General features: G+C 43.6%; 3 protein-coding genes, 1 long non-coding RNA gene and 4 other non-coding genes across 9 annotated transcripts; 4 read left to right on the top strand and 4 right to left on the bottom strand.

Annotated features, from left to right (window-relative positions):
- The first annotated feature begins 1,905 nt into the window (after positions 1 to 1,905).
- Positions 1,906 to 8,318, top strand: LOC112222326 (kelch repeat and BTB domain-containing protein 12). The gene is made up of 10 exons (XM_042304088.1): positions 1,906 to 2,072; positions 2,367 to 2,573; positions 2,654 to 2,835; positions 2,906 to 3,038; positions 3,290 to 3,523; positions 3,611 to 3,960; positions 4,086 to 4,359; positions 4,532 to 4,682; positions 7,430 to 7,627; positions 7,699 to 8,318. Exons 2-10 carry the CDS (start codon positions 2,403 to 2,405, stop codon positions 7,857 to 7,859), a joined length of 1,854 nt encoding a protein of 617 aa, XP_042160022.1. The 5' UTR covers positions 1,906 to 2,072; positions 2,367 to 2,402; the 3' UTR covers positions 7,860 to 8,318.
- A 212-nt stretch (positions 8,319 to 8,530) lies between these two features.
- LOC112222325 (NUAK family SNF1-like kinase 1) lies at positions 8,531 to 65,742 on the top strand. Its single transcript, XM_024385108.2, has 7 exons — positions 8,531 to 9,348; positions 32,254 to 32,374; positions 32,477 to 32,628; positions 36,768 to 36,833; positions 61,531 to 61,650; positions 61,751 to 61,883; positions 62,000 to 65,742. The coding sequence occupies exons 1-7, from the start codon at positions 9,025 to 9,027 to the stop codon at positions 63,238 to 63,240; spliced, it is 2,157 nt and encodes a 718-aa protein (XP_024240876.1). The 5' UTR covers positions 8,531 to 9,024; the 3' UTR covers positions 63,241 to 65,742.
- trnag-gcc lies at positions 37,004 to 37,074 on the bottom strand. The gene has a single exon. It is a non-coding gene; the product is annotated as a tRNA-Gly (tRNA).
- Positions 41,155 to 41,225, bottom strand: trnag-gcc. The gene has a single exon. It is a non-coding gene; the product is annotated as a tRNA-Gly (tRNA).
- On the bottom strand, positions 41,599 to 41,669 carry trnag-gcc. The gene has a single exon. It is a non-coding gene; the product is annotated as a tRNA-Gly (tRNA).
- trnag-gcc lies at positions 42,060 to 42,130 on the bottom strand. Its single transcript has one exon. It is a non-coding gene; the product is annotated as a tRNA-Gly (tRNA).
- Positions 47,254 to 49,903, top strand: LOC121840458. Its single transcript, XR_006079651.1, has 2 exons — positions 47,254 to 47,488; positions 47,602 to 49,903. It is a non-coding gene; the product is annotated as an uncharacterized LOC121840458 (long non-coding RNA).
- Positions 65,743 to 71,409: 5,667 nt separating the features above from the next.
- On the top strand, positions 71,410 to 111,060 carry LOC112222324 (deoxynucleoside triphosphate triphosphohydrolase SAMHD1). Of its 2 annotated transcripts, none has more exons than XM_024385107.2 (16): positions 71,410 to 71,907; positions 72,234 to 72,300; positions 72,503 to 72,575; positions 75,704 to 75,864; positions 85,707 to 85,822; positions 85,899 to 85,969; positions 86,095 to 86,250; positions 87,579 to 87,679; positions 99,738 to 99,846; positions 100,121 to 100,212; positions 100,392 to 100,507; positions 104,500 to 104,639; positions 104,761 to 104,856; positions 105,504 to 105,608; positions 105,704 to 105,870; positions 109,199 to 109,369. In XM_024385107.2, exons 1-16 carry the CDS (start codon positions 71,469 to 71,471, stop codon positions 109,233 to 109,235), a joined length of 2,046 nt encoding a protein of 681 aa, XP_024240875.1. In that variant the 5' UTR covers positions 71,410 to 71,468; the 3' UTR covers positions 109,236 to 109,369. The 2 variants fall into 2 exon arrangements, with proteins under 2 accessions (XP_024240875.1, XP_024240874.1); XM_024385106.2 differs by having other exon boundaries at positions 71,417 to 71,907; positions 105,704 to 105,841; positions 109,199 to 111,060.
- Positions 111,061 to 118,038: the final 6,978 nt, after the last annotated feature.

Genomic DNA, 118,038 nt, shown 5'->3' with positions numbered 1-118,038 from the left:
TGATGATAGATTGACAGTCCGGCTGAGGCAGAGCCCACTGTGGATCAGTATTGAGCCCACTGTGGATCAGTATTGGTGATAGATTGACAGTTCGGCTGAGGCAGAGCCCACTGTGGATCAGTATTGATGATAGATTGACAGTACGGCTGAGGAGGCAGAGCCCACAGTAGATCAGTATTGATGATAGATTGACAGTACGGCTGAGGAGGCAGAGCCCACAGTAGATCAGTATTGATGATAGATTGACAGTATGGTTGAGGAGGCAGAGCCCACAGTGGATCAGTATTGGTGATAGATTGACAGTCTGGCTGAGGAGGCAGAGCCCACTGTGGATCAGTATTGGTGATAGATTGACAGTCCAGCTGAGGAGGCAGAGCCCACTGTGGATCAGCACATCCACTTTTATTTTGGTAAGGGATTAACCCAGGCAGAAATTGCATTATGTCTGTCAGTTATAAATGGCTTCCAGTTTTGGCTCCAATACAATCACATTTTAAAGACATGTAAACGTACGGTTGCACTACTATTTTGAATGGATTGGATGTGAAATGTTCAGTGCAAGAAAAGGTCTGTGGTCACAGACTACCTATGAAAGTTTACCAAAGATTACCAGACTACCAATAAATGTTTATTTTAATCTCTTTAATAATTTTAACAGGGAGGTTGGCCTGTCAATGACAGCAAAAACAGTCACAAACAACAATTAACAAGTAGTACAGAAAAACTAAACTGGTAAAACAGCTAAAGTGAATCACATGTTGAGGTTTCTAAATACTACAACATTTCATGAAGGCTGCAGTCTATTTGTCATTATAGTCACAAATGGTGGGCTAAATGGTGGGCTAAATGGTGGGCTAAATGCTGTTGTGCTGAAGGACAGCTCTGCCATTCATCCAGTTAGAAAAATGATCTCAGATCAGCGTTTCCCAAACTCGGTCCTGGGGACCCCAAGGTGTGCACGTTTTGGTTTTTGCCCTAACACTACACAGCTGATTCAAATAATCAAAGCTTGAATATGAGTTCATCATTTGAATAAGCTGTGTGATACTATGGCAAAAACCAAAAGGTGCACCCCTTGGAGTCCCCAGGACCGAGTTTGGGAAACGCTGGACTAGACACATACAGTTTGTTTGGAATTTGTAATTCCTCAGTTTGCCATTGTTTGCCTTTTATTGTTGGAGCTTTGATAAGAAGGCCCCTGTACACTAGCACATGGTTACTTAACAGATCTGCCTCTGGTGCACTGTGACACCGCTGCGAATCTATTGTCAATACGTCCACTCCTATGGGTGGCAGGTTCGGATCCCAGAGCTGACTAGGTGAAAATAAAATCTGCCAATGTGCCCTTGAGCAAGGTACTCAACCTTAATTGCTCCTGTAAGTCGCTCTGTATATTAGCATCTGCTAAATGACTTAAATGTATAGAGTTTATGTCGTGGGCTCGACAAAACAACTTTTCTTATGTCGTGATCATGGGAATCCTTTTTTTATTCATGTCCTCTCTGGACTTTCATACAGTAGTAGCCAATCTCCTCCAACTGTACACTAATTTCATTCTGACCTATTTGCCAACAACAATTCTTGTTTGTAGGTCAAATAATACATCAAATTGGACAAATGTTTCAAATGACATTTTAACAGTACCACTAAGCACTGTGAATACCAACTATTATCAAAACGTTTAGTATATTTTGATACTGGGTGGAGCCATAGCCATAGATAGTTTGATCGTTGCGGTTTCTGTAGATGCATCATGCATCAGAGTCAATGGGAGAAGTGCACAGATTTTCAGTAAGCATTTAGCCCTGACTGAACTACAGCAGAGACACATGGCTCCCTTGCACTGATCTATTTAAAACCTGTTAACACACACACACACACACACACACACACAAAAAACACACACTCACACAGAGAGACAAACAGCAACCAAACAGTATTAGGGACAGACACAGCAACGGCCATTGACAGAGACACAACTCCATTCTCCATTATGATACAATGCAACTGACATGACTCCAGTCCTGAAAGAGAAGCACCAAGCCCTGGAGAGGTTGTCCTGCAGACTGCTGGTACAGTAGCTCTGATCAGAGTAAACTAATGTGATGGTATTGCTTCTTAATCTAACTCTACCGCTACAGCTCAATGTCTGCCGTGTGGGCTGTACAAGGAGCATGTCTGCCCTGGTGTAGTGTTACACACACCGTTGTGTCTATTTCTGATGTCCCCACTCTCTCTCTCTCTCTCTCTCTCTCTCTCTCTCTCTCTCTCTCTCTCTCTCTCTCTCTCTCCCTCTCTCTCTCTCTCTCTCCCTCGCTCCCTCTCCCTCCCTCGCTCCCTCTCTCTCCCTCTCTCTCTCTCTCTAGGTTTAGCAGAGCCATCTTCACCCTCCAAGGTGAGAGATGGACCCCCAGGTGATGGTGCCTGGTCAGGCTGAACATGGACTTCTTCTGCTGGGGCAGCTGGAGAGGATGTGGGGGGCCAGGGAACTGACTGACGTGGTTCTCCTGGCCGAGGGCATTCCATTCCCCTGTCACCGGGTGGTGCTATCCGCCTTCAGCCCTTACTTCCAGGTAAGATAATTGTGCTTGTTTCAATGAACACCAAAATTAATTTTACCATGGTGTTTACCATACTTCTTTTATCCCTCCAGGCCATGTTTACCTGTGGTCTGAGGGAGACCCGTGGAGGTGAGGTGCCTCTCAGGGACACTCCTGCCCAGAGCTTGGAGCTGCTCCTGGGGTACATGTACCGCGCCCAGCTGCCTCTCTCCCACGACAACACTCAGGGAGTGGCCGCTGCTGCCTTCCTGCTGCACATAGACGGGGCATTCAGGTGGGTTCAGGTGGCTACTGTTAGCCATGACACGACTAATACAATCACTACATTATGGTCACTATTACAGGTTGTGTCAGAGGTACATGTTGGACAGCATGGATACTTCCAACTGTGTAGGACTGTACCACTGGGCCAGAGACCTGGGGGCCGCTGACCTGGCAGACCTCGCCCTGAGATACTTGTGTCGTCACTTTGCCCAGGTAGGACCATATCATTCAGTATAATCTGAGTATAATTCTTCCCAACTGCCACAGTCATGTCAATTTCCTCTTCTCACCACAAGAGAGCAGTAGTTCCCTGCATCTGTCTACAGGCAGAATTAAACAGAGCGGTCTGACATATAAACATTTATTAAATGTATTACCTACTCTCGCTCACAACGTCATCTCTTTGTATCACCTCTCTTCTCTTTCTCTCTCTCTCTCTCGCCCCTCCTCCCCTCTCCTTTCAGGTGTGTCAGGAAGAGGAGGTGTTGGAGTTGGACGCCCAGAGTCTGGGGGGTCTGCTGGGTTCAGACGACCTGAATGTGACCCAGGAGGAGAGCGTTCTGGAACTGGTGCTGCGCTGGGTGGAGAAGCGCAGGGGAGATGAGCAGAGTGAGGCCCAGGCCGTGGAGCTCCTCAGGCGGGTACGACTTGAGCTGATAGATCCCAACTTCCTCAGGAGAGCCAGGAGGAGAAACCCGGTGAGGATGGAAAGAGAAAGAGGAGGATGGAGAGAAGGAGATTTTAAAGCTATGTCCACCCTACTAATTGTAAGTGTATGGTTGCAGGTATTGCTCCGGGATGCGGAATGCTTCGGGATGATCGACGCGGCTCTTCAGACTTCTTATCTCTCTGTGGCGGCTGCCCCTCCTCGCCCCACCCTGCGTTACGGGATGGAGACCACAGACCTTCTCCTCTGCCTGGGGGGGACTGATGAAGGGGGCGTCCCAGCCCGCCGGGGGGGTCACGCTGACCTCAGCTTATGCTTCGCCCCCCAGGCCAGAAGGACGTACTACATCCCCTCTCCAGTGAAGGGGACAGGGACGATCACGGCAGGGGCGGTGACAAGGGACAACAGCATAGTGGTGGCTGTAGAAGAGGAGGACGAACACAGGACCAAGAGGCTGGGGATGTACAGGTGTGTGTGTGTGTGTGTGTGTGTGTGTGTGTGTGTGTGTGTGTGTGTGTGTGTGTGTGTGTGTGTGTGTGTGTGTGTGTGTGTGTATGTATAAAATACATACCTGTCCTCTGTTGTCTGCCCAGGTATGATCGGTCTTGTGAGGGCAGCTGGGAGGAGCTATGCTGGGTGGGGTACAGGGACATGTATGCCCTGGCGGCACTAGGTGATGCCCTCTACCTGCTGGGGGGACAGATGAAGGTCAGGAACCATTACATCATCACCAACAGTGTTGAGAGGTGGTCGCTGAGAAGGGGCGGGTCCTGGCTGAGCTTCGCTCCTCTGCCTCTCCCATTGGCCTGTCACTGTGTGGTCAGCCTCAAGGACCACCTTTACGTGCTGGGGGGCTGGACGCCACAGGTGAGCAGGGATGTCAGTCAAAAAACCACTCAATCAATCACATATAGGTTATGTGATGCTTTTTACAAATGCATTTGTTACAAAGTGCAACTTGGGAAAACTCTGATCCTCCTCCCTTCTCCCTTCCTCACCCCCATCCTCTCTCTCCACCCCTCCTTCATCCCCATTCCAGTCGGACCGTCCAGACGATGAGCCAGACAGGCTGAGTAGCCGTGTGTTCCAGTTTGACCCAGGCAAGGACCGGTGGATCGAGTGTGAGAACATGAGGTACTCACGCTACCGCTGTGGAGTCGCTACACTCAATGGAGAGATCTACATGCTAGGTTAGAGCACGTCTTTCAATGGAGAGATCTACATGCTAGGTTAGAGTACGTCTTTCAATGGAGAGATCTACATGCCAGGTTAGAGCACGTCTTTCAATGGAGAGATCTACATGCTAGGTTAGAGTACGTCTTTCAATGGAGAGATCTACATGCTAGGTTAGAGTACGTCTTTCAATGGAGAGATCTACATGCCAGGTTAGAGCACGTCTTTCAATGGAGAGATCTACATTCCAGGTTAGACCACGTCTTTCAATGGACAGATCTACATGCCAGGTTAGAGTACGTCTTTCAATGGAGAGATCTACATGCTAGGTTAGAGCACGTCTCTCAATGGAGAGATCTACATGCCAGGTTAGAGCACGTCTCTCAATGGAGAGATCTACATGCCAGGTTAGAGCACGTCCTTCAATGGAGAGATCTACATGCCAGGTTGGTTAGACCACGTCTTTCAATGGAGAGATCTACATGCCAGGTTGGTTAGAGCACGTCTTTCAATGGAGAGATCTACATGCTAGGTTAGAGTACGTCTTTCAATGGAGAGATCTACATGCTAGGTTAGAGCACGTCTCTCAATGGAGAGATCTACATGCCAGGTTAGAGCACGTCCTTCAATGGAGAGATCTACATGCCAGGTTGGTTAGACCACGTCTTTCAATGGAGAGATCTACATGCCAGGTTGGTTAGAGCACGTCTTTCAATGGAGAGATCTACATGCTAGGTTAGAGTAAGTCTTTCAATGGAGAGATCTACATGCTAGGCTAGAGCACGTCTTTCAATGGAGAGATCTACATGCTAGGTTAGAGTACGTCTTTCAATGGAGAGATCTACATGCTAGGTTAGAGCACGTCTTTCAATGGAGAGATCTACATGCCAGGTTAGAGTACCTCTTTCAATGGAGAGATCTACATGCTAGATTAGAGTAATTCTTTCAATGGAGAGATCTACATGCTAGGTTAGAGCACATCTTTCAATGGAGAGATCTACATGCTCTGATGTTTTCTGTCTTTATTTTTCTCACTTCATTCAGATGGAAGCATGAGGGTCAAAACAGTTGGAACATAATAGTGAACGGAACATTTTTTATTTAACTAGGCAAGTCAGTTAAGAACAAATTCTTATTTTACAGCATTGAAGGTCCCCAAGAACACAGTGGCCTCCATCATTCTTAAATGGAAGATGTTTGGAACCACCAAGACTCTTCCTATAGCTGGCCTCCCAGCCAAACTGAGCAATCAGGGGAGAAGGTCCTTGGTCAGGAAGGTGACCAAGAACCCGATGGTCACTCTGACAGAGCTCCAGAGTTCCTCTGTGGAGATGGGAGGACCTTCAAGAAGGACAACCATCTCTGCAGCACTCCACCAATCAGGCCTTTATGATAGAGTGGCCAGACGGAAGCCACTCCAAAGTAAAAGGCACATGACAGCCTGCTTGGAGTTTGCCAAAAGGCACCTAAAGACGATCAGACCATGAGAAACAAGATTCTCTGGTCTGATAAAAACCAATATTGAACTCTTTGTCCTGAATGCCAAGCGTCATGTCTGGAGTAAACCTGGCACCATCCCTACCGTGAAGCATGGTAGTGGCAGCATCATGCTGTGGGGATGTTTTTCAGCGTCAGGAACTGGGAGACTAGTCAGGATCGAGGCAAAGGTGAACGGAGCAAAGTACAGAGAGATCCTTGATGAAAACCTGCTCCAGAGCGCTCAGGACCTCAGACTGTGGAGAAAGGGGTTTACCTTCCAACTGGACAACAACCCTAAGCACACAGCCAAGACAACGCAGGAGTGGCTTTGGGACAAGTGTCTGAATGTCCTTGAGTGGCCCAGCCAGAGACCAGACTTGAACCCAATCAAACATCTCTGGAGACATGAAAATAGCTATACAGCAATGCTCCCTATCCAACCTGATAGAGCTTGAGAGGATCTGCAAAGAAGAATGGGAGAAACTCCCCAAATACAGGTGTGCCAAGCTTGCAGCTTCTTACCCAAGAAGAATCGATGCTGCAATCACTGCCAAAGGAGCTTCAACAAAGTACTGAGTAAAGGGTCAGAATACTTATGAAAATGTGATATTTCATATTTTTTATTTTTTTAAATAAATTAGCAAAAATGTCTAAAAACCTGTTTTTGCTTTGTCATTATCGGATATTGTGTATAGATTGTTGAGGGGGAAAAAACTATTTAATCCATTTTAGAATAAGGCTTTAACATTACAAAATGTGGAAAAAGTCAAGGGGTCACAGAATTTAGCAGTACGTTCAACCGGCCTCACAACCGCACACCACATGTACAGTGCCTTTGGAAAGTATTCAAAAACGACATTGAAGGCGGCTTACAGTAGAGAAATTAACATGAAATTATCTGGAAACAGCTCTGGTGGACATTCCTGCAGTCAGCATGCCAATTGCAAGATCCCTCAAAACTTGAGACATCTGTGGCATAATGTTGTGTGACAAAACTGCACATTTTTAGATTGGCCCTTTATTGTCCCCAGCACAACGTGCACCTGTGTAATGATCATGCTGTTTAATCAACTTCTTGATATGCCACACCTGTCAGGTGGATGTATTATCTCGGCAAAGGAGAAATGCTCACTAACTGGGATGTAAACAAATTTGTGGACAAAATTAGAGCGAATAAAGCTTTTTGTGCATATGGAAAATGTCTGGGACCTTGTCTCATGAAACATGGGACCAACACTTTACATGTTACGTTTATATTTATTCAGTGCATATGTATGTTCTCCAGGGGGTATAGGGTGTGAGGGGGAGGACCGTGGCCAATCTCGTCGCTGCCTGAGCTCAGTGGAGATCTACAACCCAGAAGAAGATACCTGGAGGTCAGGACCAACCCTCCCCACAGCTCTCCTCTCTTTACGAACCAATGCCTCCAACATTGGGGAGGTGGACGGCAAGCTGTACCTCTGTGGCTACTACAAGGGGGCAGGTGAGAACCAAACACATTTACACTGATCAATCAATAAATGAATCAATCAATTATCAATCCTATTTTGACAGGTCGCCATGAGATCATCACCAAGGAGATCTTAGAGCTGGATCCCAAGGACAACGTGTGGACGGTGGTGGAGCGTCGAGCAGCCATGCATGACAGCTACAGCGTCTGTCTGGTGGCCAACCTCAACCCCCGTGATCTCTCAACCCCGAGCTCTGACCATTGATGGACACAGGACAAAAATGGCCTACTCAGAGGAAGAGAAAACACAGAGACCATATTGCATAAAGAGGGACTCATGTTGCTCTAGGCCTACCCTATAACTTTGTTTCATCGTCAAGACATGATAGCCTAAAAGCTTATAAGTACTGTATGTGGTATCCCTCCGATGAAAGGATAAGGTATGGAAATCAATTGCTTTGTAAACTTACTCTGTAAGGACAGCCTGAGCTTTAGACCAGAGGTATTCAACTCTTACCCTATGAGGTCCGGAGCCTGCTGGTTTTCTGTTCTACCTGATAATTAGTTGGTGTCCCAGGTCTAAATCAGTCCATGAAATAATGCAGTAGAACTGGCAGTTGAGCTTGAGGGCTATAGACTACTAGCCTATCACACAGACACTGCATGATGTGATGCCTGTACTAACATCTGAACTCTGTGTTTCAATAAAATACAAATTAAGACATTCAGGCTTTCCAAATATTAAATGTTTGGTCTGTAGGCCTATTTATCTCCTTCCACAATACATATTCACAGTTTAACAATGTAATGGATCTTTAACTGATGTCCATCTCAAGCGTTTATTTTTCCGGGGAACGGAAAACAAACAAGTCTGATTGAACGGGTCATTCCTCGAGGACGTTGCTTACGTGCCAAGCATTCCTTCTCCTTCTCCTACTGTTCGGCATGGTCAGAAATAGGTCGGCGGAAAGCCCAAACGAGCCTAAATTAGTGTGACGCTGCATGTTGCTATGACAGCTGGCATCGGTATGGACTGGGGCGGATCCACCAACCCAATGGGACCATGTGGTTCTCACTGCTGATTTGTTGTGATTTGTTTTCAGATAGAGGAAAGAGAGAGAGCGAGTATGAACAGCAGCATAAGAACGGGAGGCGAGACAAATGGAACAGGGGTTTCCCTAATGAGCTGATGTCTGGGATTATTAACCGAATACCCCTTTGACATTTAATTTCCTCAAGCAGAGTGAATCATTGATAGTAGCCTGGTGTTTTGTTGCTTCATCTATCTGCTATGAAACTGGGCAATTTGAGGCTTCCTTTAGTTGTTTGTAGGGATAAAGAAATATAACAAATCCTGTGTCAGTTTATGAAATATTTCCGCTGCCAAGTAGGCAACTAGTTGCGACAGGTGCGCACTGAGCGAGACCAGGATGGGCAGGCGGGAAATTCGCAGAGACCACCGCAGCAGCGTGATGAGCACTGAAGACCGGTCAGAACGGAGGGAGAACATGCAGGACACGGCAGATACCGAAACCGGCGATGATGGCTCCGAGACCTCAAGTCTGGACAGCCGTCGTCTCCTCAGCGGGGACAAGCGCCGCAGCCACACCGGGGAAACTGGCTCTATGCCGGTGGAAGTGAAGAAGCACCAACATAAACACAATTTGAAACACCGCTACGAGGTAATGGAGACGCTGGGAAAAGGCACCTACGGGAAAGTGAAGAGGGCGATGGAGAGAACGACCAGGAAGACAGTAGGTGTTTTTGTTTGTTTTTCAATTAAATATGTCTCTGTCTATCTCGATCCTATACTGTCCTTCCTTTCCATGTGTTAGCCTTTTATGTCATATTATTACCTAAATGTTCACTTTACAGATATTAGACCAACTCATCATTGCAACCAAATGTTTCTGAATGTGTGCTGCCTTCTATGTTAGGGGTACCAAGGCAAAATATGCATCTGTTATTGACATTTTGTTTGTTACCTGTATCGTGCGTTTGCTATATCACAAAGGGACCCCAGATGATGTGTGTGTGTGCTCTTGCCCTTGGCTGTGCCTGGAAGTCTCAGGCAGCTGTCCTTCAGTTATGTTTTGGTTCTTATCAGAATGATGTATTGTGTGTGTTATTAATTATTCATGTGTGATAGAGGACAGGTGTTGTCATTGGTCTAATGAATAGATGCATACTTTGTGTGCCTGCGTGCCATCTGTAGTGGATTAGCTCATACCCGCTGCTATGCCAGGGATCAGGGGCCTTCTGAGGGCCTAGGCCACCTTCTCCTTATCTGACTCATTACCCTTGACCCCTCACACACTCTCACTGGCATGCACCCAGGCCCACACACAGACACGGTGGGCAGGCAGCCCAGCGGTTAAAAATCTGCAGTAACTGCCCTTCAGCGAGGTAGTTAACCCCACAACAACTACTCCCCAGACTTCGATGAAGACAGACATGTTGTTAAATGTGGAAGACACATTTTGGTTGAATGTATTCAGTTGTGCAACTGACTGGGTTTTCCCTTCCAAACACAGACCAAATGTAACAGACATAGTACCATTCTAGGTGTAATAATGAAGGATTGGTTATTCTAAAGGGGAAAAGAACCATATGACATGTGCATTATATGATTTGCAATATGGCTATTGGCTATCTATTAATGTATCTGAGAAAAATAATACATTATAAGAGAGAGAATTGTTTTGTTTTTTAATGGTTTTGTTGCTCGTAGTTCAGGGTTTAATCCTTCAGTCTACTGTGAGCTGAAGACAAAGAGATAGATACCCCTTTCTGATTTTTAGTAAACAAACATGTTATTATAGGGATAATCTGATGGGATATCAGATTAGGAGACTAGCCCAATCCTGTCACTGTCTGCTACTGTACTGTACACCCAGTCCCTCTTTCCTACATTTACTGGAGAGCGGGGGATAAAGAATAGAAGAGAGGGAGAGCGAGATGGTGGTAGAATTCCTTGAGCCAGTGGCCAGTGCATACTGAGAATTCCTTGAGACAAATTGACCATATTTTTAGAAACAGGATCGGGAGCTGTTGTCTGAGTGAAGAAGGACAGATGAAGAAGAGATGTGGTGGGGAGGGGGAAGATGTGGAGGGGGTCTATGGAAAAGGAGAGAAGGAAGGAATATAGAGGGCCGGGGCATTGACTCCAGATTAGGGTCAGAACATTTTGGCATCCTTACAGACGGCCTGCTAATGGAGACGAGTCTGGGAGAGGGAGAGAGTCTGAGAGGGAGAGTCTGGGAGGGGGAGAGGGGCTGGGGGGGGAGGGGGCTGGGAGGGGGAGGGGGCTGGGAGGGGGAGAGGCTGGGAGAGGGAGAGGGAGAGGGATGGAGGGAGAGAGGCTGGGAGAGGGAGAGGGATGGAGGGAGAGAGGCTGGGAGAGGGAGAGGGATGGAGGGAGAGAGGCTGGGAGGGATGGAGGGAGAGGCTGGGAGGGAGAGAGGCTGGGAGGGGAGAGTCTGAGAGGGAGAGAGGCTGGGAGGGGGAGGGAGAGAGGCTGGGAGGGGGAGGGGATGGAGGGAGAGAGAGAGGCTGGGAGGGGGATGGAGAGAGAGAGGCTGGGAGGGGGAGGGGGGATGGAGGGAGAGAGAGCTGGGAGGGGGATGGAGAGAGAGAGGCTGGGAGGGGGATGGAGGGAGAGAGGCTGGGAGGGAGAGACTCTGAGAGGGAGAGAGGCTGGGAGGGTGAGAGGGAGAGAGGCTGGGAGGGGGAGAGGGAGAGAGGCTGGGAGGGAGAGAGGGAGAGAGTCTGGAAGGGGATAGAGGGAGAGAGTCTGGGAGGGAGAGAGTCTGGGAGGGAGAGAGTCTGGGAGGGAGAGAGGCTGGGAGGGGGAGAGGGATGGATGGAGAGAGGCTGGGATGGGGAGAGGGATGGAGGGAGAGAGTCTGGGGTATGTCAGTACAGTAAGCTTTGTTGTAGGTCACTTTCACTGACTGAATGTGGGACTGAATGTGTGCAAACTGCATTATTGGACATATTATAGGAGGGCAGTTGAACTCCCTCTTATGTTAGATAAGGCTCTGCCACCCAGCAAGTACACTAATTCTATATTTGTACTACATATGTTTAGACTCATGACTCCATCTCTTTCTCTCTCTGTGTCCCACTGTCTCTCTAGCTCTCTCTCTCATACTCTTTCTATCTCTCATACTCTTTCTCTCGTTTCAGCACACACCCTAGTCATTGTCCTTTCAGGAATGCTGTGTGTTCCCGTAGGTGTCTAGAAGAGAGCAAAACCCAAAGTGTCCTTCCCTCCTTCTCTGTGCTCTGCTGGTCAGGTCTTAATGCCCCAGATGAAGGCAGGAGGGGGCAGTGGAATGCCAGGCTTTTCCCCAGGCAGGCCTGAAGTGACCCCCTGCTCTCAGTTCTCCTTCTGTTAACCCTGTGCCTCCCTCTTCCCCACTCCCTCCTGCTCTCAGTTCTCCTTCTGTTAACCCTGTGCCTCCCTCTTCCCCACTCCCTCCTGCTCTCAGTTCTCCTTCTGTTAACCCTGTGCCTCCCTCTTCCCCACTCCCTCCTGCTCTCAGTTCTCCTTCTGTTAACCCTGTGCCTCCCTCTTCCCCACTCCCTCCTGCTCTCAGTTCTCCTTCTGTTAACCCTGTGCCTCCCTCTTCCCCACTCCCTCCTGCTCTCAGTTCTCCTTCTGTTAACCCTGTGCCTCGCTCTCCCCCTCCCCCTCCCTCATGCTCTCCACTGCCCCCTCTCACACACCTTTTACCCCCTCAACCTCTAAGCCCTTTCACCAAATGCTAGCCCTCCCTCCTTTCCTCACATAGTCTCCACTACCCCCTTCTCCCCCACCATTTCAATTCAAGGGCTTTATTGTCATGGGAAACACATATTGACATTGCCAAAGCAAATGAAGTAGATAATAAACAAAAGTGAAATAAACAGTAAACGTTACACTCACAGAAGTTCCAAAATAATAAATTACTTTTGAAATGTCTTTACGTATATACTGTTGAAGTCGGAAGTTTACATACACCTTAGCCAAATACATTTAAACTCAGTTTTTCACAATTTCTGACATTTAATCCTAGTAAAAATTCCCTGTCTTAGGTCAGTTAGGATCACCACTTTATTTTAAGAATGTGAAATGGCAGAATAATAGTAGAGTTATTTATTTAAGCTTTTATTTCTTTCATCACATTCCCAGTGGGTCAGAAGTTTACATACACACAATTAGTGTTTGATAGCATTGCCTTTAAATTGTTTAAAGCCTTCCACAAGCTTCCCACAATAAGTTGGGTGAATTTTAGTCCATTCCTCCTGACAGAGCTGGTGTAACTGAGTCAGGTTTGTAGGCCTCCTTGCTTGCACACATACTTTTTCAGTTCTGCCCACAAAGTTTTTATAGGATTGAGGTCAGGGCTTTGTGATAGCCACTCCAATACCTTGACTTTGTTGTCCTTAAGTCATTTTGCCACAACTTTGGAAGTATGCTTGGGGTCATTGTCCATTTGGAAGACCCATTTGCGACCAAGCTTTAACTTCCTGACTGATGTCTTGAGATGTTGCTTCAATATATCCACATAATTTCCCCGCCTCATGATGCCATCCATTTTGTGAAGTGCACCAGTCCCTCCTGCAGCAAAGCACTTCTACAACATGATGCTGCCACCCCCGTGCTTCACGGTTGGGATGGTGTTCTATGGCTTGCAAGCCTCCCCCTTTTCCTCCAAATATAGCGATGGTCATTATGGCCAAACAGTTCTATTTTTGTTTCATCAGACCAGAGGACATTTCTCCAAAAAGTATGATCTTTGTCCCCATGTGCAGTTGCAAACCGTAGTCTGGCTTTTTTATGGCGGTTTTGGAGCAGTGGTTTCTTCCTTGCTGAGCGGTCTTTCAGGTTATGTCGATATAGGACTTGTTTTACTCTGGATATAGATACTTTTGTACCTGTTTCCTCCAGCATCTTCACATGGTCCTTTGCTGTTCTGGGATTGATTTGCACTTTACACACCACAGTACTTTGATCTCTAGGAGACAGAACGCGTCTCCTTCCTGAGCGGTATGATGGCTGCGTGGTCCCATGGTATTTATACTTTGATTTTCCCATGATGTCAAGCAAAGAGGCACTTAGTTTGAAAATAGGCCTTGAAATACATCCACAGGTACACCTCCAATTGACTCAAATGATGTCAATTAGCCTATCAGAAGCTTCTAAAGCCATAACATCATTTTCTGGAATTTTCCAACCTGTTTAAATGCACAGTCAACTTACTGTATGCAAACTTCTGACCCACTGGAATTGTGATTAAGTGAAATAATCTGTCTGTAAACAATTGTTGGAAACATTAGTTGTGTCATGCACAAAGTAGATGTCCTAACCAACTTGCCAAAACTATAGTTAGTTAACAAGACATTTGTGGAGTGATTGAAAAACGAGTTTTAATGACTCCAACCGAAGTGTATTTAAACTTCCGATTTCAACTGTATACAGTGTTGTAACGATGCGCAAATAGTTAAAGTTGTAAATAAATAAACATAAATATGGGTTGTATTTACAATGATGTTTGTTCTTCACTGCTTGCCCTTTTCTTGTGGCAACAGGTCACAAATCTTGCTGCCGTGATGGCACACTGGCATTTCACCCAGTAGATATGGGAGTTTATCAAAATTGGGTTAGTTTTTGAATTCTCTGTGTAATCTGAGGGAAATATGTCTCTCTAATATTGTCATACATTTCGCAGGAGGTTAGGAAGTGCAGCTCAGTTTCCACCTAATTTTGTGTGTAGTGTGCACAGCCTGTCTTCTCTTGAGTGCCAGGTCTGCCTACGGCGACCTTTCTCAATAGCAAGGCTATGCTCACTGAGTCTGTACATAGTCAAAGCTTTCCTTAAGTTTGGGTCAGTCACACTGGTCAGGTATTCTGCCATTGTACTCTCTGTTTAGGGCCAAGTAGCATTCTAGTTTACTCCATTTTTTTGTTAATTCTTTCCAATGTGTCAAGTCATTATCTTTTTGTTTTCTCCTGATTTGCTTGGGTCTAATTGTGTTGCTGTCCTGGGACTCTGTGGGGTCTGTTTGTGTTTGTGAACAGAGCCCCAGGAACAGCTTGCTTAGGGGACTCTTCTCCAGGTTCATCTCTCTGTAGGTGATGGCTTTGTTATGGAAGGTTTGGGAATCGCTTCCTTTTGATAATGAGCGGGTATTGGCCTAATTCTGCTCTTCATGCATTATTTGGTGTTTTACATTGTACATGGAGGATATTTTTGCAGAATTCTGCATGCAGTCTCAATTTGGTGTTTGTCCCATTTAGTGGATTCTTGGTTGGTGAGCGGACCCCAGACCTCACAAATTGTATAAGTCACATGTGCCGAATACAACCAGTGTAGACCTTACAGTGAAATGCTGAATACAACCAGTGTAGACCTTACAGTGAAATGCTGAATACAACCAGTGTAGACCTTACAGTGAAATGCTGAATACAACCAGTGTAGACCTTACAGTGAAATGCTGAATACAACCAGTGTAGACCTTACAGTGAAATGCTGAATACAACCAGTGTAGACCTTACAGTGAAATGCTTACTTACGAGCCCCTAACCAACAATGCAGTTTTTTTTAAATACGGAAAGAATAAGAAATAAAAGTAACAAGTAATTAAAGAGCAGCAGTAAAATAACCATAGCGAGACTATATACAGGGGGGTACCGCTACAGAGTCAAAGTGCAGGGGCACTGGTTAGTTGAGGTAATATGTACATATAAGTAGAGTTATTAAAGTGACTATGCATAGAGGATAACAACAGAGTAGCAGTGGTGTGGAGAGGGGGCAATGCAAATAGTCTGGGTAGCCATTTGATTAGATGATCAGGAGTCTTTTGGCTTGGGGGTAGAAGCTGTTTAGAAGCCTCTTGTACCTAGACTTGGCGCTCCGGTACCGTTTGTCATGCGATAGCAGAGAGAACAGTCCATGACTAGGGTGGCTGGAGTCTTTGGCAATATTTATGGTGTTCCTCTGACACCGCCTAGTATATAGATCCTGGATGTAAGGAAGCTTGGCCCCAGTGATGTACTGGGCTGTTCGCACTACCCTCTGTAGTGCCATGTGGTCGGAGGCCGAGCAGTTGCCATACCAGGCAGGGATGTAACCAGTCAGGATGTTCTTGATGGTGCAGCTGTAGAACCTTTTGAGGATCTGAAGACTCATGCCAAATCTTTTCAGTCTCCTGAGGGGGAATAGGTTTTGTCGTGCCCTCTTCACGACTGTCTTGATGTGCTTGGGTGTTGGTGATGTGGACACCAAGGAACTTGAAGCTCTCAACCTGCTCCACTACAGTGCCGTCGATGAGAATGGGGTGTGCTTGGTCCTCCTTTTCCTGTAGTCCACAATCATCTCCTTTTCCTGTAGTCCACAATCATCTCCTTTGATGAAGGGCAATGGATTCTATAACTGATTCAAGTATTTTTAGCCAGATCCTAATTGGTATGTCGAATTTGATGTTCCTTTTGATGGCATAGAAGGCCCTTCTTGCCTTGTCTCTGAGCTCTTTCACTTCTTTGTGGAAGTTACCTGTGACCTTAGGCCGAGGTATGTATAGTTTTTTGTTTGCTCTAGTACAGTGGTTCCCAAACTTTTTATAGTTCTGTACCCCTTCATACATTCAACCTTCAGCTGCGTATCAAATGTTGTTTTTTGCCATCATCGTACGCCTGCCACACATACATTACACGATACATTTATTAAACATAAGAATGAGTGTGAGTTTTTGTCACAACCTGGCTCATGGGAAGTGTCAAAGAGCTCTTATAGGACCAGGGCAATAATATTAACAATCATTTTGCTCTTTATTTAACCATCTTACATATAAAACCTTAGTTGTCCATCAAAAATTGTGAATAACTTACCACAGGTTAATGAGAAGGGTGTGCTTGAAAGGACGCACATAACTCTGCAATGTTGGGTTGTATTGGAGAGAGTCTCGGTCTTAAATCATTTTCCACACATAGTCTGTGCCTTTATTTAATTTTCATGCTAGTAAAGGCCGAGAATCCACTCTCACATAGGTACATGGTTGCAAAGGGCATCTGTGTCTTAACAGTGCGATTTGCCAAGGTAGGATACTCTGAGCACAGCCCAATCCAGAAATCTGGCAGTGGCTTCTGATTAAATTGGTAAATCCACGGTAAGTGGACTGAAGGCAGGGCATGAAAGGGATAACGAATCCAGTTACAGTGCCTTGCGAAAGTATTCGGCCCCCTTGAACTTTGCGAACTTTTGCCACATTTCAGGCTTCAAACATAAAGATATAAAACTGTATTTTTTTGTGAAGAATCAACAACAAGTGGGACACAATCATGAAGTGGAACGACATTTATTGGATATTTCAAACTTTTTTAACAAATCAAAAACTGAAAAATTGGGCGTGCAAAATTATTCAGCCCCTTTACTTTCAGTGCAGCAAACTCTCTCCAGAAGTTCAGTGAGGATCTCTGAATGATCCAATGTTGACCTAAATGACTAATGATGATAAATACAATCCACCTGTGTGTAATCAAGTCTCCGTATAAATGCACCTGCACTGTGATAGTCTCAGAGGTCCGTTAAAAGCGCAGAGAGCATCATGAAGAACAAGGAACACACCAGGCAGGTCCGAGATACTGTTGTGAAGAAGTTTAAAGCCGGATTTGAATACAAAAAGATTTCCCAAGCTTTAAACATCCCAAGGAGCACTGTGCAAGCGATAATATTGAAATGGAAGGAGTATCAGACCACTGCAAATCTACCAAGACCTGGCCGTCCCTCTAAACTTTCAGCTCATACAAGGAGAAGACTGATCAGAGATGCAGCCAAGAGGCCCATGATCACTCTGGATGAACTGCAGAGATCTACAGCTGAGGTGGGAGACTCTGTCCATAGGACAACAATCAGTCGTATATTGCACAAATCTGGCCTTTATGGAAGAGTGGCAAGAAGAAAGCCATTTCTTAAAGATATCCATAAAAAGTGTTGTTTAAAGTTTGCCACAAGCCACCTGGGAGACACACCAAACATGTGGAAGAAGGTGCTCTGGTCAGATGAAACCAAAATTGAACTTTTTGGCAACAATGCAAAACGTTATGTTTGGCGTAAAAGCAACACAGCTCATCACCCTGAACACACCATCCCCACTGTCAAACATGGTGGTGGCAGCATCATGGTTTGGGCCTGCTTTTCTTCAGCAGGGACAGGGAAGATGGTTAAAATTGATGGGAAGATAGATGGAGCCAAATACAGGACTATTCTGGAAGAAAACCTGATGGAGTCTGCAAAAGACCTGAGACTGGGACGGAGATTTGTCTTCCAACAAGACAATGATCCAAAACATAAAGCAAAATCTACAATGGAATGGTTCAAAAATAAACATATCCAGGTGTTAGAATGGCCAAGTCAAAGTCCAGACCTGAATCCAATCGAGAATCTGGAAAGAACTGAAAACTGCTATTCACAAATGCTCTCCATCCAACCTCACTGAGCTTGAGCTGTTTTGCAAGGAGGAATGGGAAAAGATTTCAGTCTCTCGATGTGCAAAACTGATAGAGACATACATAGATTTGTTAAAAAAGTTTGAAATATCCAATAAATGTCGTTCCACTTCATGATTGTGTCCTACTTGTTGTTGATTCTTCACAAAAAAATACAGTTTTATATCTCTGTTTGAAGCCTGAAAAGTGGCAAAAGGTTGCAAAGTTCAAGGGGGCCGAATACTTTCGCAAGGCACTGTATTTGTGTCATCTGTTTAGGGAAAGTACCTGCGTAATTGTGCACACAACTCACTCAGGTGCTTCGCTATATCACATTTGACATTGTCCGTAAGCTTGAGTTCATTTGCACACAAAAAATCATACTGATGGAAAGACCTCTGTGTTGTTATTGTTAATGCAGACAGAGAAGAGCTCCAACTTCTTAATCATAGCCTCAATTTTGTCCCACACATTGAATATAGTTGCAGAGAGTCCATGTATTCCTAGATTCAGATCATTCTGGTGATTTAAAAACATCACCCAGATAGGCCAGTCGTGTGAGAAACTCGTCATCTTGCAAGCAGTCAGACAAGTGAAAATGATGGTCAGTAAAGAACTTTAAGCTCGTCTCTCAATTCAAAAAAACGTGTCAATACTTTTCTCCTTGATAACCAGCGCACTTCTGTATGTTGTAAAAGCGTTACATGGTTGCTGCCCATATCATTGCATAGTGCTGAAAATACATGAGAGTTCAGGGGCCTTGCTTTAACAAAGTTAACCATTTTCACTGTAGTGTCCAAAATGTCTTTGAAGCTGTCAGGCTTTCCTTTGGCAGCAAGAGCCTCTCAGTGGATGCTGCAGTGTACCCAAGTGGCGTCGGGTGCAACTGCTGGCACACGCGTTACCGCTCCACTATGTCTCCCTGTCATGGCTTTTGCGCCATCAGTACAGATACCAACATGAGCAGCAGCTCCGTTTGGCTTCATACGGACCGTTAATGGAATTGGGGGATTGTCAGGAGGGATTTTGGGGAGATGACAGGGGGGGGTGGGGTCTGTTGGTTTGGTGGGTCCTGAGTTGTCTGTCCTGTTGAGGTTGTGGTTCACCACCCTCCTCTGCCCACTGCCCCCTTCCCCACCATCCTTCACCCCCCTCCTCTGCCCCTTCTCCCCCACTAGGTATGTATGGATGGAAAGGATGATTTACAAGTAAAAACAGAGTCATAATGCGTTCTTATAGCATGTTTTCCACACGCGAGCTGTCCAGAGCAAAAGAAGGGCCCATCAATCTACTCGCTGAGCTTATTTATTTTAGGAAAAGTGATTTACAAAAGTAAACGTTCAATAGTGAACACTAGCAATATCTGGACCCCTACAAATCAGCCGGGCTAGACAATCTGGACCCCTACAAATCAGCAGGGCTAGACAATCTGGACCCCTACAAATCAGCCGGGCTAGACAATCTGGACCCCTACAAATCAGCAGGGCTAGACAATCTGGACCCCTACAAATCAGCAGGGCTAGACAATCTGGACCCCTACAAATCAGCAGGGCTAGACAATCTGGACCCCTACAAATCAGCAGGGCTAGACAATCTGGACCCCTACAAATCAGCAGGGCTAGACAATCTGGACCCCTAAAATCAGCAGGGCTAGACAATCTGGACCCCTACAAATCAGCAGGGCTAGACAATCTGGACCCCTACAAATCAGCAGGGCTAGACAATCTGGACCCTCTCTTTCTAAAATTATCATCCAAAATTGTTGCAACCCCTATTACTAGCTTGTTCAACCTCTCTTTCGTATCGTCTGAGATCCTCAAAGATTGGAAAGCTGCCGCAGTCATCTCCCTCCTCAAAGGGGGAGACACTCTAGACCCAAACTGCTACAGACCTATATCTATCCTACCCTGCCTTTCTAAGGTCTTCGAAAGCCAAGTTAACAAACAGATCACCGACCATTTCAAATCCCACCGTACCTTCTCTGCTATGCAATCTGGTTTCCGAGCTGGTCATGGGTGCACCTCAGCCACGCTCAAGGTCCTAAACGATATAATAACCACCATCGATAAGAGACATTACTGTGCAGCTGTATTCATCGACCTGGCCAAGGCTTTCGACTCTGTCAATCACCACATTCTTATCGGCAGACTCAACAGCCTTGGTTTCTCAAATGATGGCCTCGCCTGGTTCACCAACTACTTTTCAGACAGAGTTCAGTGTGTCAAATCGGAGGGCCTGTTTTCCGGATCTCTGGCAGTCTCTATGGGGTTACCACAGGGTTCAATTCTCGGGCCGACTGTCTTCTCTGTATACATTCTCTCTACTATCGCATGGTAAGTGGTACCGGAGTGCCAAGTTTAGGACAAAAAGGCTTCTCAACAGTTTTTACTCCCAAGCCATAAGACTCCTGAACAGGTAATCAAATGGCTACCTGGACTATTTGCATTGTGTGCCCCCCCCACCCCAACCCCTCTTTTATGCTGCTGCTACTCTCTGTTTATCATATATGCATAGTCACTTTAACTATACATTCATGTACATACTACCTCAATTGGGCCGACCAACCAGTGCTCCCGCACATTGGCTTGGGTTATCTGCATTGTGTCCCGCCACCCGCCAAACCCTCTTTTTACCCTACTGCTACTCGCTGTTCATCATATATGCATAGTCACTTTAACCATATCTACATGTACATACTACCTCAATCAGCCTGACTAACCGGTGTCTGTATGTAGCCTCACTACTGTTATAGCCTCACTACTGTATATAGCCTGTCATTTTACTGTTTTATTTTTTTACCTACCTATTGTTCACCTAATACCTTTTTTGCACTATTGGTTGGAGGCTGTAAGTAAGCATTTCACTATAAGGTTGCATTCAGCGCACATGAAAAATAAACTTTGATTTGATCATTGATGTCGCTCTTGCTGCTTGTGATTCCCTGATCCACCTCCAAGCAGACGACACCATTCTGTATACTTCTGGCCCTTCTTTGGACACTGTGTTAACTAACCTCCAGACGAGCTTCAATGCCATATACAACTCTCCTTCCATGGCCTCCAACTGCTCTTACATGCAAGTAAAACTAAATGCATGCTCTTCAACCGATCACTGCCCGCCCATCCAGCATCACTCCTCTAGGCAGGGAGCCTAGTAGTTAGAGTGTTGGGCCAGTAACCGAAAGGTTGCTAGATCGAATCCCCAAGCTGACAACGTAAAAATCTGTTGTCCTACCAGTGGCAGTTAACCCACTGTTCCTAGGCTGTCATTGTAAATAAGAATTTGTTCTTAACTGACTTGCCTAGTTAAAACAAAGGTTACATTTAAAAAAAATACAACTTAGAATATGTGGACAACTACAAATACCTAGGTGTCTGGTTAGACTGTAAACCCTCCTTCCAGACTCACATCAAGCATCTCCAATCCAAAGTTAAATCTAGAATTGGCTTCCTATTTCGCAACGCTGCCAAACACACCCTCGTAAAACTGACTCCTACCGATCCTTGACTTCGGCGATGTAATTTACAAAATAGCCTCCAGCACTCTACTCAACAAATTGGATGCAGTCTATCACAGTGCCATCTGTTTTGTCACCAATGCCCCATATACTACCCACCACTGCGACCTGTATGCTCTCGTTGGCTGCCCTCGCTTCATATTCGTCGCCAAACCCACTGGCTCCAGGTCATCTATATGTCTTTGCTAGGTAAAGCCCCGCCTTATCTCAGCTCACTGGTCACCAAAGGAGCACCCACCCATAGCACGCACTCCAGCAGGTATATTTCTATTTCACTGGTCACCCCCAAACCCAATTCCAGCTTTGGCCACCTTTACTTCCAGTTCTCTGCTGCCAATGACTGGAACAAACTGCAAAAATCACTGAAGCTGGATACCCATATCTCCCAGCACCAGCTGTCAGAGCAGCTCACAGATCACTGCACCTGTACATAGCCCATCTGTAAATAGCCCATCGAACTACCTCATCCCCATACTGTTATTTATTTATTTTTGCTCCTTTGCAACCCAGTATCTCTAGTTGCACATTCATCTTCTGCACATCTATGTTTAATTGCTATATTGTAATTGTTTCGCCACTATGGCCTATTTATTGCCTTACCTCATTTTCACACACTGTATATAGACTTTTTCTATTGTATTATTGACTGTATGTTTGTTTATTCCATGTGTAACTCAGTGTTGTTGTTTTGTGATGCACTGCTTTATCTTGGCCAGGTCTCAGTTGTAAATGAGAACTTGTTCTCAACTAGCCTACGTGGTTAAATAAAGGGGAAATTTAAAAAATGATAGTCAGTACTGTCATGGACACTATGCATGAATATTCAGTAAATGTTTCTGTCATTTGAAAGTATCTAGTAGAACATCCATTTATTTTTTAAAGAATATTATCATTTTATTCTGTTTAAATTTCAACATACATTCAGACACAGCTGGACGTGTTGCGGTAATGAGAATTTCAGCAGAAAATGCAATACAATACTAAAATAATTAATTCCTTTTTTAAATAAAAAAATAAATAATTCTACCCCCTTTTTCTCCCCAATTTCGTGGTATCCAATTGTAAGTAATTACTATCTTGTCTCATCGCTACAACTCCCGTACAGGCTCGGGAGAGACGAAGGTTGAAAGCCATGCGTCCGAAACACAACCCAACCAAACCGCATTGCTTCTTAACACAGCGCGCCTCCAACCCGGAAGCCAGCCACACCAATGTGTTGGAGGAAACACCGTGTACCTGGTGACCTTGGTTAGCGTGCACTGCACCCGGCCCGCCACAGGAGTTGCTGGTGCGCGATGAGACAAGGATATCCCTACCAACCAAACCCTCCCTAACCCGGACGACACTAGGCCAATTGTGCGTCGCCCCACGGACCTCCTGGTCGCGGCCAGCTGTGACAGAGCCTGGGCGCAAACCCAGAGTCTCTGGTGGCACAGCTAGCGCTGCGATGCAGTGCCCTAGACCACTGCGCCACCCGGGAGGCCCAATAATTAATTCCTATGTTGAAATGACTCTTTGTGCAAGGTAGAGAACACTATCTTTATTATGATATTTTGTTATATTACTAAATGATGTTTTCTATTTAAAATCATTACTGCCATGGTATTTTAATGGTTTCATGAGAATGACCCACGCCGAGGAACTTAACTTTCCACCTTCTCCTCTACTGTCCCGTCGATGTGGATAGGGGGGGTACTCTCTCTGCTGTTTCCTGAAGTCCACGATCATCTCCTTTTGTTTTGTTGACGTTGAGTGAGAGGTTGTTTTCCTGACACCACACTCAGAGTGCCCTCTCGTCGTTGTTGGTAATCAAGCTCACTATTGTTGTGTTGTCTGTAAACTTGATAATTGAGTTGGCGGCGTGCATGGCCACGCAGTCATTGGTGAACAGGGAGTACAGGAGGGGGCTGAGCACGCACCCTTGTGGGGCCCCAGTGTTGAGGATCAGCGAAGTGGAGATATTGTTTCCTACCTTCACCACCTGGGGGTGGCCAGTCAGGAAGTCAAGGACCCAGTTGCGCAGAGCGGGGTTGAGACCCAGGGCCTCAAGCTTAATGATGAGCTTGGAGGGTACTATGGTGTTGATTGCTGAGCTGTAATCAATGAGCAGCATTCTTACGTAGGTATTCCTCTTGTCCAGATGGGATAGGGCATTGTGATGGTGATTGCATCGTCTGTGGACTTGTTGGGGCGGTATGCAAACTGAAGTAGGTCTAGGGTGGCAGGTAAGGTGGAGGTGACATGATCCTAGGGGGGCAACAGTGAGCGCTGTTACCTTCAAGTAGGTTTCGGTTTTGCTAAGGCATTGTGGATGGGGATGGCGGATGGGCATAAGCATATGCCTCTGATTTCAAAGGCTGATATTTTTGTTTTAATCCTATCCCAAACCGTAACCCTTACCTTAACCATTCGGATTTAATGTCTAACCTTAAGAATTTGGAGTTAATGCCTTATAGACTTTGAAATTTTAAATTTTAAATAACTTTGAAATTTGACGTTTGAGAAACATGGATGAACATCTAATGCTGATGTGAGACTGAGAGAGCTTGTAGAGTGGAGAGCCTCATTCGGGTCCAAATATGATAATTAGGGCCCTCACAGATTCCAGGCATTAAAATGGAATTCAACAACATTAAAAATGTATTGATCTTTGTAGGGAATCTACTAAAAGTACTGTGTGGCTAAGTTGGTGCTGCTTTAAAGCAGTATCCAAATTTATATTGGCAGCAACCATGTAATGCTTTTACAACATACAGAAGTGTGCTAGTTATCAAGGAGCAAAATAATTTAAACATGGTTTAGAATCGAGAGATGAGCTTAAAGTTTTCTTTACTGACCATAGTTTTCACTTGTCTGACTGCTTGCATGATGATGACTTTCTCACACGACTGGCCTATCTGGGGGATGTTTGTTCTCGCCTGAATGACCTGAATCTAGGATTACAGGGACTCTCCACAACTATATTAAATGTGCAGGACAAAATTGAGGCTATGATTTAAGAATTTGAAGCTCTTCTCTGTCTGCATTAACAAGGACAACACACAGGTCTTTCCATCATTGTATGATTTTTTTTGTGTGTAAATAAACTCAAGCTTACGGACAATGTCAAATGCGATATAGCGAAGCACCTGAGTGAGTTGGGTGTGCAATTATGCAGGTACTTTCCCGAAACGGATGACACAAACAACTGGATTCATTATCCCTAGAACGCCATCATCCCAGAGTCGCCTCTTCACTGAGGGTACTATTTAATGAAGCTGCCAGTTGAGGACTTGTAAGGCGTCTGTTTCTCAAACTAGACACTAATGTACTTGTCCTCTTGCTCAGTTATGCACCAGGGCTGCCCACTCCTCTTTCTATTCTGGTTAGAGCCAGTTTGCGCTGTTCTGTGAAGGGAGTAGTACACAGCGTTGTATGAGATCTTCATGTTTCTTGGCAATTTCTCACATGGAATAGCTTTAATTTCTCAGAACAAGAATAGACTGACGAATTTCGGAAGAAAGGTCTTTGTTTCTGGCCATTTTGGCCTGTAATCGAACCCACAAATGCTGATGCTCCAGATACTCAACCAGTCTAAAGAAGGCCAGTTTTATTGCTTCTTTAATTAGCACAACAGTTTTCAGCTGTGCTAACATAATTGCAAAAGGGTTTTCTAATGATCAATTAGTCTTTTAAAATGATAAACTTGGATTAGCTAACACAACGTGCCATTGGAACACAGGAGTGATGGTTGCTGATAATGGGCCTCTGAACGCCTATGTAGATATTCCATTAAAAATCTACCGTTTCCAGCTACAATAGTCATTTACAACATTAACAATGTCTACACTGCATTTCTGATCAATTTGATGTTATTTTCATGGACAAAAAAGGTGCTAAGTATTTCTAAGTGACCCCAAACTTTTGAACGGTAGTGTATGTGAGAGTGGATTCTCGGCCCTCACTAGCATGAAAACTAAATACAGGCACAGACTGTGTGGAAAATGATTTAAGACTGAGACTCTCTCCAATACAACCCAACATTGCAGAGTTATGTGCATCCTTTCAAGCACATCCTTCTCATTAACCTGTGGTAAGTTATCCACAATTTTCAATGAACAAATAAGGTTTTATATGTAAGATGGTAAAATAAAGAGCAAAATGGATTATTATTTGTGCCCAGGTCCTATAAGAGCTCTTTTTCACTTCCCACGAGCCGGGTCGTGACAAACTCGCTCTCATTCTTATGTTTAATAAATGTATCATATTGTGTGCGTGTGTGTGTGTGTGTGGCAGGCTTACAATGATGGTAAAAAACAACATTTGACCCTGGTGCAAAAGATGGGGACTATGAAAAGTGTGGGAACCACTGGAGTAACATAAACTAATGAACATGCTTTCAATGGTCTTTGAAATAATAGTTTTTTAGTTTTCTAATGTTACTTACGACTTTTATAAACACAACCAAACTATTGTTCTTCACATAGGAAATATGAAATGGATTTATTACACTGTTAGAATGTTGATGTCTCATTTGACTGGAAGTGTTGGAAATTGGCTTTTGGCCTACTTTGTAGACTTTGTAGAATTATACAAAACATGTCCTTTACTCTATCTAAACAAATATTTTTTGTTATATTTTTACATGGGTATATTTCCACTAATATTTCTTCATGCAATTCATGCTTTACAATTGTTTATGCAATATTTGTCAAGGCTTGGTGTTTGTTTGTGCACCTTGCAGGTTGATATGCATCTGAAGCGTATGCTAAATGTGACACCCGGCAACATTCTCAACATTCTCTAGCGGGTATTTATAGGCTGAAAGGTCAGGTGGTTCTAGTGTTGATTTGATTTTCAAGATCATGTGGGCTACGGCTGAGGACAGGAACAAGTACAAGAAGTCCCGCTATGACCTCCGCAGATTCATCAAACGAGCAAAAGGACAATCTAGGAGTAAGGTGGAATCATATTACAAAGGCTTTGACGCCCACCGTATGTGGCAGGGGCTACAGTCCATTACGGAATGCAAAGGATGCCGTGATCTTCCAAACGATGCCTCCCTACCGGACGAGCTCAATGCATTTTATGCACGCCTGAACAATAACAACATCGTGCTGGGTTTGAGGGCTGCCACCGACCCAGAGGACTGGGTGATCTCGCTCTCCGAGGCCGACATGAGTAAGGTCTTTAATAAGCTCAACACCTGGCAGGCCGCTGGGCCTGACGGTATTCCAGGGCTCGTTCTCAGAGTATGCGCAGAACAGCTGGCAGGCATATTCATGGTAATTTTCAACCTCTCCTTGTCCCAGTCTGTAATGACCACCATCATTCCTGTCCCCAATAACTCTAAGGCTTCATGCCACAATAACTACCCGCCTGTAGCACTCACATCTATAATCATGAAGTGCTTTGAGAAGCTGTTTATGGCACACATCAACTTCATCATCCCAGACCTCCTAGACCCACTCAAATTTGCATACCGCCCCAACAGATCCATAGACGACTCAATCTCAATTGCACTCCACACTGCCCTCACCCACCCAGATAAGAGGAATACCAATGTGAGAATGCTGTTCATTCACTACAGCTCAGCATTGAACACCATTGTCTCCTCCAAGCTCGTCACCAAGTTTAGAACCCTGGGACTGAACACCTCTCTTTGCAACTGGATCCTGGACTTCCTGACGGGCTGTCCGCCATGCTGACCCTCAACACGGGGGCCCCACAGGGATGTGTGCTTAGTCCCCTTCTGTACTCCTTGTTCACCCACGACTGCGTGGTGATGCACAATACCAACAACATTGTCAAGTGTGCTGACGACACGACAGTGGTAGGTCTGATCACCGGCGACGATGAGAGGTCAGTGACCTGGCAGTGTGGTGCCGGAAAGGGGGGTGGGGGCACGAACCCCTTCCACATCAACAGGGTTGTAGTACAAAGGGTCGAGGACACTCACAGGGCCCTACACACTCATGCACACTGACACTCCAACACACACACATAATATGCACATACATTCATATTGACTCGAAACGCACGCACAGCCACTCACTTACAATCATCATATAGCCTATGCTGCTGCTACTCTGTTTATCCTATATCCTGATCACCTCACTCCTATACATATTTACCTTTTACAGTGCATTTGGAAAGTATTCAGACCCATGGACTTTTTCCACATTTTGTTACGTTACAGTCTTATTCTAAAATGGATTAAATAAAATAAAAATCCTCGTCAATCTACACACAATACCCCATAATGACAAAGCGAAAACAGTTTTTCAGAATTGTTGCTAATTTATAAAATGTCTTAACCTGTTTTTGCTTTGTCATTATGGGATATTGTGTGTAGATTCAGGAGGGGAAAAAACAATGTAATCCATTTTAGAATAAGTCTGTAACGTAACAAAATGTGGAAAAAGTCTGAATATTTTCTGAATGTACTGTACTTTCTTGTGTTTTTATTTATTGTGTGTTTTTGTTCTACCTTATGTTATTTTTAGTATTACATTGTTATTGATTACTACATTGTTGGGTTTAGAGCCTACAAGAAAGGCATTTCACCTGCTTGTGCGTTAACTTGAAACTTGATGTGTGTAATTCCAGTCCATATAATATACAGTACAGTAATACAGTCCACACTCAGACTAGCCTATCAGAGCTTGTTTCATGTATTTAAACAAGAGAGCATAGCTACATCTATGGGCTTTTATGTTTTTCTGTCGTGCGTAATGTGCCTATATATCATAGGCTATGTATTGGATAACGGTACAATCATTTGGGCTTTGGCTCTGAAATGTCTTCAATGTCATGCTCATCGGGCTAAGGTAGACTTTTCATGCTGATCAAAGCTAGACATATTTTCATGCTTTAGAATGACACTTCCGGTTTTGGCAGGAAATTTCGGGTCACCCGGGAGAAAAGGGATTTATTCTCGGGATGGAACATTTGTAAAATACTACGAAAATATTTAACCCTACCACTTACGTTATATCATGGCAGAGATTGGGTATACCAAGTCATTTGGTCTCTTCTAAATAGCAGCATGTATACATCCACAGTCTATTCTATGGGCCTGTATAATTGTATGTAAGCCTATACTCATGGTAATTATTTCTGTTCTCTCCATAGAAACACGTTAACACTCGCACGTTCACTGTGAGCAGTCAATACGTAGGAATGTGGTGTGTTGAAACCAGTAACTGAATAAACCTGTTCTTAAGATATCTTGGAATACACGTCAAATAACACTATTTGATGCGCCAAATAAGCTTTTAATTTAAAACGTCAAATAACACAATTCTATTATAGAATGATGTGTGTGCAAGCCAAGCTCAACCATTACGATCACTGTCTAAGCTGTACAATACCGCGTTCTTAATAAGGCACTATTTGTTCGACCGAATGTGAAAACATCTGAGTGAGCATTTGAAATTAGATCAGGATCAAACGAGCAGGATCAAAAATGTTTGCAAATATCTTCGATACAGATGTTATCAGCAACTTCTGCGGTACCTAGCTTGCACCAATGCAAACAGCCTGAAAACAATGAAGAGTAGAAACTAGTCGTTTTCAATATTCTTAGCAATGATTTAGGAATCCATGTGAATAAGTATTAGCTAGGTAGCCACTTGTTGTACTTCTATTGAAATAACTAGCTAGCCTGCTACTTGACCATGTTGCCCAAAACCAACATTATAAGCAGCCAGCTAGCTTCATCTGATTTAACCTGGTCCAGTCAAGCCATAGCATATGTGTAGTGAAGTTAGCCACAATAAGGATTAGCCACAATAGTGGATTTTGCGGTTTGCCTTTTAAAATAAAAGTCCCTCTTTGAAAGTGATGCAGAAGGTTACTGTTGAAATCGTGCCATATTTTGACTTGATAATGTTAAACATGGTTGGAGTGTTGGAATGTGGACCAATGAAATGGGGTATCAGTCTACTCAGTGACACCCAGAGAACACAACTGTGAAGAGTTTACGGAAATATTAGCGTCGTAGCTCTTATTGCGGGACTTTGACTGTGGGGAAATCACCTCCCCAGTCACCCTGTTGTGCATATTGACATTCATATTGCACTGTACAGCCTTACCTAAAGATTGGGGATCAATGAAATGGGATATCAGCCTACTCAGTACCCAAGTGCTTTTTTTCCCCAAAGTCCTCCTCAAGAGTTATCAGGTTCCAAAACATCCACTTTGTACAGTTTTTCCTCTGGAATAGTGTTCAATTCACATAGTAGGTTGACTGGTACAATAAATGTGGCTCAATTCACAGTTGTTTCAGAGTCTAAAGTCTAATACATCCAATGTGATTTCAACAGATCTTTGTCAAATTAACAAAGTATTGTCTTTTGTTGAATTTATATAAGAACATTCCAACCTCGTTTCGCATGATCTGTTGTTCCATTATGGCATAATTTCACTATATGTATTATTTGCATGACTTTCATTTTGAAGGCAAACCTCAAATTCCACTATTGTGGCTAATCCTTATTGTGGCTAGCTATGGTCGGACCCACATCGACCATCATTAATCAAATAAAAACTGTCTTATAAATGTATGGGCATTTTAGATGACGACACTTAGCTCGGTAGTTAGCTAGCTAGGTCATGTCGTTTTGCTATGTTTTGGGGGAAGAACATTGTGTGCATCCATCAGCTAGTTAGCTTTTTTACGACCAGCACTGTCCAGAGTTTGGGGAGGTGTGTCTGCGCTCATCCGGCAGCGGCACGGGCGCCAGACAAAAACCTTTACCAGCATCATAGCATACGTATGGGTGAATCGTTGTGACATGGAATACGAGTTATAGTGTAATAACTATGTAAAAATGTATGAGCGTGTTAAATTATTATGTGACGTGCAGTCATATTCGGGTCAAGCTTATTTTACATGTCAGATAGTGTTAATTGACGTGTATATTTCTTGACACGCAAAGACCCAAATGGCGTTCCATACCCGACAGAGCTGTGGTGGCTGAACCGTATACTCTGGCACATGTATCTATCTAGTAATACCTGTTATTCATGGTCCTCCCGGATCAGCCTTTAGTATTTTACACAAACAAATGATTGAAATGAGCCACATATTTTTAGAGGTCATTCAGATACTTTGACTAATAGTTCAATGAACACAGGCATGCATACTCTCTCGCTCTCTCTCTCTCACTCACACACATACACACATACAATCAATCCCCTACATGATCAGATGAGACGTGGAGTCTGTAGGGAAACTCCGAGGTGTGGTTACATCACTGTTCTCTCTAGTGGGACATTACCCTGCTAGCACGTCCACACAGTTTACAAGACATGGATCTCTGGTGGCTGATCAAGCAAGCATGAGTATCTAAGTCAGAGAGTCCCTGGAGTGTGTGTGTGTGTTTTGTAACTGTGTTGGCCCAGAGAGCGTGTGAATACCATCTTCTGATGTCCCAGAGTTCTTTCCGGCAGCTGAGAATTCTAGAACTGTGACCCAACTGGAAGAACAGTGGTCCTCAGAGAGCGAGAGAGTGCTAGCTTTGAGAACCCTAGTGGTTGATATAATGCCACAGGGTTGAATAAATCTTACGTATCAGGTTGAAGCTTCACACAAAACATTTTCAGGGGTGTGTGTGTGCCAGGGGTTTTGGGGGTTGAATGTGTGTGAGATTAAGTGAACAGTGTGTGAACACTGCAGCCTCTGCCTGCAGTGACCCTTCATCCCTAAACCCCAAGTATCACCTCTACCCAGGGACTTTACTTCTGTGTTTGCAAACTCGTGAATTGTGTGTTTGTCAGTGTTTGCCTGTCTTCCTTAACGAGGCAAATTAAGTTTGAGCGAGATAAGGAAGAGTGAATGAATTAAGTGTTGGCCGGGGATTTAACTAGTGAGGAATCTCTTGTTGCTGGGACCAAACCCTGGACAGACGAACAACAGGGACAAATAAAGTATCACCATGGTTACGCCTGGATCATGGTAAAGGCTGGGAATTTCCAGGGAGCTCAAGATACGATATTATCACGATACTTAGGTGCCGATACAATATGTATTGCGATTCTCACGATGCTATATGTATTGCGATTCGATACTGTGATTTTATTGCAATTCGCTGTTTCAAACAAATTGCTCACTCACCATGTCTGTTGCAGAGGGAAAAGAGAGCCATGAGAAAACAAGTTTTGATTAGTCATTGAAATAAGTGCTGAAAACAAATTGGCTCCCTGTTTAAAAAGAAGATGAAGAACAAGCTATGAAGGAAACATACTGGAGTTTTGGTGCATGTATAGCCAACTAGCGCAAAAATAATATTGCAATATTGTCAAAACTATACAATATATTGTCAAAAATAATATCCCGATATGTAACTATCGATTTTTTTCACCCATCACTAGCTCACAGTATGTGATTTTTAGCCTACGCTATAAACCAGATAGAAGAAAGACTACTCTATAGACCAGAAGAAAAGAGGTTGCCAACGTTACCCAGTGACACTGTGTTCATTGATTTATGAGCATCATCATATTGACTATGAATGAACTTTGTTTGTGCAGATGTGCGTCACCTAGCAATGTCTAGCATTGTATCGTTTGTGTGTGTGCCTGTGCCATTAACATTCTTAAGTGTGTCTGTCTGTGTGGTGTGTTTGTAGCTCGGAGGTGTGTGTAACCGTAATGAAGTCTAACGCTGTGTGTGTCTGGTGTTCTCAGGTGGCCATCAAGTCGATTCGTAAGGAGAGCATCACTGATGATCTGGACAGAGTTCATATCAAGAGAGAGATAGAAATCACCTCCGCCCTCAAACACCCCTACATCATACGCTTCCACGAGGGTGAGAATACACACACACACACACACACACACACTGAAAGGAAAACACGCATACGTACACACACAATGTAACCTTTCTCTGTGCTCTCCCTGTCCTGTGTAGTGTTTGAGAGTCGTGATAAGATAGTGATAGTGATGGAGTACGCCAGCAGAGGGGAGTTGTATGACTACGTCAATGAGAGGAGGAGACTGGTGGAGACAGAGGCCAGAGACATCTTCAGACAAATCACCTCCGCCGTCCACTACTGCCACACGGTAAACACACACATGCATGCTGCATAGGCTCACACAGAAATGCATGAGCGTTCGCACGCACACGCAATCATTGTATTTCAATTAGAATAATTATTTGCTAAATAATGTGATGAATCCTATATCCGCGTGTGCTGCAGTTTCTCTTTTCGGTAGTGACGGGGGGAATACTTTATACAGTTACAGTGCCTTAGTTAAGAAAGTATTCAGGCCCCATTACTTTTTCCACATTTTGTTACAAAGTATGATTCAAATTAAAATGTCTTTTTTTTCAACGATCTACACAAAATACTCTGTCAAGGTCGAAGATTATAATATTTTATTTATTTATAATGTAAAATAAAACGCTAATATATCTTGATTAGCTATTGGCTTAAGTATTCAACCCAGAGTCAATACATGTTAGAATCACCTTTAGCAGCAATTACAGCTGTCTTTCTGGGTAAGTCTCTTAGAGCTCTGCACACCTGGACTGCACAATATTTACCCATTTATTATTTTTAAAACTCTTCAAGCTCTGTCAAGCTGGTTGTTAATCATTGCTAGACAGTAGTGGTGCAACAGATCACAAAACTCACGGTTCCAAAAATACCGATTTCCGATTGTTATGAAAACTTGAAATCGGCCATTCCGATTAATCGGTCGACCTCTACAGGGTTGTTACTGGTTGATGACATACGCCGCACGTTATATTGGCATACAAGACAAGTGGACTGGCACATTAAGAGACAAGCTGCTGTTGCCCAGCGGGTTCTTTTGATTGGTTGGAGGAACAAATTCAGTGTACTATATAAAACGGTACTACGTACTACATATTCTAAAATGTTGGTATCATAACATTTTGGTACCGATATATATCTAATTAAATGTCTGATTGTTCAAATTTGTACCCATCTACCAATAGGTGCCCCTCTTTTCAAGGTATTGGAAAACTTCCCACACTGAGATCAGCTTTAGGGAGCAGTAGTATGGTGGCCAGTAGTGGTTGCAATTGAGATCAGGTGTGCGGGCGGGTGATTTTAGCACATATTTATGGTTTAACGAGAGTTCACCTCATGTTGAGGCAGTGCTCAATGTTGGTTGCAATTAACCCACTTAGTGTAAAACGGAGCAACAGGCAAACATGGTACTGCTAAGCCACAGGAGGCTGGTGAGGGGAGGACGGCTCATAATAATGGCTGAAATAGAGTGAATGGAGTGATATTAAAACATTTGTAAACCATGTGTTTGATACCATTAATTCCGTTCCAGCCAATACAATGAGGTTGTCCTCCCCAGTTAAGGTGACACCAGCCACCTGTGAGCTAATCCCAAAAAATCCTGATCACTGCAGTTTCTCTTCTCAGGGTGTGAAATGAAGCAACAGGCAAACATTGCACAGCTAAACCCACAAAATTCTACTCCTAATACCAGAGGAAATCTTTGTGGGTCAAAGGAGAATTACAGTTGAAGTCAGACGTTTACATACACTTAGGTTGGAGTCATTAAAGCTTGTTTTTCAACCACTCCACAAATTTCTTGTTAACAAACTATAGTTTTGGCAAGTCGGTTAGGACATCTACTTTGTGCATGACACAAATAATTTTTACAACAATTGTTTACAAACAGATTATTTCACTTAAAACTCACTGTATCACAATTCCAGAGGGTCAGAAGTTTACATACACTAAGTTGACTCTGCATTTAAACAGCTTGGAAAATTCCAGAAAATGATGTCATGGCTTTAGAAGCGTCTGATAGGCTAATTGACATGATTTGAGTCAATTGGAGGTGTACTGTGGATGTATTTCAAGGCCTACCTTCAAACTCCGTGCCTCTTTGCTTGACATCATGGGAAAATCAAAAGAAATCAGCCAAGACCTCCACAAGTCTGGTTCATCCTTGGGAGCAATTCCCAAACGCCTGAAGTTACCACGTTCATCTGTACAAACAATAGTACGCAAGTATAAACATCATGGGACCACACCGACATACCGCTCAGGAAGGAGACACCTTCTGTCTCCTAGAGATGAACGTACTTTGATGCGAAAAGTGCAAATCAATCCCAGAACAACAGCAAAGGACCTTGTGAAGATGCTGGAGGAAACCGGTACAAAAGTATCTATATCCACATTAAAATGAGTCCTATATCAACATAACCTGAAAGGCCGCTCAGCATGGAAGAAGCCACTGCTCCAAAACCGCCATAAAAAAAAGCCAGACTACGGTTTGCAACTGCACATGGGGACAAAGATCGTACTTTTTGGAGAAATGTCCTCTGGTCTGATGAAAGAAAAATAGAACTGTTTGGCCAGAATGACCATTGAATGTGTTTGGAGGAAAAGGGGGAGGCTTGCAAGCCGAAGAACACCATCCCAAACGCGAAGCATGGGGGTGGCAGCATCATGTTGTGGGGGTGCTTTGCCACAGGAGGAACTGGTGCACTTCACAAAAGAGGTTGCATCATGAGGCAGGAAAATGATGTGGATATATTGAAGCAACATCTCAAGACCACAGTCAGGAAGTTAAAGCTTGGTCGCAAATGGGTCTTCCAAATGAACAATGACCCCAAGCATACTTCCAAAGTTGTGGCAAAATGGCTAAAGGACAACAAAGTCAAGGTATTTGAGTGGCCATCACAAAGCCCTGACCTCAATCCTATAGAACATTTGTGGGCAGAACTGAAAAAGCGTGTGCGAGCAAGGAGGCCTACAAACCTGACTCAGTTACACCAGCTCTGTCAGGAGGAATGGGCCAAAATTCAAAATTATTGTGGGAAGCTTGTGGAAGGCTACCTGAAACGTTTGACCCAAGTTTAACAATTTAAAGGCAATGCTACCAAATACTAATTGAGTGTATGTAAACTTCTGTCCCACTGGGAATGTGATGAAAGAAATAAAATCTGAATTAAATCCTTCTTTACTATTATTTGGACATTTCACTTTCTTAGTTTATAGAATTGTGTCGTGGTAAAAGTTAAAAAGCTAAATTTCCTAGTTGGTGCAGAAATTGAGGAAATAGGAGACTTAGGAAATAGTGAACACCTATTGGCAGAGTTTTGGGATAAAACTCTTCAGTGGAATAAACCACATGCATGTGTGCACACCAGAGCTAGCTCATAGCTGATACTGCTTAACACCAGATGGCTAAATTATCCCCCAATCTCAAACCACTACATTTGAATGAAGAACAAAAAAGACCCCTCACTATTTTAGCTTTGGAGCTCGATGTTGCATCCTCTAGTTGTCTGACCTCAAATAGTGTTCTAAAATAGACATGAGTGTTCCGGAACGCATGAATTATTTAGAATGCTTCTGAGGTATGCAGCTTTAGCAGGAAGTATTTAGGCTTCAGGGGAAAATGTTTTTAAAAGACACGCCACATAAACCTCTCTCTTTCCCTATTCATGTCTCAGTCTCTCTCTTCCCCCCTCTTTATCTTATTCGCTCTCTCACATTCACTCTTCACCTGAATTGACCTCTGCTGTGCTATTCATATTTTCCTGTAGCAAACTCTTATACCCCCTCTTTCTCTCTTCAATATCGTTATACTACATTAGCGAATTCATCTGTACATGTTGGGTTTGTTATAGAGCTGGACTGTTAATTGTGATCATACAATGAAAGACAGAAGGAGGGATAACTGAACAATCCAAAATAATTAAGGAAAGCTAATTGAAAGACAAACAGAAACAATAACTAAACAAAGCCCAGGCTAGGAATCGACTAACAAACACAGACGAGGTTTACACACACTGACTGTATACTGTTGACCATTCACCAGTACTGTATGCTCGTGGATTAATCATTGAATCAAACACTCATATCATGAGAATGACCTTTCAATGTCAATTAGACAATTACATTTTCATCTCTCCTCTTTTAAGCTGTTCTTTTGTTCTCTTCATCTGTTCCCTATTTCTCTTGAATCTCTATACAGCGACTGTGTTACAAAATGATTGATATCACACATAAAACACACACTGGACCTCCACTTATGTATTCAGGCCATGTTTGTGTAAATGTCATCTGCTCTCTAGTTCCTAAATCAACACAGCAGTGTCTTCCTAGAAAAACATCAAGGGGGTGAAGAATCTGTGCGTGTGTAAAGATCTGTGTGTAATAGTGGTACTTTACTTGATTGTCTCTTTCCCTCTCCTTCAGAATGGCGTGGTCCATCGAGATCTGAAGCTGGAGAACATTCTACTAGACCAGGACCTGAACGTCAAGGTGAGAACACGCAAAGAATTTTAAAAATGAATTGGTTAAAATCAAACCCTCCTATTGGTATATTGAAAATGTGATTCTACAGATTTTCCCGCTTATGGTGCAGACCTTATGCCTGTCCAAGACCTGTCATCCAGTGAGTGTTAAAGGTAGTTATTTTAAAAGGATATGCCTGCATTGGCCGGGAATCGAACCCGGGCCTCCCGCGTGGCAGGCGAGAATTCTACCACTGAACCACCAATGCTGAGCTGCTATGATAGTTTATTCCAGGGCTCACAACACAGTGGGGGTGGCGTGAAGCAGAAAGGAGTTGAAAATAGGAGAGAAAGACTGGAAGGGGTTTAAAGAAACTTATAGGACACAAATGTAGAGAAGTAGTTTGAAAATAGGTTGATATAGCTCATGCACTTAGATTTGTGTTTCTGGGTATTTTCAGGAGTTTAAATTCAAGTGTTTAGTGAGATCCTGCTTATACCCCAAAAGAGTCCACACATTGGCCGGGAATCAACCCGGGGCATTGGGTGGCAGACGAGAAGTTTACTACTGAACCACCAATGCTTTGATACATCATTGTATGGGACAGAGTATTTTTCTAACAGTCAGGGTGAAGTGAAACAAAATGTTGAATTAGTATTTAACTATTCGGCTCGAAGGACCATTAAAAACAGATGTCGTCTTTAATAAGCTTTTTGTTGTTGTTGCATGATAGACCAGTTATAGGTAGTACAATGTATTTAGAGTGCCCGTCTCTTAATCACTTGTATTTTTTGCATGGTAGACTAGTTTTAGGTAGGTACAATGTGTAGTGTTTTTACATTGCCTAGTACCTAGAGCCTGTTTATGACAAGGATTTGAAAATAAACTTGAGCGATACCCGAGTGATCTAAAATAATTTTTCTAGAGGTTTATCCATAATTAATGAGTTTACAAATTTGTAAAACTGACCATCCTACCAGTCCTCGACTTTGGCGATGTCATTTACAAAATAGCCTCCAATACCCTACTCAACAAATTGGATGCAGTCTATCACAGTGCAATCCGTTTTATCACCAAAGCCCCATATACTACCCACCATTGCGACCTGTACGCTCTCGTTGGCTGGCCCTCGCTTCATACTCGTCGCCAAACCCACTGGCTCCATGTCATCTACAAGACCCTGCTAGGTAAAGTCCCCCTTATCTCAGCTCGCTGGTCACCATAGCATCTCCCACCTGTAGCACACGCTCCAGCAGGTATATCTCTCTAGTCACCCCCAAAACCAATTCTTTCTTTGGCCGCCTCTCCTTCCAGTTCTCTGCTGCCAATGACTGGAACGAACTACACAAAATCTCTGAAACTGGAAACACTTATCTCCCTCACTAGCTTTAAGCACCAACTGTCAGAGCAGCTCACAGATTACTGCACCTGTACATAGCCCACCTATAATTTAGCCCAAACAACTACCTCTTTCCCAACTGTATTTAATTTTTATTTATTTATTTATTTTGCTCCTTTGCACCCCATTATTTTTATTTCTACTTTGCACATTCTTCCATTGCAAAACTACCATTCCAGTGTTTTACTTGCTATATTGTATTTACTTTGCCACCATGGCCTTTTTTGCCTTTACCTCCCTTCTCACCTCATTTGCTCACATTGTATATAGACTTGTTTATACTGTATTATTGACTGTATGTTTGTTTTACTCCATGTGTAACTCTGTGTCGTTGTATCTGTCGAACTGCTTTGCTTTATCTTGGCCAGGTCGCAATTGTAAATGAGAACTTGTTCTCAACTTGCCTACCTGGTTAAATAAAGGTAAAATAAAAAATAAATAAATAAATAAAATGTAATCCATATGAAAGCTTATCAGAAATTATGTAACATGTAGACTACCATGTAAAAATACACTACATGGCCACCATGCGCAATGCCAAGCATCAGCGTAAAGCTTGCCACCATTGGACTCTGACTCTGGCAGTCTGACGGACCAACTGTGTTTGCACTTTTTCATGGTTCGGGCTGGGCCCCTTAGTTCCATTGAAGGAAAACTTCTTCCTTTCTTTTTTTTAACCCCTTTTTCTCCCCAATTGGTAGTTTGTCTTGTCCCATCGCTGCAACTCCCGTATGTGCTTCGCCTCATGGGTCTCCAGGTAGCGGCCGGCTGCGACACAGCCCGGTATCGAACCCGGATCTGTAGTGATGCCTCTAGCACTGCGATGCAGTGCCTTAGCCGGCCCTTTCCTGTTTCAGCATGACAATGCCCCCATGCACAAAGCGAGGTCCATACAGAAATGTTTTGTCAAGATGGGAGTGGAAGAACTTGACTGGTCTGCACAGAGCCTTGACCTCAACTCCATCGAATACCTTTGTGTAGCAACCTTCAGATCAGTGTAGTTCAAACTTCAGATCATCAGGCTGCTGAATAGCCAACACTATTCAGCTACCTACCCCACCTCCCCTCTGCTACTCCCCCATGGACATTCCACCCCCTAACAGTTTTTACTCTGCCCCCACCCCAACGACATTCCTCCCTGTTGCAGTTATTAATATGTATATTATAACTTTTTTGTTTTTATTTCACTCAATGGTCATTCTGCTGCTCCCCCTGTGGTCATTCCCCCACCCCCTCAATGGTAATTTTTCTGCTCCCTCTGGTCATCCCCCCACCCCCTCAACAGTTTTTACTAGAGGTCGACCGATTAATCGGAATGGCTGATTAATTCAGGCCGATTTCAAGTTTTCATAACAATTGGTAATCAGCATTTTTGGACACCGAATATATTGCAATCCATGAGGGGACTGCGTGGCAGGCTGGCCACCTGTTACGCGAGTCCAGGCAGCGAGGAGCCATGGTAAGTTGCTAGCTAGCAGTAAACTTATCTTATAAAAAACAAATCAATCTTAACATAATCACTAGTAAACTACACATGGTTGATGATATTACTAGTTTAACTAGCTAGTCCTGTGTTGCATATAATCAATGCGGTGCCTGAAATTGTGTCACTTCTCTTGCATTCATGTCTAAGCAGAGTCAGAGTATATGCAGCAGTTTGGTTCGCCTGGCTCGTTGCGAACTGTGTGAAGACCATTTCTTTCTTCCAAACAAACACTGTAATTAATTTGCCAGAATTTTACATAATTATAGCATAACATTGAAGGTTGTGCAATGAACAGCAATATTTAGACTTAGGGTTGCCACCCGTTTGATAAAATACGGAACGGTTCCGTATTTCACTGAAAGAATAAACGTTTTGTTTTCCAAATGATAGTTTCTGGATTTGATCATATTAATAACCTGAGGCTCGTATTTCTGTGTGTTATTATGTTATAATTAAGTCTATGATTTGATATTTGATAGAGCAGTCTGACTGAGCGGTGGTAGGCAGCAGCAGGCTCGTAAGCATTCATTCAAACCGTACATTCCTCCGTTTGCCAGCAGCTTTTCGCAATGCTTGAAGCACAGCGCTGTTTATGACTTACCAACTCCTGAGATTAGGCTGGCACTAGTCAAAGGTCTATGAAATACAAATGGTATAGAGAGAAATAGTCCTATAATAACTACAACCTAAAACTTCTTACCTGGGAATATTAAAGACTCATGTTAATAAAAGGAACCACCAGCTTTCATATGTTCTCATGATCTGAGCAAGGAACTTAAACGTTAGCTTTTTTACATGGCACATATTGCACTTTTACTTTCTTCTCCAACACTGTGTTTTTTGCATTATTTAAACCAAATTGAACATGTTTTATTATTTATTTGAGACTAAATTGATTTTATTGATGTATTAATATTAAGTTCAAATAAAAATGTTAATTATTCATTCAGTATTGTTGCAATTGTGATTATTACAAATATATATATATATATATATCTCGGCCGATTAATCGGTTTCGGCTTTTTTTTTTGGTCCTCCAATAATCGGTCGACTTCTAGTCTTTGCTCTGCCTCCACCCCAAGGGACATTTATTAATTCATCACTGTATATAGTGCAACTTCTATATTGTATTTATTACAATTTTCATTATTTTATTTCACTGGCACTGCATGTTGAAGCTCGAAGCCTAAGATTTTCACTGTACCCTTCAATTACACCTGCAACCCTGATAATGGAATTAGATTTTCAAGGAGTAGGTGTCCACATACTTTTGAACATGTAGTGTATGTAAAGAAATACATGGTACTTATTTATATATTGGGACAAAATTTATTTATGTGGGTAGAAAAACTGAACCACCAATGACCAATGTGAATCCAAAGTGGGAGCAACTCCAAAAAATTATGAGATGTTCATTCAACCATGCATTGGCCGGGAATCGAACCTTTTGAAAAAGACATACATGCATTGGCCGGGAATCGAACCCGGGCCTCCCGCGTGGCAGGCGAGAATTCTACCACTGAACCACCAATGCTTTGATAGAGCAATATTTCGGTCCCAATACTCATATAATAGGAAAGAAACAGATGGGAATGAAGGCATGTGAAAAATGTAAAGTAGTTGTTTTGAAAGGTGGTATGATTTATGGTATGATTTATGCCTGATTGTGGACGTCAGCCTGTTTACGACATGGGTTTGAAAATAAACTTATTTGAGATATACCGGAGGGAATTTTAAAAAATGATTCCAGAGCTATAGCCATAATTAACTTGAGTTTCAAATATAATCCATATGATAATTTATAAGGAAGTATGTAACATGTAGCTGCTATTTAAAAATGTGTAAATAAATGCATGTACTTTTTACTTCTATGAGATCATAACCAACAACACTTCAAAAAATATCCCTGCATTGGCCGGGAATCGAACCCGGGCCTCCCGCGTGGCAGGCGAGAATTCTACCACTGAACCACCAATGCTTTGATGGAGAAAAATGTCGTTCCCAATAGTCATATAATAGGAAAACACAAAGGGGATGACGGGTCAAGTTGGGGGTAGACGGATGGGAATGAAGGCGTTTGTGAAAACTGTAAAGGAGTTGTTTTGAAAGGTAGTATGACTTATGTCTGATTGTGGACATCAGCCTGTTTACGACATGGATTTGAAAATAAACTTATTTGAGATACCGGAGGGATGTTAAAAGAAGGATTCCAGAGCTATAGCCATAATTAACTTGAGTTTCAAATGTAATCCATATGATCATTTATAAGGAAGTATGTAACATGTAGCTGCTATTTAAAAATGTGTAAAGAAATACATGTAGTTATTACTTCTATGAGAATATTCAACAACACTTCAAAATAAATCCCTGCATTGGCCGGGAATCGAACCCGGGCCTCCCGCGTGGCAGGCGAGAATTCTACCACTGAACCACCAATGCCTTGGTGATGTGATATTCTAGATTTCTGAATTTGAATGGAGCATGCATTTTGCTCTGTCAGCGTGATTTGTGTTTGTTTATTTCACTTTTGTTTATTATCTATTTCACTTGCTATGGCAATGTAACCACATGTTTCTCATGTCAATAAAGCTATGAATTGAAGTGAAAGAGAGGGAGGGGGAGAAGGGAGATGTAGACTGGGTGATCGGAACCAAATTAGTCAGACACTCAATTCCACTTCCCTAGACCTCTTTCTGAACCATTGAGGATGAGTGAGAAAATGCAGTTGCAAGGCATATAGTAATAATGGTTCATCCTTCCTGTTAATATATATTAATTACGTAAACAAGCATACATGACTGTTCCATGCGCAAAACCCTCTCATTGTCATCTGCTCTTATCATAGCATAGTTAATTGCCTGCTGATTGGATATAAACAGCAGATGGGCTTCCCATTGTATTCAAACTGTTTGGGTAAGTTTTAGAGTCCAATAACATTAACACCTGGCCTAATGGGTAACCATTATCAGAGATATGAAAGTTGACAAAAAACTGAACTGAACACAGTTGCCATGTTTTTCTATTTTTATTGCAACTGGGATAAACAATATGTAGCCTACAGTAAAGTGTTTCATATATTCATATATTATATCGATATAAAATGAAAAAATGCAACTGATATGGACATTCCATATCGGTTGCCATCACTACAGATTAATGTTTGAGACAAATACTTATTGATCATTGATTTGACAAGGACCGTGTTCTTTGTATGCTGCACCAGAGTTTTCATTGTTAGTTTTAGCTGTCAAGCTGGAAAACACAATAAAATAACTCCGTGTTGACTGAAAGCCAAAGCTGTGAAATGTGCTGCATTGTGAAGGCATGCGCTAAGAACCAGCCTAAAGACATGGTGTCAGTTCCTATAACCCAGCCCTGAAGTCATTCCATTCCTTTTATGGCCGGTACTCCCCTTATATGGTTGCACGGCGCGAGGGAATACACGGAATCTGCAAATCTGGGAAAGCAGAGGGTTTTAATAAAAGTCACACACACTGGCTAAGAGTTAAAGAAAACAGACTACGTACTCTTCTCTCAGCAGCTTCCATACTTCCTCACCACAGTGGGTATTATTCAGACCAATGCGGAAAATGCCATTCTGTATGGTATGCATGAGATAGACAAGGGAGGAAGTTTCCCTTAGACACTGATTCAAGGCCAGTTTTGCATATTCTCCTCTAATGGTTGAAGCTGGAATCATTAATAGGTGAAATTGCCACTTCCGTTTTGGATATTGCAACAAAGACGTCACTGGAAACAGTTGCATGCGCAATAGGAGAGCAGAATATGCACTGCACATTTCGTTCCTACGCTGTAGAATGCTCCTTTCCTCATGTTTTTATTTTACCTTTATTTAAATAGGCAAGACAGTTAAGAACAAATTCTTATTTACAATGACGGCCTACTAATAGCAATTACTGCTACAGTGGCAGGATAATAGCTAAGTGTAAAAACATAGGCTACAAATTGGGCTGTAAGATTAGATGTACTTTATTGTCCCTTACCTTACAGATATCACTCCAGTGTTAATTTGCTAAATTGTAATTACTTTCTACTATGGCCTATTTATTGCCTTACCTCCCCACGCCATTTGCACACACTGTATATAGACTTTCTTTTTTCTATTGTGTTATTGACTGTACTCTTGTTAATTCCATGTGTAACTCTGTGTTGTTGTTTGTGTCGCACTGCTTTGCTTTATCTTGGCCAGGTCGCAGTTGTAAATGAGAACTTGTTCTCAACTAGCCTACCTGGTTAAATAAAGGCTGAATTAATTTTTTTAAATACAACACACTGACGTCACGCACATATGCACTTGACACTTGGCGGCAGTAAGAAAGTTATCACCATGTACGCCCTTTCAACATAAATCTAGGTTAAGTTTTTATTACTTCTAAACAAAATAACTTTTTTCTCATACGCTTACAATGATGTTTTGATTCTTGCTTGAACAGTCATTAAGATTATAGTTGGTTATGATCTTTGCAAAATAACTATTTTTGATACAGCATATGAAAGTACTATATAATGTACATGATCTAGTTGATTTGCGATGATGATAGAAACATATTAAGCAGGACACTCATACGAGCCTTAAAATACAATTATAATCCAAAAGTAGTGTGAAATGCACTCAGAAGCAACATGTAAATAGAGGCTTTTTTAAATTATCTTTTTCCACCCTCGTGCGGCTATTTTGCAAACACAGAAAGGTGTCTATCAAATGACATAGTAGTAGACTGACAAGCAACTGAAAGAGACTGCAACGTAACTACGGTCTGCGCATGTGCAACTGCATGTGACCAACGCCATCGTGGAATAGTAACTGCACCACGAGGAAAGGCACAGGCTAAATTAGCTACATGCTAACAGTTCAGGGGGCTACCTAAAATTACTTTAAATGTCCATAAACACAGCTATTAACTTACCAGACAATATAATAAAATATGACAACCTAACCATATGAACAGAATAATATGAATTTACTATCTTAAACAAGGCATGTGGTACACAGCATTATGAGCTAACATAACTTGCTAGCACCTAGGCTAGCTGGCTAGAAATAGCATGATGCACATGGAAAAGGAATGACTCTATAAACGTAACAAACATGGTAAATATCTTGACTGTCGAAGCAACACCCAACTAAATACGCAAAGACATGTCGGACAGTATTTACACTTACTTAAACTTCTTAGGGATGGGGACAGTATTTTCACGTCCGGATGAAAAGCGTTCCCAAAGTAAACTACCTGTTACTCAGGCCCAGAAGCTAGGATATGCATATAATTGGTAGATTTGGATAGGAAACACTCTAAAGTTTCTAAAACGGTTAAAATAATGTCTGTGCGTATAACCAAACTGATTTGGCAGGCGAAACCCAGAGGACAAACTATCCAGGGGAAAGAAATATTGAGGTCATAGTATTTCCCAATGGCTTTCTATGGGAAGCCCTATTTAATAGGAACCTGGTTGCAGTTCCTATGGCTTCCACTAGATGTCAACAGTCTTTAGAAATTGGTTGATGTTTTTCTTTTGAGAAATGAAGAAGTATGGCCGTTCTTTGTAAGTGTCACTCCATGTGGACTCTACTGTTTGGTGAGCGTGAACTGGAACACGCTTCACTGTGTTTTTTTCCGGTATTGGAAAACAGTTTATCCCGTCTTAAATTGTATCGATTATTTACATTTTAGGATACCTGAGGTTGGATTAGGAACATTGTTTGAAATGTTTGGACCAAGTTTACAGGTAACTTATTAGATACTTTGTAGTCATGTTGGGTGAATTGGAACCGGTGTATTTCTGAATCAAACGCGCCAAATAAATGGACATTTTGGGGATATAAAGAAGGATATTGTCGAACAAAAGGACCACTTGTGATGTTTCTGGGACATTTTGGAGTGCCAACAGAAGAAGATCTTCAAAGGTAAGGCATGAATTATATCGTTATTTCTGACTTTTGTGTCGCCACCTGCCTGAGTGAAAATGATTGTTATGCATTTGTATGGTGGGATGCTGTCCTCAGATAATCGCATGGTTTGCTTTCGCCGTAAAGCCTTTTTGAAATCTGACACTGCGGCTGAATTAACAAGAAATTAAGCTTTATTTTGATGTATTACACTTATATTTTTGTGAATCTTGAATATTGATATTTCTGTAGTTTGAATTTGGCGCTCCGCAATTTCACTGGATGTTGTCAAATCGATCTCGCTAAAAGGATTGTCGCGCGAAGGGATCACTAACAGGTTTTAAGCACAGGTCACAAACAGATTGATTAGAAAGAGTCCAACAAGCCCATTCTCTTCTGACCACGATCTCACTCTGAAGACAGGTGCGGGATTCAGTGAGTTGCACAGGGATTGGCGAACTGTGATTGGTTGATACAAGTGGGGTGACTTGTAGGTTCCACTAATGAGAAAGTAAGGGGTGTTGGGCAAGTACCTTAAACGTATAGTTCAGGGGTGCCGAAAGTGCATAATAAGGGCTGGCCTTTTTATCACTGCATCAGAATCGAAATCACACACTCCCTGAGGAAATCAGATGCATGTTTAAATACCAAGGAGACTGCAGGGGTCATGGTGTTTATACATTAGGCTGTTTCTGAATTGAGAATCAGTCTGTTTATGCTAGCTGTAACCTGGGAATCAGCGATTCACCTATACATATGCAATGAGTAATATATTTAGTCACTAATGATCTTAATTTGCATAAAGGTCATTAGGACTCCGTCTAATTCTCCAACGGCACATTCTCTCATGTATGTCTTCACGTTCGCTCAACTTTCTGTTCTTTTGAGGTAAAATTAGCTAGCTAGTTAACACTTAGTCAAAAATTTCAAATCTACCATCTGTGATTGCACCAGACTGCTGGTCACGGACAGAAGAGATGGACTTCAGCCATTAATAGCCAGGTAACCTTAAATTAATATTAGCTAGCTACAGTAGCTAGATAATATAAAACGTTAGCTAGCTAGATCTGCCTGCTAGGCATTGACATTAAATGGAAATCAAGATAGCTAGCTAACGTTAATTGTCCATTATATAGCTAGTTATAGAATCTATAAAAACGTTAACCAGCTAGCTACAGTAGCTATATTGATGTCTGTAAGAAGAAGAACCCTTTTTTTAGTTAGTTTGTAGTTAAAACTGCATCGCCTGTCAATGATCGATTGTCATCATAGGTCAGAGGCGCTGAGCGTTGGCACATATTAGACAAGTAAACACTTAAAGGGTTTTTATCTACACAAAAAGAAAATGCACTGGACCAATCGGGTCTGCTGTCTATTTTTTAGGCTAGAGACCATGTTGCTGAGCCTTCGGTGGGCAAGCGGTCATTTGATTGATGAAGAGATGGCCAGCTGTTGCAGAGTTCCAGCAAGACATAAAGGACATCCAACAACGGGAACCTTAACAAGATGGCAAGTTGTTACATTGAATACTTTTTTGAATGGCATGCGTGGCAAAGACTAAGATTGTTTCATTTTACTTGTCCTGTGTCAAGTCTGCGCCTTTATCTAGCGAAGTCAATCAATGAAAAACATTTTGGTTGGCCTATCTCTGATGCTGTTCTTAAATTCTGTATGTTGCTAAGTCTTAACCTAAAAAAGGTTTTAGGAGTGTATGTTAATAATATCATAATTAATGATTTATTTTATTTTTATTTTAGTCGTCTATGGTGGGAAGGCGGTATCAGATCAACAATGAGCAGCTTGAGTTCCTCATAGATTGTCATATGGGCTATCAGACAAATGGCAGCTGTTCTTAATGTGTCACACTCTGTGGTCAAGTGGCACATGAGGTAAGTTATCGTAATTGAATAAAGCAATTGTAACACTAGTGGGAGATCTCTACATCCTCCCTAGATTTGAACACATTCCTGATTAATGTATCTTTGTGTTCTTTTGTATTTAGTTAATTTCAGTTCTTCAGGTCCTACTCACTGTTGTCAGACTCAACTGGATGAGAGGATCAAAAGAGCTGATAGAACAGAATGAAGAACTTGGTGCTGAGTCTGTGAGGGCACGCTTAAGAGAGGAGGGTGTTGGAGTCCAGCGGGAGAGGGTCAGACAGGGTCTGATCCATGTCAACCCCCAGGGAGCTGTGAGGAGAGCCATGCAGCTGCGGCGGAGGCAGTACAGAGTTGCAGGCCCAAATTCTTTGTGGCACATCGATGGCAACCATAAGCTGATCCTGTAAATGCATAGACTTAGGCCTCCTGACCTCTACACGTTTTTACAATCTTAGCATCGTAAAAACATTATGATTTATCTTGTTATATGGCCATGAAAGAATTGTGGCCCTATTCCCGGGTATACAGTGCCTTCTGAAAATATTCACAGCTTGACTTTTTCCGCATTTTGTTTTGTTACAACCTGAATTCAACCACCATCACCTTTCAAGCCACCACCTCAGCTCCTTCAACCACCATCTCAGCTCCTTCAACCAGCACCACCACCTCAGCTCCTTCGACCACCACCTCAGCTCCTTCAACCACCACCTCAGGCTCCTTCAACCACCACCTCAGGCTCCTTCAACCACCACCTCAGGCTCCTTCAACCACCACCTCAGGCTCCTTCAACCACCACCTCAGGCTCCTTCAACCACCACCTCAGGCTCCTTCAACCACCACCTCAGGCTCCTTCAACCACCACCTCAGGCTCCTTAAACCACCTCAGGCTCCTTCAACCACCACCACCTCAGGCTCCTTCAACCATCACCACCTCAGGCTCCTTCAACCACCACCACCTCAGGCTCCTTCAACCATCACCACCTCAGGCTCCTTCAACCATCACCACCTCAGGCTCCTTCAACAATCACCACCTCAGGCTCCTTCAACCACCACCACCTCAGGCTCCTTCAAACATCACCACCTCAGGCTCCTTCAAACATCACCACCTCAGGCTCCTTCAACCACCACCACCTCAGCTTCTTCAACCACCACCACCTCAGCTCCTTCCATAGTTTAGACAGAGCAGTTTAGACAGAACAGTTTAGACAGAGCAACCTTCACAAAAGTTAAGTACATCTCCATTCCAGTATGATTTTGTTTGATCATATTTGGAGAGAGTAAGGTACTTTTAAGATATATGGCCTATGGTTGAGGTCAATTGTATTTTGCTCTATGGCACTTTAGCACAACAGTGCAATCTGCTGACAGAATATTTGTCTTCCACTCAGTACAACACGACCCAGGAGAGGCCTACTGCAATCACTGGATTGGAGCCTTCAGAGCGTGCCTGCCGTGGGAGGACAACAGAATATTCTGAATGAACATGAAAACAACTTTACCTTTACCTTTTGGAATGCCTAATTGGGACTTTTAGAAATCGTTTAAAAAACAATTGTGTGGAAGGTCCTACAGTCTGCTCCTCAAGATAGGGATTCTACTGGCTTTTTACTGGACCGGTGGTTCGGCCCCCATTACATTTAAATGTTATATAATTGTGATTAACAGCAACCTATTACAGTTAACAACATAACATTGTTGACACATTGTGACAGTTCGAATGATGTGGTTGAAGATGGACTAGTATGGGACTCTCCAACCCTTTTCCTGGAGCGCTACTGCCCTGCAGGTTATCGCTCCAAACCTAATCTAGCGCACCCGATTCTAATAATTGCCTGGTTAATAAGTTAATCAGGTTAGTCACAACTGGGGTTGGATCTCGAAAACCTACAGGAGGGTATCTCTCCGGGAACAGGCTTGGAGTGAAAATCCACAGGAGGGTATCTCTCCGGGAACAGGCTTGGAGTGAAAACCTACAGGAGGGTATCTCTCCGGGAACAGGCTTGGAGTGAAAACCTACAGGAGGGTATCTCTCCAAGAACAGGCTTGGAGTGAACCTACAGGAGGGTATCTCTCCGGGAACAGGCTTGGAGAGCCTTGAACTAGTGGTTCTAGTTCTTAGAGATCAAAGCATTTTGAATTTGATAAGTCACTACAAACGGTGTGGTTTCCAGAAGTGGAGCCGTCACTTAATGCAATGGATGGGAAACTTTACTTTATATACTTCTAATTAAAGGAGAATGGTTGAAGTTCATTTGATGTCCTATGTTTAATAACAAATGATCAGATTTAGATGAGTTTGCTGCAATATGGCAGCAGTACTTCAGTCAACATCAGTCACTATCAGCAAATGATAATGGTTATTAGTGAAGTGTCAGTAAAGTGTTTCTGAAAAACAACTAAACCATAAAACACCAAGACCAACAACAATGTGGACTATATCATTCATTACATTTCAGATTAATGATCATTACGTTTACATTAACAGACAATATGGATATACTAACAATAAATAGACTGTAAGTAGATAAATGCTTAAATGTTGATGCAGCTAAAAATAAATTAAATGCCATAAACTTTCAAACTCTCATTCAGGGCTCGTTCCACAAGGTTTATAATCACAATTATCAACTGGGTGGTTCGAACACGGCTGACAGCAGTGTTATATCAGTATGATAAAACATTTATTTGTACTGCTCTAATTACGTTGGTAACCAGTTTACAATAGCAGTAAGCCACCTCGGGGGTTTGTGATGTGTGGCCAATAAACCACGGCTAAGGGCTGTGTTCAGGCACTCCGCGTTGCATTGTGGATAAGAACAGCCCATAGCCCTGGGATATTGGCCATTTACCACACCCCCTCGGGCCTTAGTGCCTAATTGTTTTGTTTAATTTTTTATTTAACCTTTATTTAACCAGGTAGGCTAGTTGTGAACAAGTTCTCATTTACAACTGCGACGTGGCCAAGATAAAGCCAAGCAGTTTGACACATACAACAACACAGAGTTACACATGGAATAAACAAACATAAAGTCAATAATACAGTAGAAACAAAGTCTATATACATTGTGTGCAAATGAGGTAAGATAAGGGAAGTAAGGCAATAAATAGGCCATGGTGGCAAAGTAATTACAATATAGCAATTAAACACTGGAGTGATAGATGTGCAGAAGATGAATGTGCAAGTAGAGATACTGGGGTGCAAAGGAGCAAGATAAATAAATAAATACAGTATGAGGATAAGGTAGTTGGATGGGCTATTTACAGATGGGCTATGTACAGGTGCAGTGATCTGTGAGCTGGTGCTCCTGTCTCACCTACTGTTTTAGCTACTGTTTTAGCTAGCTCTCCCAATTCAACACCTGTGATTACTGTATGCCTCGCTGTATGTCTCTCTCAAATGTCAATATGCCTTGTATACTGTTGTTCAGGTTAGTTATCATTGTTTTAGTTTACAATGGAGCCCCTAGTTCCACTCTTCATACCCCTGATACCTCCTTTGTCCCACCTCCCACACATGCGGTGACCTCACCCATTACAACCAGCATGTCCAGAGATACAACCTCTCTCATCATCACCCAGTGCCTGGGCTTACCTCCGCTGTACCCGCACCCCACCATACCCCTGTCTGCGCATTATGCCCTGAATATATTCTACCATGCCCAGAAATCTGCTCCTTATATTCTCTGTCCCCAACGCTCTAGGCGACCAGTTTTGATAGCCTTTAGCCGCACCCTCATACTACTCCTCCTCTGTTCCGCGGGTGATGTGGAGGTAAACCCAGGCCCTGCATGTCCCCAGGCACCCTCATTTGTTGACTTCTGTGATCGAAAAAGCCTTGGTTTCATGCATGTCAACATCAGAAGCGTCCGCCCTAAGTTTGTTTTACTCACTGCTTTAGCACACTCTGCTAACCCTGATGTCCTTGCCGTGTCTGAATCCTGGCTCAGGAAGGCCACCAAAAATTCTGAGATTTCCATACCCAACTATAACATCTTCCGTCAAGATAGAACTGCCAAGGGGGGAGGAGTTGCAGTCTACTGCAGAGATAGCCTGCAAAGTAATGTCATACTTTCCAGGTCCATACCCAAACAGTTCGAACTACTAATTTTGAAAATTACTCTCTCCAGAAATAAGTCTCTCACTGTTGCCGCCTGCTACCGACCCCCCTCAGCTCCCAGCTGTGCCCTGGACACCATTTGTGAATTGATCGCCCCCCATCTAGCTTCAGAGTTTGTTCTGTTAGGTGACCTAAACTGGGATATGCTTAACATCCCGGCAGTCCTACAATCTAAGCTAGATGCCCTCAATCTCACACAAATCATCAAGGAACCCACCAGGTACAACCCTAAATCTGTAAACAAGGGCACCCTCATAGACGTCATCCTGACCAACTGGCCCTCCAAATACACCTCTGCTGTCTTCAACCAGGATCTCAGCGATCACTGCCTCATTGCCTGTATCCGCTACGGAGCCGCAGTCAAACGACCACCCCTCATCACTGTCAAACGCTTCTTTAAAAGTAACTTCCTCACCATTTTAGATAAGCATGCTCCGTTCAAAAAATGCAGAACTAAGAACAGATATAGCCCTTGGTTCACTCCAGACCTGACTGCCCTCGACCAGCACAAAAACATCCTGTGGCGGACTGCAATAACATCGAATAGTCCCCGCGATATGCAACTGTTCAGGGAAGTCAGGAACCAATACACGCAGTCAGTCAGGAAAGCTAAGGCCAGCTTCTTCAGGCAGAAGTTTGCATCCTGTAGCTCCAACTCCAAAAAGTTCTGGGATACCGTGAAGTCCATGGAGAACAAGAGCACCTCCTCCCAGCTGCCCACTGCACTGAGGCTAGGTAACACGGTCGCCACCGATAAATCCATGATTATCGAAAACTTCAACAAGCATTTCTCAACAGCTGGCCATGCCTTCCGCCTGGCTATTCCAACCTCGGCCAACAGCTCCGCCCCCCCCCCCCGCTACTCGCCCAAGCCTCTCCAGGTTCTCCTTTACCCAAATCCAGATAGCAGATGTTCTGAAAGAGCTGCAAAACCTGGACCCGTACAAATCAGCTGGGCTTGACAATCTGGACCCTCTATTTCTGAAACTATCCGCCGCCATTGTCGCAACCCCTATTACCAGCCTGTTCAACCTCTCTTTCATATCGTCTGAGATCCCCAAGGATTGGAAAGCTGGACCCAAACTGTTACAGACCTATATCCATTCCTGCCCTGCCTATCTAAGGTCTTCGAAAACCAAGTCAACAGACAGGTCACTGACCATCTCGAATCCCACCGTACCTTCTCCGCTGTGCAATCTGGTTTCCGAGCCGGTCACGGGTGCACCTCAGCCACGCTCACGGTACTAAACGATATCATAACCGCCATCGATAAAAGACAGTACTGTGCAGCCGTCTTCATCGACCTTGCCAAGGCTTTCGACTCTGTCAATCACCATATTCTTATCGGCAGACTCAGTAGCCTCGGTTTTTCGGATGACTTCCTTGCCTGGTTCACCAATTACTTTGCAGACAAAGTTCAGTGTGTCAAATCGGAGGGCATGCTGTCCAGTCCTCTGGCAGTCTCTATGGGGGTGCCACAGGGTTCAATCCTCGGGCCGACTCTTTTCTCTGTATATATCAATGATGTTGCTCTTGCTGCGGGCGATTCCCTGATCCACCTCTACGCAGACAACACCATTCTATATACTTACGGCCCGTCCTTGGACACTGTGCTATCTAACCTCCAAACGAGCTTCAATGCCATACAACACTCCTTCCGTGGCCTCCAACTGCTCTTAAACGCTCGTAAAACCAAATGCATGCTTTTCAACCGTTCGCTGCCTGCACCCGCACGCCTGACCAGCATCACCACCCTGGATGGTTCCGACCTTGAATATGTGGACATCTATAAGTACCTAGGTGTCTGGCTAGACTGTAAACTCTCCTTCCAGACTCATATCAAACATCTCCAATCGAAAATCAAATCAAGAGTCGGCTTTCTATTCCGCAACAAAGCCTCCTTCACTCACGCCGCCAAACTTACCCTAGTAAAACTGACTATCCTACCGATCCTCGACTTCGGCAATGTCATCTACAAAATTGCTTCCAACACTCTACTCAGCAAACTGGATGCAGTTTATCACAGTGCCATCCGTTTTGTCACTAAAGCACCTTATACCACCCACCACTGCGACTTGTATGCTCTAGTCGGCTGGCCCTCGCTACATATTCGTCGCCAGACCCACTGGCTCCAGGTCATCTACAAGTCCATGCTAGGTAAAGCTCCGCCTTATCTCAGTTCACTGGTCACGATGGCAACACCCATCCGTAGCACGCGCTCCAGCAGGTGTATCTCACTGATCATCCCTAAAGCCAACACCTCATTTGGCCGCCTTTCGTTCCAGTTCTCTGCTGCCTGTGACTGGAACGAATTGCAAAAATCGCTGAAGTTGGAGACTTTTATCTCCCTCACCAACTTCAAACATCTGCTATCTGAGCAGCTAACCGATCGCTGCAGCTGTACATAGTCTATTGGTAAATAGCCCACCCATTTTTACCTACCTCATCCCCATACTGTTTTTATTTATTTACTTTTCTGCTCTTTTGCACACCAATATCTCTACCTGTACATGACCATCTGATCATTTATCACTCCAGTGTTAATCTGCAAAATTGTAATTATTCGCCTACCTCCTCATGCCTTTTGCACACAATGTATATAGACTCCCCTTTTTTTCCTACTGTGTTATTGACTTGTTAATTGTTTACTCCATGTGTAACTCTGTGTTGTCTGTTCACACTGCTATGCTTTATCTTGGCCAGGTCGCAGTTGCAAATGAGAACTTGTTCTCAACTAGCCTACCTGGTTAAATAAAGGTGAAATAAAAAAAATAAATAAATAAAAGTTAGTGAGGGAGATAATGAGTCTCCAGCTTCAGTGATTTTTGCAGTTCGTTCCAGTCGTTGGCAGCAGAGAACTGGAAGGAAAGGCAGGGCTTTACCTAGCAAAGACTTGTATATGACCTGGAGCCAGTGGGTTTGGCGACGAGTATGAAGCGAGGGCCAGCCAACGAGAGCATACAGGTCGCAGTGGTGGGTAGTACTGTATATAGGGCTTTGGTGACAAAACGGATGGCACTGTGATAGACTGCATCCAATTTGTTGAGTAGAGTGTTGGAGGCTATTTTTTTAATGACATCGCCGAAGTTGAGGATCAGTAGGATAGTCAGTTTTACGAGGGTATGTTTGGCAGCATGAGTGAAGGATGCTTTGTTGCGAATAGGCCGATTCTAGATTTAATTTTGGATTGGAGATGCTTAATGTGAGTCTGGAAGGAGAGTTTACAGTCTAACCAGACACCTAGGTACAGTTGAAGTCAGAAGTTTACATACACTTAGGTTGGACCTCAGAAAAACATTTGTAGACCTCCACAAGTCTGGTTCGTCCTTGGGAGCAATTTCCAAATGCCTGAAGGTACCACGTTCATCTGTACAAACAATAGTATGCAAGTATAAATAGCATGGGACCACGCAGCCGCCATACCGCACAGGAAGGAGACGCGTTCTGTCTCCTAGAGATTAATGTATTTTGGTGCGAAAAGTGCAAATCAATCCCAGAACAACAGCAAAGGACCTTGTGAAGATGCTGGAGGAAACAGGTACAAAAGTATCAATATCCACAGTAAAACGAGTCCTATATCGACTTAACCTGAAAGGCCGCTCAGCAAGGAAGAAGCCACTGCTCCAAAACCGCCATAAAAAAGCCAAACTACGGTTCGCAACTGCACATGGGGAAAAAAAGGTACTTTTTTGAGAAATGTCCTCTGGTCTGATGAAAGAAAAATAGGACTGTTTGGCCATAATGACCATCGTTATGTTGGGAGGAAAAAGGGGGAGGCTTGCAAGCCCAAGAACACCATCTGAACCGTAAAGCACGGGGGTGGTAGCATCATGTTGTGGGGGTGCTTTCCTGTAGGAGGGACTGGTGCACTTAATAAAATAGATGGCATCATTAGCAAGGAAAATTATGTGGATATACTGAAGCAACATCTCAAGACTGTAACAGCGTTCGTCTGTTGAAGGAGAGTCGGACCAAAATGCAGCGTGGTGGTTACTCATGTTCTTTAATGAAAAGATAGCGATACATGAAATAACTAAATAAATACAAAAACAACAAACGAAACGTGAAAACCTAATTACAGCCTATCTGGTGAACACTACACAGAGACAGGAACAATCACCCACAAAATACACAGTAAAACCCAGGCTACCTAAATATGGTTCCCAATCAGAGACAACATGAATCACCTGACTCTGATTGAGAACCACCTCAGGCAGCCAAGCCTATGCTAGACACACCCCTAATTAGCCACAATCCCAATGCCTACAAAAACCCCAATACGACAACACAATAAACCCATGTCACACCCTGGCCTGAACAAATAATTAAAGAAAACACAAAATACTAAGACCAAGGCGTGACAAAGACCACAGTCAGGAAGTTATAGCTTGGTCGCAAATGGGTCTTCCAAATGAACAATGACCCCAAGCATACTTCCAAAGTTGTGGCAAAATGGTTTAAGGACAACAAAGTCAAGGTATTTGAGTGGCCATCACAAAGCCCTGACCTCAATCCTATAGAACATTTGTGGGCAGAACCATAAAGGCGTGTGTGAGCAAGGAGGCCTACAAACTTGACTCAGTTACACCAGCTCCTTCAGGAGGAATGGGCCACAATTCACCCAACTTATTCTGGGAAGCTTCTGGAAGGCTACCAGAAACGTTTGACCCAAGTTAAACAGTTTAAACGCAATGCTACCAAATACTAATTTAGTGTATTTTAACTTCTGACTCACTGGGAATGTGATGAAATAAATAAAAGCTGAAATAAATCTTCTCTCTACTATTATTCTAACATTTCACATTCTTGAAATGAAGTGTTGATCCTAACTGACCTAAAACAGTGAATTTTTACTAGGATTAAATGTCAGGAATTGTGAAAAACTGAGTTTAAATGTATCTGGCTAAGGTGTATGTAAACTTCCAACTTCAACTGTATTTGTAGTTGTCTACATATTCTGAGTCAGAACCGAGTAGTGATGCTGGATGGGCGGGCAGGTGCAGGCAGCGATCGGTTGAAGAGCTTGCATTTAGTTTTATTTGCATTTAAGAGCAGTTGGAGGCCACGGAAGGAGAGTTGTATTTCATTGAAGCTCGTCTGGAGGTTAGTTAACACAGTGTCCAAAGATCCAAGGGATGGGTCTAATTCTGAATGTTAATTGGTTAAAACCGCATTCCAGCTGGCGTCTTTTCCACAAGTTACCACCTGCTAAATCTATGATGTTAATGTCTATTTACTCTGTTTCATCTGACTGCGCAATCCACTGTCTCGTCAAGTTATGAACTTGATCTCCACTACAGAAAGCACCTAGACATTGTTTCACATTTCTTTTGGACTAACATTTTGTTTTCAACATCGGAGATTTGTATAAACCTTGCTATCTGTCTCCGACATTTGCAACATTGTTTAAATATTCAAATTCAATCTCCAGCTGTGCCATAGTAATGAACGTGTGGCGGTTGGGACGAAGCAGGCAGTGTTTCTCAGCCAGTCGAAATCATGAATCAGCTGGCTTCATTTTTTAGGATATATAGGAACATGTCAATTCGGGAAAAAAAAAGTTAAAACGAAGTACAGCTAGTTTGCATTCTTTCCTTTGCATCAGTTTGAAGTGATTGTGTTAGCTTTGTTGTTGGCTAGCTCCTACAAACAAGTGTCCTGACGAGTGAGCACATTTTCTATGCCATGCGAAATCTCGCCTCATTAGCTCATTGTTATGGATGTTTCCAAATAAACTCAATAAGCAATAAGCAAAAAAAGAAATGTCCTCTCACTGTCAACATCATTTACTTTCAACAAACGTAACATGTGTAAATCTTTGTATGAACATAAGATTCAACAACTGAGACATAAACTGAACAAGTTCCACAGGCATGTGACTAACAGAAATGGAATAATGTGTCCCTGAACAAAGGGAGGGTCAAAATCAAAAGTAACAGTCAGTATCTGGTGTGGCCACCAGCTGCATTAAGTACTGCAGTGCATATTCTCCTCATGGACTGCACCAGATTTGCCAATTCTTGCTATGAGATGTTACCCCACTCTTCCACCAAGGCACCTGCAATTCCCCGGACATTTCTGGTGGGAACGTGCCCTAGCCCTCACCCTCACCCAGACCTGCTCAATGGTATTGAGATCCGGGCTCTTCGCTGGCCATGGCAGAACACTGACATTCCTGTTTTGCAGGAAATCACGCACAGAACGAGCAGTATGGCTGGTGGCATTGTCATGCTGGAGGGTCATGTCAGGATGAGCCTGCAGGAAGGATACCACATGAGGGATGAGGATGTCTTTCCTGTAACGCACAGCGTTGAGATTGCCTGCAGTCCAATGATGCTGTGACACACCGCCCCAGACCATGACGGACCCTCCACCTCCAAATCGATCCCGCTCCAGAGTACATGCCTCGGTGTAATGCTCATTCCTTCAACGATAAACGCGAATCCGACCATCACCCCTGGGGAGGCAAAACTGTGACTCATCAGTGAAGAGCACTTTTTGCCAGTCCTGTCTGGTCCAGCGACGGTGGGTTTGTGCCCATAGGCGACGTTGTTGCCAGTGATGTCTGGTGAGGACCTGCCTTACAACAGGCCTACAAGCCCCTCAGTCCAGCCTCTCTCAGCCTATTGCGGACAGTCTGAGCACAGATGGAGGGATTGTGTGTCCCTGGTGTAACTCGGGCAGTTGTTGTTGCCATCCTGTACCTGTCCCGCAGATGTAATGTTCGGATGTACCGATCCTGTGCAGGTGTTGCTACATGTGGTCTGCCACTGCGAGGGCGATCAGCTGTCCGTCCAGTCTCCCTTTAGCCCTGTCTTAGGCGTCTCACAGTACGGACATTGCAATTTATTGCCGTGGCCTCATCTGCAGTCCTCATGCCTCCTTGCAGCATGCCTAAGGCACGTTCACACAGATGAGCAGGGACCCTGGGCATCTTTTTTTGGTGTTTTTCAGAGTCAGTAGAAAGGCCTCTTTAGTGTCCTAAGTTTTCATAACTGTGACCTTAATTGCCTACCGTCTGTCAGCTGTTAGTGTCTTAACGACCATTCCACAGGTGCATGTTCATTAATTGTTTATGGTTCATTGAACAAGCATGGGAAAGTGTTTAAACCCTTTACAATGAAGATCTGTGAAGTTATTTGGATTTTTACGAATTGTCTTTGAAAGACAGGGTCCTGAAAAAGGGATGTTTCTTTTTTGGCTGAGTTTACATGTACCTAGAAAATAGTCAGTGGTGGAAAAAGTACCCAATTGTCATACTAGAGTAAAAGTAAAGATGCCTTAATAGAAAGTTACTCAAGTAAAGGTGAGCCTCCCAGTAAAATATTACTTCAGTAAAAGTCAAAGTATTTGGTTTTAAATATACTTAAGTATCAAAAGTAAATGTAATTGCAAAAAATATACTTATGTATCAAAAGTACAATTATAAATAATTTCAAATAACTTTTATTAGGCAATTCAAACAGCACAATTTTCTTGTTTTTTAAATTAAATGATAGTCAAGGGCACACTCCAACACTCAGACAATTTACAAATGAAGCATTTGTGTTTAGTGAGTCTGCCACGTCAGAAGCCGTAGGGATGACCAGGGATGTTCTCTTGATAAGTGTGTGAATTTAACCATTTTCCTGTCCTGTTAAGCATTCAAAATGTAACAAGTACTTTTGAGTGTCAGGGGAAATTAATGGAGTAAAAAGTACATTATTATCTTTAGGAATGTAGTGGAGTAAAAGTAAAAGTTGTACAAAAAAATGTAATAGTAAAGTACAGATACCCCCCAAAATGACTTAAGTAGTACTTTAAAGTATATTTACTTAAGTACTTTACACCACTAATAGTTTTCCACTGACCCAGTTTCTCTATAGTGATAGGTGTACAGTATGAGGGGAGATGCAGCAGGTAGCTTGCATACCTTCCAAGCCTCTGATAATAGTTCAGCTAATCCTCAGGCACGTGTGGGCAGAGGAGATATGGAGAGAGGCGGTGTGTGTGTTTGTGTGTCAAGGCAAAAGAATGCCTCTTCTAAGAACTAGAGGAACAAAATGAGAGCAGGAATGGCATGCAGGCTTAACTCCGTCCGCCTGACTCGTGCTGGAGCCAGGTAGAACACACACACTTCCCCAATTATGATATAAATCAACTGTAATATATTTTTTATAAACACACATGTAGAGATGTAGGATCTTAATTTGATCAGGAAAAATAGATGAGCTTCATGATTTACATAAATGCACTGAAAACCCACACTAACACACATTTATATGAACAGTATTGCACTTCTCATGTACCCTACTTTTGGCCAGCTAACAGCCTAACCACTGATCAAGCAACATTATGGACTAAATGTTCAAATCCTGTTACAACGGGAATATTTTGCTACGACCATACAGTTCCAATTAAGATCCTACATTAATATCCTACATTAAGATCCTACATTTTGCTGCGAAGAGACAGAATCAATAGATCATTTATTCTGGTATTGCCCCTATGTAGCTTGTTTCTGGTCACAGGTTCAGGAATGGTTAAAAAAATCCCAACATTCACTTAAAATGAACATTACAATTTTATTTATTTATTTAACCTTTATTTATACAGGTTTTTCTCATTGAGATAATGTCTTTTTTTCAAGAGAGACCTGGTCCAATAGCAGCAGGGGGAACAACGTTTCAGACAGAACAACTTACATACACTAACACAACATTATACAAAACTATAAACAACAAACGAACACTACAAATACCAGTGTTGGGCGATTTGGAAAGCCATAGTCAGTCAATAAATAACTTTTCCTAAAAGTATTATCTCACAATCTGTTGATAATTTACGATTTGAAAGGTTAAAAAATGTTGTAAAACATCACCGTACAATTGAAAAATATATGGCACATGGAAACCAAATGAGGGTTGTCTATTGTGATAGGTGGGATGGTCTGAGAGGGTGGTCTATGGTGATAGATGGGATGGGCTGAGAGTGACTGAGGGGCGGGATTAAAGAGCTGAGGTCTATGGTGATAGGTGGGATGGGCTGAGAGTGACTGAGGGGCGGGATTAAAGAGCTTATGTTTGGTCATGTATTTCTGTTATGTGGCTGCTTTATATAAAAGTACCATGAATGTAAAATGTACGTTTGTAAATGTAGCAAAAAATCTGTAAAAAAACGAAAATATTTGTCCTCCGTGGATTGGTTAACAAAAATAATTTAAAAAGATCCTACATCTGAACAGTACATACACACACAACAGAAGGTGCATGAAGATGTAATTGTGTGTAAGGTCAAGTGTAATTTTGATCTAGGATAGGCAATAGGTCTTTCTATTGTCAGTGCCACTAGGGCGCGTGTGTTAATATTCACTCAAGATCGCAATGACGACCCTGGTCCTCAGGCTACAGTCTGGCACCCCTGGGCCCTCACCCTTCTGAGGGCCTGTCTTGATACATGAGTGTTTGTTGGATGCTGTTCTTGGCCCTCTTCTCTATCCTCTGGCTTGCGTTGGCCAAACCTGACCACACTTCTATTTCTGGCCCTTTGAAAATAACTGAATGGAGTGTTGTGGTGGATTGTTGTGTTCTACCACAAGGTTAATGCAGGGAAAGCACAGTCACCGGGATGGAATTTGTAACGTGCGTGTGTGTCTGTGTTACTTTATCACAGACTAATTAGCCCATTACATTATCATTACGTGTGCTTCTTGACTCCACGTAATAGCAGACAGCAGTCTGGCCTGGGGTCTACAGTACAATATGTCCCTGATGTTATCTCATGACATTAAGTATCCATTCAGTATATCGTGTCACTTCAGTCACTGGTGCTCAGCTGTCAAACTATTTTATAGAAATATTAAAATTAGATTTCTTTGTTCTTTAACCTAAAATGCTTCTCTCTCCCTCTTTCTCTCTCCTCTCCTCTCTCTCTCTCTGTCTCTCTGTGTCTGTAGCTGGCTGACTTTGGCCTGTCCAACCGCTTTAAGAAGGACAATTTGCTCCAGACGTACTGTGGGAGTCCTCTCTACGCCTCCCCAGAGATAGTCAAGGGACTGCCCTATCATGGCCCAGAGGTAAGAGGACAACACACACACACACACACACACACACACACACACACACACACACACACCCTTACACCGTTTCCCTGTGTTTCTCCTGGGTCTGTGTCAGGTGGACTGCTGGGCTATGGGAGTCTTGCTGTATGCGCTGGTGTACGGCAGTATGCCGTTTGACGGGGCTAGCTACAGAGCGCTCACAGAGCAGATCAGCCAGGGACGCTACCGCAGACCAAATCCTCCCTCAGGTAAGCCTACACATCACCTGCAGTCTCACAAGGAACTGTAAACCTGTTAGTCCATGACTGTCCTGTAAACCGTTTTATTGTACTGAGCCCTGCCTGTGTCTGTCCCCTCCACACAGACGCCTGTGCCCTGATTGACTGGCTGCTGACGGTGCGTGTAGAGGAGAGGGCCACGGTGGAGGACATAGCCAACCACTGGTGGGTCAACTGGGGCTATGAGGACAGTGTATGTGACTGCCCCTCATCCCCCCACCAGGACTGCCCCTCCCCGCTGCTCGCCCGCTACATAGACTGGCAGAACCGGGTTGCCACGGCAACCAGTTGCCCGAGCTCTGACCCTTCCGCTCACCCTCACCCGTTCTACTTCAGCTTCCCCCTGAAGGGTGATCGCGGGGGAGGGGTGAGGTCGAGGGGGGAGAGGTCAAGTTTAAGGAAGTCGCGTAAGGTGAACACTATCCCCCAGAATGCACTGGGAGCATGTAGTCCAGTTTGTACGACAACTGCCATCAACACCACCACCACCACCGCCGCCTCCATTTCCTCTTCCTCCATAGGCCAGGTCGAGAGGAAGAAACCAAAGGGGATTCTGAAACCCCAGCGGAGCTTTGATTCAACCTTCCTGCCCCCTCCTAGAGTGATGGGTGAGAACTCCTCCGCCAAGCCCTGCAACCTGCCTCCCCAGCCCCACAGAGCTCACACACACACTCACTCACACAGTGATGGTCTGTCCACAAGCCTGCCTGCCCCCTCTATGTTCTCCCATTCCTCCTCCAAGATGCCCAAGAAGGGGATCCTAAAGAACCTGTATGGTGGTGAGTCAGGGTACTGCTCATCCCCAGAGAGAGGTATGTCTGGAGCGGGCACAGGAGTAGGAGGTAGAGGGGTTGATGGAGATATGTGCTGCTCTTACGATCCCCACTCCCCCTCCCCCAGCTCAGAGCACAGTCCAACGATGAGGACGGAAGCAGTGAGAAGGAGGAAAGGCATTCTAAAGCGCAACGGCAAGTTCTCACACAGCCTGGACCTCCCTGATGCCCTTCATCCCTCCTTATCCTCAGCTCTGGCCCATTTCCCTGAGGCACTACACCAGCTCCATCAGGCCTCCGGGGGCAGCAGACCCCCCAGCGTGGTGAGTGAGGACAGCCTCCTCTCCTCCGATTCTTTTGACCTGCTGGACCTCAGCACCCAATCACGCCGCAGGATCTTCTCCCGGGGCACCCAAAGCAGTGCTTGCAGCTCAGAAGAGGAACTCGAGGACCCGGTAGCAAGGGCGGCAGACGGGATTGGATTAGGAAGAGGGCGGGGCAGAGAGGAGGAAGATGAGATGTCATTGGAGGAGAGACAGGAGATGCTAAGATAAGATAAAGGTTGCGTTCCCCTGCTCAACCAATGGTTGCGTGCCACATCATCGACTGTCCCGTCGGGCACCAGATTGCTATAACATATGATGTGGGTAGCTGATACATAAAATACCTATCCAGGTGTTGTAAGATCTGGCATGCGTCATTAACTCCTGGGTAGAGCAATGTGCCCACAATATGATAAGCCCAAGAGATGACTGGATGCTTGTAATATCAGTTACTGGTGATATCTGATAGGCCCAAATTACTGACAGACTTTGTCTTTGCTAACCACATGACAAATAACAATAAAGAATTCAGCGGAAGCACCTAGTCATACAACCTGCAGTGATCGTATGTTGAAGGAAAGTCATCAAGAAATTGTTCATTTCATCAAGATCAGTTACTGATTGGAATGGATTGAGTCTGCTGTCCTAGTGATGGGATAAAACACCTTTGGACTCTTTAACTGTGTGAATGAAGCCATCGCTGACTTTAAGGACTCCTATGTGAACTAACAAAACACTGTACAGGAGACCACATGGCATTCCCAATCTGGCCCTCATACCATCATGGCCATCTAATCATCCCCTACTTCCAGTTGGATCATTCATCCCCCCTCCTCTCCCCTGTAACTATTCCCCAGGTCGTTGTTGTAAATGAGAATGTGTTCAGTCAACTTACTTGGTAAGATAAGGGTAAAAAATAAAATCCTGTGGACACGAAGCTAATGTGCAATGTTAAGACATAGTTCAAATTGTTCCTTTAATTCAAGCATGCTGTTTGCAGCATCAGACTTGAGTTGTTTGATTCCTGCATGGGCCAAATATACTGTATAATATACCCATTTTATGTGTTAATTCTAAGTCACTTTGGTTAAAACAATGATCTAAATGTCTGTACAGTGTATGTCTTTGACTGGGGTGAAACCAAATGGTGTCAACGTGGATGTGTTATCTCTGTGCCACAAGACATGTAATATTACTCTTATTTCATCTGATTTCACCGACAACATGAGTCTTCAGATATATATATATATATATATATATGATCTCTAAGGTCACAAGAGGCTGACTGATGGCATTTTACCATGGAATGTGATCTTATGGTCAAACAGACTGGAAGATTGAATGAGACTTTGAGGATTTTAAATCTGGGATCTGTGCGCTGGAAAAGTGAACGGGTATGTGATTACATTTGACTGGGAGGCAAGGAGGTAGTTACATAAAGTATTATTGCTTTGGTTTTTGGATTGGTTCAACCGTTTTAGTACGGTGAAAGAAAAAATAAATACAAGAAATGATGAAAATGAATACTTTTTTTCTGGAAATAGGCCTAATGTTTTCTGCTGTCTCACTTCCTTCAGAATGAGCAACGACCAAAAAGCACATTCGTTTATCATAAATTGCAGGAAGTGTTTGAGGTATTAATAACTTGACTGATTTGTGTCCCTGGCACTTTCACAGATGTCTGGAGGTCTAGAAATAAGATGCTGAGAAAACATTGTGAGCCAATGGAGATGACAGATTAAACAAGCATATACTGGATACAAAAATAGGAGCTTTTTAAAATACAATCATGATAGTGATTATAAAACGCCTGTCTAATACCGAACATCCATTTTCAGACACTTCTCTGGTCTCTGCAGTGGAGAGGCCTTTTCCCTGGGTTGACCATAAGTAGGGGAACATCAGGGAGAACAGAGCGTTGTGTTTATAATGTGCCATTAGTGGTTGTTTTTGATCGATAGCAGAAACCCCATTCTGTCCCTCTACACAAAGACATATTTACTCTAAAGTCCATTTCCATGTTCTGTTCATTTGCTATGATTAGAAACCATCTGAAGTAGTGCACTCTACTGACTGGAGTCACAAACAGAAAATGACTGATGCCTTGCCTCTCTGTTGCAAATGCTGTCCATACCACAATCCCCTCTATGGAGCGAATCTAGGTCATAGTCCAGCCAAACCCTCACCATGTCACCTCATGCCATCAGAATGACTGACCCAAAGGCAGCCATTTTAATCTCAGGTTGACTCTAGTGTTTTTGTTATCCGCATCAGAAAAGGATGGGGTTATTTAAATGGCTAATCCTATTCTTTTCAGGGAGACTTGATGATGTCATGGCTCAGGCAACACTAAACTAACATTTACCCAAGAATGGGAGTAAGAATAACATTCAGCTAAGCAACACAGAACATCTGAATAATGGATTGTATGCAGTGAGAGTAATTTGTCCCTCTCTTTAGTATCATCGTCAAGAATCTTTTCCATTAACTTTGGAGCAGTGTGTTTATCTACTTGATACGTACAGTGCGTTGCAAAAGTATTCACCCACTTGGCGTTTTTCCTCTTTTGTTGCATTATACAACCTGTAATTTAAACTGATTTTTATTTGGATTTCATGTAATGGACATACACAAAATAGTGTATGAAAAAAATGACTTGTTTTAAAAAATTGTTTAAAAAAATCAAATCAAATAAAACTTGAAAAGTGGTGCGTGTAAATGTACTCACCCCCTTTCACATGATCTGTCTAATGATCTCAGTGTATAGATACATCCACAGAAATACATCCACAGGTACACCTCCAATTGACTCAAATGATGTCAATTAGCCGATCAGAAGCTTCTATAGCCAGGTACACTGGACCATTTTTGGATTGAACAGAACACCAACATCCTTCATTAAACACGTCAGTGACATGTTAGGGGACGTTAGTTGACGGAGTAGACGTCCAATCACAAACACTGCAGGCTGAGGTTGACTTGTGTACATAACGTGAATATATAACTCAACCTCGGCTTGCAGTGTATGTGAGTGGAAGTCCACTCCGTCAACTGACGTGTTTAATGAAGGATGGAGTCCAGGCTGAGGTTGTTGTTGACAACCTTTCAAAATAGCTCTTGACTTCACATCAGGACAGAGCCATAACGTTACGTAACATCCCCCTTTAAAATGTTGAGTTCATGTTCAGCTGACAGCTACAATGAGTAGTGGCATCAACAGTCATTGACCATGGAACTCTAACTATGCAATGGTCCTTCAATGTTCCTGTCTCCAGGGCCATATTTCCATTACACATCATTATTTAGGAAAACCTTTGGACCCAAAACCACACATAGAAGCATAGCCACAGTTTGTCCTTTCCAAACATTAAAAAGGATTCAAACTGCTTCCTTTGAGAAATTAGACTTAGGGCGATGAAAAAAATGATAATAATTCAGGAACATACACGGGAACATGCAGAGATTGTCTAATTTCCAGGGGTATGGCTATTCATGTCTGAACTGTGGCAAATGCCAGATTTTGCACCATTTTACAGTTTCTGACCAAAGTCCTAAATCTGGCAACTTTGACAGTGTATGGAATCAGGGTAAATAGTTTAAACCCCTTTGTCTTTGGTGATTGCCAAGTCTTGAGGTCAGATCATTGTATTGGACTGAAGTGGTTCTGTTAGGTTAGTGTTAAGACATAGACAAACACACTATCCAGGATACACTTCCACACTCCATCCCCCAGGGGGCAGCAGCAACCTTGTCCAAATACTGAGCCTGGTTGATAAGCACATCATGTGTAGCCAATTAGGGGGATTGTTAGTGAGTGTCCCAGCTGGTAAGCCGTAAGGCTGCAGGTTTTATTTGGTGGTCATGAGACCTTTTGGGGGGTTTTGAGTCTTTAGTTTGGGGCATGCCTGAATTTTTCAGTTTTTGGAAGTTTATTTTCATCACCATCTGAAGAAAAAATACTCTGCTTGGCCTGGCCGACTAAGAGGTCAATACGGAGCTGGCCCTGAACTCAGTAAGTTGCTGTCTCCCTGGGAACATGTACATTCAACACCTATGCGCATATGCTGATTTCTCACATAAATACACACATCCATTCAGGTTACAGACCAGTTAACTAGACCGTAGACCCCTAGACATAACAAGTCAGGTTACAGACCAGTTAACTAGACCTTAGGCCCCTAGACATAACAAGTCAGGTTAAAGACCAGTTAACTAGACCTAAGACCCCTAGAATTAACAAGTCAGGTTCCAGACCACTTAACTAGACCTAAGACCCCTAGACTTAACGAGTGCAGCAAAATCAGTAGGCTAGTTATGAGTTTCGTAACACAATCACAATCTGGGTTTCTAGGCCTGAGGAGATCATCTTTGTGGAAGCCTGACTCTGTTTGTGTTGCTTTGCAACTGAAATGTCACGTGATCTTATATTTTTATGTTTTCCGTTTATTAATCAGTCAATCCGTTTGTCCATTTTTCATAGGTCTTTAAGGTATGAGCATCAGCTAAATGCATTTCACACAAATTTGATGAAGACTAACAGCCCAAGTAGTAAGTAACAGAACGTGCCAAGTAATAACACGTGTCAATTTGGTACCACTGGCACAGAACCAGTGGTGGAAAAAGTACCCAAATGTCATACTAGAGTAAAAGTATAGATACCTTAATAGAAAGTTACTCAAGTAAAAGTGAAAGTCACCCAGAAAAATACTTAAATATCAAAAGTAAATGTAACATACTTACAGAAGTATCAAAAGTAAAAGTATAAATCATTTAAAATTCCTTATATTGAGCAAGCAGGCAGCACCATTTTCTTGCTTTTAAAATGTATGGATAGCCAGGGTCACACTCCAACACTCAGACATTATTTACAAAAGATGCATTTGTGTTTAGTGAGCCCGCCAGGCCAGGCGCAGTAGGGATGACCACATGTTCTCTTTATAAGTGTGTGAATTTGACAATTGTCCTGTCCTAAGCATTCAAAATGTAACAAGTACATCTCCTTCGGGGATGGAATCCTGCCGAGCACCGGCCAGCCGGCTGTGGAGAGCTGACACAGTGGCGAAACTTCCACCAGACCAGCGTGGTGTCCGGCTTCTGGAAGAAAAAGGAAAAGTAGGCGGTCGTGGGTTCCCCAGTAGCTTATGTAGGTTTGCTACTTGCTTGCTAAGAGTCGCTCCTGTAGTCCTCCGCAAGCAAGCAGTTGCTACATTGAAAGTCAGCACAGTCCAGGAACAAAGCAAAGTAAACACAGCTCCTGCAGCGCTGGAAACGTTCAACAGTGGCCACCATTTGAGACCGCCGAGCCAGCTAGGCTAACTGGGCTTTCATGTCTCTCACACTACGCGGAATCGGTCAGGTTCCCGGGACAGATAGTAGCGCTCACAGCAATAGCCCAACAGAGCCGAAATAAAATACAATATATGAAAACACTGTCAGCTTTTAAACCGAGGTCTTTACTTCAGGTTTCATCGTTCAACAACAACAAACATATGTTGTATGTGTATGCATGCGTACCTACAGTGCATTCGGAAAGTATTCAGACCCCTTGACTATTTTCACATTTTGTTATGTTACAGCCTTATTCAAAATGTTTTGTTTAAAAAAAAATCCTCATCAGTCGACACACAAAACCTCATAATGACAAAGCGAAAACATGCTTTATAGACATGTTTGAAAATCTATAAAAAATGAAAAAACAGAAATACCTTTAACATTAGTATTCAGACCCTTTGCTATGAGTCTCTAAATTGAGCTTAGGTGCACCCTGTTTTCATTGATCATCCTTGACATGTTTCTACAACTTGTTTGGAGTCCACCTGTGGTAAATTCAATTGATTGGACATGATTTGGAAAGGCACACACCTGTCTATATAAGGTCCCACAGTTATCAGTGCATATCAGAGCAAAAACCAAGCCATGAGGTCGAAGGAATTGTCTGTAGAACTCCTGGACAGGATTGTGTCGAGGCACAGATCTGAGGAAGGGTAACAAAACATTTAAACAGCATTGAAGGTCCCCAAGAACACAGTGGCCTCCATCATTCTTAAATGGAAGAAGTTTGGAACCACCAAGACTCTTCCTAGAGCTGGCCTCCCGGCCAAACTGAGCAATCGGGCGAGAAGGGCAATGGTCAGGGGGGTGACCAAGAAGCCGATGGTCACTCTGACAGAGCTCCAGAGTTCCTCTGTGGAGATGGGAGAACCTTCCAGAAGGACAACCATCTCTGAGGCACTCCACCAATCAGGCCTTAATGGTAGAGTGACCAGACGGAAGTCACACCAGACGGAAGTTTGCCAAAAGGCACTTAAAGGACTAAATGCCAAGAGTCACGTCTGGAGGACCCTAGCACCATCCCTACGGTGAAGCATGGTGGTGGCAGCATCATGCTGTGGAGATGTTTTTCAGCGTCAGGGACTGGGAGATGATGAACGGAGGAAAGTACAGGAGATCCTTGATGAAAACCTGCTACAGAGCACACAGAACCTTAGACTGGGGCGAAGCTTCACCTTCCAACAGGACAACGGCCCTAAGCACACAGCCAAGACAGCGCAGGAGTGGCTGTACTTGGACTTGAACCCCGATCGAACATCTCTGGAGAGACTTTAAAAATAGCTGTGCAGCGACGCTCCCCATCCAACCTGAAAGAGCTTGAGAGGATCTGCAGAGAAGAATGGGAGAAACTCCCCGAATACAGGTGTGCCAAGCCTGTAGCGTAATCGCTGCCAAAGGTGCTTTAACAAAGTACTGAGTGAAGGGTCTGAATACTTATGTAAATGTGATATTTCAGTCGATTTTTTAAAGAAATGTGCAAATAATTATAAAAACCTGTTTTTGCTTTGTCATTCAAATCAAATCACATTTTATTAGTCACATGCGCCTAATACAACAGGTGTAGACCTTACAGTGAAATGCTTACTTACAAGCCCTTAACCAACAATGCAGTTTAAAAAATATGAATAAGAAATTAAATAACAAGTAATTAAAGAGCAGCAGTAAAATAACAATAGTGAGACTATATACAGATATACAGGTGGTACTGGTACAAAGTCAATGTGCGGGGGCACCGGTTAGTTGATGTAATTGAGGTAATATGTACATGTAGGTAGAGTTATTAAAGTGACTATGTATAGATAATAACAGAGAGTGGCAGTGGTGTAAAAGGGGGAGGGGGCAATGCAAATAGTCTGGGTAGCCATTTGATTAGATGTTCAGGAGTCTTCTGGCTTTGGGGTAGAAGCTGTTTAGACCTAGACTTGGTGCTCCGGTACCGCTTGCTGTGTGGTAGCAGAGAGAACAATCTATGACTAGGGTGGCTGGAGTCTTTGCTATTTTTAGGGCCGTCCTCTGACTCTCCATGGTATAGAGGTCCTGGATGGCAGGAAGCTTGGTCACAGTTATACCCATTATGGAGTATTGTGTATAGATTGAGGAGGGGGGAAACGATTTAAGCGATTTTAGAATAATGCTGTAATATGGAAAAAGTCAAGGGGTCTGAATACTTTCCGAATGCATTGTATGTCTTAGCCTAACCACTGGAAGCTGTTCGGACATTCCCCAGCCATTTAGCATTAATTCTTCTTTCTGCAAGAATGGGGATTTGATTTGGGCAAACTGTAAAATGGACTTTGTTGATGACCAGTCATCCATACCTTCCAGATAACTCACAATAATAACCACAGTGCAGTCTCACCTCACTCTCTCAGCCTTTTAAAAATGAATTATTCATTGATTGATGTAAAAATAAAAATAAATGCATCGTTGATCTACAACCCCTCAAGGCAAGCATCATGCTATAAGCTCCTATTGGAGCTTTGGACCTCCTTTGGACAAATTATGGTTTAGTTTGGTTCAGAAAAATCATGTTATTCCATCTGCCTTCTAGCCTGGTACACGGTCCAACGATATCTGCTTTAGCCAACTCCTCTTGGCTGTCATTGCCTTAATGACAGTAAATGCCTACATATTAAAGACAATGGCTTAATGCTAGCTAGCATTATCTTCCCTATGGACCAGTACACTGATCGTAAAAGAGAAGAAATGTCTCTGTCTACTGGTGAAATACACTCATTACAACTCTAAAAGACAGCTGAGCTGGGGCACAGAATATAGGAGAATGTTGTGTAATATCATTTTAGTCTAATATATTGTATTTTTTTTAACGAACTACAATAACTTTCCTCCAGTCCAGGCATCTTGTTACAGTCCACATTTGGGCGGGTGTTTTCAGGGACAGGCAGTCGTGCACGAAGACATCCGCCCAGATTATTTTTGACCAATGACGTCCTGTACACACAGATTTTTTTTTAAATAGAGATTATCTCTGTGAATCACTTCCGGATTTTATCAACGCAATGACATGCAATATTTTTTTATTGTACACAGTTTATATTTCACAGAGTAAATGTTACATACTTTGTCAAAGTCAGCTCTCCTTCCAATGGCTATTTGCGAAGAAGACAATGTTGTTTTCTATGTCCGCATGGCATGCATACAGTAGTATTATGGGACTGTCAAATTACTTTGCATCTTCGTCTCTTTATATGATCTTTGATCGCTCCTCCCTCCTTCTGGTCTGTCAGCCCAGTAAAAAAGGTAACTCGTTTCGGAAAGAGAACCCATTTAGTCGACCATTTAGTAGAACGCACCATAGTTTAAAAATAGTTCGCGCGGAAAGAAGTCCCCAGTACCGGCTCTACTGTGTTACTGGCACCGTTCAATCACCGATCATTATGGATATTCGAAAGCGTCCCAGAGAAGATTTGCCGAATACTAGTAGTGAACCCCCGGAGAAGCGGGATTCTGAGGCGGCGTCGCAGGATTTCGGGCAGTGGGGTGTCGAGGACGTTTGTAGATACCTGCGTCAAGAAGGTTATGGGGAATGGGAGGATAAATTCAGAGGTTCGTTTTTTTTTATCAGTGTTTTTGCATATGTTCGCTAGCTAACTACACATATTTGATTGAACAAGCCAACGTGGCTTGAAAGCTTAAACTACATTGTGATCCGTGAGGGTGTCAAGCGCACCCAGAAGGACTACATTGTCCGTTGAACTACAGTACTTTAGCTAGACTAGCAAGTTTTTATCACTTTAACTATGCACACACGGTTCTGGTTTTATGCCATGGAATTGACCTGTGACATTTTATTCTCATTGTGCATATTTACACATCGTTAATGACTGACACACAGGAAATATGACCTGTTCCCCCCCCTCCCCCCCACACAGAGCAAAAGATGACAGGAGTGGGATTACGATACCTCACAGAGACACTTCTGGATAAAATGGGTATAGTGTACGTGTGGTGGTATTATTTTGGGTGTGGTGGTGGTATGCAAATCTTCAGTGGCATGGCAGTCAAATGTGCTCTAATAACCTTGGATTATTTGTGACATGTTTTTCAGTCAATGCCTTGGGTTGTGTTGTTGATGGTGCTTTTATGATTATGAAATTGAACACACACTTTCTCTCTCTCTCTTCCCCCTCCTTCTCCTCAGGCCTCTAGGCACCCGGTTGCAGATCCTGCACAGTCTGAGGAAGCTGTGGCAGATGGCAGCAGAGAACACCAAGGTAACACAGACGGCACAACTAACCCCTGTTATCCTTTTCAAAGGCTAGAGAGTGAATGAAAGACAAAATGAGGGAGATGTATGTGTGAGAAATTATGTATTTACTTGCTTTGTTTAATATTAATAGTTAACAATTATGCTTAACATTGGTCAAGAGATTTTCAGAATTTACAATACTATGCTTGAGAAGAGAGGGAGGGGAACCATCCTTTCCTCCTGCAGCTGGTCTGGGAATATCATCAAGGACATGGTGCGACGATCTGTTATTGTTTCCAACCTTCTGGGCTTCTGTTCAACTTGGTCACACGGCATAAGACAAATACCCTCTGAGAGTGACCACATTTTCTCAGTCCACCCTGTTCTTCTCATATCTTTCAAGGGCACAGCTGTGTGGAGATATGAGGTGAACAGAGGCTGGCTTGAACAGAGAGTACGTTATAACTTGTTCGTGCGCTATGACCCGATACACACAGCTCATCATGCACTGATCTGCCGGGGAGGGGTGGAACCAGCCACTTATATATTTATTTTAAATATTCACTTACCTTTGATTATCTTCATCAGAATGCACTCCCAGGAATCCCAGTTCCACCATAAATGTTTGATAATGTCCATCAGTTATGTCCAAATATTTATTTTGTTAGGGCGTTTGGTAAACAAATTCCAAAGCGCGTTTAGGTCGCGCCGAACGTCAGAAGAAAAGTTCAAAAAGTTCTGTTGCAGCCGGTAGAAACATGCCAAACTAAGTATGGAATCAATCTTTAAGATGTTTTTTAACATAAAACTTCTTTAATGTTCCAACCGGACAATTCCTTTATCTGTACAAATGAAGTGGAACGTAGCTACCTTTCACGTGAGCGTGCCGGACCGAGGCTGTGGCACTCTGCCGGACCGAGGCTGTGGCACTCTGCCGGACCGAGGCTGTGGCACTCTGCCGGACCGAGGCTGTGGCACTCTGCCGGACCACTCACTCAAAGAGCTCTTATGAACCCCTCCTTTAGAGTAGAATCCTCAAAACAGGTTCTAAATACTGTTGACATCTAGTGGAAGCCTTGGGAAGTGAAACATAACTAATATCCCACTGTATCTTCAATGGGGGCTGAGTTGAAAAACTACAAACCTCAGATATCCCACTTCCTGGTTGGATTTTTTTCTCAGGTTTTTGCCTGCCATGTGAGTTCTGTTATACTCACAGGCATCATTCAAACAGTTTTAGAAACGTCAGTGTTTTCTATCCAAATGTACTTATTATATACATATTCTAGCTTTTACGGCTGAGGAGCAGGCAGCTTAATTTGGGCACGTTTTTCATCCAAGCTACCCAATACTGCCCCCTACCCCAAAGAAGTTAAGAACACATTCTTATTTTCAATGACGGCCTAGGAACAGTGGGTTAACTGCCTTGTTCAGGGGCAGAACGACAGATTTTTTGCTTGTCAACTCAGGTATTTGATCCAGCAACCTTTTTGTTACTGGCCCTAACCGCTAGGTTACTGCTGCCCTTATAAGACATCAGCATTTCCTGTATTGTCAGGCTTTCAAGATATTGCCGTGACATTGTATTGGTTAATGTGACTGTTGCTCATCGAATGATTACAAGTTTTTAATTACGTGATTAACTGAATCAAGCAATTATTAACTCATTAACCTTGGGCACCATGGGAAAACTCGTTTTTGTTGAGTTTCTATTTCCCAAATTAACTCAAAGAATATCAATATCGATTTTACAACAGCTGCTAATTAACTTGTTTCCTCTATCAGTCTCATAATCTGAACGTCGTATAGCCCTTGCATCTGCACGGACCTGGGTCCCACTAATGAAATCGTACCACACCACTCTTAATTGAATATTTATTTACTAAAAAGCTAAAAGGATGATAAAAGATACACATTATAGGCTATTGATTAGAACTTAGTATAACGGGCCAACACACTATGGCGCGTTACCCACAATGGGAATTTCAAAAGAGAAAAAGGAGTACACGAGAAATATACATTTGGGTGAATTTGTCAGCTATGCTATTCTAACCCTAGCCTTGCCTCAAACTGCCGCTCTTATGGGTCAGAATATAATGATGTAATTACGTGGGAATGATCTCCCCGGCGATTCTCTGGGTAGGCCTTCAGCTGTTCGAGGACGCACTTCTCCTGCGCACCTCCCTGCTCGTCCTCCCGGTGTCAGTGTCCCTTTTGGCCTAGGAGTCGGTTCCCTCACCCCTTTCTCTGGAAGGGGTCTTCTGAGGCCAGACAGCTCTGTAGCTCAGAGCTCACAGCATAGGAATGAAGCCCTTTAGATACCACGATTCGATGGGAGATGGAGGCTAGATGGTTCGACATGAATTCACCCGCTTAGACACAGCTACTCATCCGTAGCTTGTGTAGAAAAGGATTTCTTTGTCCTCAAACTTGCGTTGCGTTCTGGGTTGTTTGACTTTTCAGACCCTGCTGCAGCTGGGGTCATGTAGTCTTGTCGTAAATTCTATACACACAGGTTTTATACCCTTGGGTCAGAAGTGGGCGTAACCGCCTTTAGGGCAATTCTCTGGGCGTACCAAGTTAATAAGGCAAGGCTAGATTTTCTCAAATTCCATTTTAGACCACTAACTTAACATTTCATCTTCCCCAAAACATTATTTGATTTGGATATTTTCCATACAACGTACAATGTGTAAACATCAAACATATATTAGAAAAACCCTTAACATTACAATGTTTTCGTAATAATGTCATCTATTAACCTTTTAATAACAAAACAAAAATGACATACATTTTCATATTCCATCGTCATGACCACCATGGTGGCTGACAGAAACCATTGTTCCAAAGTCCCTTTATTTCATGTTTAATGTTCTGAGGCTGGTTCTCCATAGTGACAGGACAAAGGAATTTGTCTGTGGCCTGAGATTTACAAGGGGTGTGGTGCCGTAAACCCCCCCCACGTCTTCAGACCCCTAGATCTCTCCTCCTCTGTTGGGGTTGAGAGATAATCTGTAGGGTTGTGGTCTCCTGTAACCTGACCTGATCAAGACAGTCATGACAATATGTACCGCCATCTATTCCCGAAAGAGGAAGACTATTAGTAGAGTCCGTAAGAGTATCAGCAATAACGTGTATTATTGTCTCCTGTAGGTGTTTAATGACCCCATCCATGGCCATGTAGAGATGCATCCTCTACTGGTCCGTATCATGGACACCCCTCAGTTCCAGAGGCTCCGCCACATCAAGCAGCTGGGAGGAGCATATTTCGTCTTCCCTGGGGCCTCCCACAACCGCTTCGAACACTCCATAGGGTATGATTGTGGGTGCTTGAGCACTCCATAGGGTACAAGTGTGTGTGTGTGCTTGAGTACTCCATAGGGCAGGGGTGGGTAATAATTTCGTCTTGAGGGCCACATTGGGCCACACAGATTTTTAGATGTTCAAGAGTGGCCTGGGTAAAAAAAAAAAAAACATGTTTTACCCCAAATTAATAACCCCCCCCTTAAGCAAAAATAAAATGTATTTTTAGCTCAAACCTCCCCTGGGCAGGGTTGAATGTGATCCGGTCTGCGGGCTGTATGTTGCCCACCTCTGCCATAGGGTACTACTATGTGTGCTTTTGCACTCCATTAGGGCAGAGTTCTCAAAGTGTGGTCTGCGGCCAGATTTCTGAATATACAGTGCCTTCAGAAAGTATTCACACCCCTTCACTTTTTCCACATTTTGTTGTTAACAAAGTGGGATTAAAATGGATTAATTGTCATTTTTTGTCAATGAAGCATGTTGGTGGTTTATTTTTTATTCTTCGGGCTCTGTCAAGTTGGTTGTTGATCATTGCTAGACAGCCATTTTCAAGTCTTGCTATTAGAATTTCATGCAGATTTTAATTTTTTAAATTCTTTTTTTTTTTTAATGTCAGAACTGTAACTAGACCACTCGAGGACATTCAATGTTGTCTTCGTAAAAAAAACTCCAGTGTACGGTATATTTGGCCTTGTGTTTTAGGTTATTGTCCTGCTGAAAGGTGAATTTGTCTGTAGAAAGCAGACTGAACCAGGTTTTCCTCTAGAATTTTGCCTGTGCTTAGCTATATTCAGTGTATTTTTATCATTAGTCCTTGCAATGAAAAAATACCCATAACATGATGCAGCCACCACCATGCTTGAAAATATTAAGAGTTGTACTGTTGGATTTGCCCCAAACATAATGGTTTGTATTCAGGGTATAGGGTAAATTTCTTTGCCACATTTTTGTCTTATTTTAGTGCCTTACTGCAAGCAGGATGCTTTGTAATATTTTTATTCAGGCTTCCTTCTTTTTACTCCATCAATTAAGTTAGTATTGTGGAGTAAATACAATGTTGTTGATCCATCCTCCGTTTTCTCCTATCACGGCTGTTAAACTCTGTTAGTCATTATTGACCTCATGGTGAATTCCCTTAGCGCTTTCCTTCCTCGCCGGCAACTGAGTTAGGAAGGACGCCTGTGTCTTTGTAGTGATTGTGTGCAGTGACTGTTACTCATCTACAAGTAGGTGCCCTTGGTCTTTGTGGTTGAATATGTTTTGAAATTCACTGCTCGACTGAGGGACCTTTTATACATGCGTTCAGAAAGTATTCAGACCCCTTGACTTTTTCCTCATTTTGTTACATTACAGCCTAATTCTAAAATGGATAGTTATTTTTTTCAATCTACACACCAAACCTCATAATGACAAAGCGAAAACAGGTTTTTAGAATATTTTGCAAATTTCTTAAACACGCCTTATTTACTTAAGGATTCAGACCCTTTGCTATGAGACTAGAAAGTGAGCTTGGGTGCATCCTGTTTCCATTGATCATCCTTGAGATGTTTCTGCAACTTGATTGGAGTCCACCTGTGGTAAATTCAAATGATTTGGATAGGCAGATACCTGTCTATATAAGGTCTAACAAACCAAGCCATGAGGTCGAAGGAATTGTCCGTTGAGCTCAGAGACAGGACTGTGTCGACACAGATCTGGGGAAGGGTACCAAAACATGTCTACAGTATTGAAGGTCCCCAAGAACATGGTGGTCTCCATTTTTTTTTAATTGAAGCTGTTTGGAACCGCAAATACTCTTCCTTGAGCTGGCAAAACTGAGTAATCGGGGAAGAATGGCGTTGGTCAGGGAAGTGACCAAGTGGTCACTCTTTCAGAGCTCTGGAGTTCCTCTGTGGAGATGGTTGTCCTTCTGGAAGGTTCTCCCATCTCTGCAGCACTCTACCAATCAGGTCTTAATGGTAGTGGCCACACGCCAGCCACTCGTTAGTAAAAGGCGCATGACAGCCTGCATGGAGTTTGCCAAAACAGCACCTACAGGACTCTCAGATCATGAGAAACAAGATTCCCTGGTCTGATGAAACCAATATTGGACTCTTTGGCCTGAATGCCAAGCTTCACACCTGGGGAAAACCTGGCACCATCCCTACGGTGAAGCATGGTGGTGGCAGCATCATGCTGTGGGGATATTTTTCAGCAGCAGCGACTGGGAGACTAGTCCCGATCGAGGGAAAGATGAACAGAGCAAAGTACAGAGAGATCCTTGATGAACACCTGCTCCAGAGCACTCAGGACCTCAGATTGGGGTGAAGGTTCACCTTCCAACAGGACAACGGCCCAACGCACACAGCCAAGACAATGCAGGATTGGCTTCGGGAGGAGTCTCAATGTCCATGAGTGGTCCAGCCAGAGCCCGGACTTGAACTCAATCGAGCATCTCTGGAGAGACCTGAAAATAGCTGTGCAGCAACCCTTCTCCTCCAAACTGACAGAGCTTGAGAGGATTTGCAGGGAAAATTGGAAGAAACTCCCCAAATACAGGTGTGCTAAGCTTGTAGCGTCATTCCCAAGAAGACTTAAGGCTGTAATCGCTGCCGACAGGGCTTCAACTAAGTACTGAGTAAAGGGTCTGAATATTTGTCAATGTGATATTTGAGGTGTATTTATAAAAATAAATAAAAATAGTTAACATTTCTAAACCTGTGTTTGCTTTGTCATTATGAAGTATTGTGTGTAGATTAGTGAATGGGGGGGGGATGTTTTAATCCATTTTAGAATAAAGCTGTAACGTCATAAAATGTGGTAAAAGACACTGGCATATTTTCCAAATGCACTGTAGATAATTGTATGTGTGGGGTACAGAGATGAGGTAGTCATTCAAAAATCATGTTGAACACGATTACTGCACACAGTGAGTCCATGTGACTTGTTAAGCACGTTTTCACTCCTGAACTTATTTAGGCTTGCCATACCGAAGTGGTTGAATACTTATTGACTCCATACATTTCAGCTTTTCATTTTTAATGAATTTGTAAAAATTGAAAAACATGATTCCACTTTGATATTATGGGGTATTGTGTGTAGGCCAGTGGGGGGGGAATCAAAATGAACCTACTTTGTAAATAGTCTGTGACACAAAAAAATTGGAAAAGTCAAGGGGTGTGAATACTTTCTGAAGGCACACTTTTTTTTTTTTTTTTTTTTTTTTTTTTTTTTTTAAAAAAAAAAAAAAAAAAGCAATATTACTAACAGATGAAACACATTTTGGCCAATGCATCCGTGTAATATTATTCATCTACAATGTATGTTCTTATTAACCCTGGGAAACATCAGGGATATTGGTATCCACAATACTTTTCAACTAAATCCTTATTGTAAACTGCAGAAGTTATAGTAGTACTCCTTGAATGGCTACCCAGTGGCACGGTGGTCTAAGACACTGCATCTCAGTGCAGGAGATGTCACTGCAGTACCTGGTTCGAATCCAGGCTGCATCACATCCGGCCATGATTTGGAGTCCCATAGGGCGGCACACAATTGGCCCAGCGTTTGCCGGGGTAGCCCATCAATTTTGTGTTCCGATTATGAGGCGGCCCTTGATGAATTTGTTATCACAATAAGTTTGAAAACCCTGCCGTAGGGTATGGGTGTATGCATAGGCATAGTGAGCTTGAGGAAGCTATTTTTTTCTAATAGTGAACGATTGCATGCATCTGTTTTACATTAGTCTGATAGTCTTCTATTCCTAATGTGTTGAGTAGATTTTAGTCATAAGTTAGGCTAATAATGTAACTCAATCACTGTTCCACTGCAGCCCCGTCTATGAGAATGGGGGTGTGCTCGAGCCTCTTTTTCCTGTAGTCCACAATCATCTCCTTTGTCTTGATCACATTGAGGGAGCTGTTGTCCTGCCACCATACGGCCAGGTCTCTGACCTCCTCCCTATAGGCTTTCTCGTTGTTGTTGGTGATCAGGCCTACCACTGTTGTGTCATCGGCAAACTTAATGATGGTGTCGTGCCTGGCCATGCAGTCATGAGTGAACAGGGGATACAGGAGGGGACTGAGCACGCACCCCTGAGGGGGCCCCTGTGTTGAGGATCAGCTTGTCAGATGTGTTGTTACCTACCCTTATCACCTGGGGCGACCCGCCAGGAAGTCCAGGATCCAGAGGGAGGTGTTTAGTCCCAGGGTCCTTAGCTTATTGATGAGCTTTGAGGGCACTATGGTGTTGAACGCTGAGCTGTAGTCAATGAATAACATTCTCACAGGTGTTCCTTTTGTCCAGGTGGGAAAGGGCAGTGTGGAGTACAATAGAGATTGCATAATCTGTGGATCTGTTGGGGTGGTAATCAGAGACGTTTCTTCTCCTTTCTTAGCATGGAAAAAATGTGGTCTTTTTATTAACACATTTCATGCAATTCTACTACACTATATGACTGGAGACACAGGCAACATATTTTTTCATATGACAAATTAGTAGCCTACTCTGCTGACACTGACAAACAGACCATTAAAAACGACCTCTTCTTGAAGGCGACTACATTCTGAAAGTATTCAGACTCCTTTTGTTACGTTACAGCCTTGTACTAAAATTGATGAAATCGGTTTTTAGCCCTCATCAATCTACACACAATGCCCTATAATGACAAAGCAAAAACAGGTTCTGGACATTTGTGCAATTTAAAAAAAAATAACGAAACATATACCTTATTTACATTTGTATTCAGATCCTTTGCTATGAGACTCAAAATCAACCTCCGGTGCACCCTGTCTCCATTGATTACCCAGCCTACGAAAAGGGGAGGCACAAATTGTATTATATGACATAAATCTGGCCTGGAGGAAAGTATTGTCCACCCAAAAGACGTTCCAGTGGTTCTTTTCCAACGATAAAGAGTGCACTCACCGGGGCTATAGCCGTTGCTCTCCGCTGGTGCAAATAAGACAGGCTACTGTTTGCTCATTTAAGTTGAGAATTTTTGTAACTAAAAGACATACATTTAAAGCAATAGCCATTTGCTTTTTAAACTTTGTTTTTCCTACTATTGCATTTGCAAATAATGCTGGAAGGCCTTCGTAGGCTATTTGCCAAGTGCACTGCCCAAATTGCGCTCTTAAAACAAGCCACAGCTCATTTTTGAAAGATGCAAATGATCTCCTGTGGCCAAAATCATGTAGAGTACTTCAGAGGAGGAAGGGGACCATCCTCCTCATTGAATTTCAGAAAAATGTAAATAGTGAAACATTATCCGTCTAAATATATTCACGTCACTGAATAAAATTGTTTCAAACATACTGTTTTGCTATGAAAGTCTATAGTATCCTCAACAGCACTCTGTAGGGTAGCACCATGGTGTAGCCGGAGGACTGCTAGTTTCCGTCCTCTGGGTACATTGACTTCAATATAAAACCTAGAAGGCTTGTTTTCTGACCCGCTTCCATAGACTTATACAGTAATTATGACAACTTCCTTGAAGATCTCCTCCAACCTATCAGAGCTCTTGTCACATGAACTGACATGTTGTCCACCCCATCAAAGGATCAGAGAACTAATATAGTACTGAAAGCATAAGCTACAGTTAACTAGCCCTACAGTGCATACAATGTGGTGAGTAGTTGACTCAAAAAGAGAGCAACAATAGTTTAACAGTTTTGAACCAAATTAATTTCTTCAAAAAAATGAGTGTGTGTGTGTGTGAGAGAGCTAGTTATATTCTGTTGTAATTTTTTCCACTTACTTAGCTAGCGAATGCATCTAGCTAGTTTAGTTACTCAAACACCTGGCTCAAACAGAGGGATGCTATGTTAGCTAGCTGGCTATGACTATCCAACACCTGAACTCTTCCAAGTCAAGGTAAGCTTTTGGTTTTATTAATTTATTGCCGCTGGGGACAGCCGGTGTAACTGCTGAACTACTTGCTGACTACACTGTACTGCATTATTGTAGCAGGTTTACTAACGCATTTGTTCTTGTAGTGATGCTGACTGACGTTAGCTAATATGGCAACAACAATGTAGGCCTTGTGTAGCAGTTATGATATGACTGTTTGGCTTGGAAAGTTGGTTACAGACAGCTGATGTGTTGTGCACTGAAGTCCACAAGTGAAAAGAAAAGGTGTGAGGACGAGAGTGTGTAGATGCGAGAAGGAATTATAAAACTAGCAAATCATGCTGTTTCTATGTGGCTACTATAAAAGTGAACTGTTTTTGCATGTCATCGGGAGTGTATTCATTCTGCCCGATTCTGTTGAAAAATGTTTCTTAAATGGAAGCAAACTGAACAAAACAGGGATAAACATACTTGAATTTGTCTAATTGAAACTCTCGTTTGCAACTGTTGGACTAATGACTACACCCTATATCAGCTAGATTTGATTTATTTCACCTTTATTTAACCAGGTAAGCTAGTTGAGAACAAGTTCTCATTTACAACTGCGACCTGGCCAAGATGAAGCAAAGCAGTGCGACACAAACAACAACACAGTTACACATGGAATAAACAAGCGTACATTCAATAACACAATATAAAAAAAGTCTATACAGTGTGTGCAAATGGTGTGAGGTAGGTAGGCAATAAATAGGCTATGGTAGCGAAGTAATTACAATTTAGCAGATTAACACTGGAGTGATAAATGAGCAGATGATGGTGTGCAAGTAAAGATACTGGTGTGCAAAAGAGCAGAAAGTAAATAAAAACAGTATGGGGATGAGATAGTCCATCTATAAATAACCCGCCCAATCTGCCTATGTACAGCTGCAGCGATCGGTTAGCTGCTCAGAAAGCTGATGCTTAAAGTTAGTGAGGGAAATATACAGTGCCTTGCGAAAGTATTCGGCCCCCTTGAACTTTGCGACCTTTTGCCACATTTCAGGCTTCAAACAAAGACATAAAACTGTATTTTTTTGAAGAATCAACAATAAGTGGGACACAATCATGAAGTGGAACGACATTTATTGGATATTTCAATTTTTTTTAACAAATCAAAAACTGAAATTGGGCATGCAAAATTATTCAGCCCCCTTAACTTAATACTTTGTAGCGCCACCTTTTGCTGCGATTACAGCTGTAAGTCGCTTGGGGTATGTCTCTATCAGTTTTGCACATCGAGAGACTGACATTTTTCCCCATTCCTCATTGAAAAACAGCTCGAGCTCAGTGAGGTTGGATGGAGAGCATTTGTGAACAGCAGTTTTCAGTTCTTTCCACAGATTCTCGATTGGATTCAGGTCTGGACTTTGACTTGGCCATTCTAACACCTGGATATGTTTATTTTTGAACCATTCCATTGTAGATTTTGCTTTATGTTTTGGATCATTGTCTTGTTGGAAGACAAATCTCCGTCCCAGTCTCAGGTCTTTTGCAGACTCCATCAGGTTTTCTTCCAGAATGGTCCTGTATTTGGCTCCATCCATCTTCCCATCAATTTTAACCATCTTCCCTGTCCCTGCTGAAGAAAAGCAGGCCCAAACCATGATGCTGCCACCACCATGTTTGACAGTGGGGATGGTGTGTTCAGGGTGATGAGCTGTGTTGCTTTTACGCCAAACATAACGTTTTGCATTGTTGCCAAAAAGTTCAATTTTGGTTTCATCTGACCAGAGCACCTTCTTCCACATGTTTGGTGTGTCTCCCAGGTGGCTTGTGGCAAACTTTAAACAACACTTTTTATGGATATCTTTAAGAAATGGCTTTCTTCTTGCCACTCTTCCATAAAGGCCAGATTTGTGCAATATACGACTGATTGTTGTCCTATGGACAGAGTCTCCCACCTCAGCTGTAGATCTCTGCAGTTCATCCAGAGTGATCATGGGCCTCTTGGCTGCATCTCTGATCAGTCTTCTCCTTGTATGAGCTGAAAGTTTAGAGGGACGGCCAGGTCTTGGTAGATTTGCAGTGGTCTGATACTCCTTCCATTTCAATATTATCGCTTGCACAGTGCTCCTTGGGATGTTTAAAGCTTGGGAAATCTTTTTGTATCCAAATCCGGCTTTAAACTTCTTCACAACAGTATCTCGGACCTGCCTGGTGTGTTCCTTGTTCTTCATGATGCTCTCTGCGCTTTTAACGGACCTCTGAGACTATCACAGTGCAGGTGCATTTATACGGAGACTTGATTACACACAGGTGGATTGTATTTATCATCATTAGTCATTTAGGTCAACATTGGATCATTCAGAGATCCTCACTGAACTTCTGGAGAGAGTTTGCTGCACTGAAAGTAAAGGGTCTGAATAATTTTGCACGCCCAATTTTTCAGTTTTTGATTTGTTAAAAAAGTTTGAAATATCCAATAAATGTCGTTCCACTTCATGATTGTGTCCAACTTGTTGTTGATTCTTCACAAAAAAATACAGTTTTATATCTTTGTTTGAAGCCTGAAATGTGGCAAAAGGTCGCAAAGTTCAAGGGGGCCGAATACTTTCGCACGGCACTGTAAGTCTCCAGCTTCAGCGATTTTTTTTTTTTTTTTTTTTTTTTTTTTTTTTGCAATTCGTTCCAGTCACTGGCAGCAGAGAACTGGAAGGAAAGGTGGCCAAAGGTGGTGTTGACTTTGGGGAGGACCAGTGAGATATACCTGCTGGAGCGCGTGCTGCGGGTGGGTGTAATCGTGTCCAGTGAGCTGAGATAAGGCGGAGCTTTACCTAGCATAGACTTCTAGATGACCTGGAGCCAGTGGGTCTGGCGACGAATATGTAGCGAGGGCCAGCCGACTTGAGCATACAGGTCGCAGTGGTGGATGGTATATGGGGCTTTGGTGACAAAACGGATGGCACTGTGATCGACTGCATCCAGTTTGCTGTGTAGAGTATTGGAAGCTATTTTGTAGATGACATCGCCGAAGTCGTGGATCTGTAGGATAGTCAGTTTTACTAGGGTAAGTTTGGAGGCGTGAGTGAAGGAGGCTTTGTTGCGAAAATAGAAAGCCAATTCTAGATTTGATTTTGGATTGGAGATGTTTAATATGAGTCTGGAAGGAGAGTTTACAGTCTAGCCAGACACCTAGGTATTTGTAGTTAACCACATTCAAGGTCGGAACCGTCCAGGGTAGTGATGCTAGTCGGGCGGGCGGGTGCAGGCAGCGAACGGTTGAAAAGCATGCATTTAGTTTTACTAGTGTTTAAGAGCAGTTGGAGGCCACGGAAGGAGAGTTGTATGGCATTGAACCTCAGTAAGGGATAAAAAGGGAAAACACCATATTTTGAACTGAGTGTGTTACTTGCAAATTACTGTAAGTGTATGTATGCTCTGGGTTGCAGTCCTTATTAAACAAACTAACCTCTGATCAAATAAGTTTCCTGTGGTCTCTTGTATGAACAGGGCAGAAACCCCTAACAGTATAGGGAAAATTTGAGTATCATGTAGTAGCCTAAACTTATCGACGTGACATTGACCTGAATGAATGAAAATGAATGATAGTCATCCAATATGCTGTAATAGAAATAAGGACATGGTCATTAAAAACGGTGTCCTCCCTCATCTTAAACGGCACCGACCGCCACTGGAGTACTTATCTAGTCCATTTTCTTTGAGGGAAGCTTAGGTTCCACCCTTCTCCCAAAGTGTATAGCCTATGCTTACACCAATCATATGCTTTTAAATCCATAATGGGAAGTGTGCAAGTGCACACTTCTGGAAAAGCGTGGAGAATTGGGATTCAGCCTGGAGAATTGGGATTCAGCCTATGTGGTTTGAGGCCCTATCCTGCATTTAAAAGGCACAACAGAAACTGGCCTAGTTGCCTTTCAGACCCGAGCCCCTTCCCTAAGCTCCCACCCCAGTGGTTGCCTGGCAGGTTTAATCGGTTGTACAATGGTTATTAATTGGTTGTGTTGTGGTTATGTGTTTTCAGGGTGGGCTACCTAGCAGGTCGGCTGGTCCAGGAGTTGAGTGAGAGACAACCAGAGCTCCTCATCTCCAGTAGAGATATCCTGTGTGTCCAGATTGCTGGGCTCTGTCACGACCTGGGTGAGTCTCACTCACTCTCTCCCTCCTTCCCTCTCTCTTTTCCAATCTTATTCTGTTGAATGTGATCTCTTTCCAGGTCATGGTCCTTTCTCCCATATGTTTGATAGCATGTTCATCCCCAAAATGCATCCAAAGTCCAAGTGGAAGGTAAGACTACAGTCTGAATAACCTCCTCTTTCTTGTCATAGCCTTCTCTCCTCATCTTCCTGTGTGGTCGCGAGAATGTCCATGTCACATGTATGTATGTATGTATGTATGTGTGTGTGTTACAGCATGAGGAGGCGTCCCTTGCGATGTTTGACCATCTGGTGTCTGTAAATTCCTTGGAGCCAGTGATGAAGGATCATGGCCTGGTCCTACCTGATGACCTGGTCTTCATCAAGGAACAGATTGCTAGACCACAGAACACTGTCCCTCTCAGACAGGGGGTGAGTCGGGAACACTGTCCCTCTCAGACAGGGGGTGGGTCGGGAACACTGTCCCTCTCAGACAGGGGGTGGGTCGGGAACACTGTCCCTCTCAGACAGGGGGTGGGTCGGGAACACTGTCCCTCTCAGACAGGGGTGGGTCGGGAACACTGTCCCTCTCAGACAGGGGGTGGGTCGGGAACACTGTCCCTCTCAGACAGGGGGTGGGTCGGGAACACTGTCCCTCTCAGACAGGGGTGGGTCGGGAACACTGTCCCTCTCAGACAGGGGGTGGGTCGGGAACACTGTCCCTCTCAGACAGGGGGTGGGTCGGGAACACTGTCCCTCTCAGACGGGGTGAGTCGGGAACACTGTCCCTCTCAGACAGGGGGTGAGTCGGGAACACTGTCCCTCTCAGACGGGGTGAGTCGGCTAGCTAGCTAGACAGTCGACTAGCTAGTCAATCAGCCTCAATCAATTAAAAATTTAAGCTTCAATCAACATTTTGTGAAGTACTTTATGAATATGATTTACTGATGGTTACTAGCAGTGTATTGACTACAGGTTGAATTCAAACTCTTAAACTTCTGCATACGCTAATTAGCATTAGCTTGTGAAACTACTGCTAACCTACCAGTGGCTCCAGGTCATCTATAAGTCTTTGCTAGGTAAAGCCCCGCATTATCTGAGCTCACTGGTCACCGTAGCAACACCCACCCAGAGCATGCGCTCCAGCAGGTATATTTCACTGGTCCCCAAAGCCAATTCCTCCTTTGGCCGCCTTTGCTTCCAGTTCTCTGCTGCCAATGACTGGAACGAATTGCAAAGAGAGACTTATATCTCCCGCTCTAACTTTAAGCATCAGCTGTCAGAGAACTACCTCGTCCCCATATTGTTATATATTTTTGCACCCCAGTATCTCTACTTGCACCTCATCATCTGCACATCAATCACTCCAGTGTTAATGCTAAATTGTAATTATTTCGCCACTATGGCCTATTTTTTTGCCTTACCTCCCTAATCTTACTACATTTGCACACACTGTATATAGATTTTTTATTTTGTGTTATTGACTGTATGTTTATCCCATGTGTAACTCTGTTGTTTTTGCCGCACTGCTTTATATTGGCCAGGTCGCAGTTGTAAATGAGAACTTGTTCTCAACTGGCTTACCTGGTTAAATAAATCAAACACACACTCCGGTTAAGTATCCCTTGAACTAATTTAGAGTTACTGTACATGCTGGGATTTCAAAGGATTAGTGTAATTCTGAGTCTGTTGTCTTTCCACAGTGGCCTTATAAGGGCCGTCCAGAGAAGAAGTCTAATTCTGAGTCTGTCTTTCCACAGTGGCCTTATAAGGGCCGTCCAGTGGGGAAGTCTTTCCTCTATGAGATTGTGGCCAACAAATCGACCGGCATCGATGTGGACAAGTGGGACTACTTCGCCAGGTGAGTCCCCCAGTTGGAGTTGATCTCTCTCTTAGAAACCATCATCAGTTACTGGAGTAAGCTATATAGAGTACCACAGTATATGTCATAATACCCATAAAACCTAGCGGTCAAACAGGGAAATGGTTCCAATCATTTTTTCCCATAGGGGATTTTATAAACACTTAAAGTAAGGGCTGTGTTTTGTTCTGATAACTGTAAATCTCTCGAGGACAGGGTGACTTTTATCAATATATTTGCCTGTATTTAGAGCCGACTGTTGATAAAAGTCACCTTGTCCAAGAGCTTTACACGGTTATCAAAACATCACACCAGGGTAAGAATACAGGAAACACAGCCCTTATTTTAAGTGTTTCTGTACAGAAAGACTCATGTGAAGGCCAAATTACAGAGGAGGAACTTCTTGATGCAATTGGGGCCTTTAAGGCTGGGAAAACTCCAGGGCTGGATGGCATACCAGTGGAAGTATACACAACTTTTTTTGATATACTCAAAGGGCCATTATTAGCATGTTTTAACCACTCCTATATAAATGGTAGATTATCAGACACGGAACAAGAAGGTCTGACATCATTATTACTGAAACAGGAACCAAGTGGTGTATATATAAAGATCCAGTCCATTTAAAAAAATAGGAGACCTCTTACACTTCAGTGTTGTGATGCAAAAGTCCTAGCAAAATGCTTGGTGCATAGAATTAAAAAAGTATTGTCAGATATTATTCATCCTAATCAGACAGGTTTTTTACATGGACGATACATTGGAGATAATATAAGACAAGTACTGGAAACAATAGAATACTATGAAATATCGGGGACACCAGGCCTGGTTTTCATAGCTGATTTTGAAAAGGCTTTTGATAAAGTACGACTGGAGTTTATATATAAATGCCTAGAATATTTCAATTTTGGGCAATCTCTTATAAAATGAGTTAGGTGTAAAATAGTAAATAATGGCTACATCTCAGAAAATGATAAACTCTCTAGAGGAGTAAAACAAGGTTGTCCACTATCGGCATATCTATTCATTATTGCCATTGAAATGTTAGCTGTTAAGATTAGATCAAACAATAATATTAAGGGATTATAAATCTGTGGCCTAAAAACTAAGGTGTCATTGTACGCTGATGATTCATGTTTTCTTTTAAAACCACAATTAGAATCTCTCCATGGCCTCAGAGGATCTAGATACTTTTGCTATCCTCTCTGGATTAAAACCAAATTATGATAAGTGTACTATATTACGTATTGGATCACTAACAAATGCAAATTTTACATTACCATGTAGTTTACCAATTAAATGGTCTGACGGAGATGTGGACATACTCGGTATACAAATCCCAAAAGAAAGAAATTATCTCACTCCAATAAATTTTTATAGAAAGTTGGCAAAAATAGATAAGATCTTGCTACCATGGAAAGGAAAATACAAGTCTATTTGTGGAAAAATCACCCTGATTAACTCTTTAGTCATATCAGTTTACCTATTTGCTTATGGTTTTGCCTACACCTATATGAACATAAAATATTCAATTTGATTTGGAGCGGCAAGCCAGAAAATTAAAAGGGCCTCTTTATATAATGAATATGAAGGCAGAAATTATTAAAAATGAAAGCATTAGACCTCTCACTAAAGGCATCAGTCATACAAAAGTTATACTTTAATCCAAACTGGTTCTCTAGTAAATTGGTACGAATGTCTCATCCTATGTTGTCACGGTGCTGACTGTTGCCCGTCGCCTGCAGTAAAAGCCTCTGTCCTGTCCCCTGGCTGGGCAGAGTACTTTAGGATTTTAGTCACTTCGGTGTAACAAGGGCCTTGCCGTGCGGCCCTACCAACTCTTCTATGTATTCGTAATGGCCCTTCGCGTGAGTTGGGTTTGTTCCTTCGTTCACATTGTCACTCCCTTATTTCCCGGTCTAGTATGGGGCCTTGGATAGATGAGTACTTTATTACTTGATGTTTATAGGTTCTTCCTATACTCCCTTACCTTGTGTCTTCCTCTTTTATATATCAATACCTAATAACTTATTTTCTGTTAGTTATTATGCTCGTCAGCTAGTAGTCACTTGGAAACTAGTATTGCTATATGTATTTGACTTTTCCAAAGATATTGTCCACACAATGAAATATTCTTTAGTGCAATCACTTTAACCTATAACCAGGGTCACTTTCTGTTCAGTGTCAAAGGTGTTTGCTCTCCAGATCGTTAATCTGGCCTAGTTGTCAAAGTTTCAAGCTTTTATTAAGTCACTCTGTTTTTTGTCTTATACACATTATTACAATTCAATGGTTCTACAGTCCTAATACATCAATAATGCTCAACCAATCCTTAATGTGCTATACTATGCCAAATAATATCGCAAATGTAAATCGCTTAACACACTTCTTATAACTCTTAAACAAAGCAAGTAACCATATATTTACCTTAAAGCTCTATTCCCTTGGTTCTTCCCGAAACTGCTCTTTATAAGAGTAGTCATATTTTTACAGCCCCTGCAGTTTATAATACTATAATTTTCTTATGTAGTCCGAATTTCCTATGGTTCCACTTTTTACTGCCTACTGTTTAGATATTGATTCCCTTTTATCGACCCTCTGCTACTATGAGGCTTACTTATTTCTGGGCTTTTTCCATCTTGCCAAACTGCAATTTTCACTGACACACCCAAGATGGAACTTGTTGCTCCCAAGAGTTCTCTACGCCTGAAGTTCTCTCTTTCACAACAGTGTTCTCTTGTTCTCTTATTATTTTTATGTGGTGTGAGCTTCCAGTGTACAACAAAATTCTTAAGATATACCAGTCAATAGTTTGCTTGTGCTTTGATGTCAAAGTAGTCAATACAAACAGGGTATAGTAAAAGTAATTCACCTTGTCTGATGATTCTCTATGATGTCCAAATGGGTTGAGGATCATGCCTAGGCACTGATCTCTCCTCCTTTTATACCTCTTTTAGACACTCAGTTTGGGGGAAGATGTTTGGGAGTGCAATCTAACACAGTGTGCCATTACATTATGTCCTTGCCACTTTTTGTTGCCGCGTGCTCAAGATTTTTTATTTATTTTATTTGACCATTATTTAACTAGTCAACTCAGTTAAGAACAAATTCTTATTTTCAATGACTGCCTAGGAACAGTGGGTTAACTGCCTGTTCAGGGGCAGAACGACAGACTTGCCAGCTCGGGGGTTTTTGAACTAGTCCAACACTCTAACCACTAGGCTACCCTGCCGCCCCAGATTAAGTAGCACTTAGTCCAATGTTAGTTCCTTCAGCACTGATGCCCGTAAGTATTCTTCTGTTGGGGCGTTGGTTTGGTAGCTCTGTTCATACCACTCCTCCTCAGTCTTCCTGTAGGTTGGTTCTTGTTTAACCTGTTATGGCTGCATCCCTTTGTTCTCAATTCCGCCTGAAGACATACCCAAATCTAAATGCCTGTAGCTCAGCCCCAGTGGCACGGATATGCATATTATTCGTATCATTTGAATGGAAACATTCTGCAGTTTGTGGAAATGTTAATTGAATGTAGGAGAATATAACACAGATCTGGTGGAAGAAAAGAGAAAGAAAGAGCATACGTTTTCTGTTTTTTATTGTTGCCACAATGTTCAAGAAGGGCCTGTTTATAGGTTCTTCCTATACTCCCTTGTGTCTTCCTCTTTTATATATCAATACCTAATAACTTATTTTCTGTTAGTTATTATGCTCGTCAGCTAGTAGTCACTTGGAAACTAGTATTGCTATATGTATTTGACTTTTCCAAAGATATTGTCCACACAATAAAATATTCTTTAGTGCAATCACTTTAACCTATAACCAGGGTCACTTTCTGTTCAGTGTCAAAGGTGTTTGCTCTCCAGATCGTTAATCTGGCCTAGTTGTCAAAGTTTCAAGCTTTTATTAAGTCACTCTGTTTTTGTCTTATACACATTATTACAATTCAATGGTTCTACAGTCCTAATACATCAATAATGCTCAACCAATCCTTAATGTGCTATACTATGCCAAATAATATCGCAAATGTAAATCGCTTAACACACTTCTTATAACTCTTAAACAAAGCAAGTAACCATATATTTACCTTAAAGCTCTATTCCCTTGGTTCTTCCCGAAACTGCTCTTTATAAGAGTAGTCATATTTTTACAGCCCCTGCAGTTTATAATACTATAATTTTCTTATGTAGTCCGAATTTCCTATGGTTCCACTTTTTACTGCCTACTGTTTAGATATTGATTCCCTTTTATCGACCCTCTGCTACTATGAGGCTTACTTATTTCTGGGCTTTTTCCATCTTGCCAAACTGCAATTTTCACTGACACACCCAAGATGGAACTTGTTGCTCCCAAGAGTTCTCTACGCCTGAAGTTCTCTCTTTCACAACAGTGTTCTCTTGTTCTCTTATTATTTTTATGTGGTGTGAGCTTCCAGTGTACAACAAAATTCTTAAGATATACCAGTCAATAGTTTGCTTGTGCTTTGATGTCAAAGTAGTCAATACAAACAGGGTATAGTAAAAGTAATTCACCTTGTCTGATGATTCTCTATGATGTCCAAATGGGTTGAGGATCATGCCTAGGCACTGATCTCTCCTCCTTTTATACCTCTTTTAGACACTCAGTTTGGGGGAAGATGTTTGGGAGTGCAATCTAACAGTGTGCCATTACATTATGTCCTTGCCACTTTTTGTTGCCGTGTGCTCAAGATTTTTTATTTATTTTATTTTACCTTTTATTTAACTAGTCAAGTCAGTTAAGAACAAATTCTTATTTTCAATGACTGCCTAGGAACAGTGGGTTAACTGCCTGTTCAGGGGCAGAACGACAGACTTGCCAGCTCGGGGTTTTTGAACTAGTCCAACACTCTAACCACTAGGCTACCCTGCCGCCCCAGATTAAGTAGCACTTAGTCCAATGTTAGTTCCTTCAGCACTGATGCCCGTAAGTATTCTTCTGTTGGGGCGTTGGTTTGGTAGCTCTGTTCATACCACTCCTCCTCAGTCTTCCTGTAGGTTGGTTCTTGTTTAACCTGTTATGGCTGCATCCCTTTGTTCTCAATTTCCGCCTGAAGACATACCCAAATCTAAATGCCTGTAGCTCAGCCCCAGTGGCACGGATATGCATATTATTCGTATCATTTGAATGGAAACATTCTGCAGTTTGTGGAAATGTTAATTGAATGTAGGAGAATATAACACAGATCTGGTGGAAGAAAAGAGAAAGAAAGAGCATACGTTTTCTGTTTTTTATTGTTGCCACAATGTTCAAGAAGGGCCTGTTTATAGGTTCTTCCTATACTCCCTTGTGTCTTCCTCTTTTATATATCAATACCTAATAACTTATTTTCTGTTAGTTATTATGCTCGTCAGCTAGTAGTCACTTGGAAACTAGTATTGCTATATGTATTTGACTTTTCCAAAGATATTGTCCACACAATAAAATATTCTTTAGTGCAATCACTTTAACCTATAACCAGGGTCACTTTCTGTTCAGTGTCAAAGGTGTTTGCTCTCCAGATCGTTAATCTGGCCTAGTTGTCAAAGTTTCAAGCTTTTATTAAGTCACTCTGTTTTTTGTCTTATACACATTATTACAATTCAATGGTTCTACAGTCCTAATACATCAATAATGCTCAACCAATCCTTAATGTGCTATACTATGCCAAATAATATCGCAAATGTAAATCGCTTAACACACTTCTTATAACTCTTAAACAAAGCAAGTAACCATATATTTACCTTAAAGCTCTATTCCCTTGGTTCTTCCCGAAACTGCTCTTTATAAGAGTAGTCATATTTTTACAGCCCCTGCAGTTTATAATACTATAATTTTCTTATGTAGTCCGAATTTCCTATGGTTCCACTTTTTACTGCCTACTGTTTAGATATTGATTCCCTTTTATCGACCCTCTGCTACTATGAGGCTTACTTATTTCTGGGCTTTTTCCATCTTGCCAAACTGCAATTTTCACTGACACACCCAAGATGGAACTTGTTGCTCCCAAGAGTTCTCTACGCCTGAAGTTCTCTCTTTCACAACAGTGTTCTCTTGTTCTCTTATTATTTTTATGTGGTGTGAGCTTCCAGTGTACAACAAAATTCTTAAGATATACCAGTCAATAGTTTGCTTGTGCTTTGATGTCAAAGTAGTCAATACAAACAGGGTATAGTAAAAGTAATTCACCTTGTCTGATGATTCTCTATGATGTCCAAATGGGTTGAGGATCATGCCTAGGCACTGATCTCTCCTCCTTTTATACCTCTTTTAGACACTCAGTTTGGGGGAAGATGTTTGGGAGTGCAATCTAACACAGTGTGCCATTACATTATGTCCTTGCCACTTTTTGTTGCCGCATGCTCAAGATTTTTTATTTATTTTATTTGACCATTATTTAACTAGTCAACTCAGTTAAGAACAAATTCTTATTTTCAATGACTGCCTAGGAACAGTGGGTTAACTGCCTGTTCAGGGGCAGAACGACAGACTTGCCAGCTCGGGGGTTTTTGAACTAGTCCAACACTCTAACCACTAGGCTACCCTGCCGCCCCAGATTAAGTAGCACTTAGTCCAATGTTAGTTCCTTCAGCACTGATGCCCGTAAGTATTCTTCTGTTGGGGCGTTGGTTTGGTAGCTCTGTTCATACCACTCCTCCTCAGTCTTCCTGTAGGTTGGTTCTTGTTTAACCTGTTATGGCTGCATCCCTTTGTTCTCAATTTCCGCCTGAAGACATACCCAAATCTAAATGCCTGTAGCTCAGCCCCAGTGGCACGGATATGCATATTATTCGTATCATTTGAATGGAAACATTCTGCAGTTTGTGGAAATGTTAATTGAATGTAGGAGAATATAACACAGATCTGGTGGAAGAAAAGAGAAAGAAAGAGCATACGTTTTCTGTTTTTTATTGTTGCCACAATGTTCAAGAAGGGCCTGTTTATAGGTTCTTCCTATACTCCCTTGTGTCTTCCTCTTTTATATATCAATACCTAATAACTTATTTTCTGTTAGTTATTATGCTCGTCAGCTAGTAGTCACTTGGAAACTAGTATTGCTATATGTATTTGACTTTTCCAAAGATATTGTCCACACAATAAAATATTCTTTAGTGCAATCACTTTAACCTATAACCAGGGTCACTTTCTGTTCAGTGTCAAAGGTGTTTGCTCTCCAGATCGTTAATCTGGCCTAGTTGTCAAAGTTTCAAGCTTTTATTAAGTCACTCTGTTTTTTGTCTTATACACATTATTACAATTCAATGGTTCTACAGTCCTAATACATCAATAATGCTCAACCAATCCTTAATGTGCTATACTATGCCAAATAATATCGCAAATGTAAATCGCTTAACACACTTCTTATAACTCTTAAACAAAGCAAGTAACCATATATTTACCTTAAAGCTCTATTCCCTTGGTTCTTCCCGAAACTGCTCTTTATAAGAGTAGTCATATTTTTACAGCCCCTGCAGTTTATAATACTATAATTTTCTTATGTAGTCCGAATTTCCTATGGTTCCACTTTTTACTGCCTACTGTTTAGATATTGATTCCCTTTTATCGACCCTCTGCTACTATGAGGCTTACTTATTTCTGGGCTTTTTCCATCTTGCCAAACTGCAATTTTCACTGACACACCCAAGATGGAACTTGTTGCTCCCAAGAGTTCTCTACGCCTGAAGTTCTCTCTTTCACAACAGTGTTCTCTTGTTCTCTTATTATTTTTATGTGGTGTGAGCTTCCAGTGTACAACAAAATTCTTAAGATATACCAGTCAATAGTTTGCTTGTGCTTTGATGTCAAAGTAGTCAATACAAACAGGGTATAGTAAAAGTAATTCACCTTGTCTGATGATTCTCTATGATGTCCAAATGGGTTGAGGATCATGCCTAGGCACTGATCTCTCCTCCTTTTATACCTCTTTTAGACACTCAGTTTGGGGGAAGATGTTTGGGAGTGCAATCTAACACAGTGTGCCATTACATTATGTCCTTGCCACTTTTTGTTGCCGTGTGCTCAAGATTTTTTATTTATTTTATTTGACCTTTTATTTAACTAGTCAAGTCAGTTAAGAACAAATTCTTATTTTCAATGACTGCCTAGGAACAGTGGGTTAACTGCCTGTTCAGGGGCAGAACGACAGACTTGCCAGCTCGGGGGTTTTTGAACTAGTCCAACACTCTAACCACTAGGCTACCCTGCCGCCCCAGATTAAGTAGCACTTAGTCCAATGTTAGTTCCTTCAGCACTGATGCCCGTAAGTATTCTTCTGTTGGGGCGTTGGTTTGGTAGCTCTGTTCATACCACTCCTCCTCAGTCTTCCTGTAGGTTGGTTCTTGTTTAATGCCCAGTACTTGTAGTTCCTGTGCATTTGGCTCCCTCTGCTGGTCACTTGCTGTTGTGGCAGTTTCTTCTTTCATTCCTCAGTCAATAGTTGGTCTTAGAGCCCATGAATGTGGCTCTGGATCTGGACTGGCCACTGAGGGAGGGGTCTGATCTTTTTTGGCTTTTGCCACAATGTTCAAGAAGGGCCTTTTTCTCTTTATTCAGATTACACCGGCCCACTTTCGATTGATCCCAGCTCTGCAGATTCTGCTGTGAGTCAGAGTCATTAGATCATTTATTTTGGTATTGGCCATATGTAGCTCATTTTTGGTCACAGGTCCAGGAATGGCTGAAGAATTGCAACATTTGCCTAGAACTAACGCTGCAGACAGCAATACTGGGTGATTTGAAAAGCCATAATCAATAATATAATAATTATTTTAGCAAAAATGTTTATTTTTCATTTACAATCTGTAGAAGCTATGAGAATAGGAAGGTTTAAGTCATTTGAAGCATCACAGCACAGTTGAAAAATATATGGTAAATAGAAATCTAAAATGGATGATGTTGAGAGATAGATGGGAGAGGTTGAATGGAGCTGAAGGGTGGGACTAATTGACCGGTGGAAATATGGTCTGATTAATCCAACATGTAGAACACACAGGCTCTATAAAATGTATTTATGTTCAGAACTTTTGTGAAATAACACAGTTACAAATAGAAGTCAAACTGGATGGACATCAGAAATAGAGGAAGGACTAAAAACAAACAAAAAATAACTATTCTAAAATAGACTGTCTGTAAAAAGTGTATAAGATGTATAAATTGAAGGTAAAAGCAGAAGTGTTTATTAGTTTACTCCAATTGGTGGAAGGGTTTGCGGGGAATAATAATAAAGGTATATTCTTTAAAAAAGTATGTATGTCTATATAGGTGTGTATGGATATATATATTTACCAAAAACATATATGGGGGATTGGAAATGATGCAGACAATTACATTGATGGAACCAATATTCTTTCCGCAATATTTAGCTGATCCGCCAACAATTTTTTTTTTTTTTTTTTTTTTTTTTTTTTTTTTTTAAATATGCACCTAATCTCAACTCGTTACCTGTATAAAAGACACCTGGGAGCCAGAAATCTTTCTGATTGAGAGGAGGTCAAATACTTATTTCCCTCATTTCAAATGCAAATCAATTTATAACATTTTTGACATGTGTTTTTCTGGATTTTTTTGTTGTTATTCTGTCTCACCTTTCAAATAAACCTACCATTAAAATTATAGACTGATCATTTATATATATACACATACACTGCTCAAAAAAATAAAGGGAACACTTAACCAACACAATGTAACTCCAAGTCAATCACACTTCTGTGAAATCAAACTGTCCACTTAGGAAGCAACACTGATTGACAATACATTTCACATGCTGTTGTGCAAATGGAATAGACAACAGGTGGAAATTACGCGGTGCTTTCACTCTAGTGGTAGCATGAGACAGAGTCTACAACCCACACAAGTGGCTCAGGTAGTGCAGCTCATCCAGGATGGCACCTCAATGCAAGCTGTGGCAAGAAGGTTTGCTATGTCTGTCAGCATAGTGTCCAGAGCATGGAGGCGCTACCAGGAGACAGGCCAGTACATCAGGAGACGTGGAGGAGGCCGTAGGAGGGCAACAACCCAGCAGCAGTACCGCTACCTCCGCCTTTGTGCAAGGAGGAGCAGGAGGAGCACTGCCAGAGCCCTGCAAAAGGACCTCCAGCAGGCCACAAATGTGCATGTGTCTGCTCAAACGGTCAGAAAAAGACTCCATGAGGGTGGTATGAAGGCCCGACGTCCACAGGTGGGGGTTGTGCTTACAGCCCAACACCGTGCAGGACGTTTGGCATTTGCCAGAGAACACCAAGATTGGCAAATTCGCCACTGGCGCCCTGTGCTCTTCACAGATGAAAGCAGGTTCACACTGAGCACATGTGACAGAGTCTGGAGACGCCGTGAAGAACGTTCTGCTGCCTGCAACATCCTCCAGCATGACTGGTTTGGTGGTGGCTCAGACATGGTGTGGGGTGGCATTTCTTTGGGGGGCCGCACAGCCCCCCATGTGCTTGCCAGAGGTAGCCTGACTGCCATTAGGTACCGAGATTAGATCTTCAGACCCCTTGTGAGACCATATGCTGGTGCGGTTGGCCCTGGGTTCCTCTTAATGCAAGACAATGCTAGACCTCATGTGGCTGGAGTGTGTCAGCAGTTCCTGCAAGAGGAAGACATTGATGCTATGGACTGGCCCGCCCGTTCCCCAGACCTGAATCCAATTGAGAACATCTGAGACATCATGTCTCGCTCCATCCACCAACGCCAAGTTGCACCACAGACTGCCCAGGAGTTGGCGGATGCTTTCGTCCAGGTCTGGGAGGAGATCCCTCAGGAGACTATCCGCCACCTCATCAGGAGCATGCCCAGGCATTGTAGGGAGGTCACACAGGCACGTGGAGGCCACACACACTACTGAGCCTCATTTTGACTTGTTTTATGGACATTACATGTGTCCGTAAAAATTGTGGTTTTCCACTGTAATTTTGAGTGTCACTCCAAATCCAGACCTCCTTGGGTTGATAAATTTGATTTCCATTGATCATTTTTGTGTGATTTTGTTGTCAGCACATTCAACTATGTAAAGAAAAGGTATTTAATAAGAATATTTCATTCATTCATATCTAGGATGTGTTATTTTAGTGTTCCCTTTATTGTTTTTAGCAGTATGTATGTATGTACGTACACACACACACACACACACACACACACACACACACACACACACAGAGAGAAAAGAGTCTGCCTGAGTATTGAACCCTGTGGCAACCCATAGAGACTGCCAGAGGTCTGGACAACAGGCCCTGTGATTTGACACACTGAACTCTCTCTGAGAAGTAGTTGGTGAACCAGGCGAGGCAGTCATTTGAGAAACCAAGGTTATTGAGTCTGCCGATAAGAATGCGGTGATTGACAGTTGAAAGCCTTGGCCAGGTCGATGAATACGTCTGCACGCTATTGTCTCTTATCGATGGCGGTTATGATATTGTTTAGGACCTTGAGTGTGGCTGAGGTGCACCAGTGACTAGCTCGGAAACCAGATTCCATAGCGGAGAAGGTATGGTGGGATTTGAAATGGTCGGTGATCTCTTTGTTAACTTGGCTTTTGAAGATTTTAGAAGGGCAGGATGGATATAGGTCTATAACAGTTTGGGTCTATAACAGAGTGTCCCCCTTTGAAGAGGGGGATGACCGCGGCAGCTTTCCAATCTTTGGGGATCTCAGACGATATGAGAGGTTGAACAGGCTAGTAATGGGGTTGCAACAATTTCGGTGGATAATTTTGGCAGAAAGAGAGGGTCCAGATTGCCCACATTCAGGGCTCCAACCACCCAATTTATAATAGGAAAAAAGTGCACTTTGGGCAACTTTCCATCTATAATCTCCCTCCCTCTCTTTCTTTCTCATATGTTTTATTGTAGTGCAGAGGTAATTAATACAAATGTACATTTTTGTTTAGTGAGCTCATTTAAAAAAAACTGTTTTACTTAAATGACAACAGGAACATACAATTACGTCAGGAGTATAACGGCAGGACAGCACTTTAAACACATTTAAACCAATGGATACTTGAGCAGTATTAATAAAGGAAAGGATAACCCAGACTGAAGACCAAACCAACACTCTCTTTCCCTCCCCATAGGGACTGCTACCACCTGGGCATCCCGAATAACTTTGACTACCATCGCTTCCTCAAGTTTGCTCGTGTGTGTGAGGTAGATGGGAAGAAGCAGATCTGCACCAGAGAAAAGGTGAAGGCTTGGCCCTAGATTTCACCTCTCATTCATTCATTGTTATGTTTTCATTTACCTTTTCATTCAACTTGGTGAAGTAATGAGGTATTAGCCTAGTTTGGTGGTGATGTAGACTAGGCCCAGCTATCGACTAGTGTCCTGTCTAGGTGGTGTACTTGTGCATCAAGCTGCCTCACACTACAGAATCAGGAGATGGGCTCCTGCCCTATGGGCTGCTCGGACAAGGTCACTTCCGTTACCGGTGATATCCATGTGTGTTGTCCACATACAGGAAGTGGGTAATCTATACGACATGTTCCACACACGCAACTACCTCCACAGAAAAGCCTACCAGCACAAAGTGGGACACATAATAGAGACAATGTAAGTGCTCTCGCATCAACAGCTATTCATTCTACTGTTAAATATCTAGCTGACTTACGATCTCTTATATAGTCATACATACAGGTTCTCAGACATTCAGGTGCTTTTCTGCTGTATGTTATGGGTTAAAGATGACATGTTTGATTTAAGTGCGTGTGTGCCTGTCTGTATTGATTCAGGATCACAGAGGCCTTCATCAAGGCAGAACCCCACATCCTGATTCAAGGTTCAGGGGGAGAAATGTTCACCATCTCCAGAGCAATATATGACATGGAGGCCTACACTAAACTCACTGGTCAGTTCAACCTCATAGAAATATAATATGTAGAATGGCTCTGGTCTTGTCTACTCACTTTCCTTATATGGTTCAAACCTCTTTGGTTGTCAGTTTTTTTTTTTCTAGGTGTCATGGCTGCCCTAACAGGCTGGGTTTGCCAGACCTGGTTCTCTGTCACGTTCATGTCCATAATCACTGCCTGGGTTTGGTTTGCATGATTAACCTCTTCTCTTCCCACGCTCCTGGTCTCTCTCCTGGTCTCTCTCCTGTCTCCTCTCCTGTCTCCTCTCCTGTCTCTCTCCGTCTCCTCTCCTGGTCTCTCTCCGTCTCCTCTCCTGGTCTCTCTCCCGTCTCCTCTCCTGGTCTCTCTCCCGTCTCCTCTCCTGGTCTCTCTCCCGTCTCCTCTCCTGGTCGCTCTCCCGTCTCCTCTCCTGGTCGCTCTCCCGTCTCCTCTCCTGGTCTCTCTCCCGTCTCTCTCTCCTGGTCTCTCTCCCGTCTCCTCTCCTGGTCTCTCTCCCGTCTCCTCTCCTGGTCTCTCTCCCGTCTCCTCTCCTGGTCTCTCTCCCGTCTCCTCTCCTGGTCTCTCTCCCGTCCCTCTCCTGGTCTCTCTCCCGTCCCCTCTCCTGGTCTCTTCTCCCGTCCCCTCTCCTGGTCTCTTCTCCCGTCCCTCTCCTGGTCTCTTCTCCCGTCTCCTCTCCTGGTCTCTTCTCCCGTCTCCTCTCCTGGTCTCTTCTCCCGTCTCCTCTCCTGGTCTCTTCTCCCGTCTCCTCTCCTGGTCTCTTCTCCCGTCTCCTCTCCTGGTCTCTTCTCCCGTCTCCTCTCCTGGTCTCTTCTCCCGTCTCCTCTCCTGGTCTCTTCTCCCGTCTCCTCTCCTGGTCTCTTCTCCCGTCTCCTCTCCTGGTCTCTTCTCCCGTCTCCTCTCCTGGTCTCTTCTCCCGTCTCCTCTCCTGGTCTCTTCTCCCGTCTCCTCTCCTGGTCTCTTCTCCCGTCTCCTCTCCTGGTCTCTTCTCCCGTCTCCTCTCCTGGTCTCTTCTCCCGTCTCCTCTCCTGGTCTCTTCTCCCGTCTCCTCTCCTGGTCTCTTCTCCCGTCTCCTCTCCTGGTCTCTTCTCCCGTCTCCTCTCCTGGTCTCTTCTCCCGTCTCCTCCTCTCCCGGTCTCTTCTCCCGTCTCTTCTCCCGTCTCCTCTCCTGGTCTCTTCTCCCGTCTCCTCTCCTGGTCTCTTCTCCCGTCTCCTCTCCTCTCCCGGTCTCTTCTCCCGTCTCCTCTCCTCTCCCGGTCTCTTCTCCCGTCTCCTCTCCTCTCCCGGTCTCTTCTCCCGTCTCCTCTCCTCTCCCGGTCTCTTCTCTCCCGTCTCTTCTCTCTCCTCTCCTCTCCCGGTCTCTTCTCCTGTCTCCTCTCCTCTCCCGGTCTCTTCTCCCGTCTCCTCTCCTCTCCCGGTCTCTTCTCCCGTCTCCTCTCCTCTCCCGGTCTCTTCTCCCGTCTCCTCTCCTCTCCCGGTCTCTTCTCCCGTCTCCTCTCCTCTCCCGGTCTCTTCTCCCGTCTCCTCTCCTCTCCCGGTCTCTTCTCCCGACTCCTCTCCTCTCCCGGTCTCTTCTCCCGACTCCTCTCCTCTCCCGGTCTCTTCTCCCGACTCCTCTCCTCTCCCGGTCTCTTCTCCCGACTCCTCTCCTCTCCCGGTCTCCTCTCCTCTCCCGGTCTCTTCTCCCGGTCTCCTCTCTTCTCCCGGTCTCTTCTCCCGGTCTCCTCTCTTCTCCCGTCTCCTCTCCTGGTCTCTTCTCCCGTCTCCTCTCCTGGTCTCTTCTCCCGTCTCCTCTCCTGGTCTCTTCTCCCGTCTCCTCTCCTGGTCTCTTCTCCCGTCTCCTCTCCTGGTCTCTTCTCCCGTCTCCTCTCCTGGTCTCTTCTCTCCTCTCCTGGTCTCCTCTCCTGGTCTCTTCTCCTCTCCCGGTCTCTCTCTCCTCTCCCGGTCTCTTCTCCGTCTCCTCTCCTGGTCTCTCCTCTCCCTCCTGGTCTCTTCTCCCGTCTCCTCTCCTCTCCCGGTCTCTTCTCCCGTCTCCTCTCCTCTCCCGGTCTCTTCTCCCGTCTCCTCTCCTCTCCCGGTCTCTTCTCCCGTCTCCTCTCCTCTCCCGGTCTCTTCTCCCGGTCTCTCTCCCCTCCTCTCCTCTCCTCCCGTCTCTTCTCCTTCGACTCCTCTCCTCTCCTCCCCGTCTCTTCTCCCGGTCTCCTCTCCTCTCCCGGGTCTCTTCTCCCGACTCCTCTCCTCTCCCGGTCTCCTCTCTTCTCCCGGTCTCTCCTCTCCTCTCCCGGTCTCTTCTCCCGGTCTCCTCTCCCGGTCTCCTCTCCCGGTCTCTCTCCCTCCCGTCTCCTCTCCCGGTCTTTCTCCCGTCTCCCCGTCTCCCGGTCTCTCTCCCGTCTCCTCTCCTGGTCTCTCTCCCGTCTCCTCTCCTGGTCTCTCTCCCGGTCGCTCTCCCGTCTCCTCTCCCCGTCGCTCTCCGTCTCCTCTCCCGGTCTCTTCTCCCGTCTCTCTCCTGGTCTCCCCCGTCTCTCTCCTCGTCTCCTCTCCCGGTCTCTTCTCCCCGTCTCCTCTCTTCTCCCCGTCTCCTCTCCTCTCCCGGTCTCTTCTCCCGTCTCCTCTCCTCTCCCCCGGTCTCTTCTCCCCGTCTCCTCTCCTCTCCTCCCCGTCTCTTCTCCCGGTCTCCTCTCCCGGTCTCCTCTCCCGGTCTCTCTCCCCGTCTCCTCTCCCCCGGTCTCTCTCCCCGTCTCCTCTCCCGGTCTCTCTCCCCGTCTCCTCTCCCGGTCTCTCTCCCGTCTCCTCTCCTGTCTCTCTCCCGTCTCCTCTCCTGTCTCTCTCCCCGTCTCCTCTCCTGTCTCTCTCCCTCCTCTCCTCTCCCGGTCTCTCTCCCCGTCTCCTCTCCCGGTCTCTCTCCCGTCTCCTCTCCCCTGGTCTCTCTCCCGTCTCCTCTCCCGGTCTCTCTCCCGTCTCCTCTCCCGGTCTCTCTCCCGTCTCCTCTCCCGGTCTCTCTCCCGTCTCCTCTCCCGGTCTCTCTCCCGGTCGCTCTCCCGTCTCCTCTCCCGGTCTCTCTCCCGTCTCCTCTCCCGGTCTCTTCTCCCGTCTCCTCTCCCGGTCTCTTCTCCCGTCTCTTTCTCCCGTCTCTCCCCCGGTCTCTTCTCCCGTCTCCTCTCCTGGTCTCTTCTCCCGTCTCCTCTCCTCTCCCGTCTCTTCTCCCGTCTCTTCTCCCCTGTCTCCTCTCCTCTCCTCGGTCTCTTCTCCCGTCTCCTCTCCTCTCCCGGTCTCTTCTCCCCGTCTCTTCTCCCGTCTCTTCTCCCCGTCTCCTCTCCTCTCCCCCCGTCTCTTCTCCCCGTCTCCTCTCCTCTCCCCGTCTCTTCTCCCCGTCTCTTCTCTCTCCTCTCCCCGTCTCTTCTCTCCTCTCCCCGTCTCTTCTCCCCTCCCTCCTCTCTTCTCCCCGTCTCCTCTCCTCTCCCGGTCTCTTCTCCCCGTCTCCTCTCCTCTCCCCGGTCTCTTCTCCCCCCGTCTCCTCTCCTCCCCCCGGTCTCTTCTCCCCGTCTCCTCTCCTCTCCCGGTCTCTTCTCCCCGTCTCCTCTCCTCTCCCGGTCTCTTCTCCCCGTCTCCTCTCCTCTCCCGGTCTCTTCTCCCCGTCTCCTCTCCTCCCCCCGGTCTCTTCTCCCCGTCTCCTCTCCTCTCCCGGTCTCTTCTCCCCGTCTCCTCTCCTCTCCCGGTCTCTTCTCCCCGTCTCCTCTCCTCTCCCGGTCTCTTCTCCCCGTCTCCTCTCCTCTCCCGGTCTCTTCTCCCCGTCTCCTCTCCTCTCCCGGTCTCTTCTCCCCGTCTCCTCTCCTCTCCCGGTCTCTTCTCCCCGTCTCTTCTCCCCGTCTCCTCTCCTCGTCTCTTCTCCCCGTCTCCTCTCCTCGTCTCTTCTCCCCGTCTCCCCTCCTCTCCCGGTCTCTTCTCCCCGTCTCCCCCCCTCTCCCGGTCTCTTCTCCCCGTCTCCATGTAGACCATGTGTTTGAGCAGATCCTGTACTCGTCATCCTCTGAGCTGGCAGAGGCCAGAAAGATCCTCCACAACATCACCTGCAGAAACCTCTACAAGAATTTGGGACAGACCCAAGCCAAGAAACGTGTGGAGGTCTCACAGGTGTGTGTGTGTGTGTGCATTTCTGGGGGATGGAGGGTGAATATCCTCCCATGGCTTTCTAGGTGAGCTTTTTTAGAAGATCCATATTATGTGCCTCTCATCCTCCTCTTTTCTCGCCCAGGAACAGCTCCAGGAATGGGCAAGTGAATTGGCGACGTGCAGGCCTGAGAGCGACCTCCAGGGCGTCACTCTAAAGCCAGGGGACTTTGTAGTCAATGTGAGTGTCCAGTCTTTTCACCTCACTCAGGGAACTGATCGAAGACACGGGTCACATAACAAGCCCGTCTATAGATAACCTTTATTATCGTTGGCTTTATTGGAAATATGTCAATCAATAAAATGTATTTTTATAAAGCCCTTTTTACATCAGCAGTTGTCACAAAGTGTTTTACAGATATTCAGCCTAAAACTATAAAGAGCAAGCAATGCTGATGTAGAAGCACGGTGGCTAGGAACAACTCCCTAGAAAAGAAGAAACCTAGAGAGGAACCAGGCTCTGTCCTCTTCTGACTGTACCAGGTGGAGATTTAAGAGGACATGTTGCCATGAAGGCCAGATTAACCACCATCAGTTTTTTGGGGGGTTATTAAACAACTAATTGACCAATGTTGGTTTAATAACTTGATTTCCATTTAGGTCTATGTTTTTTAGAGAGAAATCAAATCCTTCTCAATGAAAAAGCTCAAATATTTTTCGTCATTATTTCATAATGCATTTGTTTTACAAAAATGATTGATATCGAAAACCAGGACTTTTTTTAAATAACCGAACCGACCTAGAAAAGCACTAATCGCTCAGCAATACTCTGCCTCTTTATCTATCTCTCGCTCTCTCTTTCTGTCCCTCTTTCTTTCTCTTCATCAGATCATCAACATGGACTGGGGTATGAAGGAGAAGAACCCCATCAACAACATGCGTTTCTACTGTAAGAATACCCCAACCAAAACCACCCGGATCAGCAGGGACCAGGTCAATACTACAATTCACTCTCAAATCTTTTTAGAAGTAGTCTGTTCTTTTTGGATCTTGAAAACATTATTTTACATGATTGTCCTCCCCTGTAGGTGTCTCAGATGCTGCCAGATCAGTTTGCTGAGCAGCTGATCAGGGTCTACTTTAAGGAGAGAGATGAGAAGACCGTGGAGGCAGCTAAGATTAACTATGTCAAGTGGTGCTTGGACAACAACTTCTCCAAGCCTCAGGTCAGGAGGCCTCATCTCGTTCATTTACTGTATGGATCTCTATCTCAAACTGGTAGCGTTGTGGAGAAAATCAAATGTATTTATATAGCCCTTCGTACATCAGCTGATATCTCAAAGTGCTGCACAGAAACCCAGCCTAAAAACCCAAACAGCAAACAATGCAGGTGTAGAAGCACAGTGGCTAGGAAAAACTCCCTAGAAAGGCCAAAACCTAGGAAGAAACCTAGAGAGGAACCAGGCTATGTGGGGTGGCCAGTCCTCTTCTGGCTGTGCCGGGTGGAGATTATAACAGAACATGGCCAAGATGTTCAAATGTTCATAAATGACCAGCATGGTCAAATAATAATAATCATAGTAGTTGTCGAGGGTGCAACAAGTCAGCACCTCAGCAGTAAATGTTGGCTTTTCATAGCCGATCATTGAGAGTATCTCTACCGCTCCTGCTGTCTCTAGAGAGTTGATAACAGCAGGTCTGGGAGAGGTAGCACGTCTGGTGAACAGGTCAGGGTTCCATAGCCACAGGCAGAACAGTTGACAGATGATGACATTCGAGTGCAAGGCTAAGCCAGCTAGCTATGACCAGCTTACCTGCACCACACATAATCAATCAAAAACATGCTTTCATGAAGTCCATCAGCCAGGTCACAAAGTGATTATATAAGAACCCTGCCAAAAACACCAAAACGGCAAGTAATGCAGATGTAGAACCACGGTGGCTAGAAGCAACTCCCTAGAAAGATACCTAGAGAGGAACCAGGCTCCTAGGGGTGGCCAGTACTCTTCTGGCTATGCCAGGTTCATAGATGACCAGCAGGGTCAAATAATAATAATCACAGTGGTTGCAGAGGATGCAACAGGTCAGCACCTCCATGAGTAAATGTCAGTTGGCTTTTCATAGCCGATCATTCAGAGTTAGAGACAGCAGGTGCGGTAGAGAAAGAGTCGAAAACAGCAGGTCCCTGGACAAGGTAGCACGTCCGGTGAACAGGTCAGGGTTCCCTAGCCACAGGCAGAACAGTTGAAACTGGAGCAGCAGCACGACCAAGTGGACTGCGGACATCAAGGAGTCATCAGGCCAGGTAGTCCTGAGGCATGGTCCTGGGGCTCAGGTCCTCAGAGGAAAGAGACAGTGAGAATTAGAGGGAGCATACAGGACACTGGATAAGACAGGAGAAATACTCCAGATATAACAGACTGACCCTAGCCCCCCGACACACTATTACAGCATAATTACTGGAGGCTGAGACAGGAGGGGTAGGGAGACCTTGTGGCCCCATCCAACTATACCCCCGGACAGGGCCAAACAGGCAGGATATAATCCCACCCACTTTGCCGAAGCACAGCCCCCACACCACTAGAGGGATATCTTCAACCACCAACTTACTACCCTGAGACAAGGCCAAGTATAGCCCACAAAGATCTCCCCCACGGCACGAACCCGAGGGGGGAGCCAAACCGGACAGGAAGATCACGTTAGAGACTCAACCCACTCGAGTGACACACCCCTCCTTGGGACGGCACGGAAGAGTACCAGTAAGCCAGTGACTCAGCCCCCTTAATAGGGTTAGAGGCAGAGAATCCCAGTGGAGAGAGGGGAACCGGCCAGGCAGAAACTGCAAGGGCGGTTAGTCGCTCTGATGCCTTTCCATTCACCTTCACACTCCTGGACCAGACTACACTCAATCATAGGACTTACTGAAGAGATGAGTCTTCAATAAAGACTTAAAGGTCAAGACTGAGTCTGCGTTTCTCACATGGATAAGCAGACCATTCCATAAAAATGAAGCTCTATAGGAGAAAGCCCTGCCTCCAGCTGTTTGCTTAGAAATTCTAGGGACAATTAGGAGGCCTGTGTCTTGTGACCGTAGAATACGTGTAGGTATGTACGGCAGGACCAAATCGGAAAGATGAGTAGGAGCAAGCCCATGTAATGCTTTGTAGGGTAGCTTTAAAACCTTGAAATCAGCCCTTGCCTTCACAGGAAGCCAGTGTAGAGAGGCTAGCACTGGAGTAATGTGATCACATTTTCTGCTTCTCGTCAAGATTCTAGCAGCTGTGTTTAGCACAAACTGAAGTTTGTTTAGTGCTTTAGCCGGAGAGTAGAGCATTGCAGTAGTCTAATCTAGAAGTGACAAAAGCATGGATTCATTTGTCATTCATTTGGATTAAGTTTCAGATTTTTTGCAATGTTACTTAGCTGGAAAAAAGCTGTCCTTGAAACAGTCTTGATATGTTCGTGAAAAGAGCGATCAGGGTCCAGAGTAACACCAAGGTCCTTCAGTTTTATTTGAGACGACTGTACAACCATTAAGATGAATTGTCAGATCCAACAGAAGATATCTTTGTTTCTTGGGACCTAGAACTAGCATCTCTTTTTTTTTTTTTTTTGTCCTAATTTAAAAGTAAAAAATGAAGTTAAACTTCCGTATGTCTGAACCAGGCTTCCATGGACGGCAATTTTGGTGCTTCTCCGTGTTTTATTGAAAATGTACAGCTGTGTATCGTCCGCATAGCAGTGAAAGTTAAAATTGTTTCCGAATGACATCACTAAAATGGAACCTTGAGGACACCGAAACTTACAGTTGATTTGTCTGACGACAAACCATCCACAGAGACAAACTGATATCTTTCCGACAGATAAGATCTAAACCAGGCCAGAACTTGTCCGTGTAGACCAATTTGGGTTTCCAATCTCTCCAAAATAATGTGGTTATCGATGGTATCAAAAGCAGCACTAAGGTCTAGGAACACGAGGACAGATGCAGAGCCTCGGTCTGACGCCATTAAAAGGTCATTTACCACCTTCGAGTGCAGTCAGTGCTATGATGGGGTGTAAAACCAGACTGAAGCGTTTCGAATACGTTGTTAGTGTTCAGGAAGGCAGTGACTTGCTGCGCAACAGCTTTTTTTTTTTTATTAATTGAGAGGAATTCGGAGATTTGATATAGGCTGATAGTTTTTAATATTTTCCTGGTCAAGGTTTGGCTTTTTCAAGAGAGGCTTTATTACTGCCACTTTTAGTGAGTTTGGTACACATCCAGTGGATAGAGAGACGTTTATTATGTTCAACATAGGAGGGCCAAGCACAGGAAGCAGCTCTTTCAGTAGTTTAGTTGGAATAGGGTCCAGTATGCAGCTTGACGGTTTAGAGGCCATGACTATTTTCATCAATGTGTCAAGAGATATAGTATTAAAAATCTTGAGTGTCTCCCTTGATCCTATGTCCTGGCAGTGTTTTGAAGACTCAGGACAACTGAGCTTTAAAGAGGAGTCTGTCATTTGCTTTCTAATGATCATCTTACCTTTTCCACATTTTAAAATTGACTCTGGTATCTGTTTGTGCTCACGTTTGTTTAGGACGGAGATTCGATTGCACCGGAGCTCACCCCTCTGAAGCGAAGCTGGGCCCACAATTATGATGAGAACGATGATGAAGAGGATAGCCAGGGAGGAAGAAGCAGGGCTGCAGTCAACATTGGACAACAGAAGGCAAAAGCCAGACTCTTTTAGGAGGATGAGAAAGAGGATCTGTCTGTTTACTTCTTATGGCAGTTGTCACCAATCCTGGTTCTGGAGAGCTACAGGGTATGCAAGGTTTTGTTCCAACGCAGCACTAACACACCTGATTCAGCTAGTCTAGGTTATAATGATTAATTGAGTAGCTGAATCAGTCGTTGATGCTGGGTTGGAACAAACCGTTGCATACCCTGGTGCTCCCTAGGACTAGGGGGTTGGGGACCAACGATGGTGGACAAATGTCTTGCTCAGGCCATTTACCTTTGAAAAAAATGGTCATTGTTCTCATCTTAAAGGAAAACTCCACCCAAAATGCTATTTTCATATTTGTCATTAGTCCATTGTTGATACGGCACCAATTGTTTTGCATTTCAGCAATCAAGTTAAAGATATCTAACTTTCGAAATACAGACATACAGCTGGTATGATTTATTTTGCATCGTATGATACAAAACGCAGCATCATACCGGCTGTATTTTGAAAGTTGTGCAGTATATCTTGAGAACTTGATTGCTGACTTGCAAAACATTTTGGGAGTATATCAACAATGGTCTAATGAAACAAATACCAAAGTTTAGTTTTTGGGTGGACATCAATGGGATAGCAGCTGGGTCTGGTCTGCTTAGTTCATTGACTCTATATGAACCAGAGAATATTAGGGAGTTGGAGATCAGTGTCTAGGAGCAACGTCCAGAAGAAGACCTTTGTCTCAGGGTTCTGTTCACGCTCAGTTCTGTTAGGGATTATATCATATAGTCTTTATTTTATTCTCTTTTTATCTCGTTTTATTTTAAGCATATGTTCTAGGTTTTTAAGTGCGGTTATTTTGCCTTATTTAATTATCGGTGGTATTACATTGTGTGGGAGCCTGCTAGTGTGAAAATACTACCTGACTTCTCTGGCTATGCATCTTGATGTGCCACGATCATACAGGCATCTTTCAGACAGCCTAGCAGCAACTGTTACATATTTATACAACCTGATGAAAGTTGTTCTCAAACCCTTTTTGGACAATCATGCTTGTTTTACATTGTAGCTGAGTATGTAATTGTTTCATGGTATTGTATCACAATTGTTTGTCTTTCAGGGCATTGTCTTTCTTATAAGCATGGTTTCTACGAGGTTTTAGTTTATATATAGGCACCCACCATAGCTAGCCTGGTCGTTGACATACATACAGTATGTTTGGTGAGGTAGGGGTTGACTAAAGCACATAAAGATCAGAGATCTGTCTACTGTATATTTGATTATTTTCCTAAAAGTGGCCACTTGAACTGACAAACAGAGATGGGTCACAGTGTGCAGTGCAGTGTGGGTAGTGTAGTCAGTTATACATACACAATGCATGCGGTGTGTGATTCAGACCTGAAACTTTTTTGGTTTTGATTTGGAATGTTTCTGATTAGTGTGGTGTTTCTCTAAGTGCTGCGGTATCACATTGTTTTCATCCATGTTACCTTTGAGTCTGGCTATGTTATCTTCATTTAAACAATATAAACACAACGTTTACCATACAGTCTGCATCAAGATGAGTCCACAGCTGTTGGTCATTGATGGTATGTTTGTTGATTTAATTATGTGCTTTGTTTTTTTTAAATATATGATGAAAGACAAATTGTAGAGGCAGTCAACGTTTCAGGGATTTTATGATACAGAGTACAACTGTCAAAAGCTGTGAAATACAACTATTTTCTCTGCCTGGCTATCTGAGATCTGTTTTCTTAGAGCTCTGTGTAGATGTCTTTTGGCACAGGTCTGAGATCAGCATTCCCTCACTAAATCCTCAATTGAACCATTCGAGGGGTGAACTCAAAGCTGACGTGATGAGTTCTGTGTCTATGAATGTCGTCCAGTGTTTCACATTTTTCTCCACTAGAGGGCGGTAAGAGATCCCCTTTCCATAGAGGGGATTTTCTGTAAAGCAGAAACGGCTCTGGCAACAATCACATATCTAAGTGTGTATACAATACATGGCTCACTGACAAAGGGATACACACACCGAAACACACACACACACACACTTAGACAGTAATACCAGTCAGTGTGAGTAAGGATTTTGCAGGAAAGGATTGGCTAACTGTCCTGGCCTGAGTCCGCTGTGGAAATTACAATATTCTATTTCTAGTTGTAGTCACAGAGGAATGAATTTCTGTTGTTTGGACAGGAAAGTTATATTACAGGAAGTGGAGGTAAAACGCTGCCCTGCTACACGCACATACTCTTCCATTACACATCCTGTGGCACTGATTCTCAGAGCCAGCCGAGGAATATCCACCCCTCCCTCACACTACCACAAGGCCAACTGCCTGCTATAGTATTTTTATAATCTTCATCCTCCCTGACCTGTTGCTCCCCTCCTGGCGCCAGTGGTCTCAGCCCCCCCTCCCCCCCATATCCCCCTGTCTCACACACAGACTCAGCCCCCCACCATCCCCCTGTCTCACACACCACCCGGCCCCTCCATGGATAATTGAGACCAGCTGTTGCAAGGTGCCTTCCCTCCACCCCCTCCTCCTCTACCCCTCCGTTACCCTCCTGCTGCACTTGCCTCTCTGGCAGATTGGATTGGTATTTGTAGACCCCTCCTTGCTTTTCCAACACAAACACAATCCTCCACAATTCCATAGGCCTCTAACTGTGCTTGTCAATACCCATCAATTGTGATGATTGATTTAAAAAATGTGATTGTATTACCTGCATACTCGTGTGAGAGGCTGCTTTCCATGTGTTTGTCATTGATCCCCTGTACATTCTGAAACTCACATAAACCAATATTAGACATTACTGATTTACACTCACAAGCACACTGGGGGTGAAGGTATGGGGGAGCTGATCTCCTCAAGCCCTGACACAAATGGGTCAATGGTGGCAAAACGCTAGCCCACGACACTCAGGAAGGAATGGGGGGATATGTATTCCTGCACATGACTGGTTCCCAGCTGGTCCTATGGGGTCATAGCTACTGTGTGTGTGTGTGTCATGGCCTCTCATTGGGGGGTGAGACGTTGAGGCTCCAGACCCCCATGGTAGGATTGCTCAGGGAGTCTGCAGGGATCCTGCTACTTTGATGCCCCCACCCCCTGCCAGGATGTTAATGAGGGACTGTGGAGGATCTGACTGGAGCAGTGATGTTGTGTATGTGGTACAGAGAGAAATAGGAGTATAGTTGTGGAGAATAATACATTTAGAAGAAGGAGAGGAATATAAGAGTAACTCTACAAAGCATTCAGTCCTTATCTGGTTAAACACCTAATCCCTATCTGTCAACCTATGAGGGTAAAGCTCAATTGATTTGGAGATGAGACCAAATTGACTTTTGGAACTGAATTCCAGTTTAGAAAGAAAAGAAACATTGAATATAAATTACACTTCTGAATTGAGTGAATAGCCATTGAAATGGAATTGACCCCAATGCTGCAGTAGCTAGCTTGGTAGTCCGTTGTAGCTCAGTTGGTAGAGCATGTCGCTTGCAACGCCAGAGTTGTGGGTTTGATTCCCGTGGGGGACCAGTATGATAATGTATTCAATCACTACTTTCACGTTGCTCTTGATAAGAGTGTCTGTTGTATGACTCAAATGGACATCTAGAAGCTGAGAGACTGATTGTGTGGTATGTGTGCGTGGGAGTTTTTGTCTGTTTAAAGTGCGGCAGTGCAAGTCCAGGCCAGCATGTATGGCAAAGGACTGGGACTCAAAACAGGTGCTCTTTCTCTCTCTCTCTCTCTCTCTCTCTCTCTTTCTCTCTCTTTCTCTTTCTCTCTCTTTCTCTCTCTCTTTCTCTCTCTCTCTCTCTCTCTCTCTCTCTTTCTCTCTCTCTCTCTTTCTCTCTTTCTCTCTCTCTCTCTTTCTCTCTCTCTCTCTTTCTCTCTCTCTCTTTCTCTCTTTCTCTCTCTCTCTCTTTCTCTCTCTCTCTCTCTCTCTCTCTCTCTCTCTCTCTCTCTCTCTTTCTTTTCATCTTACTCTTTTTTCAGTCATTCTCTCCATTTCTCTCTCCACACCTGCTGAGGCGTGAGGGCTTTTGCTGGGAGAGGAGTGGAGAGGGAGGGAGGATGGGGAGCGAGGGTGAAGGCTGAGCTTAGGGGGGGGGCAGTAATTGCTTTATTAGTACTTTCATTACCTCCCTCCTTATCCCCTCTTTCCCTTGATGTGAGGTGTCAATTCTAGGTTGATTAGATATTTGTTGCTCATTTAGCGCTCCAGTGAGAGAGGCAGGAGGGAAGGAGAGAGGGAGTGAAAGGGGGAGAGGAGGGAAGGAGAGTGGGAGTGAAATGGGGAGAGGAGTGAAAACCTGTTAATGGGGAGACTGTTAGAGTGATAGTGAGAAACGCTTAAGTCACCTCTGTTTAAAGAGAATATAAATGAAAGACAAGTTGGCTAAATGTCCCGATATGCTAAAGTGGTTTCCTGGCTTCTTAGCATCCTGTCCTGTGTCCCGCCTTGTGTATCAATGACTCTAATCAATTAATCATGGAGCAACACTAATGCATTTGACACAAACAGCAACCATAAGAGCAACACAAACCCCTCCAAACTCTCAAAAGAGCAAGCCAAGTAGAGTGTTGTTAGGAACAAATCCTACATGTACATTGTATCTCCAAGGTTGATGGGGCCTTAAAACAGGAGAGGTGGAGCTGGGCCACTTTAGACAATTTGAACAGTCTTGTATAATCTGAGTGACTGATCCAGGCTCTAGATCTCCAGGACCCAGAGGGTAGTGGGGTGGTCTAGCCCCCAAGGGAGCACCTTATTGGGCCTACCGTAAGCCCCCTCTCCTTTTCCTGCCGTCAGTGTAACGTGGGTACAAATGTATACAGCTGTTTGGGATAACTGGGGTAGAATCTTGTCTGTCACTGTAGGGGGAGAGAGGGGGGACAGGGACGAGAGAGAGAGAGAGAGAGATCCATAATCATAAAATTAATTTTCGAGTTGTGTATTGAGGATTGGGAGTTTTACAGTAAATGAAAGGGAAAGGGGATGCTTACTCCTCCCTCCCTCTGGCCTGTGTCTGATGATCCTCTGGTAATCATGTCCCATTTGGCTAGCATTTATCACATCCTGTCTTCAGTGTGTGTGTGTGTGTGTGTGTGTTTGTATGTTTGTCCTTGGTGGCATCTCTCTGTAATAGATGAGGGCCAGAGCATGTGAGCGGAGTTGAGCGGTTGGAAATCCTGCTCATCCCTCATGGAGCACCGCTCCAGGGCTCCACATCCTTTCCAACCGCTCTGCTAAAAACCGCTCCGTCACAGGAAAACAAACTGTCACAGGAAAACAAACTGCCGCTCCAAATTCACTCAGAAATGAATTATTTAGGCTTTAGCCTAAAAAGAAATACATTGTGAAGCATTTGCGAGGGCGACACAATAGGCTGGTAGGGACATAAAGAGCTCTGCATTAAAACATTTTGTTGCGTTAAATCATTATATATATATAAATTGTGCATATAGGCTGTGACTTTGAATACAATTAAATACAAATGAATCAAAACATTACTTATTAGTGCCTTTTTAGAAACATGAGTTTGGCTAGTCTTTGGCTTAAAGCTCATGCGATGGTGCCTGGAGAGAAGGCCAGTAGCGGAGAATACCCTCCCCACACTTGCAGAGCCACTGGGGATGCAAAACACCCTTTGGCCACTCTTGCCAAGCTGAGCAGAGATGCAGAGTTGTTAAATTAAAAAAACCTTTTGGTAGCTCTCAAGGTTTTCAGGCAAAATAACCCAATCAAAACAGAAAGCTCCTTGACCATGGAAATATGCCAGGCATATTGGGACAAAATCATTTAATCTATAGATAATAGAACAACAATTAAGGAAATGTTTAAGAGATCAGATTTTTTTGTTTATAAATACTTTGCTGCTGTGACACAGTTATCTTCCCACCTTGTTCCTTTATTTTTAGCATGTGCAGGTAGTAAGTAGACCACATGAGGCTGGTGGCAATTTCATTGGGGAGGACGGGCTCGTGGTAATGACGAGTGGTATTGGTGGAATGGTATCAAGTACATCAAACACATGGTGTTTGATGCCATTCCATTTGCTCTGTCACAGACATTATTATCAACAGCCTCCACTGAAGTACACCGTCATGCCTTCAGGATATGTGTCTTTTCAGATTCCACAATGACTATTTAGTTGTGGACACTATATCACCACACTCCCTCTCTTGCTCTTGGTCCTTGTTTTTGTAAATCCTCTTGATTTAGCACCTTTGTGTTTTATCAGTTTCTTTATGAAAATATTTAGTGAACTCCATGACAGTAGCTAAAGCAAAGGGCTAAAGCAGCACACAAGTAGACTACAAATGCCTGCACTCGTGAAGTGTATGGTATTGGCCCGAGCTCGTGAGGTTAGTGCTATTGGAGCACTACTGGAACGAAAATGGATCGGGTGAGAAGGCAGAAACTCCAGTCTTTGGGAATCTTGCTCCATGCTCCAGTCAAATGGGGCACACTCCAGCTCCGCTCCATGCGCCACTTCACACTCCAGCTCTGCTCCATGCTCCGCTCCATGCTCCACTTCACACTCCAGCTCTGCTCCAGCTCCGCTCCATGCTCCGCTCCATGCGCCACTTCACACTCCAGCTCCGCTCCATGCTCCGCTCCATGCGCCACTTCACACTCCAGCTCTGCTCCATGCTCCACTTCACACTCCAGCTCCACTCCAGCTCCGCTCCATGCTCCGCTCCATGCGCCACTTCACACTCCAGCTCTGCTCCATGCTCGACTTCACACTCCAGCTCCGCTCCATGCTCCGCTCCATGCTCCATTTCACGCTCCACTTCACGCTCCACTTTATGCTCCACCTCACGCTCCTGCTCCGCTTCACGCTCAGCTCCTGCTCCGTGCTCCACTCCATGCTCCACTTTACTCCACGCTCCACTCCATGCTCCACTTCTCGCTCCACTTTATGCTCCACTTCACGCTCCTGCTCCGCTTCGCGCTCCACTTCACGCTTCACGCTCAGCTCCTGCTCCGTGCTCCACTCCATGCCCCGCTCCACTTCTCTGACATACTCTGATGAGGGCACATCTGGAAAAGCTTTTGCACAGACCTAAATTGTTTGGTTGCTGTGTGTGTGTGTTTGCGTGTGCGTGCGTGCGTGTGTGTGTGCGTATGTGTGTGTGTGTGTGTGTCTGCGGGGGTCAGTGGCACTGTGTCCAGGCAGTCATGTGGGAATCCTCTCAGCACTGTCCTGGTGGGGGGGGGGTGTTTTCCTTTGGGTTCAAGAAAACAACCTGTCAAGTAATGACTTCAACGTCTGAGGGAGAAGAGGGGGAGTAAGGGGAGGAGGAGGGGATGAAAGGGGGATAAGCATACGTACCTGCAAATTACTCTCTCTCAGCTGGTCCTGAGTGTGTGTGTGTGTCTGATGAACTAATTTCATCCTATTTAAATCTTAAATACAAGCCATATAATTATGTAAAAGGAATAGGTATTCAAAATAGGAAAGCATTGAAATACAATGACCATAGTTCCTCATATTAGTTCATCACACTGGCAATTTAATGTGGAAATGAGGGGCACAAAGTATTTGAAGATGGCTGGGGGGTGGTCCATACCCATCCAGAAGTTGGAGGATTTAGCATTTTTCAAACACCAGTAAAAGCTTTTTTCCTGCAATCTAGAGCCTTAATTATTATGCTTAATTCTATGTCAAAAAGATTATTTATTATTTAAGTTTATTAGGGCCCTCCCGAGTGGCGCAGCAATCTAAGGCACTGCACTACTAGAGACCTGGGTTCAATCTCAGGCTGTGTCACAGCTGGCATCAAGGGTTCGAGACCTTCTCCCTGCTGGTTCATTACATTGGTGTCAGAAGTGATCGGACCTTGCATCCACGACAGTGCGTGTGCTTGGCTGGTGAGCGCGTTCCTGTAAGACGTAGAGTCGCAAGCTAGCGCGAGGACGCGCTCTTTGAAAGGAGGGAGTAGTGTAACGACCCTGGGTTTTCAGCGCGGAAATCGTCCCTGCCGCACGAGCATGCTTTTTACGGCAGAGTTGATAGCACGCCGGACCTCGGGCTAGAAGGTCGGGGGTTCGAGACCTGCTCCCTGCTGTTTCATTACAGTACTTTTCATGACTATATTAATCAATACCATACTTACAGGTCGTAGACAACAAACATCTTTTCGAGCTAGTGAATTAGCTTAATTAGCTAGCTAGTCATTTCAGGTAACTTAACCTATAATTATAGTATCTTCAGAAAGTTTTCACACCCCTTTACTTTTTTCACATTTTGTTGTGGAACAGCCGGATTTTTCAATTGATTCAACTTGCCTACACACAATACCCCATAATGTGAAAGTGGAATTTTGTTTTTCGGAATGTTTACAAATTCATTTGAAATGAAAAGCTGAAATGTCTTGTGTCAATAAATATTTTGTTATGGCAAGTCTAAATGAGTTCAGGAGTAAAAATGTGCTTAACAAGTCACATAATAAGTTGCATGGACTCAGTTTTAATGTTTAACATTTCTGAATGACTACCTCATCTCTGTACACCACACATTATCTGTCCCTCAGTCGAGCAGTGAAAGTTTAACACAGACTCAATCACAAAGACCAGTTATGTCTCCGAATGCCTTGCAAAGGGCACCTATATAGAATTATTGCCACCAACAAAATGTTGAATATTTGGGGCATAAAATTATCGAAGCTCTGCAGATTTTGTTGTGATACAGAATC

The sequence above is a fragment of the Oncorhynchus tshawytscha genome, linkage group LG22 (assembly GCF_018296145.1).
Source record: "Oncorhynchus tshawytscha isolate Ot180627B linkage group LG22, Otsh_v2.0, whole genome shotgun sequence".
NCBI lineage: Eukaryota > Metazoa > Chordata > Actinopteri > Salmoniformes > Salmonidae > Oncorhynchus > Oncorhynchus tshawytscha.
The sequence above is the reverse complement of the archived record's forward strand: the minus strand, read 5'-3'. Positions and strand labels throughout refer to the sequence as shown.

Bases quoted from the DNA above. Each gene is read 5' to 3' on its own strand.
- LOC112222325 (XM_024385108.2), top strand. From the start codon at position 9,025: ATGGGCAGGCGGGAAATTCGCAGAGACCACCGCAGCAGCGTGATGAGC. The intron at 32,629-36,767 runs GTAAACACACAC...CCTCTCCTTCAG, and splicing joins CCGTCCACTACTGCCACACG to AATGGCGTGGTCCATCGAGA. The intron at 36,834-61,530 runs GTGAGAACACGC...CTGTGTCTGTAG, and splicing joins ACCAGGACCTGAACGTCAAG to CTGGCTGACTTTGGCCTGTC.
- LOC112222326 (XM_042304088.1), top strand. From the start codon at position 2,403: ATGGACCCCCAGGTGATGGTGCCTGGTCAGGCTGAACATGGACTTCTT. The intron at 2,836-2,905 runs GTGGGTTCAGGT...TCACTATTACAG, and splicing joins CACATAGACGGGGCATTCAG to GTTGTGTCAGAGGTACATGT. The intron at 3,039-3,289 runs GTAGGACCATAT...CTCTCCTTTCAG, and splicing joins TGTGTCGTCACTTTGCCCAG to GTGTGTCAGGAAGAGGAGGT.
- LOC112222324 (XM_024385106.2), top strand. From the start codon at position 71,469: ATGTTGTTTTCTATGTCCGCATGGCATGCATACAGTAGTATTATGGGA. The intron at 75,865-85,706 runs GTATGATTGTGG...ATGTGTTTTCAG, and splicing joins CGCTTCGAACACTCCATAGG to GGTGGGCTACCTAGCAGGTC. The intron at 105,842-109,198 runs GTCAGGAGGCCT...ACGTTTGTTTAG, and splicing joins ACAACTTCTCCAAGCCTCAG to GACGGAGATTCGATTGCACC.